The sequence below is a fragment of the Dendrobium catenatum genome, unplaced genomic scaffold (genome assembly GCF_001605985.2).
Source record: "Dendrobium catenatum unplaced genomic scaffold, ASM160598v2 fragScaff_scaffold_1117, whole genome shotgun sequence".
Classification (NCBI taxonomy): domain Eukaryota; kingdom Viridiplantae; phylum Streptophyta; class Magnoliopsida; order Asparagales; family Orchidaceae; genus Dendrobium; species Dendrobium catenatum.
Window position 1 is genome coordinate 18,517 of NW_021319579.1, and position 123,133 is coordinate 141,649.

General features: G+C 34.5%; 8 protein-coding genes across 17 annotated transcripts; 3 read left to right on the forward strand and 5 right to left on the reverse strand.

The window, feature by feature from the left end:
• Window positions 1-2,087: 2,087 nt before the first annotated feature.
• On the forward strand, window positions 2,088-4,004 carry LOC110102409 (3-ketoacyl-CoA synthase 6-like). Its single transcript, XM_020830745.2, has one exon. The coding sequence runs from the start codon at window positions 2,190-2,192 to the stop codon at window positions 3,702-3,704; it is 1,515 nt and encodes a 504-aa protein (XP_020686404.1). The 5' UTR covers window positions 2,088-2,189; the 3' UTR covers window positions 3,705-4,004.
• A 16,379-nt stretch (window positions 4,005-20,383) lies between these two features.
• On the forward strand, window positions 20,384-27,513 carry LOC110102418 (serine/threonine-protein kinase STN8, chloroplastic). 2 transcript variants are annotated; one of them, XM_020830762.2, is made up of 5 exons: window positions 20,384-21,034; window positions 21,330-21,503; window positions 25,056-25,460; window positions 25,616-25,983; window positions 27,259-27,513. In XM_020830762.2, exons 1-4 carry the CDS (start codon window positions 20,462-20,464, stop codon window positions 25,961-25,963), a joined length of 1,500 nt encoding a protein of 499 aa, XP_020686421.1. In that variant the 5' UTR covers window positions 20,384-20,461; the 3' UTR covers window positions 25,964-25,983; window positions 27,259-27,513. The 2 variants fall into 2 exon arrangements, with proteins under 2 accessions (XP_020686421.1, XP_020686414.1); XM_020830755.2 differs by having other exon boundaries at window positions 27,284-27,513.
• A 3,104-nt stretch (window positions 27,514-30,617) lies between these two features.
• On the reverse strand, window positions 30,618-41,593 carry LOC110102430 (mannan endo-1,4-beta-mannosidase 8). 4 transcript variants are annotated; one of them, XM_020830771.2, is made up of 7 exons: window positions 41,458-41,593; window positions 40,992-41,281; window positions 40,636-40,915; window positions 40,330-40,524; window positions 38,505-38,627; window positions 31,248-31,459; window positions 30,618-31,164 (listed from the first exon to the last, which is right to left on the reverse strand). In XM_020830771.2, the coding sequence occupies exons 2-7, from the start codon at window positions 41,174-41,176 to the stop codon at window positions 30,750-30,752; spliced, it is 1,410 nt and encodes a 469-aa protein (XP_020686430.1). In that variant the 5' UTR covers window positions 41,177-41,281; window positions 41,458-41,593; the 3' UTR covers window positions 30,618-30,749. The 4 variants fall into 4 exon arrangements, with proteins under 4 accessions (XP_020686430.1, XP_020686437.1, XP_020686444.1 ...); XM_020830778.2 differs by having other exon boundaries at window positions 40,992-41,276; window positions 41,458-41,590; XM_020830785.2 differs by having other exon boundaries at window positions 40,992-41,318; window positions 41,458-41,569.
• A 2,720-nt stretch (window positions 41,594-44,313) lies between these two features.
• On the reverse strand, window positions 44,314-53,651 carry LOC110102454 (eukaryotic translation initiation factor 2 subunit beta). Of its 5 annotated transcripts, none has more exons than XM_020830800.2 (10): window positions 53,495-53,651; window positions 53,130-53,194; window positions 52,840-52,945; window positions 52,652-52,707; window positions 52,507-52,564; window positions 52,117-52,214; window positions 51,289-51,434; window positions 46,738-46,880; window positions 46,055-46,140; window positions 44,314-44,672 (listed from the first exon to the last, which is right to left on the reverse strand). In XM_020830800.2, exons 2-10 carry the CDS (start codon window positions 53,172-53,174, stop codon window positions 44,595-44,597), a joined length of 816 nt encoding a protein of 271 aa, XP_020686459.1. In that variant the 5' UTR covers window positions 53,175-53,194; window positions 53,495-53,651; the 3' UTR covers window positions 44,314-44,594. The 5 variants fall into 5 exon arrangements, with proteins under 5 accessions (XP_020686459.1, XP_020686475.1, XP_020686487.1 ...); XM_020830816.2 differs by having other exon boundaries at window positions 53,500-53,640; XM_020830828.2 differs by having other exon boundaries at window positions 53,130-53,188; window positions 53,495-53,622.
• Window positions 53,652-60,639: 6,988 nt separating this feature from the next.
• Window positions 60,640-70,245, forward strand: LOC110102484 (exosome complex component RRP43). Its single transcript, XM_020830836.2, has 8 exons — window positions 60,640-60,998; window positions 61,091-61,140; window positions 61,227-61,296; window positions 61,395-61,500; window positions 64,721-64,787; window positions 64,946-65,021; window positions 69,335-69,630; window positions 69,935-70,245. The coding sequence occupies exons 1-8, from the start codon at window positions 60,830-60,832 to the stop codon at window positions 70,016-70,018; spliced, it is 918 nt and encodes a 305-aa protein (XP_020686495.1). The 5' UTR covers window positions 60,640-60,829; the 3' UTR covers window positions 70,019-70,245.
• Window positions 70,246-71,029: 784 nt separating this feature from the next.
• Window positions 71,030-75,871, reverse strand: LOC110102494 (probable inactive receptor kinase At5g58300). 2 transcript variants are annotated; one of them, XM_028698606.1, is made up of 5 exons: window positions 75,140-75,871; window positions 74,975-75,028; window positions 73,414-73,777; window positions 72,360-73,188; window positions 71,030-71,914 (listed from the first exon to the last, which is right to left on the reverse strand). In XM_028698606.1, exons 3-5 carry the CDS (start codon window positions 73,696-73,698, stop codon window positions 71,313-71,315), a joined length of 1,716 nt encoding a protein of 571 aa, XP_028554439.1. In that variant the 5' UTR covers window positions 73,699-73,777; window positions 74,975-75,028; window positions 75,140-75,871; the 3' UTR covers window positions 71,030-71,312. The 2 variants fall into 2 exon arrangements, with proteins under 2 accessions (XP_028554439.1, XP_020686512.1); XM_020830853.2 differs by having other exon boundaries at window positions 72,360-73,777.
• A 6,394-nt stretch (window positions 75,872-82,265) lies between these two features.
• LOC110102517 (26S proteasome regulatory subunit 6B homolog) lies at window positions 82,266-105,065 on the reverse strand. Its single transcript, XM_020830885.2, has 7 exons — window positions 104,469-105,065; window positions 93,765-93,995; window positions 93,504-93,662; window positions 84,525-84,677; window positions 83,862-83,945; window positions 82,540-82,712; window positions 82,266-82,467 (listed from the first exon to the last, which is right to left on the reverse strand). Exons 1-6 carry the CDS (start codon window positions 104,964-104,966, stop codon window positions 82,578-82,580), a joined length of 1,260 nt encoding a protein of 419 aa, XP_020686544.2. The 5' UTR covers window positions 104,967-105,065; the 3' UTR covers window positions 82,266-82,467; window positions 82,540-82,577.
• Window positions 105,066-110,157: 5,092 nt separating this feature from the next.
• On the reverse strand, window positions 110,158-113,459 carry LOC110102509 (root phototropism protein 2). Its single transcript, XM_020830864.2, has 5 exons — window positions 113,079-113,459; window positions 112,924-112,993; window positions 112,463-112,840; window positions 111,505-112,200; window positions 110,158-110,864 (listed from the first exon to the last, which is right to left on the reverse strand). Exons 1-5 carry the CDS (start codon window positions 113,138-113,140, stop codon window positions 110,364-110,366), a joined length of 1,707 nt encoding a protein of 568 aa, XP_020686523.1. The 5' UTR covers window positions 113,141-113,459; the 3' UTR covers window positions 110,158-110,363.
• Window positions 113,460-123,133: the final 9,674 nt, after the last annotated feature.

The window sequence follows — 123,133 nt, forward strand, 5'->3', positions numbered from 1 at the left end:
TCAAATAAACAACTATATTCCATAAAATTCTACAATTGTTATAACACTGTTAAAGTTTCAATAGCTCTTATATATCAAAAGAAATAAAATGCATCATAAATGTTTGTGGCGAAAAATTCGTTGTAAAGCCACCGCCATTTGTGATGGATATTTCTATCACAAGCAATGATACTAGATCATCTTATCAATGTCGTTTGTGACGAAATTCCACCACAAATCCGTCGGAAACCTGAAATATGAAAAAAAAAGTAGTTCATGATATATGTTATTGAACTTTCCAACAGTACAAATCCAAATAGTTTAAAAGCAATAATTAAATATAGTAATAAAAAAGAATAACATTTCAATAGCTCAAATAAACAACTATATTCCATAAAATTCTACAATTGTCATAACACTGTTAAAGTTTCAATAGTTCTTATATATCAAAAGAAATAAAATGCATCAATCGCAAATATTTTGAGAATGATTTATCGCTGATATACGCCAGAAATTTAGCCGCAAATTGTGGCAGAATATCTATTGTACATTGTGACGAAAAATTCGTTGTAAAGCTGCCGCCATTTGTGATGGATATTTCCATCACAAGCAATGATACTAAATCATCATATCAATGTTTGCGACGAAAAAATTTGCTGGGAACCTGTAATATGAAAAAAAGTAGCTCATGGTGCATATGTTATTGAGTTTTTCCAACAGTACAAATCCAAATAGTTTAAAAGCAATAACTAAATATAGTAATGAAAAACAATAACATTTCAATATCTCAAATAAACAACTATATTCCATAAAATTCTACAATTGGCATAACATGTTAAAGTTTCAATGGTTCTTATATATCAAAAGAAATAAAAAGCATCATAAATATTTTTTGCATCATAAATGAATTGGGTTTTGGAATATTAGCAGACCCGATCTAATTTAGCTAATTATTTGGATTTTTTATGGGATTTTTCGTAGGATGTAGTGATCCAACCAACCAAAAAAAACCAACTTTTATTCATACACAAGTATTTTAAAAAATTAAATAATCTCTAATTAAAAAAAAATAGCTGAATATGTATGAGTCATATGCATTTTACTGACCTATTAATTAATTAATAAATTTAATCATATATAACTGAGAGTGAACTGAGCACGATGAAGTAAGGTTTAATTTGTCTTTGATTTGTTAAGAAAACAAGCTCAAAATAATTAGCGTATTATTTTAACAAATGAATTGAATATAAACTTCTTACTTAGCCAAATAGAATGATGAATATTTTTATTTCAGCCTATATACAATTTTGCTATTTTCACTTCAATTAATTATTAAAAAAAAAAACAATGCTTTCAATTACTTAGATAAAATACATCATTTACTAACAACACATACAAAATTTACGTGTTTAAATACCCTCACGCTAAATATTAGCATAAAGTTTTGAATAGTTTCTTCTTTTTTAGCTTATGATTGATTTATACCTATGTGAAAGCCATACTTCGTTTGAAGACTAACCAAAATGCGCCACGTCACCCGTCACTCAGTATCATAGCTCAATACCACCACTGACATGGCTGAACCAGATTCACCTCCGGATATAGAGCTGCGTCTGGCATCAACACATAATAATTTTTCCAATTTTATATAGATATTTTACTATTTTTTGAAGTAGTTTTCAGTAAAACTTTTTTTAAAGCAAAAAAAAATCAATTGCCAAAAGCTATCCTAAATGAGGTCATAAGCTTTTTTTTCTGCAGATCATTTTTGTTTGTTGATTGAGAGTTTTAGCTATCAACTAAGAGATATTGAATTTAAGCCTTACACACATGTTACATGTGAGATTTTCTTTTTAGATCTAAATGTTACTTAAAAAAAAGTAAAAATAAATAAATAAAACTTATAATGGACGTATATCAGCTCGATCCGCTCACGTATATGAATTATAATTTCTTCTTTTCTTGTGTCGCCTTCGCAATTACCTCTTGCTCCGCAAGATCAGAGACGGCCTGGAGGCCCGGGACCCAGCTTCTCATTTAAACCACCATCTACCCCATTCATTGCGCACTAAACCCCCCTTTAAATTCCCTCCCTCCCTCTTTCCCCAATCCATTCTCGCCAAAAGCCACCGGGAGAAAAAAAAATTCCATTTTTCCCGGCCAAACAAACCACTCATCACCCACATTAATCCAAAAACAAAAATTCAAGCATGCCATCCTCCTCTTCCTCCTCCTCTCCCTCCCCTCCCCTTCCAGAGTTCAAAAACTCCGTCAAGCTCAAATACGTCAAACTTGGCTACCAATACCTGGTAAACCATATCCTCACCCTCCTCCTCATACCCATCATCGCCGCCGTCGGTCTCGAAGTGGCCCGAATGGGCCCGTCCGAATTCCTTTCCCTTTGGCGCTCCCTGCACTTGGACCTCCTCGAAATCCTCTGCTCCGCTTTCATCATCGTCTTCGTCGCCACCGTCTACTTCATGTCCCGCCCACGCCCGATCTATCTCCTCGACTACGCCTGCTTCAAACCTCCTATGTCTTGTCGCGTCCCCTTCTCCACCTTCATGGAACACACCCGCCTCATCTGCTCCGACGAGAAGAGCTACCAATTCCAAGCTCGCATCCTCGAACGTTCCGGCCTTGGAGAAGAGACCTGTCTCCCCCCTGCTAATCACTATATCCCCCCAAGCCCCAATATGGAAGCCTCCCGCGCCGAAGCCAAACTTGTCATCTTCTCCGCCGTCGACGACCTCCTCGCCCGCACCGGTATCAAACCCAAAGACATCGACATTCTCGTCGTCAATTGCAGCCTCTTCTCCCCAACACCTTCCCTCTCCGCTATGATAGTCAACCGCTACAAACTCCGCGGCAACATTCACAGCTTTAATCTCTCCGGCATGGGTTGCAGCGCTGGTCTCATCTCTATAGACCTCGCCAGAGATCTACTCCAGGTTCACGCAAACTCCACCGCCCTCGTCGTCTCAACGGAGATCATCACCCCCAATTTCTACGCCGGCAACCAACGCTCCATGCTTCTTCCCAATTGCCTCTTCCGCATGGGTGCCGCCGCAATTCTCCTCTCCAACCGCCGCCGCGACCGTCGCCGCGCCAAATACCGCCTCGTCCACCTAGTCCGAACACATAAGGGCGCTGATGAAAAAGCCTACCGTTGCGTCTACGAGGAAGAGGACAAGGATGGCCATTCCGGAATTTCTCTTTCCAAAGACCTGATGGCCATCGCGGGTGAAGCGCTGAAATCCAACATCACGACCATTGGTCCTTTAGTCCTCCCTGCTTCCGAGCAACTCCTCTTCCTCTTCACACTCATCGGACGAAAAATAATAAACCCGAAATGGAAACCTTATATTCCAGACTTCAAGCAAGCTTTCGAGCACTTCTGTATTCACGCCGGCGGGCGAGCGGTGATCGACGAGCTGCAGAAAAATTTGCAGCTTTCGGCAGAGCACGTGGAGGCTTCGCGGATGACACTGCACCGCTTCGGTAACACGTCGAGCAGCTCGCTCTGGTACGAGCTCAACTACATCGAATCGAAAGGGCGTATGAAGCGCGGCGATCGCGTTTGGCAGATAGGGTTCGGGAGCGGATTCAAGTGCAACAGCGCCGTTTGGAAATGCATGAGGACCGTTAAGATACCGTTGGATGGGCCGTGGGGTGATTCCATTGACCGTTACCCCGTCTTCATACCCGAGGTGGTGAAGCTCTAAACTCGAGCTCGCCAGTGCTAATTACCGCCGGCAAGCGAACACGTACTACTGTGATTCTCTCCGCTCAACAACTCTTCCTACCACCAACCGATCGACGTTGTAAAGTAGATGGCTGTTTGATTTGTTGAAATTTATTGTGTGTGTTTGTCAGATTCTATAGCTGATTCGATTCTATTGGTATTCGCTGCTCGATGTTGCGTATTGTATTTTCTCGTGAGAGGAAATGGATCGAATTAATTCAAGCTGTAAGAATTAATGCAAAAGAGTTATATATACAGCGATGGTTGAAGTTGTGTATTTAATATTTGTTGGGTTACCAGCTCGAGCTGTGGCGGCCAACGGCGACGAATGTGACCGGCATTAGTTTGTTGCCCGGCTTTGTCCCGGCCTTCTACTACTTACGGCAAATTATTACGTCCGTTGTTCTGATTCGTCTTGATATCAATTCAGACGTGCTACGTCACCAAAAAATATACATCAGGATCTAGTGTATTCAGGTGAGATGACGCGTTTGGATTGGATGTCCGGACGTTCGGTGACCGGACGTAATAATTCGCCCGACCTTCTCCTACTTACCACTGTCTCTCTCTCTCTCTTTACATATATGTATAAAGGGAATTGCCGAGCTTGCCACGTTGATATATTTAAAATAAATTTCAAAACTTTCGATCTCATCATTTTTATATAAATTAACTTTAAATGCTGGAGAGTCGTAACTCTTTGAATTAGTAAATAAAAATGATTTTCTGTCCAACGTGTGTAATAATTATTTTTTAGAATAATTAAATAGGGAAATCATAAATTTCGAGTGAGCAGCTGTAGCGGTGGACGTAATCGGAAGGAAAACATTACGTTGGCGCCTCATTGATTTCAGTAAATAAAGGTAAAAGAAAATTAAATGGAGTGTACGTACTGAATAATGTATAAACAAGTATGGATGTTTATAGTAGGAATTATTATGTGAATATAGTTTACGTCATTTTTATGAGCTGATCGAGTTTGTGTTTTAGTCTAGGGGTGTCAATTTCGGGTCACGGGTTGGGTTCGGGTCAAACCCAAAACTGATCTAGCATTATTTGGGTCAACCCGAACCCGACCCGTTTTTGAAAACGGGTCAATTTTCGGACCCGAATCCGACCCGCTTCGGGTTCGGGTCAACCCGACCCGACCCGACTGCTTGGCGTTAGTAGCTTAGGTTTGAGGCGGAAAGTGGATGGCGGGTTAGCAGCAACGACTGCAGCGGCGGACGGCCAATAGAAACGGCGGCGGACGACCAAGAGGGGCTGCGGCAGCAGAGGCTAGCTGCGGCGTCAGTCCGGCAGAAGCTGCGGTGGCGGAGGATGCTTGAAGCGAACGACGAACATGCAGAAAGTTCGTTGACGGCGAACAGGCAGAGTCGCAGACGGAGCTCACAGTCTCACGGACGATGCGACTGACGCCCTTGACCCGGACAAATGACGCGAGTTGGCATCTGGCATCTGCCATCTGAGTTCCGACGCGACGCGACGCCACAGATGGACTCGATTGATCATTTGAGCGGGAGACTGTTTTACAAACGGGTCAAATCGGGTTTCCGAGTCAACACGAACCCGACCTGATTTTACAAAAGGGTCGAAATCCTGAACCCGAACCCGACTCGATTCGGGTCAACCCGAACCCGAAATTTTCGAATCTGATTCGTGTCGGGTTTTCGAATCTGGTCAAATATTGACACCCCAAAGTTTTACTTTGTATAATTTTATATTAGTTGTAAATGTGTAATAATATAGACTCTAAAATTTAACAAAAAAAAACATAGTAATGAATAGAAAAAACTATTCACCGCATAAGATTAATTAATAATTTTGTGCTAAAACTAATGTGTCTTTTGTTGTACATACGCACGTTAATGACATCTCTTAATATTTAAGTTTAATTTGGGTTGGCTTTCTTACTAATTCTTGAAGTAATTTTTTAATACAACAATAACAACAACATCAAGCCTTTATCCCACTACGTGGGGTCGGCTACATGAATCCTTTTTCTCCATTGTGTCCTATTAAAAGTCAAATTCTCGTTTAAATCTAATAAAGAAAGGTCATTCCTAATATTTTCTAACCAAGTCTTTTTAGGTCTACCCCTACCTTTCTTAACATAAGTCAAATCTAATACCTCTACTCTCCTAACCGGGAGAAAGGAGATGAAATAAAATTACAAATAAGATAAAAGTAAGTTAACGAACTCACAAAGAGATCGTAAAAACCGCGAACATTGGACTCTTCCAAATATGATGGGTATTGCAAATCACCCTCCTCGGGCTTCTTCTCTCATGAACTCACTAAGAGATCACACAAGTAGAAGAAATTTTTCATTCAATAATTCATGATCCATTACAATGCATGAGGCCTCCTTTAAATAGGCCAAGATAGATCAGAACTAAAATGACACAAATGATCTCGGGGCTATATAAGTGACTCAATGCCCACAGGGGCAAACTAGGAAAAATAAAAAACAAGCATAAATAAAATACAAGTAAATCAGAAATAAAGGCTCTGAATCGTAGCCGTCGATCTGCGTCTCTGGCGATGGTACACGTGTCGAAATCTGATGTTCTCATCATTCTCCCCAGGTGGGAGAAAGTTTGACCCCGTCGAGTGAGCGTCTCTAGAAGTCTCGTACCACTCCAGTAGGTCAGGGTCCAATCTCTGCAGCTCATCCCGGTCGATCCACACGTTCTCCATCTCCGGCTAACTATGAAAAAAAAAAATCGAATTGCAAGCACTGCTCCTCTTCGGTCGTCATCACTCACGACCAGGAAATGCTAAGAAAATAGATTTGAAAAGAAAAGTCAGAATTGAGCACCATTTGAATACCAGAAAATAGGCTATCTTTGGAGTTGTAGTTGATGAAAACTGCATTTTTTTAAGAGAGATGAGTGCCAATAGATCAGGTATTATACAAACAGACCAGAAATAAAATTTGAGAGCTTTGGATATGCACTTTTGTTGGATTGGTCACCGTTTTGGTCAGGAGTAGAAGGAAAATGTGAGGCTTTTCTTATGTGTTTTAGGCCGAGAGATTGAAAAGCCAAAAGTTCCATACTTTTACCTTGGATTGCGAAGAGGCCGAGCTCTGATCGCATATAATGGAATGTGATCCTCTCCTTCTTCGCTTCAGCAGCCGGAGATTAAGCCCTAACTCGCGAAAAAATGGAATAAAAGACGTCGTAAGCCTGCTTGGAGACGGAGTGGTAGAAATGATGTGAAATAGGGATTTGGGTGGTATAAAAGTAATATTAAACTTTGAGGTGTTAGATATGTAAATGCTTAGAAATATAGTGGTATGTATGTAAATTTCCCAAGTATTTATTATAAAATATTATTTAGTAAATTGGCAGATTTTTATGGCAGATCGTACAGACACTTTTTTGTTGGGAGAATTTGGGGCATAAGCCCTTCTATTAAAAAGAAACAGTTACAAGTAAAAATCTATACCACCCGTAACCCAATAGAGAAATAAAATTGTGGCATACAAAATTGATCAGGACTCAGGTATAAGCTGCAGCATAGATCGAGCGGGACAAAACCATCAGCAACTTTAGAAGGAGGCCCCTGATTCCCTGGTGGTATACAGACACTTATATGAACCTATTATTTAAGCTTATGTGGCATATATTGCTCATCTCGAGAAGTGGAGGTTAGAAAAGTTTGCTATTGTCGTTCAACATGTTCTAAGTTGGCGGAATTCAATGTTTATTTTATTTGTGGATTTCTGTAAGTTGGAAAAATTGAAGGTGATGATGTTTTAAAATTTTTTAAATAGGAAGAAAATAATTGTTGATCCTGCACCTATGAGTCTGGTTGTTGGTAGGCTCATTGATGGATTAGTTATGCCGCCAAACGCCTCTTACGGTCATGGGCGGATCCACATTGGTCTTAGCAAAAAAAAAATTAATATTTATAGGGGATTTTTTGGAATATTTTAAATATTTTGGGCATTTTGTCCCCCGCAAAAATATTTTTTGCCATAATTTTATCAATCATAGTCATCTTTGCCCATCTCCCATAAAAAATTTTTTTGCTCACGCTGAAAAAAGAAGTTGGATCCACCCTGCTTACGATGATAGCGGGTAGAAATTCACGTTAAAAAAAAATGATGTTTCAAAAGTATTTTCTTAGCATTTATTTTATTATTGTAATGAGCTCAATATCATCATAAACCGCTCTAACTTTAAATAGGCATATTGCATTTGCTCTTTGACTTAAAAAAAAAACTATCATAAAGCTTTATAGAAACTCATCTAATTTATCATTGTTGTTTGTTAGAATATTCACTGTGATAGAGATAATTTATTATTTTAACATTAAATAAAATTTTCATGCACATACAAGTTAGTTAAGAGCAGCTCATAAGAAACATTATGTTTTTTTTATAACAAAAATATAGAAAGAAAAAATTATGGGACATGATCAGCCTGTTGAAATGATTTAAATAGTGGGAGTCATATATGATAAATTGTACATTTATCCCTTAAAAGATAATGAGTTAATATAATGTAATATACATAAACTATGAAAAATATCTTTTATGTTGGAAGTAGAAAATATATTTTATGTTGGAAGTAGAAGTATTGAGATCTTTGAATTGTCATTAGATAATTATGGGATATCATATCAATCATGCAAGCACCTTATAGGAGGGAGACATTATGGGATATCATATCAATTATGCACCTCATAAGAAACATTATGTTTTTTATTTATATATTGCCTTTTATATTTTAATTATTTTTCATCTATTTCCCAACATAACATTTGCCGTTGACATAAATCGAAATGAACAAACATCAGATAATTCTGAAGGTTGAACAACGACCAAGGGTTAGTTGTTTACTAAGTCATTCTCCTTTTATGATGAGAGATTGGTGCCCATGAAGATGAGTGTTGTACATTGGTGTTCAGTCACTTTTGACTGCATAGAAATATAATATATTATGATTTTTTGTAGGCCATTTGATCAATTATATTAGAAACACTTGACACTCCACCAAACTATTGAAATCGAATTCTCTTAATCATTAATATTTGATAATTTTAGAACATCTATGTGACCTTGTGAACTTAAATTTGAATGATCGAACTTAGCTTCATCAAGATGCTCATTTCGATAATAAATGGAAGGAATTCGGAGGTCATTCTGTCCTTCAAATGATCTAGAAGAAAATTAACTATATTTTTTAGTAGTACATTTAAACTCATTGGACTACCAAAGTATTATTGAGTATCATTGAGTTTGTTGGAGAGTCACTTATTTTGACTATATGTTTACTGAAAATATAAAATTTAATTGATCTCAAAGATGAGTACTGAATTCTATATGCTTTAGTTTGAATATTTTAAAGATTTGAATTTTGAACGTTTTATATCGAGATTTATGCTAAATTTGATAAAGTTTTTTTCTCTAACATATTAGTTTCCTCTTATTGTCATCAAAAGATAATTTGAAAATAAATTGAGTCCAGAAGAATTTCATAATTTTGGGTAAAATCATTACTAACTTGGCACTTTATTTGCACTATAGCTAGATAATCTGGCTAAAAATATTCCAAAATTGCTTAAAGCTACTCCTTTAGGCTCCATTGGGGTAAAAAATTATCCTAATTGAGTCAAAAAGTTAAAGTAATAGTTTCTAAAATATTTTTAAATGGATGTCCATGATCATCTTTGATCATGTTGGCCTAATGACAAAGTATCCCACACTGGCGCAAGCATAGAACTATAGTGTGAATCTAAATATTGTATTATATTTTAAAAGTTTTTATTTATTTTTATAATTTCATGAAAAGGAAAAAAAAAGAATTTTTAATTTCTAAGAAGTTAAAGTACATGACAGAGTTGCACCAGGGAGTAAGGAAAATGATAAGGCTTGGGGAATTCTCCACCATCTCAAGAAACCCAAAAAAATAAAGGTTTTAGGGGGAGAATGTTGGGCAAGCCTTAGTTGCTGTCTTCAAACTGCTCGCTGAGAAGATCCTATGAAAGTGGAGCTTGGCCTTCTAGTCAAGGCAGGGAGAAATTATTCTATGCAGAGGTCGGATGCAGTTTTATGTTTGGAGGTGAATCATGTGCAGCCACCTCAACGCTACCAAGCAGTACCGAGCAGTGTCGAGCCGCGGTACCAAGCGAAGGGATGATGTGGCATATTCTAGTGAGCCTTCAAACGATGTTCGACGTTCGCGCACACAAAATAATTTTTCCAAGGACGGAAGGGAATTTGGAGGGAGAAGAGACTTGGCTAGCCATGTTGTGAGATTAATAGGATTTAGAAGAAAAAAGAAGTTGATCATTTTTTTTTTTTTTGAGATATTTAGATAAATTAAGGCAGATTCACATACACATCGCATATGCAAGACTCGAATCAAAACTTTTTGGTTGATAGTCAAAGCTCTCAACCAACACAACAAGATGAGCTACCTAGTTAATTGATGTCATGATAAAGAAAAAAGCAAGCACTCTCAGTACTTTGGTTTAGTTATGAGGGATATAGTTTTAGCACTCACTTATCACTAAATATAGAAGTTATTTTTCTTAGGAAGGAATCAAGCCAGTAAATGAAGAACTGACATACCTCCTACTCTAAATGCTTATATGTTGCTCATATGTACCTTTTCTATTTAATAAATGATAGTTATATTTCTTACTATTTATAAAGAGTTAATAAATGTAACAGTAGATATACGCGTTAAGCCAAAAGATGCATCAATTTGACAAGATGGCAAGGCGAAAGTTCTGTGAGAACTATTCTCCCATAAGCACTGCAAAAATAGTTAAAAAAAAATATGTAACAAAGTTATCCAACATGTTGGCTTGCAGGTCACATGCAGAAGATAATTTTTCTGTTTAGAAAAATTCCTTCATCTGGTTTATTTTTACTTCTTTCTCATGCAACACTCAAGCCGTCGAAAAATTATTCTGAGCGGATCCTGGATGGCCTCTGGAGACCAACCAGAATACGCCACGTCACTTTACCGAGCAAAAAGTGATGTGGCGTGTTTTGATTGGTCTCCGGACCGTTCGGTATCCGTACAACATAATTTCTCGAAGATGTCAGGAGATATAAGAACACCCGATTTATTTAAAAAAAAAATTGAAGATCTTATTGTAAAGGACAAATAGTAAAAGTGTTCATCGAACATATGAGATTTTTTTATACATAACTTTAAGCAGTTAAACAAATTTAAGTGTAATAATTTTCATTTCTTGTAATACCCAACTTTGTGGCATATACATCATACATGTAATAATAGTTGTTGCAAAGGAATTAATCCTTCTATCTTGTAGCTACAGCTCTTAAATTCATTAACAAATGTTAGTTGAAATTAGGCCCACACCTTAATTAAATTGAGAGGAAAGTAGGAATCATTAATTAATTGAGTAATATTGATGATAATTAAAATCGCACGGATCAAGAGAAATTATTGATTGATGGTTGTATGATTGATAGTCCAGCTTTATCTTAGTGTCATCATAAATTTAGTTATGTCAATCAATGAAAGAGTTGTCTCTTATGGTGTGCAACAATGGCATAGTATGGTTATGTGTCTCTAGCAATAGTTGATTATCCAAAGAATAAATTTATGCTTTTCAATTTAGTTTATATTTTAATTAACTTTTTATTCATGTGTAAGCATCAACATTATCACTACCAGAAAATAGGGCTAACGCAGCCCAAAATTTGAAATTCCCTAGTGGTTTTAACAGCTACAAATTTCTTTGCAACTGTTTTAAAACCGCTGCAAACCCGTTGTGAATACTGTTAACCTGCAGTGCTTTGAAGCGGCAGGAAAACAGTGAAGAAACAGGAAAAGTAAAAATAATTCTTGTATTCATTGCTTTGTCCAGAGGGTATACAAGAGTATATATAGAGTTTTACAGAGGACATCCGTACATATCTTTAACAAAAAATGATAGTTGTAAAAGACTACATACTAAGTATGTATTTCCTTATGCTTATCGGTTAACATACCCTAGCAAATTGATGGCACAATTGTGACAATAAGTTTGTTAGCCATATATTTAAAGTGAGATATGGCTAAGGATTTAGTGAATAGATCAGCTAATTGATCTTTTGGATTTTACATCAAGAAGATATTGCGTCATGGATTTGTCACCTTCGACATGTGATGCAATTCGTTCTTTAGCTGAATGATTCGGGATCTCATCGTAGCTTGAAGACGATGCGCGAGAGTCATTCATATGTCATGACAATGCGTTAAGGTGAGGACATATGGTAAAATTGAGGGTGAAATCACTGAATATAACGATGCAACAAGATTTTGATAGGTGAGAGTCCAGATTTCATGCGTAATCGGGGTAGTCGAGGCAGACGAGTCGTCTGAAGCGGCATGAGGCGAAGGACATGGAGATGTGCCGTCAAGAAAGCCTTTGAAGCCATTAGCGTTGAAAACCTTTTCCACTTGGGAACGCCATAGCGGATAATTGTCCACAGTGAGGGAGTTGGGAACCAAATTCTTGATATTATTCATCAAGAACTTGAGTTGAGGAGGAATGGTGATCAAAACGAAAGGAGAGTTTGAATCAACCATGGGAGGGGAGGTGAATGAGCGAGTCATGGAAGCGAAAGATCGAAAACATAAAGAAGGAGAAGAATGAGAAAAAAAATACTAATCTTGACAAAATCTCTCTGATACCATGTTAACCTGCAATGCTTTGAAGCGATAGGGAAACAGTGAAGAAACAGAAAGATTAAACATGAAAAAGAAAAATAATTATTGTATTCATTGATTTGTCATACATGAGTATATATAGAGTTTTACAGAGAACGTCCATACATATCTTTAACAGAAAATGACAGATGTACAAGACTATATACTAAATATGTATTTCCTTATGCTTATCCGTTAATAATTACAATTCGCTACAACGATATTCTACGACGGTTTTATGACCGTTGGGTAAATAATGCGAAGTGCATGTAATTCTTTCTATTTTATATCAGAAATGTAAGGCTCTAAATACGCAAACATATAAAATCTTTAAAGTTTTGTGAACTTATTGGGGGGTTGCATGATATATAGGACTCTTACCAAGAGAGCTCTTAATTTGCTGATATGATAGATATAAATGTAGACACTAACATTTACTAATATGATAAGATTTGATTGTGAAGAATGACTATAATTAATATGATTTGATATTACAATGAAGAACCATTCTTTGATTAACATTGTGCTAAAAAAATAATTGCTTGACTTTTAGCGACCTTGGCGTGAATGAATTTGAAAATTCATTTTTTGTCTCTTGGCTAGTGGAAATATTTGAGAAAAGATAAATTTCATAAGAACCCTCTTTTTCCTAATTTAACATAAAAAGAGCTTCCTATTTTCTTATAACTTATAAGAATAATATTACACTCTTCAAAAAAATTTACACTTAATCAAAATTAGGGGTGTCAATTTCGAGTCACGGGTTGGGTTCGGGTCGAGCCCGAAACTGACCCAGCACTATTCGGGTCAACCCAAACCCGACACACTTCGGGTCAAGGTCAACCCGACACGACCTGAGTGACCCGTTTCCAACAAAAAATTGTTAGTTTTCGAGTCAAAATGGGTCTATCTCCTCTTTTTCGGGTAAAAAACGGGTCAATCTCGAGTTGCCGGGTCAAAACTGGGTTTTCAAGTCAAAATCGGGTCAATTTCGGGTCAAAGGGTTAACCCGAACCTGACACAATTTTTTAAACGGATAGAAATATTGAACCCGAACCCGAAATTTTCGGGTCAGGTTCGAGTCAGATTTCGGATCGTGTCAAATATTGACACCCCTAATCAAAATGCACCTTCATGGTTTCCTCTAGCAAAGGGTCATACAACGTTGCTTTTATTGGTCTAAATTATACCTAAACAAACTTGAGTTGGCAAGTCGATCTAATTGAGCCGTGAAGCTTTATTTTTTTCCTGTAACTTAAGAATGAAGTCAAATCACCTATCGTTTGGGATAATTTGGCTCTCTTATCAATGCTTTGTTTTTGATAGTCAATCAATGGTGGAAGCAAGATTGTGGGATCAATAGGAGAGATTTTGCTTCTCATAATATCTTTTATGTTTAAATAATAAAATTTTTCATTTTCAAATTTATAATAAAAAAAAAAATTTGTCCTATTGAACAGTGAAGCTTTATTTTTTCCTATAACTTAGGAATGAAGCCAAATCACCTATAGTTTGGGGCAATTTGGCTCTCTTATTAATGATTTGCTTTTGATCTAATTGAGCAGTGACCAGTGAAGCTTTATGTTTTCATATACCTTAGGAATGAAGTCAAATCACCTATCGTTTTGGGGCAATTTGGCTCTCTTATTAATGATTTGTTTTTGATAGTCAATGGAAGGTATGATATTTTTTTCTTTTTAAATGATAAAATTCTTCATTTTCAAATTTATAATAAAAAAATATTTGTCCTATTCAGCAATGAATCTTTATTTTTTTCCTATAACTTAGGAATGAAGCCAAATGACCTATCGTTTGGGGCAATTTGGCTCCCTTATTAGTGATTTGCTTTTGAACTAATTGAGCACTGAAGCTTTATTTTTTCCTATAACTTAGGAATAAAGCCAAATTACCTATCGTTTGGGGCAATTTAGCTCTCTTATCAATGATTTGCTTTTGATAGTCAATCAATGGTGGAAGCAAGATTGCCGGGTCAATAGGAGATTTTGCTTCTCATAATACATTTTTCTGCTTAAATAATAAAATTCTTCATTTTCAAATTTATAATAAAATTTTTTTGTCATGTTTTAGCATAGCTAAACTCAGAATTATATATATATATTCTATTTTTAAAATGACCAAGGAATATTCCTCATAAATCATTTCAAAAAACTTGTATTCATAATGTTCAAAGTGAGTGTTCTTTATCACTTCGACTCATCGACCATTATAAGAATGAACAAAACGATTGTCCATCCTTGCTTGATTTTTAATATTTATTATTAATCACCACCCAATTTCTACATGTGGCATATATCAATCAAACATCAATGTTTGATATTTGTATTTGTTGTCGCCACATCTACTCTCATTTTACCTAGTGGGCCATAATGACTGCTGGCGTCTACTAATTATGGCCATATATCATTTGCTGATGCCTTCAAAAGAATCTTCATATGATGTCGTCAATCACCATTTCAGGCCCATCTTGCTCGTTACTCTCCCCTCCTATGGCAGGCATTTTATTATGTGCGGACATCGAACGTTGTCCAAAATCCGATGAAATTGCACCATGTCACCCCCTACTCAGTACCGAGCCTCAGTACCGTGGCTCGGTACTGCTCGGCACCGAGCTCAGTAATGCTCGGTACCGAGCTCGTTACTGGATGGCGTGGCTACACTTGATTCGCCTCTGAATGATAAGCTGTGTCCGGTGTCCACACAGAATAATCTCTCCCTATGACTAGTGGAATCTTGCTTTTCTCAAGTACCAGGAGAAAACATATGGATAGAGTTTGTAGAGAGAGAAGAGTAGAGAACTTATTATAATAAGATTACTATATAAGGAGGTAGAGAAAGGAGATTGCATAAAAGAATAGTAGGAATACATAAAGTTTACAATGGTTTGGTTCCAAGCCTTGCAACAATAGCTATAGTGTGCAAAATAAAATATTTATTATGACTACAAATAAAATATAATCGAGATATCCATGGGCAGATCCATCATGGTCTTAGGGTGGGCAAATGCCTACCCTAAAAAGAAAATATTTATAGGAGATTTTTTGAAATATTTTGAGTATTGCCCTAATTTTATCTCTCCTAGACATCTTTGCTCATCCTCCACAATATTTTTTTTTTCCTCCACCCTGAAAAAGGAAGTTGGATTCGCCCCTGGAGATATCCTATATAATTTAGACGGTGTTCCCATAAGTGCTAAGAAATATTGAGAATATAAGAGAAGAGAGTGTTATAACACAGAGAAATTACAACAAAGAGCACAAAAATAATTTTGTGTCATTCTACGAGTGAGAAAAAACAGCGAAAAAAGACACTGTAAAAGGGTGGGATGGAGAATGTTATTGTGGCCATTAAAGAGAATACTTATACTAAAGTCGCTAATTTCAGAAATTGGGATGAGCACTAACGATAGAAAGCATAGGAGGATAAATGCTTGCTATGCTTGTGAGAAGTTGTGCAAGCGTCATGATGAGAAAGATTTGTGATTTAGAAATAATATATTGGGTGGGAAACTTATTTGTTAGTTTAAGTTGATTTGAACGATTTCTGAGTTTAGCAGAGAGTATCTAAGATGATTCATAATTGGATCTCTCAAAAAGGAACTTTTATTTGGTCCGGTGAAAGAATGTAGAGCTACTTTCGGCCGGCACTAAATCGCGCCACGTAGTAGACACAAAATCACGTATTTGTCGATTTTGCTCGACAATAACGAAAAATACCATTATGTGAAGATAAATACCGAGTAATACTGAGCAACACCGAGCAATACCGAGTTTTTTCTAGAAAAACTTGGTGTTACTCAGTATTGCTCGGTATTACTCGGTATTGATCTTCACATAGTGGTATTTCTCGTTATTGCCAAGCAATACCGAGCAAATACCGAGCAAATACCGGGTAACTCAATGGTGACCGGACGTAGAGCTACGACCGGTCACCGGACCTAATAATTGTTCCTCAAGAAGACCATCTAAAAGTAATTTACAAGTCTGAGATAAATCTTAGAGAGTGGATCTCAATATGACACTAAGTACACTTTAAATAACTAATTTTCTTACTAAGGTGATTACGTCATACCAATATTCAATATTATCCTATTATTATTTATGTGAACACATGGTCAACGAATATTGCATTAAGTCTTTAAGAAATGATTTGTATTTACACCTCCTATTAGGTGAGCGACCAAGTCAACCACTTATTATTATCTTCTCATGTATATAAAAATTTAATGTTTAATGTCCATTACTTACCAACATTCAATGCTCATATTTTCAATCTATGTCTCCTTTCAGATCTTGAGAATATTTTAGTCAACCTTCTGTTATAACCTATTTTCCAACATTTATCATTCTGATGATTTTACTCACGTTCATCTGTATATTCTCTTATTGAATCAAGAGAGCAACCAGTTGTATTTCTTAACATTACCAAAATTCTAATACTTTTCATCAATTATTTTTCAATACATTGCAACAAGTAATGTTCGTCAACCACTAATGCTTGTTATTTACTAATGTTTGTTTTTCTCGCCATCCAATCATATTTCTATCAAGAGAATGGTCAAACAGATTGCCCACCATTATCTGAATTTTGATACTTCCCTTCATTTCATATATGTTTTAACCTAATGTATTTTTTGTTATCAGATAATACTACATCATATTATAAAAACAAGGAAGTTTATCACCCTCCATTACTTGAATTTTGATTTGCCTCATCAACTCTTGTCAAATGTCTACCAATGTCAAACATCAAACTTTCATTAGCCACAACATATGATGTCTATCTTTAAGATATCTCGGTCTTCCCTTCTATTAGCATAATGATCCAACCAATTATTTAGTCGTCAAAGAAATTGACTCCCCTTATAATTCATCAACCAACACTAATTCTTGCTTGAATTTCGATACTCCCCATTTGACAATCACTTAACTACTCCAATATTTGATATCCCTTAACATATGGTTACTCGACGCCCCTCCTATCATATAAATGATCAAGCTAATCGTCTACTCTCTTGAGACCTCCGATATTTCCCTTTTGCTTTTGCATGATACCTACTAATGACGCACATTAGTCTTTCATGAATCATTGGTATCTAACATTTGACTTTCCTCTTTCTAGTAGTCCAACCTCCCTTGCTACTAAGAGAATAATCAAGCTAACACCCCTAGATAAAGTTGCATCAAGGTAGCACAAAATTTTTAATTTTTTTATTAAAAAACTACTTTAAGAAGCCATAGAAAGCTGCCCCAAACACAGACTTAGGGTTCGTTTGGGACGGTTTTTTTATTGCTTTCTAAAACGGAGTTTTAGTACAATTTTTTTTTATTTTTGTACTAAAACTCCATTTTAGAAAGCAATAAAAAAGCTGTCCCAAACGAAGCCTTAATTTGCCGCTATATCATTACTTTTATTTTTATAGATATTTAAGGGGTTGTTTGGGATAATTTAAATTATTTTTAATTTTATTTTTCTTTTATTTATTTATATAAAATAAAAATATATTTGATATCTAGTAAATGTTAATTTATTTTATTTAGTATTATATAAGATGGTGATGACAGCCTAAACCTGAAGTCAAACCTTAATAATCAAAATATGACCTATCTAACCCATTTATTTTTTAGCTTATGAAGTAGATATAGGACCTGAATCTTCCTGACTCTTAGATACTATTTTAACCTCTTTTAAGCTTGACGGCTTTCTTATCACTACTTTAAACGGATTTTTTTTTACATCAAAATTTTTAAACTAAAAAAATTTGAATTAAAAATCTACTTTAATATTTAAAAAATAGTAAGAAAGCTGTTCCAAACATAATTTTAGTGAAATTAGAAATCACTGAAATCAATAAAATTGAATTATATATATATATATGAAATAATAGTAAATCAAATATGTTATACATGAAAGATAATACCATTATATAAATAATGTATTACAGCTATTACTTGAATATAATTAAATGATTTAAATCATTGAAAAACAAATGTAAACATGTAAGTGCCATTTTGAAGTGCTTTTATTTTATTTTATTTTGTAAATTTTATTTTATTTTTGGTTTACTTGTGTTATTAACTTATTATGTAAAATAAAATCTAATATTTTTTTTCTTTTCAGAAAGATTAAAAATAAAATAACTATGATAAAATCAAGGGGCATTTATATACATAACGAAAAATTCTTAAAAATTTATATATCCAATCAACATCTAAATTATTATATTTATTTATCAAACATCTAATTCATATCAAAATATGTGCATAATTAGAAAATGTATTTCACTTTTGATAAGAGAATGTTAGTGATACTGTTAATAAGATTTAAATTTTGGGAGTTATATATATAAATATAAATATTTAGATGGTGGACATATAAATAATTAAAAAAATTAGCATAAGTGTAAATTCTCTTAAAATTCAATGCATCTCGATATAGATAACTTAAAGCTGGTTTGGGACGGCTGTCTTAGTACTTCTGAAAGCAGTTTTAGTATAAAATTAATCTTTGTTTAGGACAACTTATGGTCATTATTTTATCGTTGTTTTTCCGATAAATTTTGAGACTAAAAAATAAATAAAATTCATACATATGTAATATATTACATAATTTTAAAATTAAATATAAATAATTATTATATTAATGTTATTACTTATATTTTAAATATAAATATAAATAATTTTGAGTTTTATTTTGAGTTGTTTATATACCTTTTCTTGTACCCATGGGTTAGAAGCTTACATGATATTATGGCATCATATGATCAAGATTATTTATATTTAATTTAATATACAATACAGTTAAAATTTTGAAATTGTATTGTTAAATAAAATATATGATATTTAAATTAATTTAATATTTAATTAAACATTTTATATTAAATTAAAATATTTAAATATATTATTAGTTGAATTGACCGGTTCTTAAGAAATGGGACCGGTTCAACGGTTTGCCGGTTGAACAGCGGTTCAAACCGATTTTGACCGATTCGTTGCTAGGCCGATTCTTCAAGATGACCAAACCGGTCATAAGACCGGTTCACGATTGAACCGATCGAACCGGCCGGTCCGGTCCGGTTTTCAAAACAATGATCATTTCACAAAATATATTTAAAATTTAAAAAATATTTAATTATGTGTTTAGAATTTTGGAAAAAAACTAAAGTAATTTAATATTAATTTCATAATTCAAAATAAAAAAATTATAAATAGATGGGCCCACAGGTAATTAGTGCGAGCCTATAATTTACCTGAGAAGAACGTGCGGAACACCCGCCCACACATAAAGATACAGTTAATTGTTGTTTAGGGTTTTGTTTTAAGTTCGTCCGATGTTGAATATTTTGCTCTTGAAAAATCAATTTTTTTGTAAAATGTAATTAAAAATAATAAATAAACCCGTTGATGCTTATCTTGGCTGGTAGGCGAGTACGGTTGGGAACCCCCAACCTGTGCTGGATTCTTCTCGAGCGGCAGCATCTTTAAGTGGGGGCCCAATCAAGTGCGGGTCAGGAGATCAAGTGCGGGCTATGAGGTTTTTGGGGTGTGTGCCTCTTCTAGGTCAGCCGAGAATTTGTCAAACCGCCCTTTCGGGGGTGATAGTCTGATAGTAGGTGAATACCCTGTTCCAAATAATAATAATATTATTATTATTATTAAATATTTTTTTTATTATTTTAATATAAAATAACTTTTAATTAATTATTCATAAAAGTTAAAATAAATTTAAACTATTTAAATATATTTATTAAAATTAATTACCATATTATAAATGCATTTTAATTGTCAAATTAAAGTAATTAATAAAAAAATCATATATATTATTATCAGGCTTTGAATTTATCGAATTTGTAATTCGGTATTTAAATTTCAAAAAATAAAAATAAAAAATGCAAAAAAAAAGATTTTGATTTCTCCCAGGAAATCCACACAAAATTGATTCATGGATAAACCCTCTTACCTCCACGCGGCCGAGGACTGGCCTCTCCTGATACTTTTAACGCCCTTCCCTCTCGAGGATCTCCGAAACCTCGAGCATGGCTTCCATTCTCCGTCCGACGACAACATCGCTTCAGAAAACCCTCTCAGTTCCATGGCTTTCGTGTCCACTTCCCAACTCCTTAACCACCTTCACTCCAACTAGAAGAAGCTCATCGAAGTGCACTGCTTTATTCGGCGAAATCCCCAGAGATTTCTTTCAAAACGCTCTCAATGTAGACGATTCCAATCCCTTGTTTCCTTTTCTCAAGTTTGGTCTCTCCCAGTTCGAGCAAGTCACTTCCGGGTTGCCGGAAAACGGGCGGTGGGCCATCCTTACGGCCACCGGACTTGGTTGGATTTACTTGACCGTGAGGCCGGGAGTACTAATGGGCGCTATTGACGCTTACATTCTGGCGCCCTTGCAGTTAGTTTTCGACAGTTTGATAGGTAGGAGGAACTTGAAGATGAGTGATTTTGTTGTGGGGGAGAGATTGGGGGAAGGATCGTTTGGCATAGTCTATTCCGGCGCCATTGTGCCCAAGAATTTTTCTGTGGAAGAAAGGGTGGGGAAGGCTAAGACACGATTGGAGAATGATGACAGGTTCAAGGATAGAGTTATCTTGAAGAAGGCAAGCTCACAATTAAGCTTTGCTATTGCTTTTCATATTTTGCGCCATTTCAACAGCTCTTGTGCATATCTTTCTAGTTACTCGTGATCGTAATTGTGTTTCTTTCTGAATTTAATTTGTTTATTTTTTTAACTTTTCTGATTATCAATTTTTTGCACTTTATGGCTTTCATTTCCGTAATTGCAGCATTTGGAATACCAAAAGATTGTTTCGCTGAAATGATTAGTTTACATGCGCAGTTTAGGGTAGAGAGGAATGCTTGTGGTCAAAACTTTACTGTGGTTTGTTCTTACAGGTGAAGGTGGGAACTAAAGGAGCAGAAGAATTTGGTGACTATGAGGAGTGGTTTAACTACAGGGTCTCTAGAGCAGCCCCCCAATCTTGTGCTGAGTTCCTTGGAAGTTTTGTTGCTGAACAAACTCGTCTAGAGTTTACAAAAGGTGGCAAATGGCTTGTATGGAAATTTGAGGTATGAAGGTCTGTTATACATTAATAACACACCATGTAAATTTCAAGAACAAGAAACCATGTCATGTACTATTTTTTCTTGTGGCCTCAAAGTATTCTTTTCGCTAGCCTTGACTCATGTAATTATGGTTGTAAACAATCTATAAGCTGATTACTGCTATGTTCAAGCCATTTTTTTGTAGTTATTATTGGGCTTTTGAGTTAAGCTTGAAGATGAACAGAGTTTTCGAAACAAGTCAATCAAGTTTTAGGTGAGCCTAACTAAATACGTTAGATTCTAATAATTTAACCATATAATCACATTCTCATCACAAAAATGAGCCTATTCACTCCATTCATGAAAATTAATGCAATTATTTTTGTATTTATTTATTTTTTGAAATTCAAGCACTAATGACAAAACTAAAATTAAGCTAATTTATTTACCTATTTGCTCAACACAAGCTTTCATCATTTTAATACATCTATTAATAGTTAAGATGCATAAGAAAGAAAATAAATAGCTTGAATACCAAAATATGAAATGAACCCTTTTTATGAAAAAGTTTGGGACTAAAACCTTTCTTGTTAAATTAGTGAAGTTTAAAAAAAAAAAAAATGTTACAAGAGTTGATTACAGGATAGGAATAGTACGCAACATAGACAACAAAAGAAAGAGTTTACACAGATTTAAAAAAAAGTTCCTTAGGATTATCCGTAAAGTCTAAATTCCTATTATTGTCTTTAATGATTTCAGACTTTTCCCCCTGAAAATATAAATTCAGAAGTAGGCCAATGAGATGATGTTACACCAAATAACTTTTTCCATATTCCTTGAGAGACCTGCACATGCCCATCTTGCCGAATAGTCTATAGAGCAGAAAGGAAAAAAGTATCTCAAGTAGATATAAAGGCAGTAAGAATATGAATACCTCTCGGATAAGTGAAGATGGAAGTAGTCAACAACAATTTTGATGCCAAGAAGCTTATAAAGTGTTGTCTAGAGATTAGCATTGCAATTTGAGATGTAAGATGTTATTTCAGGATATGAATGGCAAATATCGCAGATCAAAGAAGTTGTGCTATTCAACTTATATATGTAAGATTTGCTTGGAATTTGTTTGAGAAAAACAAGCCAAGCCAAAGTCGAAACCTATAAAGGAGAAATTAACTTCTAGATCCATGCATTGCTAGTAGTGATAATTCTACAATTAATAAGGGAATGGTATGAAGAAGGTTAACCAAATGAAGATGAGAATATAAATCATTCAAATCATTCTGCAATGAAATACAAATAATGTTGTGTTCCTGAATTACCTAGCCATTTTTTAGGAGCCAATTGGGATTTGACTTTGCATTCAAAGTTCCAATCTATCCATAAGTGATCTTTTAAAATAATAAATAAAAGAATGTCTTGAAGCCATTTATCTTTCCAATGTCTAATTGAGCAATCGTTATTAACATTCTAGGAAATGTTAACTAAGAAAGGTGGAATGATTCTCCTAACCCCTTTGATGTTGCTTGCACACTCCCAACTCTTCATGTCCCAAAGATTGAGAGGATATTTATCCTTGAAATATTTTGCCTTGATAACTTTACAAGCAAAAGAAGAGTTTTCAATATGGATAGATTTGCGAACCCAATTTGACGATAAAGAAAGATCATAAATTAGGCGCACCAAAATCCCTAGATATCTTTAGTCTACAAATTTTGCTACAACTTGGAAGATGAATACTCCTCTCAACTTCCAAAAGAAATGCTTTTTGATTGAGTCATTTTTACACCCCAGTTTGAAATCCAAATTTAAGAGTGGTAAAGAGGAAAAGCACCGATATATGAATTGATAAGTTTCAACCTTAAACCTCCCAACAATAGAATTAAGCCTATTGTAAATAGTTTTTGTGAATATTTTGAAGTGAACCATTAATAATGCTACTCAATAACATTGCATGTTCAAACTCTTATAAGCTACTTGTTTAACAATAAAAGAATATGGCCATAAATATAAATAAATAATCAGGGTAATATTCATGCTTGTCCATCTATATGTAGAGCTTCATAAATCATGTTTAAATTTGTTCAATTATCCAAGTAAATAAACATACGCAAGTCTTAAAGAAATGAGTATGAACATGTGTATCAAGCATATTAGGTTTGATTATTACACGGCTTTATGTTACTTTATTTAAACAAAATTACACTAAGATATTGTTTTATTGATGATTTTATGTATTGTCATGATTATTCGACAAGTTTTACGCTGGTGACTACCTAACTCAACCCTCTACTTTTTTCATCTAGAACTTGGGACCTAGCAACAACTGTGTTAAGAGAAGCATAATATTAAGTTAAGTGTTGTAAAGATGGGGATGCTCAGGTGGATCACTGGCTTTACTTTTTGAAACAAGATATGAAATGAGCATATACGTGAAGAAGGTTGGAGTAGCTCCGGTGGAAGATAAGATTAGAGAGTGTCGTCTTACATGGTTTGGTCGCCTAAAACGGCAACCTTCTGATGACCCGGTTAGGAGAGTAGATGTATTAAATTTGGCTTATGTTAAGAGAGAGAGAGAGAGACCTAAAAAGACTTGGTTAGAAAATATTAGAAATGACCTTTCTTTTTTAGATTTAAATGAGAATTTGACTCTTAACTAGACACAATGGAGAAAAATGATTCATATAGCCGACCCCATGTAGTGGGATAAAGGCTTGATGTTGTTGTTGTGTGGAGGTGACAGTCGTGGTGATTCTATGCATTCTAAATATCCAAGGAAGCTGAGTAGAATTAAGTGAAGCTATGAATGGGGAATTTAAACGAAAATGAGGTTGTTTTGTACCCGTCCATTCTTTGATTGATTTTTAATTTTAGTGCAAAATTGTGGCAATTTTAAAATTTTGAGAGTAGGACAGTAAATTTTGGACAGCCTTGCTACACTATGAAAGATTGAAAGGTGATATAGTAGGAAGGAAAATGCATAATGATAAAAATGACCATAGCTGTGTGACGTAAATAATAGTAATAATGTTTTCATTCTAAGGTCCGTTGATTTAGGGAAACATATCATATGTCAAAGAAAATGTATGATGTCTCAATACTGATTCTTCGTTAACGCCTTGTCAATGCATCGTATGCCTGTTGCAGGAACAGGCACTAAAGACTGCAGCTAAACTTGGTTAAGGGTTGTAGAATCATTTGCCTATTTTCAATCATACAGGCCTTCGGTAATTATTTATGATATCACAATATTTGAGATCTGTTACCATATTCTGGTGGCAAATAAGGATCATCTTGACTAACCCTAATCTTCACAGAATTATAGAAGAAATCATTTTACAGATTTTGTTCTCAAATGTTTTCACCAGTTTATCATCTAGTACTGATGGCCCTCTTTGCTTTTCTTAATGTTTAGTTTCTACCACCTGTTTTTAACTACCTTTTAACAAAGGGTCCATATTAATCAAATGGTCATTAACCTTCATCTGAAAAGCTTTTTTTTTTTAAATAGAATCATCCTTCTCAAATGTTTTTTTTTTTTTTCTCTCAAAGTTGCTCACAAGAAATCACACCATTTAGGGTGACAGAAATCTGGCAAGCTATTTGAACAATCGCAATTTCCCATTCAACCTGGAGTCAATCATGTTCAGACGCATCCTTGAAGGACTCGACCCAATCAAAAGAAGTGCATTGATTATTAAACAGATAATGCGGCAGATTATCACTTCTCTTAAAAGAATCCATAATACTGGAATTGTGCATCGTGATATCAAACCAGCCAATTTGGTGGTGACAAAAAAGGGACAGATCAAACTCATAGATTTTGGCGCTGCAACCGACCTTCGCATTGGCAAGAACTACATACCTGATAGTGGGTTACTTGACCCAGATTATTGTCCTCCTGAATTATTTGTTCTTCCAGAAGAAACTCCAACTCCTCCTCCTGAACCTATTGCAGCCATCTTTTCTCCAGTTCTGTGGCAGGTTTGTTCTAGTTCTGGTTTTTTTCAAGCTCATTTACATCTAAAAGAAAAAAAAAAAAACAAATGTCCTCGTCATGAGAACAACTTTCCCTTGAATAAATAGTTTGTTTTACTTTTTTTTTTTTATTAACATTTCATATGTTTTTATTGCTGCAGCTTAATAGTCCCGATCTTTTTGATATGTACTCAGCTGGTATAATACTTATGCAAATGGCAGTCCCAGGTTTAAGATCTACTGCTGCTCTGAAGAACTTTAATTCAGAACTAAAGGGAGTTGACTATGATTTGAATTCGTGGAGGGAAGTCACTCGTTCAAGGCCGGATCTGCGCATTCTAGATCTAGATTCAGGTAGAGGTTGGGACTTAGCAACCAAGCTTGTTTCAGAGAGAGGCTTTCTTAGAAGAGGCCGGCTCTCTGCAGCTGCTGCCCTAAGGCATCCATACTTCTTGTTGGGTGGAGATCAGGCTGCTGCAGTATTATCCAAATTGAGTTTGAAAAAATAATGAAGTTGTTTATATATCTGGTAAGTTTCCCATACTAGCCATTTTTGTTATGTTTCTGTACTAGTATCAAAATATCATCTAATTTATTGCCTTACTATCTTATTTTTATATAAATATATATAACCAAAAATTTCTTGAAGCGTCCAAACCACTTGTTCACTTATAAAACTAGGTCCTTGAGAGTGCTCTTTTATTCCTATTCAACGCAGGATACGTGTATCCTTTATTGAACTAAACTTGACAGTGAAAGTTTCAACTAAGCTATTTTGCACGATTTTCTCACCTCTGATGCATATTTTTTGGCTGTGGATATATTTATTCTCTTTACAAAACTCCAAATGGACTGGTAGAACAAACTGCAACCTAATTAAAGGTTTTTCATAACTTGAATGATTATATTAGAGATTTCAATGGATAGCTTTATAAAAACCAAAGCTCCACGCATAAACAACTCTTTACAATTGGCTAAAACTCGGTGCTTCACGAGTCATGACGCTACTAATTGGCTTTGTGTCAATTGCTAGTTAGCAAATCTGTGTTCTTATTAAATTAATTTGATTTTTCTTCATGTTTCCATATACCACTATTAACCATGTAGCTGTTGCATATTAATAACTTATTTTTTCAAGCTCGATAATTGAATTTTTTTCTCTGAATCAGCAACACCTAGAAGAAATGTTTTCCATTGCATGATCTGTTACTTATTGTTTTCAAAAATATTATTCCCTGCAATTCATTTCTTCAAGGGGGAAAAAAAGATTACAAGTCTAGGAGGAGTGGTCTTATCAGGACAATTTTGTTGTTCAATTGCGATGTGTAGGTCATGTAAATTTTGGAAATGGCCGCTCGACTAGGGATGGAGGAGTGAAACTATGTAAAAGTATCTCATCTCTGGCCTTAAGATGTAGGAGCCTCATGCATCTCATAAAATGGTGGAATTATTCTGTGCGGATGTCAAACGTCATTCAGAGACCAATCAGAATGTGCCACGTCACGTTGTACTCGGTACTGCAGCTCGGTACCGCTGACGTGGTGAATTCTGGTTGGTCTCCGGACGGTGTTCTACGTCCGCTCTCCGCACAGAATAATCTCTCCATAAAAGGACTCTCAAATTGGAAAAAAACTTATGATTAGGATGTTCTTATGATTTTTTTACAAGGAGAATTTTATACCCATTAGATTTATGTTATGTTATACTCATCTCAAAATAAATTTGATAGATATAAAATCATCCTAACTAAAATTTGTTCATAAATTAGATTCCAAATTACTGGTCTGTATAACCATTATTATAGTTACCCTTCTGATGTACTTTGCCAGGAAGATTGGTTTGCTGAATAAGAGCTTATGATTTGCAATCAACATGAAGACGGAAGGTTATACTCTTAAGATTACTCCAATGGTGATGACTCTCGCTGTCCATATTTGATTATAAAGTCATATGTATTTATGTATGATATAGTAGTTTACTTTTAAATTCTAACGTGATTATGTAAATTATAAAAATTTTGGTTAAGTCATTTCTTTCACTTTTATTTGAAATTATGCTCAAATCCTGCTAACTTCCACGCCATGTGAAACTATCTCTTTGAGTTTAAAAAAATGTCTCGTCGCCGCAAAAATCTTTCAAATTTTGCTTACTAAAGCTTCGTTTGGGATAACTTTTTTGTTGCTTCTTCAAACAATTTTTTTAGTATAAAAAGCTGCTTTAATAAACAGTAAGAAAACCGTTCGTTTGTCAATGAATCTTGCCCTTATTGAGTCATCCACTTAAGTTGAACTTACAAAGCAATATATATTTATTATGTTAACCGAGCTAACCTTTGGTTTAATTTCCAAGGTACTTTTTTGACTGGTTATCAAGAAGCATTTCGTGGCAAGACAAAAAGACTTGACTAGCAATCCAGCTTATGTCAAGTTACCATTTTTTTTATTTAGATTAATTAAGATAAATTCATATACACATCATATCAGCAAAATTTGAATCCAAAATTTTTTAATTGATAATCAAAATTCTCAACCAACAAATCATGATGAACTAAATACATTATCATATGTTAGAGTAATACAGAGCAGCATGACTTTCTTAAGCCTTTATCCACAACATCGACGGGGTCGACAAGAGAGAAATTTCTAAGAAAGAACAACTCTTTTCTTGTTTTTTTTTAAAATTATATATTTATGATCATGCTTTTGACTTCACTAAAAAAGAGCTGCGACTATTCTAAATTAGCCTAATTTAAAGTTTAGACGCTAAAGAAGTAAACCGCATCTGCTTACAAAGAGGTTTAAATTTCAAACAAAACAAATTGCATATCTGTTCGTAAAATTATATATATATATTCAGAAAATTAAAAAAAAAAAACTTATTATATTTCAACTCTTTCTCTATTCTTTCAAAGTTGGCAATTGAGTAATTATGTTTCCAAAACTAAGAATTTATTTAATTTAATGAAAATTATAGTATATTTTATTAAATTAAAAAAATACGCAGCACCTCCATCATCAAAGCTCCACAAACTATTAGGGCGTCAAACATTAAGGGCAAAGATGAAATATCATCAAAAAGTATTGCACCACCTTTGGTTACACAGTATCAAGACCAATTAGAGATAGAGGAAGGCATAGTTTTAAATTCGAAAAAGTAATTATTATTATTTTTATTTTTGTTTGTGTCTTAGAAGTCATGTTGGTAGAGAGAATTTTATTATTTTAGCTTAGAATTATGAACTTTTATTTGGTCCGGTCATCTGACGTAGTTGTACGTTCGGACGCCAGTAAAATAGTACCACGTGTTCTCACTAGTATAAATGATTTGCCTCCTTGAACTCGATAATGCATCAATACAAAGTGAAAGCATGCTATTTCAAAAAGTCTCCATATTTATGAAATATGAAATGATAAGGTAGAATATCAAGGACAAGTCTCCTTCGAGAAATAAAGTAAAGACATCGTTTAGGATAATTTTCTTATTGCTTTCTAAAGCAGCTATTTAGTATAAATAGCTGAGAAATTTGCTTAGCTATTTATGTCATTTTTGTCGATTAGACCAGCTGAGAAATTTGCTCGTCTAACGGTAGATAATCATCACCCTATCTCTGATTTCAATTATTTTATATATTTTATATTTTATGAATTTTAAATTTAACAAATTTTGCAAAAGTTATGATACCTTGATTTTTAACACTTTTACAGTATAACTTTTTTGTATATGATAGATATGATCCTCTCGAGTATTTTGATTATAATATTATCAGATTTCATCTAGTAAATTGGAAGTTGTGATTTTCAGAAATAAATGCATAGTAAACAAATTTTGTAGATTTTCCCTTTTTTTTAATTATTATATTTTCATAAAGGATGTTGACTCACATTGCATACTATAATTAATATTGGTTAGCTATTAAAATATAATATCATGTGCAGGAGGATGGGCCAACAGGCTTTCTTTTAAATAAAAGGTTTGTTGTGTAATCCTGGTTATAGCTTGTAATTGATTGACCGAATTATGCCAACGAGTAGTGACAACTCTTACATAATTATTTAAAATCACCTGTGAAAATAAATTATTAACAGAAATAAATCAAAGATAAAATAATATTGACATATGGATAAATATGACAAATAATAGATATAAGGATAAAAACACCACATTAAAGTTGTATGTCATGCCTTGCTTTTTATAATTATATTCATAATTACATTTACATAATTTGATATAGCATATTGATAGACAATTTATACATGACATAATAATTGATAGAAACATATAATAGAATCATTAGCATGAATATAATTGATACATAATTGATGTTTATTTTACTGTAACACATGTTATAGATTTATAAACTTTTTTTTTTATTTTCTTATAGATTGATAGACGTTTTTTGCTTAGTTATATACTCTTGTTGTACTGATCATATTGATTTTTATGATTGATTGATATTGATTGCAAAGATTATTTATCATTCATATTGATAGCTTATTGATTAGAACTATAGCAAGTATACTAAATCTTCTATCTTATATTGAAGGCAGTGATAAGTTACGGTTACTTGCTAGCTTTGTAAGCTCATTATGTGATTTTTCTTGTTTTAAAGTTTGAGAAGGGGTCATGACTCTCTGGATTGAGGATGCATTTTCAAGTCTTTTTTTTATTTCTTTGGTTTACTCTATTCTTTTGTAGGTGAGAGTTTTAAAAAATCATAGATTGATATTATTGAAATCTCGTGGTTATTGTACATTACATTTTGAAAGAATGAATATATAAATATTTTGATTTATATGATTTATAGTTGTTTTTGTTATATTTATTTAAAATGCTAAACATTCAATGATTTTGGTAAATTAATTAAGAGATAAAATTTTGATAATTCTTCCAAATTTAAATCTTGGAATATTATATACCATACTTAACTATAGTCAAATTCAACTCAATTAAATCAAATTTGAATCGACTCGACTCAAGTAACTCAAATTTGAATCGACTCGACTCAATTAACTCAAATTCAACTCGATTCAACTCAATTAAATCAAATTCGACTTGATTCAATTTAAATTCAACTCTTTTTAACTCAGCTGAATCAAATTCGACTCGATTGTACTCAATATAGTGAATTCATTCAACTTAATTAAATCGAGTTACTCAACCAACTTGATTTCAAATAAATGAAGTCAACAAACATCACTATAAACGTCCATATTGTAAATATGACAATAATTGACATCATAAATTTTAATAGCATACATTACATATAGTTTCATTGTATACAATCTATCACTTTAACTAAAGTTCATCATGAGAAAGGTCATCATCCTCACTACTGACATTCTTCCAAGGTGATTCTGAGTTCACCTTCCGAAGCTTTGTAGCATGGAGGGATAGCACATTCGATGTCGTCGGAGATTTTGCTAAAACTACAGCATATCCATCATCCATGTGCTCTGTCCCCTCAGGGAAAAGTTGCCACAGTAGGCTTCCTCCCCCACTTCCCCCTCTTTTTTTTGACATCAACAGCATTTTGTGTACTCTACCAATGAAAGCTTCTCTAAACTCTGTAGTAAACCTTTCATCCTTCAAAGAAACACCGAATTCTCCAAATACAACCGGCATGTTTAATAACTTCTCAGCATCATCCATGTGATCTTGCATCCAGCTTTCGACGAAGTCGAAATGTTCATCAGAGAAAGAATCTGGTAGCCTTTCATGCAATTTTATGGATAAATTAACGGTTTGTTTAGTAATCTATGAAGTACAGGATTTTAGTAACAGATGGAGATTTACCAAGTATCTGAGTAGATGTGAACTGAAGCAAAGTCAATGCCTGGGGTTTGATGGTTTCTTATAAAGTCAGTTCCAACTTCTCCCATGTAAGATTTGGGGTTTTGTTGCAGCTTCTCTGGTGTTGATGGGCCATAAAAACCTTCTACGCCAATCTCTAGAAGATGAATTGGATCGACAGACTTGACAAATTGTGCCATCTCTTCTATCCATGTCTTCGTTTTCAAAGAAAACAGTCAAGGAACTGCATGTGTACTACTTGCGGACAAGATTTGTATGAAATAAAATATAAATATTGCGCTCTATGCAGATGAAATTTAGAAAATGTTCTTAGAATGATTGGGTGTGAAAATTAAAAGCAGAACAGAAACTCCAAATTGCACGAGAGCCGTTATTTCCATCCCAAGGCTGGGAAATTTGCCACCTTCAACTTAAAGTGAATGGTGAAGCAAATGATTAGGGGTGTCAATTTTTTGACATGACCCGAAACCCGACCCGAATCCGATCCGGAAAAATTCAGGTTATGGTCAACCCGGACCCAAAACGGGTCGGGTTCGAGTTGACCCAGAAACCGAAATTGATCTGAAATTGACACGAAAACTCGTATTTAACCAGAAAACCTATTCTTTACCCGAAAATCGAAGATTGACCTGATTTTTTACCGAAAAACTAGCAATTTTGGGTCAACCCTAGGTCATTCATGTCGGGTCGAGTTGATCCGGACCCGAATCGGTCTGGTTCAGGTCCAAAAACCTGACCCATTTTTAAAAACGGTTGGGTTCGGGTTGACCCGAATAGTGCCGAGTCAGTTTCGAGTTCGACCCAAACTCGACCCGTTGACCAAAATTGATACCCCTATACTTGACTTAGTCCAGTCCTAAAGGCCTGTAGCATTTCTCTCTTATCATCTTTAGCTAAAAGCCCAAAGCCCACTTAAACTCGTGATCCCAACACACTTCAACACTTAAAACAACAAGAGCCCATTCAAGTCAACTCCTCTCTAGCCCATTTGCAAAGTCTATCTTCCCAAAATCATTAAACAGTACGATTATATTTCTTTTTTAATTTAATTATCAATATTATTCATTAACATTGCTTGGTGCAAGTGATTTTGCCAATATTCCTAAGTAGTCAGTGGTGCTAATTGCTTGCATCTTTACTATATATATATAGGAATGTGTGCGTGTATGAGAGAGGAAAAGCAAAACAAAAAAAAGATGTTTAAAAAAAATATAGATAGAGAAAATGTGAATAAAAAAAGAGAAGTGGAAATGAAGTTTGTATATTTCGTTGCCTTCACATCGTCGCCAACGTCACCAGGTATAACCCCTTCAAACTCAAAATCTCGAGAACCCGTTTTCGGAGGTCGTGGCGCACCGAAAAACTGCTCATACACTCATTTATTGTGCATTGTGGGATGGGGCCCCGGTGCGGTGTCTGCGACGAGTCGGGTAATCACCTAAAAACCCTATTTCGGCATTCGCGGCGCACCAGAAAACAGCATATACACGCCTTTAGTGCACGTGGTGAGATGGGAACCTGGTGCCACGCCTACGACAAAGCGGAACCACTTGTAAGTACCCTTGAGGGGGGGGGAGACAACTGTCTTTTGAAACATGTACTCTCACAGACCCCATACATGTCTTTATTGTGCGTTGTGGGAATGCAGACACGACCGCAGTGTCTAAGGACACCTACCATACACGCCTTTATTGCGCGTGGTGGGAAGGCCCAGACTCCTGTAGTTTTCACCTAAACAAAGGAGACGCCGGGAGGCTGCCGAAATTCTAACTGAAGATATATGAGACTTGGACATTTATAAAGGACTTGCAAACTTTTGAACAACATGGGACTTTATTTGGACGTTGATTGGAACATCAAATGGACTTAATTCAAATTCAAACAATCAATAAAATTTTTGGGACTTAAATAGAATGCATAAAAAATTTAAACTCCAAATGCCCTACCTTGGACTCAAAATATGAACTCAATTTAAACTCAGATTTGAACTTTACAAGGCAACAGGGGGACTCGAGCCTGCAATTTGAATGACCGGTGATCTAAATGGACAATGAAATGGACTTGTATTTAGACACAAAGCAAATGATTAACAAAACATACTTGAATCTAATGAGTTCAAACTTGAACTTAATTTGAATTTTAAGTGAATATGACTTGAACTAGTGGATTTAAACTCAAATGAACAAGGGACCAGAATCAAACTCAACTAAGAAAAACTTGATTCAAACTTGACTTGAATAGTTGAACTCAAGCAAAGACTTGGATGGACCACAGGGGACTCATAGAGGAAGATATTCAAACATAATCAACATGTCAATAAGGATTAAGTGAGATATATAACAATGTGCTTATGATCAACAACACGGTCATTAATAAGGTTATGAAGTGATTACCCCAAATGGAAGGGAAATGTTAATGACCAATGGTATCATATTCAACATACATGTTGCAATCCCTCTTGTAAGCATGATATCACTTCTAAATGACAAAGGATTGTGAAGGATATGATGTGGTCATGAAGCCATTGCATGAATTTTTTGTAGCATGATAACGCACTAGTAGCATTGGATTTAATTCATCTCCAAGCAATGACCAGTATAGGCATGTATAGTTTGATCATAATTAAAGATAGACAAATGTTGCAAACCGCATGGAGACAACAATGACAAATTATGATATATATATCTTTCATTCAAACAAGCATATTGCCCTCCTACAAGCAAAGGTGGAGAATAGGATGCAGATGCAAGTTTCTACGAGCTACTGCAAAAACTCATCATATATACATCACAATGTTCACAAATGAATATGGAATATGTGTTGATTCCGTATAGGTTGTTAAACCTAAGCAATTGTCCCAAGGTTAACCAAGATGGGGGATGAATTGGTAATTTAAAAATTCTCTTGTATTTTTTAATAGAAAACCATTTTAAATTTTATGGCAGTTTCATTTTAGATTAAAATAAGTTTTTCAACCACAGTAAATAAATTGCAGAAAATAAAAAGACACAAAATTTTATAGTGGTTCGGTCAAACACGACCTACATTCACTTCCTAAATACTCCCTCTTCAAGTATTGTATTATTATCAAAGTGACTCTCCTTTTGCCCCCACAATAATTTCTCTCTTCCACTAATCCCCGGTGCGGCAGAGAACAGTCGTCCTTTCACACCCTCCAAGTGTCGGCATAGAACCGTCATCCTTTCACACCCTCCAAGTGTCGGAAGAGAACCATCGTATGTTCACACTCTCCAAGTGTCGGCAGAGAACCATTGTCCTTTCACACCCTCCAAGTGTCAGCAGAGTATCGTCGTCCTTTCACACCCTCCAAATATCGGCAGAGTACCAGATCTTCTTCAAATATCTTCTCACAAGTAACTAGAAAGAAGAAAAGAAGAATAATGACCAAAAACACAAAGATATCCTTACCTTTGACTAACCTTGTGAACCCTTCACACTCCACTTACAAGAAATCTCTCTCAAACACTCCACAATCACTCTTTCACTTGCCCTTGAAAAATCACGAAGAATAACACTTTTTACGTCAGTTTCTAAGGACCTTTTATATGAAAGATACAAAAATCATCCAAAAAACTAAAATTTTCCATTTTGAGCTTGTAAGATCGTATGTTCGTACGTACGAATAGTTTAAAAACTATTACGTACTAACCTTTTGTGAATATGTACGAAATATTTTCGTATATGATGATCGTCCAGTACAAATCAAGTTCGTATTGTACAAACAGTTATAAAATTTTTCAGCTTCATCGGGACGAAAAGGTACCCCACATTTTCGTACTCTGGATGTTGTTTGTATGAGAAGGAAATCGTACAGTACAATTCGTTCAGCAAAATTTGGCATACGTCAGAACGAAAAGAGATCCATCAAATTCGTACTCCGGATGTCGTCTGTACGAACAGGATATCGTATAGTACGATCTATTCAAAAAACTTTGGGATTCATCAGGACAAAAAGGGACCCGTCCAATTCGTACTCTAGACATCATCTGTACGAAGGGACACTTCGTACAGTACAAAACATACTTAGAAAAATTTTCTTCTCTCGTTCGTTTAACTGCTCGTATGAGTTTATAACTTAATAAATCGTCCCGTACGAAATGAATTCGTACAGTACAATCAATTTAAATTTTTTTGCAAATTTTAAACACTCCCCCAGTGTGTATGTATAGTTACTCAATTATAATCACACTCTCTCAGACTCAATAAATTGAAAATTACATACTCCATTTATAATGAACCCTAATCTATTCAAATTTGAAGTCTTCAATAATCTAGAGTATGATTTTTTTGAAATATTAGTACACACAAACAACAAAAGCAATACATCCAAAATATGTTAGGAGAAACTGTAATTAAAAATAATAATATTTGGAATCATCAAAAAAATACATATTGCATGAATCTCAACAATCGAAAAACTAAGTTGCAACAATCCCAACAATATGTGCAGCAAAGGTGGTAATACCCTGTGAATGACAAATGAATGCATTTGAATAAGAAAACTGAAGTTGATTATAATCTTCATGGCAACAATGTCGAGAGATGCAGTAATCCCTATTATATTCACTTACACAAACCATGAAAGAGAAAGGTACTATGAGATCTAAGTGAGGTCCAGATAAGCACGAAGGAATATATATGGTAAAAGACAATACGAATTATCCACGAATGACTATAGAAGAATCGTCACGCATAATGCATGCAATAGATCTATAAATGTCAAATGAACATGTCACATTCAAGCAATGATAGTAAGGAAGATGCAAGTATGTGGTACCTCTACAAACATATACAATGCAATATACGACAAATTCTTAGCACTTGTTAGCGATGACAGAAGATTCTTCGTAGGCATAGTAGTGATAACCAGCAATAGGTGACGGATGTTATCACACCTCACAATCAACAACCATCCAATGGCAACTAGATAGATCGTCCTCCTGCAAGTGAAGACGTATGATATGTTGCAAATACAAATACCTACAAACTGCTGTAAGGAACCTATCATATCAATAAAGTGTTATCCTCGAGAAAATACATAAGAGCTTCAACAAGTGCAAGTTCCTATGATCCAAAGCGGGAGATTCGTTAGTGCACTATAATCCATCTGCATAAAGTAATAAGTAGTGCACGACAATCTACCTGTACAAAGCAGCAAACAACTCAATCCAGAAGCTGCTGCAACACACCACCGGATCCGTAACATTCATGCAAGCGGACAGAAGGCGTTTACAAATATCTCAAAATGCCCTTGCGCATGCACTGTAGTTTGTATACACATAGGAACACAAAGGGGGTAGGTACAATGACAAAACCCGCATGGGCCCCATCGAGTGTGTTATAAGTACACACGTGACATTTAGGGATACTGCACGGGTAGGCAAATGAATCCAAGTTCGAGCCCGAACCTTTTATACGGACAAATAGAAGTTGACAAGGCTCAAATCAGTAAATAAATATGTGGTCGCAAGGTCAAACAAGATATTCATTTTAATACATTCATATTAGGCCTGTAAGACTTTCAACAAAGAAAGTTCACCCACAAAGGTATAAAGCTTACGAAACTTGATCCTCTATCGACAACCCAATAGAGTCTACAAGATTAAACCCATAAGTGAAAATGCTCGTTAACACCCTGATAATTGTCGCGTTGAATGCAAATCTCAACCGGAGGGGTTAATTTCAAACATTTCAAAAATGTCCTTAAACTTTCACAAAATTCAAATATTTTTAAGTTACCTTAAAGTCACCCCGATGATGGTCGTGTTGAATGCAGATCTCAACCGGAGGGGTCAATTTCAAATAATTTAAATGTCATCCAAATACCACAAAGTCTAAAATTCCAAAAAAAAATCATGTAAGTCCAAAACATTTAAAATTAAAATAATCCATCAACCACTTAAAACACAAAACTCATCCACCCTTCGCAACAGTTTGTAGGGGTGAACAAATTTAAATTTACTTCAGCTCACATGGAGCTAATGCCTAGTCGAAAATATCACTAGGATCCATTCTCAAATAATCCCCTGCTAGTAAGGACGTAGTACGTGTCCTCTAATCGACGATTTTACCGCTAAATGGCACCACGGGATAAACGGTTATGACCCTGGTCCCTCTGAACCAAGTGATTTTACTACCAAATGGCACCACAAAGTACCGATTATGACAGAGTCAATACGTTTCTTAGTGGCATCAAATCATTGAGATATGAATCAATATGATATAATTGATAGGGCACTGAGCCCTCTGTTAGCTAAGGTGGATTCGAATTTGCCCCCTTAGATAAACATTCCCCCCAGCTCTAAAAGGTCCCCTTGGACGAAGCAACCTATGGTCGACAACCTCCTCTAACTAATTAGACCAGGGACCACAATGGCCCGGGACGACAGAAACATGGGATCTTGATCGGGTCCATCATCCATTCCTCCACCATCCGCTTTAAGTGCAAGATGGTGTAATTTCTAATTTTAAATATCAAACTTTTCAAATTCCCAAATTTAAACCTAATTTAGCACATCCAAACCCGTGTTGCTACTATACACATGATACTACGTATCTATAGATACAATGTATATGATTGACGACTAACCTTAATCGAAAGTTCTCTCTCATCATCAGGAGGGGTAATTAACTATAGGGGTTTTCGCCTATAGGAAACCAGAACTCAGATCATAAAGTCCTTGCAAAATGAGGGCAAAATCTTTGGGTAGTGTCTTATCTACAAACCCATCTGCCTTCCCAAAATTTACCCTGGAACTTAATTCCATTAAAACTTCCCCAAAAAGAAAAAGCAACGTGGGCGGAGGCCGGGGCCGAATTTTTGGAGCCCACAGATTTACAATCTAAACTGCTGCCCCGTCAACATCCAGTGTTGTTATCTTAGCTATTTCTCCATAGTGCAGGTAATAAAAGTTGTATTTGGAAACATATGGTGTTCTATTCAACAAACGGTGTTTTATTTTTCTCCTGAAATTTCTTTGTTTTCTAATTCTTAAATTACATTTAAGAAACTCATTTCTATATTTTATTATTGAGCAGATATCTTTGTTGATAAGTGATTCGATCTTTTAATTCTCCATATATATTTTACTTTATTATTCAAAATATTCAGACAACAAGAAAGCACAGTTCTGAAAAAAAAATAAAGTTCAGTTATAAAAGAATGATGAAACACTCACTAACTTCAAGTTGTAGCATTTGGGGAGAAAAGATACGAACCTGTAGGGTATCACCTGAAGGATCCAATAGACAGCGTGGTTCGTTAATCAATTCCCATGCAAAGATTGTTGGATCATCCTTATACTTCACGTTGGTGAATGTATTGATTCTGGTGAGAACTCTCTGGCCAAAAAAACAACATTTAAAATACTGCATATTAGACTGCAAATAAGATTAATTGCTGCGCATTTAAAAGTTGAATTGAATATGCTATATTTGTTAACAGTAGTTATTTTAGTGGTGTGCACGTATCTAAAGAAAAACAAGAATTCAATCAAAACTAACTGAACAGCAATGATTGTATGTGCATGAATATTTCTAAGTCAAAATGTACTCTTTCAATTATTGTGTTCAAGACTAAAGTGCAAAGTTTATCACATTAAATTGTGTTATTTAGCAGTTCACTAATCATGGTTTTTCCATCCACATAAGCTTTGACCCGGCCATTATCTCCAACCCTCCATTAGTCAAGAAAATTCCAGCTTCCTCTGGGTATAATGGATGTGGGCTGCATGAATGCAAAGCTTAAAACGAGGCCTTCAGTGTAAAATGGGATTTCTGCCCAAGTGGAGCAATTAGGTTCTATTTCTCCTTTTCTTTGGGAGTGAAACACCTCTCATAAATTAATTATAATTGTTCAATGAAGGACACCGAAGTTCAAGCACCGATGATCTTCGTGCAATGAAGGAAGAAATAGATGATAGTGCTGGCTCCAACACAGTCTGATCCCATCAAAATTCATCTTGACTTATCAATGGAACCTCATGAAACGCATGTTCATTAACACCAATATTGAGTTTTGGCATAAATCTAGCCATCCAATTTGAATCCTCATAAGCATCATTCATAGCTATCGGTTTAGATCTGATTGTCTGATTTAGACCTTCAACAATGGGTTTGGAGCCTCTGGTGATCTATTCATTATCAAAAGGAATATGATGGTATGACGTGTACTTGAAAGATGACATGGAATGATTCCCTACCTTTCAATTGACTGGAGGACCAAAATACCCTCAACCAAGGGGCATTTTGGTCCAACATAGATCTTAGAGGTGACATCAACCATAGATGCCTTGTCATGTTAACAAAAACCCTTCATCCAAATGTTTATTAATACCCGCAAGGGGCAAGGAAAAGAATCCTCTCCTCACTCATCATTCTAGAGGAGAAACTCTATTAAATTTATGCTTTTTTCTATTATTTACCTTCAAGCCCAATCACTAAATTAAGGTTTCATTTGGGACAATTTTTTGCTGCTTTCTAAAACAACTGTCTAGTACAAAAAATTTTAATTCACGAATTTTTGGTATTAAAAAGTTGTTTTAGAAAGCAGCAAAAAAACTGTCCCAAAAGAAGCCTAAGTGTCAAAGGATCTTTCCGAAAGGAAAATTTTTTGAGTTGGCTTACTACAGTTTAAATAGGACATCGTGTTTGACTCAAGATGACTAATGTGCCCAAACTTTACCAACACTAAAAACAGTAGAGGCTTCTTTCAACTAAGAAAAGGTGTTGCTTTGATCGTCACCAAAGAGTGCATGATGAGTGAAAAGCATCATTTTGCATTGGAGGGCTGACACCGCTTAAATTTTTACATTGAGAAACAATCTTCAAGGGATGAAAAAAGCCCTAATTAAGGGTAGTGCTCATGCCCAACTCGATGATAAGATATATATTTCTTATTTTACATATTTATCTAAGTTAATTGTTTCAATTATTTGAGTTCATTCTTAGTTGTTCTTTACTGCTTATATTTTTTACATTAAGTTTTACAACGCATTTCAACTACATTTGACATCTTGATAAGATGTTAAATAATAAGAATTACCTCAACATGAGCTTTATAGTAACCTTTTATAGTTGGATCCGTGAAGAACTCATCATCAGAAGTAAGATTAAGACCAGCTTCCTTTCCCCACTTCACATACTGAGCTTTCCCACCATAGTCTTCCCAGTTATTACAGAATGAAAGTATCAATCTTATATGATGACTTCTAGCTTCACTCACCACGAAGTCCAGCCCCTGGTAATTGCACCACACTCAAGCTAGGTTACCAACTACATTCAAATAACATAACGCACTCATTAAGGCATTTTCTCAATCACATGGTGTGCGCAATATTATCTTCGTTACCTTGAACACCTCCTCATCATATACCGAAGGAGAAATCTGAAGCGCTCGCCATCCTGCATCATTGAAAGCCCAAGTTCGGCAAACATTAAGCCCGACTGCTGCCGCCTGCCTGAAGACCTCGCTGACCTTTCCCCTTGTTGAATGATCGGCGGCGAAGACCATAAGCCAATAGGTATTGAATCCATTTACGAAGAACGGTAGGCCTTTCACCAGAAACTGGGTGCCAGTCTTCTCCACCATACCCCACTGCTCACCCTCCATCTCATTCAATGTGCATACCCTGCCAAAGATTCAGAATCACCATTAGAAATCGAATTCCAGCAATTGAGTCAGACAACAAAACGAAGGGGAAATACCCATCGCCTTTACTATTAGTGCAGAACGAGTACTCCTTGCTCTTCACCGTTAGGAAATTTTCATGGCTGGGGGTGAACATTTCCGCGATTGAATTCTTAAAGAAAAGAGTAAGAATAGTTGCTACCAGGATGGCTTGCAGTTGAAATTCGATATTAGATGGGAGGATTTTCCCTTGGATTTCCATGGTACTAAACTAATCCTGAAGCTCTAACATTTTTGCATGTTCAAAGAGATTTGAGCTTGTGAACTTGTAAGGTTTCATCCTTCGAACAAATTCCTTACAGCTTTGCTTCACAGAATCGACAAGAGTTGTGAGATTTGATCCACTAACAGTCATTAACAATCATCAAGGAGTAATAATTTCATATTTCTTAAATATTTAAATACAATAATAATATGTAGTTCTAAATTACTTAAAGGTCTTCCTCCATGAATTCTTGAAAAGATAAGGATTGCCCAGAATACCTTCAGTAGCGTGAAGAGCATAGGGCTCGGATACTCTCAAACGCGAATTCGTCTGCTGCGCTTAAACGGAGCTTGACGGAGGTCTCGGTTTGAAAGAGTTGCTTCGCGGCTCATTAACATATTTATAATCATTTCATATAATATAATTGAACGTGCATGTTAGAGGAGAGTTATGCGGAATAAGTGATACTATTTTAATATAATTTTTTTTAATAAAAACTTATATTTCGAAATGGAGGAAATAATTTTTTAAAATTTATATTAGTTTATTCTTCTGTATTGTTGTGTAATATGTAGTAATGTTAGATTAATACTGATATAGGATAATATTGAGAAAAATTATATATATTGATTAGACTTATCAGGAAAAATCTTCTACAAATAAGATCCCATAATTATCAATAATAATTCCAGAATAAGAGCCCATAATTGCAATGCATTATAGTTGAGCCCATAATTACAATTTGTTATTATTGAGCCCATAATTGCATAAATATATTATTGATGAATTACTTATACATTGCACTCATTTTGAAATAAACAGAATAATTTTAATACTTAAATTTTATTTGTTATAATTTTCTTATTATTTTTATTTCAATAAGATAATTATTTTAGAATGTAGTAAAAAAGCTGTTTCAAATAAAACCTTAAGTTTGGTTTGGTACGATTTTCTTACGGCTGTTTATAACAGTTTTTTAGTAAAAAAATTTAAATTTTTAAACTAAAAAGCTTCATTAAGAAATAGTAAGAAAGCCGTCTCAAATTAAGCCTTAGACTAACTAAATTTTGATGAAAAGTTTTTTCCCATAATTTATTTTTATGCTATGTTATTATTTTTCTTAAAAATCACAAATAAATGGTAACTACAACTAAACATCAATACTCGGAGTATAGACGCCTTGGCTTGGATCCTTTGCTGCCATACAACTCCGAACTCAACTGCAATATTTGAGAGAAAATTGATTGGATGTATTCTAATAAAGATTAATTATTTATGAAAGTGATTGTACAACAACAAAACTTTATTAATACACTGTATGAGGTCAGCTAAATGAATCATTTTATTTCCTTGGTGTCCAATTAATAGGCATATTATCATTAAAATTTAATAAAAAATATCATTTCTAATATTTTCTAATCAAATATTTTTAGTACTATATCTATATTTTTTAATATAGATCGAATCTAATACATCAATTCTCCTAACAATATCATCGCAAGGCCAATATTTTATGTAACCAAAGTCTGTCTTGAACTAAAATGGCAATGCGAGATGTAGGATTTATTTGGGATATCTTTCTTAATATTTTTAAAGCAGCATTTTAATACAAAAATGTATAGTTCAAAAAAAATTATGTTAAAAAACTATTTTAAAAAATAATAAGAAAATTGTTTCTTCAGCCAATTAGTCATTGGTGTTATCTTCCATGGCAATATTGTATGATACCATTGCTTCGTTTTTCCCTTTTTTTTTCAGATTTCAATTGCAAATAATATTTACTATTTTTGCCACAAGCATGAAAATAAAGAATTATAAGAAAAAATAAGAATTTCAATAGTTTTACAAACGAGCACACCATCAAAGATTTAGGTGTGAACCCCATCTACGCTAGTCACTTAAATAGACTTCAAAATAAATCAAATAAGATTAGCTGACCAAGTGATGCGGTGCATCTTAAGCTAAGAGGGTTCCTTAGGAGCACTTTACCTAGTTTGTTGTCATTTCTTTCTAGAATGCTCTTTTAGTCTTATAAATAGGAGGTCTTGTAGAAGAAAAGATCATTGAATGATAAAAACACTCTTTTGAAGCTTTGAGAAAGCTCTCTTCTTCTTCCCTGGATTGGGAATCCTAAAATCCTTCTTGCAGGTATCATCTTCCGACGATCCACTAAATCACCAAGTTAGGCTCATTGATGCAAATGAGAAATTATTATGTGAAGTTTATACATAGCTTTACATTCAGACTCTAATGAAATCATGACACATGAATTTATACATACTGCTTACAAGCTTATATAAGATGTGTACATACTTATACACATTAGGTACAAATCTACATGTTACAATTTCATTGGAGCCTCGACATAAAGCAACGCCCGGACTCCACACGTAATAATTTCACGATGCAAAGGGGCATCGGCCAAGGCCTGCTTTATTTGGATATGTATAACCCATAAACCTAAAATTTGATTGAAGTTTTTTTTTATAACAAAATTCTTTATTATTGAAAATCATCCTTTCATTAAATTATTTATTAAATTGTTTTTATTCAGAATTGTGATTTGCTGAATTTGATTATGTTTTTTTTTTAAACAGGATATCCACCAACTATCACCCCCGAAATGGCGCTTGACGGCATGACTAATCATCGACTGACCTAGAAGAGGCAACCACCCCAGAAACCTCTTGACCCGCAGTTGATTTGGCCCCACTTAAGAGGCATTGCCGCTCGAGAAAAATTGAGCACGAGTAGGATGGTTTCCAACCGTACTCGCCCACCAACCAAACTAGGCAACGGTGGGTTCTTATTAAAATTTTAGTGGGTTTTTTCCTTTTGAAGATCTTTGAATCTTTTCTCATTTCTGTAAAAGATCAAACAATATCACACATTTAACTTTTTAATTTATAAAAAAAAATGTAAAAAAAAAGGGACAACAGATCGATCGATTGATCCAGGCCACTATGACCCGAAAATCTTACCGTATGGCCCAAAGATGAACGCAATGAGGGACAACAGATCGATCGATTGATCCAGGCCACTATGACCCGAAAATCTTACCGTATGGCCAAAGATTTGCCTGAGTCTTATGATTTTTTTTTAAGCACAATATATGATCTGTTTGAGACAGCTAAAAAAAGCTAAAATCTATTATCTATTTCATTAAATGAATAAATCTCTTAATATAAAAGTAATAAAATAAGGTATCATACAAAGAGTAATTTTGTAATTTAGCAATCAGCATTGAAGAATTCAACAGCTCTTGGCGTGAATTCAAATTGTAAGATAAAAAAAAGAGGAGTAATAAAGCACAAAAACCTTGGAGAAAGAGAAGCTCAAATGTCGAATCAGCTCTATAATACTCGGAAAAATTCACCGCGAAGGAGATGATGCTATCAAAGCAGTCTGCAGTGAATCAAGCACCAGCTCTACGGCGGCCAACACGGGCAACAAAGCCAGCCTTGATTGTAGCAACTGATCGAGAAGAACCACACTGCAGCAAAAACACATAGAAATTCCATAAAAAATTTTACAATAATATAATATTAATATAGTATTAAATAAATAATTATTATAGTATATAACATTATTTATACAAGAGAATATTCAATATGCAGAAAATCTTAATTTTATTACAAACAAAGTCAAGTTTTACTCGAATCGAATTGATATCAACTTTTATTGCATCTATATTAGTTTTTTATTATGTTAAATATATCTAATATTATTTATAAATTGAACCAGCCATTCATAAAAATATTCTTTGTTAATAAAATTTATACCCAATTAATTAATGGTTTTTGCTCACATTAACTATAACTTTCAATCATTGATAGTAGCAATGAAAATCCTTTTTTAAATAAGTTAAGATTCCTTAATGTAAGATGGCAGATTTGAAGCCCTCAAAAAGGAAACCAAAACCATAGTAAATGGCTAAGTGAGAAAAATGATGAAGCTCACTGAGACAAAAAGGCATGAATGTAATTGCTTGCGATGAGACCTGGGTAATTTCAGCACTGCTAACGATTGGCTTTTGGTAAACGGAGAGTTAAACAATTGGTTAGAGTAAGATCACTCGCTAGACCATTTAGCTCCTTAAATTTTTAAAATTTGAAGATTCCTTGAGAAAATTTTTTTGGTAAGATACTAATATTAAATTTTGTCCGCTATTTTTTTCTTTTTTCCATGTAAAGCTCTGTTTCTGTGTCCATGGAGATCAGTAAAATTTACTTGAAATTTGGGAGAAATAAAACTAAATTACTTTATTGTTTAACCAGCAAGGATAATTCAATCAATTAGTGTTGATCTTTAAAACCCAATAATTTATCCTCAATCATCATCATCAATAACCTATCCCAACTATTCCATTAGCATTGTAAATCCTCCTACATTTATTCCGGGAGACGTGAAGTTTACTTTAGATTGATCAACCCCTTCCACACAAATTATAGCCATCCTCGGCAATAAGTAACTTCGTTATGGAATATTGAAGCTCACCTTAATTCATTATCCAAAAAACTACTAAAATCTATTATAAGTTTGAATCATCTTATTCCTTATTCCTTTAGTTTAGTCAAAAGGATGCACTAAATTTTATCATAGGACCAAATTAATATTATTATCCATCAAGAAACTTCAAGATGATTACTCCAATAAAATACACTAAATTTTAACCATTTCCAATATCAAATATTAGAAAAGCTTAGCACCACTGCTAAGTTCCATCCTCTAAATATTGCACAAAAACCTACCAAATATACAGAGCAGCTAGAAAATTAAAAAAAAAAGTTTTATTGCTTACAATGGGCTAAAGTTCTGCAAAATTTGTTTCCAACTTTAGAATTAAAAAAAATAATGTCAACAGTGAAGGATTACCTGCTCACAACGCAGAAAGAACAAACGGTTCTCTTTAGAGAGTATCGTGTCTGGGCTTTTGCATCCATTGCATATGACATATTCATCTGCAAATAATGAAAACAAATGGTTGAAGCATGTGATAATAAAGCAACTTTACATACTAGTTGCAGAGGAGTAGAAACATTCCAGCTTAATAGAAAAAAAGGAAGACGATAACACCAATTATGTATTCCATTCAGTTGACTTTTAAACGATCAAATTGCGATTCAGGCTCTTTGCAATGGTGTTTAATGTATATAACTGCTAAAACTAAAACTTAAATATTCTAAGAAAATCAAAAAAATCACTAACAAAACATTAATTAAGAAAAAAACAGAACTCCGAATGTTGATTTGCATAACTTTTCCCCGTTGGAAGAAATTTAGCAAAAACCATACAACAGACTTGAGAAATAAGATTTCATTCAATACGGTTTATTGATGTTAATATTATTTATGCTATCGCTCTTGCGTGCAGACATCTCCAAAACAAGGTTCATACGAGGAAAAAATTAAGGATTAGGCCAATTAATACAATTACTGTGGTGAATTTATTTAAGCAACAAAATATCATGGGGGAAGAAAGACGCCTAACATTTTCCAGTTGAAAGAACTGAAGCATTCAGCTGGCCAGGGAAAAGTAATATGTGATGGTGAACTTACTGACATATCTTCTCAGAATACCCTCAAAATTTTTGGGAGCAAACCTCCCCTTTACAACCAATCTTTGTTGCCCGTCGAGGGATCCACTAGTTCCCATTTCGGCAAGTAAGAACATCATCACATGTTCTGGCTGTCTATGCATCCTGAACAAGATGGGATCAAAAGAATGCATCAAACAAACATCAGAAGGAAGAGCGGAAATTGTTAAAGCAAAAAATTTAAAAAAAAAAAAATTGTTTGCTTTGGCATGATCGAAATGTTGTACTTTGAAACGCGTAGTGCTCCAAGATATACACCTCAATACGGGAATAACATAATATATTCTACAACATCACCATTACTACTCTTAGGCCTCGTTTGGTTTACAACGTCTTTTTTTCCTTTTTAAACAGAGGTTTTAAGAACGGGTAAGCAGAAATTTTTTCCTTCTCGGATCAGCAGATATACGGAGTTTTAGAAAAATGATTTTCACAAAATTTGTCTAAACAAACATAAAACAGCAACTATTCTAATCGGAAATGGTATAATTACGTCCAACCAAACGAAACCTTAGGGATGACTGCTTCAATGTGAAAATGGTAGCATTGGAATAATCAATAATGCTCAACTCCCAAAGCGAATCAGCATAAAATGAATTTCTTCGATTGTCATGCATTAGGCCTTCTCCAACCGAACTCCAAACGCACGAATGGCGTCGCTCGCGAGCTCCAGCCGAACGGCAAAACTTTCACTATTTGGCTGCGGGTGAACAGTGCGACGCCAATATTGGCGTGCACTGTTCACCTAAGCTATTTTTCTGTCTCTACTAGATTTGCAGAAGAAATGCGCGAAAGAAGAGAAAGACGGTTACCGCACAAAATTGAGTTCAATTGGAGATAAATCACGACATTTTTTAGTTTCACTGCATTTTGGAGTGAAAAATGAGATTTTCGGTTGGAGATGCCCTTACAGCAGCATTTATGTAAAACTATCTCATTTTTATGTGAGCCATATAAGTTTTCACATTAACAATGCACAAGAAACATGAAATTGTGATTTTATATGTGAATTTGTTTGGAGTGTATAGCATTATTCTTTGTACAGAGAAGATTTACAGCATCCATGGATATGTCAGGAATTATATAACTGTTAATCTATTATAGAAAACTAAAAAATGCAACACTGTCACGACGAAGTAATCAGGCAGCAGACAAGGTTGTTTTTAGCTGTAAATGAGATGCAGAAAGTAAGTGCATTAGGCTATATAAAAACAATTTTCATTTTTCTTTCTTGTCCATTATACCTTTCATATCGACTTGCATTTCAATAAACAAAAATGCCAACGGCCACATCGACTGAAGGACAAGTATCAAAACGTTAAATATTTTCCAATAAAAAACAATCACCAGCAAGAAAATTACTATTAACGAACCATTTTTTTAATTAAAAAATATTACAATGAGACTTGAGCATCTTAAGGTGTTTTATTTATATTTAATTAACAAAAACATTTCATGCTTTTGAATATGTTTTATAAAAAAATATTAAATATGATGCCTTAATGGTCTAATGGAACATCTATCTTAAGTATCCATATCCATCTTAAGTATTCATAAAAATTAGATGGCATTAAAAAAAAAGTTTGAATGGATCTCCATGCATATAATGAAAAGATGATATTAAAAGACATTGTTTCCAATGCTAAATATTCATGAAAAAAATAATCACAGACATTGTTTCCAATGTTGTAGAAAAAATTGCAGCATGTTATATATTGTGGAACACGGTCGCCCTCCGCCTCCAAAAGCTCAACCCTAGCCAGCAACCCAGCAGACCTCCACCTGCTGAACCTATGTAAACCCCGGTTTCTTATAAAAAGAAAATCCAAACTGGCTATGCTGGTTCAAAGTAACCAATGCGCCGGTTCCATCTTCTATATAGATGCGAGGAGGCGGCCTGGGGCAAAATGGTCTACTGCGCGCAAAATCAAGAGGGAGTTCGTGCGAGTGCGGAAGAGTAAATGAAAGCATGAGAGATGGAGAAGAAGAGAAGAGGAGATGGAGAAAGTGAGAGAGCGACAGATGGAAAAAGGAGAGATGAGAAGATGGAGAGGCAAGGCTATATGTGAGAGAGGATGTAGCTGTCTAAATGTGCCTTTGAGAGCGAGACCAAGGGTGGTCGCTCAAAAAGACTTGACTTAAGGTAAATCTAACCAAGATTTTTTTCATAATCAAATTGATAAACCCAAGATACATGTGTTCAATTTTTAATAAATTGTTTTGTAAAGGTAAGAAGATAGAAGAGGAGCAAAGCAAAAAGAGAAGATATCATTTATTTTACAAAAGGAACAAAAAAAAGAAAGAAAAATTTTCAGGTATGTAACCAAATAAAAAACAACTGTAAATATTTAAACTAATGAAATATGAGTTTGTTATAAATACTAAATTTTGATTATATATGTGTGTGTGCGCGCGCGCCTTAAATTGTACAAATTTAAATAATGCACTTATTAAAATGCAACAATATGATAAATTCCTTATAAAATGTAATGTAACTAAATTAAATGTGCTCTTTAATTTTTCTAATTAGATTAACAACAACATCAAGCTTTTGTCCCACTACGTGGGGTCAGCTATAAGAATCTTTTTTCTCCATTGTGTCCTGTTAAAAGTTAAATTCTCGTTTAAATCTAATAAAGAAAGATTATTTCTAATATTTTCTAACCAAGTCTTTTTAGGTCTACCTCTACCTTTCTTAACATAAGTCAAATCTAATACCTCTACTTTCCTAACCGGGGCATCAGAAGGCCACCGTTTTATGTGACCAAACCATCTAAGGCGACTCACTCTAATCTTATCTTCCACTGGCGCTACTCCAATCTTTTCACGTATATACTCATTTTGTATCCTATCTCTAAGGGTAAAGCCACTCATCCACTTGAGTATCCTCATCTTTGCAACACTTAACTTGGTATTATGCTTCTCTTTTAATGGCCAACATTCGGCATCATAAAGCTTTGCAGGTCTCACCACCATCTTATAGAATTTTTCCTTAAGTTTGAGGGGATTTTTCAATCACCCAACAAGCCCGATGCATTCCTCCACTTCAACCATCCAACTTGAATTATGCTGATAATATCTCCATCTATTTTATCATCACTCTAAACAATAGATCCAAGATATCTAAAACGTATACTCTTATTAATGAATTGCTCGCCCAAAGTCAAAATCCCCTCACTAGGTCTTTTACTACTAAAATTACACTCCATATATTCAGTTTTAGATCTACTTAGGTGAAAACCTTTAGACTCTAAGGTTGACCTCCATAATTCAAATTTACCTTCAACTCCCTCTCTAGTCTTATCAACAAGAAGAATATCATCAATAAAAAACATACACCAAGGTACATCCTCTTGCAAATGTCTAGTGAGAACATCCATGACTAAAGCAAAAAGATATGGTCTTAAGGCTGATCTTTGATGTAATCTAACAAAAATAAGAAATACTTGATCAAACCACAAGTAATAACTCCTGCATACATATTTTTAATGATTTGAATATAAGTATTATTAACTTTTTTTCATTTCAAGAACTCTTCATAGCACTTCTCTTGGAACTTTATCATATATTTTCTCTAAATCATTAAATATCATATACATATCCTCCTTATTCTCTCTATATTTCTCCATCAAACCTCTCAATAAATGTATGGCTTCCATAGTAGACCTACTCGGCATGAATCCAAGTTGATTTTGAGAAACATTAGTATCACGCCACAACCTATGCTCCATAACTCGCTCCAATAGTTTTAAAGTATGACACATTAACTTAATTCCTCTATAACTCGCACAATCTTGTGTATCGCTTTATTCTTAAAAATATGAATTAACATACTCATTCTCCACTCATCTGCCATCTTTTTAGTCTTCAAAATAGTATTAAAAAGTTTAGTAAGCCAAGAAATTTCTTCATTTCCTAAGCATTTCCACACCTCTATTGGAATATCATCAGGTCCAACAGTTTTTGCATACTTCATTTTCTTTAAAGCCTCTCTAACTTCAGTTATACTAATACGCCGATAAAAACATAAATCTTTCTTTTCATTTAGGATGCTGAGGTCGCTAAAGTCAATCGTATTTTCACATTCTTCATTAAAAATTTTAGCAAAATATCTCATCCACCTTTGTTGAATATCATCTTCCAAGAAAAGTGTTTTTTTTATCTTCATCCTTAATACAAATATTAGAATGAACACCTCAACTGATTTTCTTCAATTTTTATCATATATCTTCTAGAAAATATAATTTTATTGAATTCTGTTGATGATGTGATCATTATAACAAAGCATTACGATTCTAAGGCATTACTTCTATATGTCTAAATGAAAGTTGTGAATTAATGAATCTATTAAGAAATTCCCAAAAAAATCAAGAAAAATGATGATAACTTACTAATCTTTGGCAAACATTCATGACTAGCAGAAATTCTTAAAGAAAGAAATACATAAAAAAGCTCTCCAAGTGAAAAACTTAAATAGGTTATTTATATTCTTCATAAATATGTTGAACCTTACGTCTTGCATAGGTCCATGAAGTTAACAAATACCGTCTTCTTAGTTCCTTCCCTAAGAACCTGTGGTGGCCTCATAACTGTTCGGCGCCGGTCTCCAGCAAGATCAGGATTATTTTCTCGCAAGATATTGAAAACTCTATCCAAAAGCTAAAAAACACAAATCATATCAGTAAAACCACTATAAGTTTCATAAAAGTTATATACATATGGTAGTATGGGTGGGTACGAAAGAATGGCATAAAAGTAAAAAAGCAAGACAAACTTAATTGTACTATAGGATGTTGACATGAAAATTTAAACAAGGATTTGAGAATAGCACTAATGAACATAGGATCAAGCAAACTAAATCAAGCGATGGATTCTTGTGAGCATCAAACAAGCACCTAAGAAAAACCTCAAAACATGCCATATTGAGCAATGTTTAAGCCATATTGTAAATATTATCATAAAGTGAACAAATGCAAGTGATGCAACTGAAATTTTTTCTGTGGCCATTGAGTAAAGAAATGTTTATTTTTGTATTATCAAGTTTAAGAAATAAAAGAGGAAAATTTTGTTGAATTTCTTAGAAAGCACTAAGGAAATAGTAAATGTAAAACTCCCACTGTGTTTTAAGGGCATTTTCCTTATGACATAATATAAACTTGAATATAACTGAAATTATAAAATACCATTTTTTAAGTATAGAAAATCATTATTTAATGTATAGGAACACATAGCAAACACCTTTTAAATGAAAGATCAAATATTGTCTTTGAAACATAAACCAAGGCAAGCAAAAATAAAAAACAGCAGGCCGATGAAGGTGAAAAAAGAAAAATCCAATCACCTCATCATATTTATAATCTCGAACTGTGCCTTCCCAAGGATATCTTACACTTGCAAGCACAATTCCCTCCCCTTCATCATCCTCACCAATTTGATCATCTGAAAAACATGAAGGAAAATGAAAAACAGTAAAGACGTCTATACTTTCCCAAAGTCAATTTGATGATTGAACAAAACATTAAGGTTTCATTTGGGACAATTTTTTGCTGCTTTCTAAAACAACTTTTTAATACAAAATTTTTATTTGTACTAAAAAAACTGTTTTTTAAAGCAGAGAGAAAGCTATCCCAAACAAATCCTAAAAGAAATAAAGGATCTCCAACTATTATTTTGAAAAAATCCATATCATAAAAAGATGGCACTTTGTGAACTAAGATGTACAAGTCGTTACATTCAGCATCCGCCCCATCATCAGCATTCTCGTCATCAATCAAGAAGTCAGTTTCCACCTAAGATGGAAGGACTATGGAGTTAACAACATTCTTCAGCATTACATAAGTTCATTTCTTATCAAGTATGAGCTTCAATTAACTGACCGGTTTCTTCTTCTTTTTCTTCATACCAGCAAAGTTAGGCTCCGGTGTATCAGCAACTGGACAAGAACCATCATATCAGTGTGCATTTAAATCATGATAAAAAATTTTATTTTTATTAACAAAAAAACTATCTTTAATAATATTTTAATAACAACTGAGCTGCAATGGAAAGCGCATGATGAAAAAACCTGATAAATTTTCAGTATTCTCAACTAGCTTGTCCACTTCCTCATTAGGATCTTGGATTATCACCTTCTTCTTCTTCTTTTTCTTAGAAGGATCGAACGAGGCAAGCTACAGCAAAAGAAAACACTAAAATTATTTCTTTTATAGGATTTAGTACTCTTTTTAATGTTTGTTAGATAAGTGAGAGTCAACATTTCTTTACATTCGCCCAAAGATTACAAGAGAGAAACACAAAATGTTTATCTGGCTAAATTTCGAGATGAAAGCTATCCAAAATTAATAAAGCAGGTACCTCGGTAATCTCATCCTTCAAGTTGGATGGATTCTCCTCCGCCATCTCTATAAGCACACCTAAAACTTGAAGAAGCATAAGAAAATATAATAGTAATTTCATTAGTTCAATAAAACAAAATCCAAAGAATGTTCGACATCAACATTAAAAGTGTCTAAAATATAATTCAATGGGTATTAAGCTTTGTTCGGATTGAACGACAATTCATGGGTTGATTATGAAACTGCGGCCATTAATTTAAGCTTTCAACCCTTTTTTCCCCATTTCATTTCACTCAAATTCATGACGTCAAAACACAGTCTTAAGTGAAAAAAGAACACGAAAATACCGATTTGCAACTAAAACCGTGAAATCGCAGCAATTACATTACAGGAATTGTCCAAAGCTGTTGGTCGCCGGTGATCTGTGGCATATATCGGCAAGACAGAGCAAACCCTACTTCGGCGCGGTTACGGAATGTGATCGTTTGCTAGACAAAGGTTTCCGAATTGACAGGTTAAGCCTCTTCGGGTCATGGATCCAGAGCCGACTGAACCGGTAACTTGGTTCGACCCGTTTGTTGAACAAGCAAAGTTCATACTGCCCGATAACATACATACATTTCAGTATTTCACTTTCTTACGGGAGCCTGCATTGGGTATCTATACCCACACCCACCCATGTACCCACCCATATCCAATGGGTATGGATGGGTATGGGTGGTATGGGTACGTCCATGGCCTTCTGGGTGGGTATGAGTGGGTACTCAACATTGAGGGATAAATCGATTTACATTGCTAATCATCATATATCTTATATTACTGCAATCCTCATTATGTAATGTGCAGCACTTAACCATACTGTGGCTACTATAAATTTTGATATGCGTCTTAAAAGTTTACAATCATAGCAAAGGGAAACAATTCTCAAGGCTATCAATCTGTGGTAGACTGCATTCAAAAAGCATGTAAAGTGGGTGGGTATAGATGGGTATGGCATCCCGAAAGTCACCATTGGTGGGTGTGGGTGGGCGAAGCCCGTCCGAGTAAAGCATAGGCACCCAATGGGTACCGAACCAGGACCCATGTAGGGCTTTGTTTCTTACTCTCTATATATATATAACTTTACAAATAAATTTTTTGCTAGAAAACTATTGTCTCCGACAACTTTAAAATAGATTATTCTCTCCACGATAATTTTATAACTCTGCATGTTTTAAAAAATTATAAAAAAAAAAAGCCTATCACAAACCGGAATGTCAATTATTAATAAAGAAAAATCAATGAGAAACATGAGTTCTGATAACTATAGACTTATCAATAAAGAGAAATTATTATGTGGAGTCCAGATGAAAAAACTGTCTGAATTAGGAGTGTACACATTGTACAAAAATGTGTACAAAAACTTGATACACATTGTGTACATTTTTTTCGTACACTAACATATCCAAATTGTTCTTTCAGTCCAAACTCCACACAGAATAATTTCTCATCAATAAAACACCCATAGCAGCACAAACTTTGTCACAATTTCATCCAAAAAATTAATGGATTGTTTGCGACAATTTGTTGTCAGCAATATTACTCATAGAAATTTCATCAATGATTATTGAAGAATATTACGACAAAAAATTCCCTCAAAACAATTTCAGATGAATATTCCATCAACATGAATCATTTGTTAAGACAATTTATTAACGGAATTTACAATTTACAACCAACATAGAAAACCGCCGGAATAAACCGCGTAGAAAATTATTAATGGTGGTGATACTTACCAGTGGCTTTTCGGTGGCCTAAACAATCGATAATTTATTGCGGTCTTAGCGCCGGTGATCGTCGGTTAATCACCGGCGGCTTACCAGCCGTCAAAACCGCCGGTGTTACCGGCGGCGCCGGGTCACCACCAATTGATCGCCGGTTAATCACCAGCGGCTTACCGGCCGTCAAAACGGTAGGTTTTACCAGCGACTAAGCTGTCGGGTTACCGTCAGTTGACCGCCGACAGCTTTATTAAACTTACGACGGCTATAATAAGCAGTCCGGTATCGAAGTTTTCAGTGGCCAAATAGCAGATTGACCGCCGAAAACTTGTAGCATTTAAAAAAATTTGACAACCTCCCATCTATTTACTCAAGTTTCCACAAACCTGCACATAATAGATAACAATTATCACAAATATGGGTAACACGCTACTATAATCAACCCACAACTATACGTTCAATATCTATCTTCTTGGATAGTAATTTGGATGTTAAAACAAACGTTTCCCTACATAGCTATGAAATCAATTATTTGAAGATATGCAGCCTGAACAAGTGTACGTGCTTTACTTTTAAATAAGTGTACTTTATTTGAATTAGAATGCATTCACCAACTATCCAATAAATACAACAATACAAAATAAATAATTTATGTGACAAAATGGAAAACTCGGATAATGTCTCGTATCATATCTCTAAGGGTAAAGCTACTCATCCACCTTAGCATCCTCATCTATGCAACACTTAGCTCAGTATTATGTTTCTCTTTTAATGGCCAATATTCGGCACCATAAAGTATTGTAGGTCTCACCACCATCTATAGAATAAAGGATTTGGAGTCTTGAGGAAACTCCAAAACATCACACATAAGAGGAAAGAGCGTTTGAAAGGGGATTCCTTATTTTGATTTGAGTGTTTTGGACTCATCATGGAGAGGGGAAATCATTCCTATAACTCCTAGGAAATTTTAAAATCAAATTTGATATGATTTGAATATCTTAGAAGTGTATAGGTGAAATCATCATTGATAAACATCTAGATAGACCCTAAAGATCAATTTTGTCATGGTCTAGGGATCTAGAAAAGCATGCATACATAGGTTTGTCATTTTAGGATGCCGACAAATATATGAGTCATTCGTTGTTATGTGTGGCCAATTAACTTGTAAACTCTACTAAACATGTTTAACAAATTCCAATATATGGTGGGAATATATCTATTAGCCCTTAAAAGTCATAAAATACTTCCACCCTTTCTTCACAAGCACTTATAAATTTTATAAACATGTTTTATGATTTTGCAAATCTTAGGCATGTAAAGGTCTAGGGTATTCATTTTGCAACGTGTTTTACACAAACTTAATTGATAATGTCATTTATGGGATCTGCAATATAAACCTTGAAAGATATATGATAGATCTCACAATGACTTAATGCTTCTAAGTTGATTAAGTTTATAATCAAGCACTTGCAAAACAACTATTAAAGTTCATAAACTTCAATACATACACTTATACATCGCAAATCATTCTTGTCATGATCTATGTCTTAAAAATAAACACATGCAAACGAGAAAAAGGAAAAGTTGTAAGTTTATGAACAACCCTAGATGTTAGGATTACTTGTCACTTTGTATAGTCACTTTGACTTGAAAGTAGCATGAATATATTCACATAATTACAAAAGGGGAGTTGAGTACATCCTCTAAGCAGCCTCTAAGCCAGGTTGACCTTCATAATTCAAGTTTACCTTAAACTCCCTCTATAGTCTTATCAACAAGTTGTGAAATCATGAGCAAAAAACAAACACAAAAGGTACATCCTCTAAGCTAGGTTGACCTCTATAATTCAAGTTTACCTTGAACTCCCTCTCTACTCTTATCAACAAGAAGAATAACATGAGCAAAAAACAAACACCAATATACATCCTCTTGCAAATGTCTAGTGAGAACATTCATGACAAGAGCAAAAAGATATGGACTTAATGTTGATCCTTAATTTAATCCAAGCGAAATAAGAAAATACTTGTTCAAACCACCAATTACAATTTTGAGGAAAAAGAAGCAAACCTAAATTTGGTTTGGACGGCTTCGCGGGTAGATTGCAGGCATGCTCGGCTATCGAAGTGGGGTCGAGAAACTTTTGGCCGGAGGGAGGTTGTAGGCAGCCGGATTCCTAAGCATTCGCTCGGAGGCGCGATCGATCATGAGAGGCCGGAGGAGAGTGGGGGCGAGCGTCTGCAGCGAGAGAAATGCGAAGAAATGAAGAGGAAGACTCGGGATGGCTAAATTTAGGGGCATTTAATGCGATTTAGACCGCTGGAAAAAAATCACTTAAAACCGGTGGCAAAGGCCGCCGATAAAGGCGCAGGTAAAAAAGAAAACTGGCGCCCTAGCCGCCGGTTATTATATCGCCGCTAATTCCGGTGTCGATTTATAAAAAATCGTCGGTTAGACCGCCAGTTTAACCTCCGGTATTACCGGCGGCTATAGGATCACCGATAATGACCGCTGGTAATACTTAAATTTCTTGTAGCGCTTCAAATAAAATGAAATATGATCTTGAATATATTTTAAACTGTTTTGTAATTTCCTTATGAGTTTGATTCCATGATTTCAATTATATTATTCACTATAATGTTTTATTGAATATTTTTTATTAGAATTGCATATAAAGGCGCAGGTAAAAAATAAAACTGGCGCACTAGCCGCTGATTATTATACCACCGCTAATTTTGGTGATGATTTATAAAAAATTGTCGGTTAGACCGCCAGTTTAACCTCAAATATTACCGGCGGCTATAGGACCGCCAGTAACGACCGTTGGTAATACCTAAATTTCCTGCAGCGCTTCAAATAAAATGAAATATGATCTTGAATATAATATTTAAAGCTGTTTTGTAATTTCCTTATGAGTTTGATTCAATGATTTCAATTATATTATTCACTATAATGTTTTATTGAATATTTTTTATTAGAATTGCATAACTTTATGAGCTTCATAGCTCACAAATTTATTTAACCGTAAGTGGAAGCAGACTATCATCATATTAATGACACTTTATGTTCAATTATTTAGCTGTGTATGCGAGTCTACAACATAGGTATATAGACCATTTATCATTATATTGTTTTGGATTTCTTAGTGGCTATGTAATGGTATTTAGGATATAAGTGAAACTATGTAAATGTTGTAATTTACAATTGAAAAATGATACGAGGTGTCGAAATTGAGGAGACAATTTGTCACAGAGGTAAGAAATGCAATTTTAATTTAAAAGCGATGGTTGTTAAATTTAGGCATATACAATTGTGTTTGAATTAATTGATAGTAGAAAGACATTAAAAAAATCATTTTGTTGAGAGTGTTCACAATCAAGTATTCATATATGAATGACCAAATACAAATTCGAATAATTAAATCTTAAAATAAGATATAATATGATTACATAAATATTTTATATTTAACAACATTTTGAAAAGAAAAGCATTAAGTTATGTATTGCTTAATTATTCTTCTTATGCAAGCCTTATAATAGAAATATCTTTTATATTAATTCATGAAGTATGACAAACTAAGTATGAGTTCATAATTTTGAAGGCTAATTAATATCATATTAGTAAATTAATGTTGACAATGAAATGATATAATACCAGCACATGTATGACAAAAGAGATCCCAAAAGAGCAAAATGGACCTCAATGTAGTTCAATGACAATAATGTTTGATTTACCTGGGTTCCATTAAACAATATGATGAAAGCTATAAAATTACATTACTATATGCAATATAATATACATAAATTGAATTAACTAATAATGATATTATACAGAGGCTTCAAATAAAATGAAATATGATCTTGAATATATTTTAAGATATTTTGTAATTTTCTTATGAGTGTTATTCAATGATTTCAATTATATTATTCACTATAATGTTTTATTGAATTTTTTTTATTAGAATTGCACGACTTTACCAGTTTCATTGCTTACAATTTTATATAACCGTAAGTGGAAGCAGATTATCATCATATTAATGACACTTTATGTTCAATTATTTAGTTGTGTATGCGAGTCTACAACATAGGTATATAGACCATTTATCATTATATTGTTTTGAATTTCTGAGTAGCTATGTAATGGTATTTATGATATAAGTGAAACTATGTAAATGTTACCGTTTATTTAGATAATGTGTTGTGTTGTAGAAGGAATATATATAAACGATTAAGAGATTTAAATGTTGACTGTTAGGAATGCTATGTTTTCTTCGTTAAACCCTGCACTATTGGTAGGATGTATCGTGTAGTGTGACATTGTACCTGCCTTCATGTGTAAGGTACCCGAAACAACTCGACTAGCTTAAATTTATAATTTCATTCTTACTCAATTAATCAATTTTCACCACACTTACCCTTTTCATTCTCTCTCCTCATACACAACAAATATCCATGAATTTCCCCCATATTTACTACAGAACTCTTACACAACAATTAGATAAATTTAAATGGCCACCTCACACAAACTACTCAATTGCACATAATAAATCTTTATATACAAAATAACACATTCTTACCTTTCTTCTTTTTTGTCCTTCTTCCTCTCTTTCTTCTCTTTTCATTCCTAACCTGATCTCCTCCCAACTATGGCCAGCAACCACTCCAACTCCTCACGTGCCTACCCGCTCCAATAAAAATGCGCCAAATCTAATACCGAGTATCGCTGCTCGGTACCTAAGCGTAAACTGGACGGTTCTCTCGTCCGGTGTCAGCACAGAATAATCTCTCGGGGCTAAATTTTTTGTTCCTTACAAAATTCCTCTCTCTCTCTCTTGACATTTTTTTACCACCCGCAACCTTTTATTATTTAGTACTTATTATAAGTTATAGGCTTATAGCCATCTTTACTCTCTCTCTCTACCCCTCTCTCCCATGAGGGTGAGATGATTTTAAATTTTTTGATTTATTTTCCACTCTCTCTCTTATGAGATTAGCTATGATGTACACATTGTAAAAATGTTTTAAAAAATTTTTAATTTTTAATTAAAAACGTTTTTTAAACATTAGTTATTTCATGAATATAATGAATTTCATTTAAATTTTAGTGATTTTATATTGAGATTTATTAGGTTAGTTTAATAATTATAAAATAAATTTTAATCATAAATACAAAAATTCAGTCATAAAAATCTATTTCAATTTATATATGCATATGAAATTTCTTGATGGATATGAAATTAAATAAGAGAATTATAAATTTTATATTTATATATGCATCTCGCCCCCAAACGGAGACCGCCCGATAATGAGACGGCAAACATAATTTCTGGCTTCACCACTGTTCCACCAATGCATGCCATACAAAGTTTTTGGCGCTACCACCAAGTAAATGCCCAACTACAGTAATTCATATAATTGAATAGTAATATTAGATTTAAAACTTGAGAGAAAAAAAAATTCAATCAAAACTAATTCAATAACTTTCAAATCTTTACAATTTAATATATCATTTTATATACCAATATGCTCCCATTAATGATTTATTTATAATTTTTGTGAAAGTTGATATTTTAGAGTATACTTTAATTAAAAAAAATGTATATTTTTGCTGAAAATTTTGGATATTATTTCGAATTTAATTTTTTTTAATCATTTAAGTTAAAGCTCAAACTAGAAATGATCAGAAGAATAAAAAGACAGCTTCCTCTCTACAGCATATAAAGTAGATTTTTTCATGCAAAATTATGTTAAAGTGAAGCTTAAACGAACATAAAATATTTATTCACTATCGATGAAATAAGCCTTCCATATGAAGTTGCAACCTTTTCGAACATTCGCCACGGTTCGCTCAGATTGGCACCTCGCGCCGAGCACCGCAAATCTTTTAAACATTCTGGTCTTTGAATCGCCGGCTTCAACGTCGCTGTTGATCCGATAACTAGAGGAAGAATTCTGGCGTGGAAATGACGTCAACTGAAGGCTATAAGCCGGAGTCGGGGCTTGCGGCCGAGATAGAGGTGGAGGCCTACCACCGCCTCTTTCCCCTACAGTATTATGAGCGCCATCTCGCAGAGTCCGTTCGCCCAGATAGTCGAGCTCTTGGCCGCGCCAGAGATACCACCATCGCTCTCGGTTCGTTGTCCCACCAACCTCTTAAGTTTTCCATCTTCAACCAACTATCCCCATCTAAATCATTTCATTCGTGGGATATTTCTCTCCATCAGGACCCGTAACTTCTGCCGACGGATCCGCCTTAGTAAAAATCGGAGATACCGTGAGCTTTGTCCTCCTAATCTACCTGATTTTGCTTATGCTTTTTTATGCTTACCAGGTGTTTGATGAAATGCTTCTTACTTGCAGACTGTGCTAGCAGCTATTAAACTGGAAGTTATGACCCCCTCTATTGACTCCCCTGACGTGGGAAGCGTAGGTTGGTGTTTATTTGTTGCATCATGCTTATATTTCCCTTTTTAACGTAGTTTTAAGGAACAGTTAATTTTGGGATGGTTATGCCTGCGTGGTTTTCAGCTGTTGATTTTCAAATGCCACCAATTTGTTCTCCTGTTGTTAGACCAGGGAGGCCAGCGGAGGTTGCGCCTGTTATTGCCAAGCAGCTCTCAGATGTCATAATGAGGTTGTCTTCTTGCTCCTTAGTTACTATGCTACAGTTTTAACAGCAATTTTGTTGTGGTAAGATGTATGGTTGGATTGAGTACATTAAATTTTGTTATTTCATTTGTGCACTTTGTGGACTCCTAGTAGTCCAATTTGTTGGTTCTTGGATACGCACATGTCATCTTCCTAAGTAAAAGAAATGCAGATAATGTAATATTTTTCGGGTTTTTCTTTACATCAAGCCAGTTTTTTTGGCAGCTTTCACTTCAAATTAAAGTATTTAGCTTTAGGGATTTGTATGAACTTACGTGTAATTGATACCCACAAATTCCTCGAAGGAAATATTATCCTTACGTAAAATACCCAAGTGGACGCCAGTAACAAAGTTAGACTGCACTATTGAATAAGTGAATAACATAATTGTGTTGAAAACACACCTAAATGCTAGATTTTAGGCGCACTTCCTCGTGGCTTCATTTGAACTGTTAGCACTTTCAAAGAAGTTCGCCAATGTCCGTAAGGGTAACCCATGACTTGCACCTAAAAACAATGCCAATAACCACATGTCATTGCCTAAAGAAGCCTATTTCTGAGAGGTCTGAAGAAGTATATTGTAAATGTTTGTCATCTTGGCTTCTGTTTATGGTTCTATATATATTCTTTTCAAACTTCAACTTCCAATAGTTCCGTGGCACTCTATTGCTTTGTACTTCATTCTCCTGTGGAAGAATTTTGGATGAACAAAACATGGCTGATTCTTTCACTTGTGGATATTGCATTAATACTGAATCATAATTCACCCCCAGCCAACGTCATGATGTTGAGAATTTGACTAGCTGAAGCAATGATAATGGGAATCTCATATTGAGTAGCACGTAATTCCCAAGAACCAACCAATTAAAAAGTTCCACGTGTTTCAGTTTACTGCAGATAAGTATCATCCCTGAAAATGTGAGTCCGCTTTTCAAGAATTTGTACAAAAACTGGACAATTATTATCAATTGTTAAGCATCTACAAGGGCTAGAAGAGTAGATAATTGAAATGATCCATTACTTTTTCCAATATCCTTAGTTGCTGTCAAAAGTTATTCACAATCACTACGTGTCATCATACATTCCATGCTAGGAGATCTTTTGATAAAAATGCCAATCCAGACTTTTCACATTCCCTGCAGTTGCTAGCGCTATTGCAGTTGAAACAGCTATCTTTATTTTTAACTAAAGAAAAACCATCATCCTGCGTTTTAAGGTGCTTCAATTCCTTATGATGAAGAGTTTTTAGTGCATTTATTGTTAGGCTAAGTCAATTTTAAATCATGTTTGGATTTAAAATCATCTCCTTTGAGTCCTATAAATAGGAGTGCATTGGGTTGTCTTCTTTGATTTTTATTTGTGAGGTTGGTTTTGAGTGCTTATTGTTGAGTTTGAAAGTGTGAAGGAAGATGTGGTTAGGATGTTTTTAAAGCTAAAATTGAGGAGTAAAGGAGATTAAGAAGTTATTTGGCTAGTTGAAAAAGGAATGCACCATAAAAAAATACCTTTTTTTTTTAATGCTTTAGAGTTGTTTCAATGAGTGTAAAATAAATACAAGTGAATATTTTTTTGTTTGGCTTGAAGAAAAATGAATGTAGTATAAAGTTCAATGATGGTGGTGATTGGTGGCCAGCATAGTCTTGGTAAATGATATCTTCATATTGTTAGAACAAATCTAGATTCCTAGATGCCTGCATTAGAAGCATTTGTGGTAGAAACAAAAGGATACTCTGACCTATATAAACACCACCCATAGAAGCAACAACAAGTATTGGTGTTTCATCTCAGTAACGGAGTTGTATCATTCAAATGAGTACCATTTGTCCATCACTAATGTGATATGCCGCCGGCCCAAGAGGGGCCGGGTGAACCGGTCCAGGCCATCCTGGACCGGTTCTGGTTTATTCCAGGTGGGGAAAACAGCCAGGAAGGAGGCGGAAATCAGGTGGGCCCCATGTGGGGCTTAATGCAATTTTTTGGGGGAAACATTTGAATATAAAGGGTGATTAGGTAATTTGTAACCCTCCTTTCATGATAATTAGGGGGGATTAGGAGGGAGAGGGGATTATCTTCAATTTGAATGAGATTTGAGATCTAGGGTTTGCTTGTGTTGGGTTCTTGGCATTGCCGGAGATTAGGAGAGTAATTCCTTCCTCTCGAATTGAAGGAAATTGTATCTTTGCTTGTTGTCTTGCATCTTCTATTGGAATACAAGAGTTTTGCTTCATTTTCTCTCAGATTTCTAGTGAATTTCTCCTGTTTCTCTCTGTTTTGTGGTTATTTCCTGCTGCGGACAGCAATAATATTGCTGTGGTTTACTGATTTGGGCTAGGATTACTTGTGAATACAAGTATTTTCTATCATAATGTTAGAAGGCAAAGTATGTAAACACACTAGAACCGTGCTAAATACCAATATAATAAGGCTTTTTGGAACTAATAGGCACAAAATAAATCATAGCCCTTCTTGAAAACTTTCCAAACATTATGATAAACTTGATGCTTTGCAATTGACTTGATTATGTATGTTATTTCTAAATTGAATAAAATAAGTTTTTAGCTATACATAAGGCATTCAGCATAATATTACTGAAAATATCTCCAGTTAGAGAAAACTAAGTTGAATAATCAGTAGGGTAGAAATGCTGGAAAGATTATACCTTTTTCAAAATCAGTTTATTTTTTTTACTGTTGATCCAAGCTAATATTGCTCTTGTTTTCCTTTCTTGGGGTAGAAATGTTCTTTAGTAATAATTGCTCAGTCTCCAAGTTTGTGGTTGACTACCGTAGACTTTATCCTCTGGATGATTGTTAATTGTCACCTTGTCACTTGCTTAGATGATCTTTTTTTCTTGGACGGGAGCAGATTGAATGTTTTCTCTCTTGGTGCTTCCAAATCACTAGGTCCGGATGGCTTCTCACTTTTGTTTCTTTAAGAAAAGCTGGTCATCATTTATTCTGATTTAGTACCTATGTTCAAAGACATTTACTTAAGCACATCCATGAAAACTTACTTAAAACTGTACTTTTTAGTTTCAAAGCATGATAATATGTTATCATCATCCAAGGTTTTCTAGTACACTTACTTTAATTAAAGATTAGAACATTTTACATTGCTTTTAAGGCGAATTTAACATATATGGAAGCATTATATGTTTTGATTTAAATATGCAAATTTATGGTAGATCTTTTATTTTACAACTACAGTTCTGGCATGATAAATTTGCAAGAGCTCTCCTTGATCAGTGGAAAGGCTGCTTGGATGGCCTACCTGGTACGGAACTTTTTTTTAATTCTTTTGAGTGTGACTTCGTGATACTTCATCCTATCTATTAATGGTTTCTATAATTGCTTTGTAGTCTAGTGGTATAGATGTGTTCTTAACTGTCGGCCTTTTAACCGTTTGACAAGATATTTAACTGTGAATTGCAGGACATTTATTGTCTTAATGCCGATGGTTCTCTGTTTGATGCTGCATTGCTCTCAGCAACGGCTGCATTTTCTCATTGTAAGTTTTCTTTTATTATGCTGCAAGCCTGCAAGTTATATATTGTGTTCTTTTGAATATCACACATGTGAACACTTGCTACACAGTACTCAGAATGTGGTATGATCCTCTCCTATTGAATAACATTATTACGTGGTGTGTGTAGCTTGCAATTCTATGGCTAATTATTTCCATCTCTCCTGATATGATTCCGTTGTTCAGGATTTTGTATTCTCTTTCTGCTACAGGTACAAACGTAAAACCAGACAAATACCCTTTGTTGCAAGGGATAATAAAAAGAATATAAATAGATAAAATTATTAGTTGTATTATAAGGTCATAACTTGTGTTAAAGTGGTTTAATGTTGAGCAACTAAATTTGAATTGCAATACAATTGAATTTAAATTAATTAAAATAGTTGATATACATGCAATAATAATAACAATATAAAGCCTTTATCCCACTATGTGAGGTCAATAGTTAACATACATGATTTAATATAAATGAAATATTTATAATTTTCAATTTAAATTAAAAATTAAAAATAATGACTCGCTTTATATTCTAGTTAAATATTAATTAAAATTAAATTTAAAACTTAAGATTTCATCATGTGTCAATTCAAATTTAAAAGAAATGAACTCATGATAGGATAGTTCTCTTTTGAAATTGTTTAAATTCTAACTTAAAATCTTGAAAATTAAATTACATCATGTGCCAATCATATTCAAATTTAAAATTAATGATATTCATGATATGATTGTTTGCTTTTAAATATGTTTGAATTTAAATTCAATATTTTGCCATGTGGTAGTTCTATAATGCACCAAGTGTTACCTTTTGGTTTCATGCACACTAGCTGTGTGTGTGTGTGTAACTTGATAACGAACTAAACTGAAATCTTAAGGCTATAAATGAATGCGTGGGAATTAACTTTATATTCTAAATATGCCATCTTGTGCAATTCTCCATTTGACTTTTCAAGCGTTAATCAAGCTTATGCAGCTTTGTGCCGAAATAAGTAAAATATATAAGTAGACCATAAATTTGTTTTAATGCTGTAAAACGAATGGCGAGATTAGGATTTAAATTCAAGACTTTTTTACTCTGATATCATATTAATGCTTGTAACTAACATGGGAGTCTAAACCTCTATATTTTATGAATCCTCATTTTCTATTCATTCATGTTAAATTTTGTATAAGGAGTTAAACCTAGTTTCTACAAATCATCTTGACCAATTTCTATTCATGTAATATTAGATCTTCCTATTTTCTTTTTCAATTCTTTAACATTGATTTTATAAAGTTGTACTAATGGACATATTTTTTATCCTTTATTGTTCATATCTAAGTCACCTTATGTTATTTACTTATTTTCAAAGAAGTTCTATGCTTGCACAGGTATTTATTAGTAGTGGCAGGGAAGTTTTGTGCTCGCAAATTAGTTTTTCAAATTCATTACAAATCCCTTTTAAGCCCATTTTTAATTCATGCAATTTTTTCATTTTTGCAAATTTTATTCAATTGCATTTTATTTAAATATATCATTATGAAATTAACTAATTCAGTAGCCTCTAGGTAACTCCCTTGCATAGGGGGCATCTACGGGTAGTGCTAGCCTGCTCATCACGCTTATAAAGATGTAGAATGATTGGTGTCGCGTGACACTATAGCTAGGGGTTTTTTTACCCTGACACACTTATAAATAAATGTGCAGTTTCCTCATCATCTATGCGATTGAAAGCACAAATTTCCTCGCTGTGTTGGAGCAACGCATAGGAGTACTTATTTTTAAATTTTCCTGCCGCATAAGAACAATATGTATGGGTACTTAATTATACAAATGTCTCTATCACATTAGAATAACATGCATGAGTACTTAATTTTGAGATTTTGAAATTATACCTTTGCATGAGACAATTGTGATGATTCGAAGATGAAATTTTATAAGGTGATAAAAACATAATTTTTTTTTATCTCCTCTTTTTAATTTTTCTCTCTTCTGCAGTTTTTTTGTTTTTCTATTCCTATCCCATTTCTTTAATGTGTATGTGTGTGTGTATAGAGAGTTAGGGATTAAAGAAAGAAGTTTCTCTCTCTATTTAGAAAGAGGAAGGAGTTAAAGAGAGCTGAATATAGAGGGAGAGGGAGAGGGAGAGTGGGGTGAAGAGAGAAAAAGGGCATGCTAGAGAGATTCTCTCTTTATTTTAGAGAGAGATGGAGATTTAGATGGGGAAAGAGGGATGATAAGAGAGTCTGTAGAGAGAATGGTGAGATTTTTTCCTTGTTTAGAGAGAAAGTGAGGAGGAGAGAGTGACGGTTTAGATACAGAAATATAGCTGTTGGTGGTCAGTTAGGTGGTTTGGTTGAGGTGTTGGGTGGCTTTGGTAGGAGGCAGAGGAGTAGCAGTTGGAGGTGAGTGTATAAAGTGGCGACACTGGGATGGCACAGGTGATGCCTAGCGGGCTTGGTGACATTAGTGGGGTGGTTCAGTGGGCTAGGTTTAGAACAAGAGAGGGCTGGGTTGACGTGCGAATCAAAAAAATGTGATGGATAGGAGCTTTAGCTTTTAGGTTTTAAATTTTAATTTTAATTTTTTCTTTTAGGTGACAGGAGGAGCTGGGCCGTTGTTTCTAATGGGTTGACATGGATAGGATAAGATATAGGATTTTTTTAATTATAGAAGTTCATATATGTTTTTTTTCTAAATTCAAATAAAAATTACCATCACAAAATTTCACATTTCTCGTATGTCTCGATTTGGATGCCATCACATTGTGTGTTGGCAATTTTTTGTGTTTTGACTTGTGCGGCGATCCATTCAATATGGGTGTCATTTCTAAATAATCTTGAGGTTTTGGAAGCGTTAGTTAGGTTTATTTTTTTAACGGACGGCATTCAGACGGTTTTGCACAGCATCGTGACCGTAAATTGTTGTTTTCAACTACATTAACTTGAATTGATTGTGAAAGGTCTCATCTAGGCAATTTGGACATTCTAGACATATCAACATGGTCTACTTCACGAATGAATAACATTTGAGTGATCTCATGCAACGTCACGCCCACAGAATATTGCTTTTTGCTATTGTTCGATCGAGTTGCGCGCATAATGTGCTTTGGTATCTTCGACGCCCTGGAAGCATCAACATGATCCATCTCACAAAGAAACAATGTTTGAGTGGTTTTGATCATGGTCATGACATGCAAAGTTGCTTTGCATGATGTTGCATATATCAATTATTGTTATGTTGCACTCACTGGAATTGATTGCGACACATACAGAGGTCAACAAGCTTTGAAAGTAGTCATCAACACTAGTAAAGCACTTGAAAATATACATCCAATAATCACACAGAAAAGAATAGAAAAAAAAAACTAGAATTCTATTTTAATACTCAATGTCCATGTCTCATGGATCCTATTTATATCTTAAAAAAGACTTAAAATTAGAAACTTTTTGTCATCTATAAAAATCCACTCACAAACATGATGTTTAATGCATTCTTCAATTTTCCAGCAGTAGAGTAAATTCCATTTCATTAATTGCTTGAGGACCTGACAAAAACTAGATTGATACCATAAAATACGGAACTGGACATAGCCTGGAATAGCAAGTTAAGGGGATGGTGTTCGGGATTGTAGCATGAAGCGGTGTAAATAGAAGGGTGGCACTGTAACTTAGCTGGCAATGGCACAGAGGGAAGGTGACACACAGTAATAACAGTAATCAAAAGGTGGACAACAGTGATAATACGCGAGCCCCAGAGGGAAAACACAGTGTGGAATCAATCAACTTGGGAAAACAATGTGAGCAGCAGCTGTATACACAGAAACATCAACAACATATGGAACTATATCACTTAGTGGAAATAGAAATAGCAACAGGGAGTCATTAGCAATTCTCATTGTGGTAATGATTCCGAACTCCATAGGTGCTGATTGGAATTCAATTGGCTGAGTTGGAACTATGCTGCGATGAGTTAGACCTAATGGATGTTCAAAATACCAGAGAACATTTTCCGTTCATTTAAGAGCCATCTTTGTAGTTATTTTCATTCACTTGAAATGAGGAAACGAAAAACTAAGTATCAATACAGATGAATTGCATTCACATTCAACACATTCAAATTTGCATCACCTTCTCTGTAATATTAGACATTGTTGATGTTGTTAAAACTGAGTTTGTACATCTGCTTTAATTGATCTATTATTATTTCGTTACTCTACTCACAAAACAACTCAAATCTATCTATCTTTATCTTGATCTTATCTCTTGCTGAGCTTTAATTTTATTTTCTTAAACATTTTTAAAGCTTTTTTAACCTGCAGTGCAGATTCCTTTAGTTTCTTTAAGTGATGATGGAAAATTGATTACTGTGTCTGAAGAACTGAAAGACAAAGCAGCAGTAGAGCCAGTGAATAAAGAAAATAGAAAGCTCACTATTGCAGTTGCCCCGTTCTCACTAACATGCATAGTCCATGGTAAGTATATTTTAGCGGACCCAACTTCGGAAGAAGAATCAGTAATGGACACCCACGTTACTGTAGTGTTAGATTCAAAAGAGAGATTGGTGTCATTATACAAAGCAGGTGGAGCAGTTCTGTTGCATACATCTGTTGTTAAGGTTCGTTGTTATCTCCCCTGTATTGTTTTTTATATTTTTCTATTTAGTTTGTTGAAAGTTTGCAAAAAAAAAAACTAAAAGACAGCTAAAGAAAATGAGAAATGTTCAAAGGAAACAGATAATCTGTTTTATATGAATCTTTACTTAAAAGTTTAAACTCCATAGCCAGAAGTTTAAGGGATATTAATTTTAAGTTTGTTCATTTTAAGCAATATTAAATTGGATGTTTCATTAATATAGATGGTTGTTTTGTACCTGACTGGACAGTTTGTAACGCTGATTATCCCCATATTGCTTCTTACAGGATTGCATTGTGCTGGCAAAGCAGCGAATGGAGGAGCTAAGCGAAATTTTAAGGGAATCACTCTCAGCAATGGAAGTCGACTAAACTTTTCAGCGTTCGTGCAAGTTCGTTTTTGTTAGCCCTGTTTATGAAATCTCTTTGTTGCTTAATTTCTTTGAGTTTATATTACTGGGGTTTTCTTGGTCCTTTATCATTTATTTCTTCTCAATTGTGATTTGTAGCCATTTAGCATTTGCAAATCATGAAGTTGGGCCCATGGTTGTTTTCTATGGTGTCAAAATTCTATTAACTAAGATAAAAATTTATCTTGATTTTTGAAATTCTATTCATTTATATTTGATTTTTCAAGATGATAGTTAATCTACCTTAAATCTAATTCACTCACAGTTGATTTTTATTATGCCTAAGCATTATATAAAAAAAATGATTGCATTGTATTGAAGTATGCATGATAATAAACAATAGAGAGAGAAGAAGAAGAGAAAAATAGATTAGAGGGGTATTATTCAAGAAAGAGTTTTACTTTGTATATAGCATAATCTCTTCATGTATATTTGTTAAAATTTAGAGAAATTAGTTGTTTGAGATTGTGAATGTAGGCTTAAGCTAAATCACATAAATTTTTTTGTTCTTTTTTATTGTGTTTATTTTTCTTTGTACTTAGTTTGCAGTTTATAGTGTTTTCTAGACTAATTTTAGGGGCAATGATAAGTATAATGGTCATAAAATTTGAGATGGTTAAGTAATTAAGTTTGGTGCTCAAAGAGTTTTGGCTTTTGGAAATTTAAGATGAGAGATGTTCTTATCGTATAGTTACTCATTAAGATACTTATGAGGCATAGCAATAAACAAGCTATCTCAAACAAAGTCTTAGATGACTTTCTTGCTGCTTCTTAAGAAGCTTTCTAGTTTAATAATTAAAATTTTTATACTAAAAATTTGCTTTAAGAAGTAACAATAAAGCCGTCCCAAATGAGCAGATTTTGCTTGAGGCATACCATTTATGAAGCATAATTTATAAGTACTAATTTACCCCCAACATCCGTAGCAATGGATTTTTAAACTAGGAGAAATTACACCATAAAAAGTGACCGATTTAACTCAGAAATAAAAACAAGTGGGCTCACCAATAAAATCGTTTATGAAAATTTTAAAGCTTTTAAGACAAATATAAAGCCCAACACGAGCTAAAAGTGAGGCAAATGAACACACTTTTTAGGAAGCCTCACCAAGCATGAATACATTTACTAAATTCTGCACAAAAAAATGACTAAATAATGTGAAAACAATTGGCTGAAAAAAGAAAAGAAAAGAAAAAAATCTCTCTATTTGCCACCTCTCAACATTTCATGACGTTTAAAAATCAAAGTCTTTGAAACTAATCCTCTGAGAATGGCCTATTCTGAGACTCAGACAACCTTACTCCTTCGATCATTCTCAACACCTCCTCAATCTTAGGGCGTTGGTCTGGAGCTTTCGCAACACAGGCCATTGCAATTTGAAGCATTTGAACAAGCTCTTCTTCAATATTCTGATACTTCATCAGCTCCACATCAAAAACTTCAGCGGTCCATTCTTCTCTCAATACAGACTGAACCCATCTCGGCAAATCAGCAATATCATCACCTCCTGAGGATAGAAGAGGAGCTTTGCCTGTTAACATCTCAAGAAGTAGAACTCCGAAGCTATAAATATCTGATTTCTGAGTAAATTTTCGTGATTGAATGGTTTCTGGAGCGCGGTATCCGACTGCAACTCGGGAGGAAGAAGCAGGCGTTCTCATAATGGAGGCCAGGCCAAAGTCGATGAGAGAGGCATGGCTTTCCTGAGTGACTAGAATGTTAGAGGATTTGATATTTCCATGGACAAACCTTCCATCGCCTTCGGCATGAAGGTGTGCTAAGCCTAGTGCTGCTGTTCGTGCAATTTTAAAGCGTGAGACCCAGTTCAAAGGGGTCCTCTCAGTGCTTCTGTTGTTCCCTGTTCATCAAATTATATAAAAAATGATAGAGAAACTTCAGGAATCCTGACTAGTAAGCTGTCTCTACGAGTAGTTTTATAAGACATTACAATTTTGATGGATAGAAATATAGGACATGCCTCAATAATGATTATATTGCCTTTATTATAACATAAAAGTTGAGAGTTCAGATCATGAAAAAAATATTTCATGAAAGGCATTCAATAAATCACGAGTATTAGAATGTATTGCCTTATTTGGAAATTAAGGGTTTGTTTGGGATGCTTTCGTACTATTTCCTAAAGCAGATTTTAAGTATAAAAAATTCAATTTTTGTACTAAAAAAACTGTTTTAGGAAGTAATAAGAAAGCCTTCCCAAACAAAATCTAAATTTGCCAAGCAAATTTAGTACTAGATTTTTGGCACAGATTAAAAATCAATGATGAGATATTTTAGAAACATACCATGTAATAAGGTCGAGAAACTGCCAGTCGGAATGTAATCATAAACAAGAAGCTTTTCATCCTTGGAGTAGTAATAAGCACGGAGCGGTGAGACATTTGGATGTGGCCCAATCCTTCCTATTATCTCCATCTGTTGTTCAAACTCCCTCTTACCAACCACCATTTCCTTTAGCCGTTTAATCACTATTATAGTTCCATCCTCAAGAACAGCCTTGTATGTTGTTCCATAGCTTCCCTTGCCAAGAACTTCAGCAGATGCTCTCAGCAGGTCCTCCAAATCAAAGGCATGAGAAGATCCCCCAAAGAAAGATAATTTATTCTTCTTAGTTTCTTGAACCGCACTGCTGTAGTCCTCTTTAGTCTTTACACTTCTTGCACCAGTAATAATAACCTTTTCCTTAGAAGGTCTGTTACCTCCCCTACATAGTCTCAGCAAAATACATATCAAGAGAATAATTACTATAAGCAGCATCAGGGCCAAAACGCCAGCAGAAATCGCAATTACAACCTTCAAACTTAACCTTTTCCAGAAACCTTTCTTGTGTTCTTCAGGACTTACTGATGGCGAGGGTGAGGGTGAGGGTGAGGGTGAGGGCGAGGGCGAGGGCGAGGGTGAGAGTGATGGTGATGGTGATGGTGACGGCGAAGGGGGAACTCCAGGGCATTGCTCTAAAGGAGGACCACATAGCAATGAATTTCCAAGGAAGGACTCCTTGGGGAACTTTTGGAGGGAGATTGGTATAGGGCCACTAAGGTTGTTAAAGCTGAAATTTAAATGCTGTAGTTTTGCTAACTTTAGTTCAGGAATGGGACCTGAGAGATAATTGTTCTGTAAATATAATGAATTTAGCTTGGTCAGATTCTGAATCTCTAAGGGGATTCCTCCCGTGAAGGAGTTAAAAGAGAGGTCAAAAAATGTAATGCCTGATGCAAGTAATGTGGGTATACCACCAGACAAATTATTGTGTTGAAGGAAAAGAGAGCGCAGAGAAGAAATAGATGGGACATCTGGAGGAATACTTGAAAAAAGGCCATTAGAGCGGAGGCTTAAAACCTGAAGGGCATCAAGCTTTCCTAACGTATTTGCAGGAATTGGACCGAGGAGACCAATTCCTGGAAGCCTTAGAGCAACAACACGGCTTCTGTCTGGTGCACATCTGACTCCAACCCACAAAGAACAAACTGAGCTATTAGAACTCCAGTTGAGCTTTTTTCCATGTGGGATGGCTGCCGCAAAAGCAAGGAGGGCTTGCTTGTCATCATTCAGGTCTGCAGCAACCAGAGTCGTGATCAGTAGGAGAAGTAAAGATAATTTTTGTGGAAGCTTGTGATAGCTCATGGAAAATCACTCAGAATGGCATAAGTGAATAAAAGGCTCAGAATTTCCAGAATAGCTTCAACAATTTCCTCCTTTCCAGCTGCAGAGATGGAAGACAAGAATTGGTGCATAATTTTGAGTATTATTAGCAAGAAAACAACATCAAATGTATCATGCTTCTTGAAAAATTGTCTAACTTTTTCAAAATAAAAAGATTATAACACTCAAATCATCTTTCATAAAACCCAAAATGTTCTCTTAACTATATAATTAATTTTACAAATAGCTGCAGGATTCAATTGCCCTAATGATCCCTTAGCCTGGCTTTGTTCGGGTCCACTAAGCTGCAGTAGGTTGTGGAAACATCACCTTTTTTTTGGGACATTTAGGCTATTTAAGGCAAACTCACACACACAACGCATACACAGAGACTTAAACCTTAGACTTCTTAATTGGAAGCCTAAGCTCTCAACCAATAGGTCAGAAAGAGTTGTGTGGAAACATCACCTTTACGGGGAAAAAGCAAAAGAGCTCCACATAATTGAAGTTGCAGGGGTTTTGGTTATACCAATTAAATAAAAAAAAAGAAACATGTAGATCACTTTGAATAAGGCAAGAAAGCAGCCCTAGATGGAAGGGTAGAAAGAAAGGAACCATCCCTTTCTTCTTTCAGCATAAAAAAAATTTAAAATTCTCCTGAAATGCTTAAAAGGGAGAGCAGTGAAACTCCTCATTACTCGTTCTGGACGAACAACTAAGGCTTCGTTTGGGACGGTTTTTTTCTTGCTTTTTAAAACAATTTTCTAATACAAAGATTTCTTTAACAGTGAAACTCCTCATTACTGGCTTCAAATTTAAGAAATTTGTGTACTATAAAACCGTTATAAAAAGCAATATAAAAACTGTCCCAAATGAAGCCTAAGTAACACCACCACCAAAACGTATTAACCTAAACTTTTCAAAATGACAGTAGAAAGGAGATCTGTTTAAAGTAATCATACGAAAGAAAAAATACCAAGCATTCATATTAACTTAAATAGATTAACATTTAGGACACATGTTAATTAAAATATTAGCCTAAAAGTTCTCACAAAGAAAAGTTAAGAAAAGAATAATATTTTCTTATATCAGATATGAAAAGCTAACAGCTTAATTTGGAGAAAGAGGGAAGTTTCCCACACCAGACAATTGGTATGGCAAGCTGCTGAGATTCCCCATCCTGGTTCACTAACAAGACTCTATGCTTATATGAGTAAGAACGAAAAATTCGAACTGTAAATAAAATAATAAATCACACCTGATGAAGAGAAGAAGATCAATCCTTTTCCCCGCCTACAAAATACAGGAGAATCTGCATTAGCAAACAAACAAGAAAGTTCTTAATCCCAAATTCTCAGTGATGCTATTCATTCCATTCTAGAGTTCAATCGAGAGAAAAAATGGTGATATGTAACGAAAGTACCTGGAAGACCTGTCTTGGCTAAAGATTCCAACTATTCACTAGAGTAAAATCTGTAAGAGCCCCCAAAAGGAAAACATTCCCTGTTGGACCGGAAGGCAGATTGCTAACGGAGTAACCCCGATCACTCCAGCTAAGTAGTGCGAAGTAAGAATCTTCAATATCCATCAACGGAAACCACGATAAAACAAGAAGAATCCTAAATTGTTGAGCTAGAACCGCCGGCCTAGGCGCTCCAGATCATCCATTCCCTCCGAGCTCAAGAAAATCACCAGGAGAGGGAAACCGTGGAAATTTTGGTAGAAACCGAGGGCAAGCCTCAGCTTTCCATCCATGTAAACGAATCAATCGAATATAATCGCTCCAATAATCCTATGGATAAAGTCTCAAAGCACGCCGGTTACAAGGGGGATGTAGAACGAAAGAGGGTAAGAGGTTGGGGGATTGGAATCTCGAGCTTTGGCTTCTTCAGCAACGGAGTGGCCGGCCGAAAGAGAGAGAGAGAGAGAGAGAGAGAGAGAGAGAGAGAGAGAAGAGAGAGAGAGAGCTTGTAATCTCAAGCTTTGGCTTCTTCAGCAATGGAGAAGAAGGGAGAGAGCTCGAGGGATTGGAATCTCAAGCTTTGGCTCCTTCAGCAATGGAGTCTCGAGAGAGAGGGGGAGCGAGAACTGACCCAAAGAAGAGAAATTATTACGCGCGGAGTTCGCACGGCGTCCGGACTTCAATAAGTCACAATTTTACAATTTGTTCGGCTTCTTTGAATCTTTTGATATTTATTGGTGATACTGATACGCATTAGATCATAATTTAAACAGCTCTAATTCCAATATATTTGTATTTGCATTATTGCATAACAAATGAAGCTCCATATAAAACTTATTTTTGAAAATAAATAATAAATGAATAAAATATGAATATACATTGCCAAGCAAAGTAATCTGTAATTAGCTTCTGCCAGCACCAAAGGGTTTTAACTTAACCGCTGGATTATCCGTTAAGTCATAGTTAATATTTGCTTAAAAGAAAATTTCTAAAGTTTGACAGAACAAACTTCTCACAAGCTTTCGAAAAGATTTAATTAAAATAGAGTATTATATCCTTAAAATCGTTTTGGCTTAATATTAAAGAAAATTGTGAGAGAATTTAGGCTTTGTTTGGGATAATTTCTTTATTGTTTTTTAAAATAGTTTTATGGTTGATACTTGATCCGTTATCTCAAAATTATCTTGGTCGGGCACGAATCTCGAGGCAAAAGCTAGTTGGAAACTTTAAAAATTAATTTCGCGAGCATATGAACTCCGATTTCAGCGAGCTTACAGTCAAACTGAGCGTCTCGGAAATACGAACCCAACGACACCAAGATCAACCCAATCCGAGCCCAAATGAGTCCGAATCAAGGGTTCCGACCTCCGTCGCCCTCCGACTACAATCCTTCCGACCAAACGAACATGTCAATAATGACTCTTTGTATTAATTAACATCATGTAATGTACTTCATAAGATGTATATCAAGCTAAGACCTTCAACCAAGGAAGGACCTCATTTGTAATCAACTACAATACTAGTGGATTCATTCAAACTGGGGTAGGCCCCGTGGTTTTTTCCCCCTTTTTAGAGGTTTTTTCACGTTAAAACATTGGTGTCTCATGTGAATGCTAGACCCTCTCTCTTATCTGATTGCATGCCGGATTTTCGTACAATGCTAAGACGATAAACTTTATATTTCTCTACCGCTGCGAATACTCCTGGACGCAACAATTATAAAAAAAAGTTTTGTTCTAAAACCTTTAACTAAAAATTTGCTTTTAAAAATAAATAAGTTGTCCAAAATAAAACCCACAAAGATAAAAGAAAATAATTTATAAAATATGGCTCAAAATAACTTATATAAAATCTACAAAATAAACTGAAACAATAAAGAAAGGCATCCAAAAGCTTGTGTAGCTGTTCAGAGAAATAATAGTTTTTGAAAGTTTTATGTGTATTTTTTTATTGCATCTTAAAATAATTTTTTAATTAAAAAAAATTATCTTTAAAAAAAATATATTTTTTAAAAAGTTTCTTTGAAACTGTCATTGAGAAAGTACTTTTTAAAAGCAAATATTTAAAAATTTATACTTAGTTTGGGATAGCTTTCATACTACTTTCTAAAATAATTTTCTAATATGAAAATATTTTGAAATATAAATTCTTATACTAAAAAATTACTTTACAAATCAATACAAACAAAACCTCATGTTTCATTTGGGACAACTTTCTTATTGTTTTTCTTTCAGACCGCAACCACATCTTATATTTTAGCACTGTTTTAGCTTTTGCCTTTACAGAAAGGTGCATCCATCTCAAACAGATCCTTATGCTTAATTTCACAACTTTCTTCATGCTTTCTAAAACAACTTTTACGTAATTTTTTTTTTTGAAAGCATCATAAAAAATGGTCAATAGTTTTGTCAAACAAAGCCTTAAACTATCTCATGCAAAACTTTAGTTGATAAAACTTTTTAAAATTATTCTGAATTTAATTTTCTCCAATATTAAAAGTATTAAAAAAAACATTTTATACCTGTAAAACTCCTGGTTTCCAAAACTCTATGGGGAAAATAATCATAGCTGGAGGGCATAAGCTTCAACCTTTCACAACAGGTTCCTACTAAATCATTACCATATCTTCTAAGCTTCCTTACATAAGAAAACTAAGAAAGCCTAAAATTTTGGAAAAAAAAAATTATAATAAAAAGTGTTGGAAGGAAAAAAAAGACAATTTTCTAAAATTTAAAAATATGAAAAATAAAGCCTGCCAATATAGGCTAGTCCAAACTTCTAGTCAGGATATTTGAATCAAGACTTCAATAGAGGTGTAAACCAGGAGTCAAGCTCGAGTCAATCTTGACTTGAGCTTGAAATTGATTAATTAATTGAGTACAAATTTTATTCTATGAAAATAATGAATAATCACTTAATATTAAAAAAAGTACGGTATAAATTTTCAATAATTTTTAATTAAACTTATGAATGCTAATATATTTTAAGTGCATTTTATAGTAATATTTTTAAAACGAGCAGGCTCGCGAGTTAACGAGTCGAGTCCGGATTGTCTGAAACTTGGCTCATTAACTCATCGAGCTCGACTTACAAGTCATTTATTGAGTCAAGCTCGAGTCGGCTCACCAATCATTTCTGCCCTAATTGACCTGAAATTTGTTTAACAAGATAAACACTCGTTCTCATCCTATTTGGTTTCTTTAATTTATATCTAACTAATTACTACGCCATATTTGAAATTTTCAATAAATATAAAATATTTCTAATTAGAATTTGATTTTTTATTTAGAATAGTTCTTTGATTTCCAAGCTTAATTAATAGCCTCAGAAGTATAAATTTGAAATTTAAAATATTAAACTAAGTCATCATGACGTATTTTAGGTAGAGTTCTAAAAGGTAGAAAGAAAATTAAGAACATTTGTCATTCATAGAAGAATGCTGAGGGCATACTTAATTTTTCAAAATTTGGGGTTTCACAAGTCAAGATCTAACCTAATACTCATTTTATGATTCAAATTCGAAAGAGTCCAATTACATTTGATTTTATTATATATAGAATCAAATTAGTATGATAAATTACAAAATGATTGTAGAGTAAATTAATTCACAGGTTATATTGTGTTGACCTCTGTTCTCACTCCAAAGAGAAAATAATTTGTTCAAAAAATAACAAAAATAAAAAAAAAATAATGCTCAGCCAATTGAAATCAACAACTGGCCTTAGGTTTCATTTGGGACGACTTTCTTAATGCTTCTTAAAATAGCTTTTTTAGTACAAAAATTAATATTTTTATACTAAAAAGCTACTTTAAGAAGCAGTAAGAAAGCTGTCCCAAACGAAGCCTTAATCTCATTATATGTGGTTCAACTACATGAATTCTTTTTGTATGTATTACGTTCTATTAAGAATCAAATTCTAATTTAAAACTAATAAAAATGATCATTTCTAATACTTTATAACTAGAAATTTTTAGATCTATCTCTCTCCATCTTTATAGGATAGGCCGGATCTAATAGTTCTTCTTTGGCCGATGTTTTATGTGGCCAAACCACCTAAGATAACTCTTTATAATCTAATTTACCACTAGAGCTACTCCAACCTTTTCACGTATATGCTTGTTTCACATTTTGTTTTCAAGTGTAAAACCACTCATCCACCTTAGCATTCTTGTCTTATAACACTTAGTTTTATGGTTCTGCTTTAATGACCAACATTCTGAGCTATAAAACTTTAGAGCCATCCTTATAAGAAGTTACAACAATCCCAAATGAAGCATAAGTCTCTATAAGTAATTTGGTGAACCAACATTATTGATCAACAAAATTGCTTACCAATCTTGAGGACCAGACTTTCAATATAATTCATGTCAATGAAAAATGTAGAGAAAAAAAAATTGTTTCAGAAGATTTAATAAATTTGACAAAATCATTAAAGCTATTGACACATATAGAACACCTTTCTAATTTTTGTTTTTGTTAGTATCACATTTTAATGAGAGATAACTTTAACCGCTCTTATCTTAAGTTGAGATAGCCACTTTGAGGATATAATATCAGTATGGCCGTTGCCAGTTAATTAAAAAAATAAAAACAGTTAAGCAAACTATCTAAACCTTCGCGTACGAATCAACGTGTCCTCAGCCCCTTCCATCTGGAAACTCCTCAGAGATATATGCGTACGACGTTCGGTAACGTAGCTCATCAAATAAGAAATATAAATATTTTTTAAGTTAAGTACTCAACTGAAAGTCCCTCAAGATGGTTATATGAATAATTTTGAGGGACACTGCTCATTTTGGCCTATTGATTGAGAGATTAATCTTCCAACTAATATATCTTGAATTCGAGATTTTATGTATGCATTGTGTGTGTGAATTTATCTTAAATGACCTAAATGTTCAACAGCTTCGTTTGAGGAGAAATTATTCTGTGTGAACACCAGACAGTTTAAAGACCAACCAGAAAACGTCACGTCACTCAGTATCAAACAGTACGAATACCGATACCGAACAAAAAACTAATATAACGCAGCATTCTGATTGAATTTTGAATGCAACAATAATTTTTCTCGTTCTAGGGGAAGAATCGCGGTAGAAGTTCCTACTCCAAAGAAATTTTCTGATGGAAACGGAATAAAGTAAAACAGGAAGAACTATTTGAAATGTTATAGTTTTTTAAAGTATAGAGGGAGAGAGAGAGAGACTCTGATATCATCTTGCCTCACGTACGACTGGATGCCGCCACATGCACGCGAGCATGCAAATTAATATTTATTGCTTTGAGGCTTTGAGATGACATCATTATGACATTATTTTGAAGGTCAACTTTTTTTTTTTTAAAAGTTCATCGAATATGAAAAAACTTTTGAGCCAATAAAAAATAAACTCACATCACATATGTAAATTTTAAACCTAATACCTATTAATTAATAATCGAAACTCCAATTAAAAGATCTTAATATCTATAATATTTTTAAGAATAACAGGCTAAATAGAGAAGTATACTAAAAAAATGAAATAAATAAATAATGAACAATCACTTATTGGTTTAGTACAACCTACAGACCTGCTTAAAGGAGATAACGTTAACAATAATATGATAAAGCACACACATATATATAAATAGAAATAAATAATATATAACAAACTTGTGAGTTGTCACACTGGCATGTACAATGTAGAACTCATAGAGAATTGATTTCAGCAAGCTAAAGTTACATAGCAGAGGAAAATCAACATGAAGCAAGAAAACCTCAAGACTAGGGGCAAATCCAACTTCTTTTTTCAGGGTGGGCAAAAAAAAATTTTTTTTTTTAATGTGGGATGGATAAAAGATGCTTATGATTGATAAAATTAGGGCAAAAAATATTTTTGAGGGGGAGGGGCAAAATACCCAAAATACTCAAAATATTCCAAAATTTCATTTCTAAATATTTTTAAAAAAAATTTTGAGGGTGGGCATTTATCCACCCTGAGTCCTTGGCGGATCCGCCTATGCTCAAGACATATCTCCATGTGGTCATTGCTACAGTATCACATATAATGTTGGATGAGTTGGTTAAGTTAGCAGAGAATATTATGATCCATTGGGTCATAGAGAATGGATCAACCATAACTGAACAGTTAGGATTAACACAAAACAGGTGACTGCAGATGGCGGGCAAAGTGGGAAGCTTAATCATTGATGGAGGCGTGTGTATTGGCATAGTTATAATTAGGATGATTGGGATCATTGAAATTGGGTGATATGGACATGTATATGATCTCCAAGAACTTACCATGAAGAAATGCATCAGACACGTCAAATTAATTGATCACCTATTTGTGCTACAGAATATTTACAAGAAATACATAAATTGTTGACATTTTAGCCATATGACTGAAGGCTTCAGTGAAATAAATTATATCTTCATATTGTAGCCGTAAGCTCCCTATAATGTGCAATGGAGCCATAGATGACTTGAGAAGATCATGGGATTTGAGGTGGCTAATTCTGAAATCTGGAGAGCATAGATGAGCGGTTGGAACGGGTAGAGGGTTTGATTGGTGTGAAAAAAAGTCGATTTAAGAGGAGACAAGGAACAAGAGGAATTGGACAAGAAGTTCATTGCAACTATAACCAGTTGCAATCCTTCATAGAGATGCAACTATCGCAGTTGAGTAAGATATGATGTAAGATGAGACGAAACAACTGAGGCGAGATATCATTCCAAAGTAGGCATGGGAAAAGTTGCAAAAAGAGCCTGAGAATTTGAGCATGGAAACTGAAAGTTCAAGTCTGTGTGATACCAACATTTAAAGGCAGAGTGGCCCTATTTTCGACAGATATTTCAAAATCTCCTGCAAGCGCACATATCTCCATAAGAACGCTTATGGTTGAGCAATTCACATAAACTAAAAAAATGATCGAATGAAAAACAAATAAAACAAATTTGTACCTACCTATACTCTACAATGTGCAACATTTACATTGTTTGCAGTACATTTGTTTAGCACCTATTTGGCAAACAAAGCAATCAAACCTTCAAATTTCACATCCAAGGAGAAAAGCTTCAATAATCTGATTCGTAGCAGTACAAACATACAGTGGATAAAAGAACTAATAACAATCATTTCTAGAAAGTTCACTTCTACACAAGGAAGTTTAAATCTGATTCCTACCCAAAGAGTATTAAATTTTACCAGGCTCCAGAGATGTTCGTCCATGCATATTGTAGCATACAGTGCTACAGTAGGTTCGAAGCTTTAAAAACTGTTTGATAAAATTCTGAGTACAGTAACAACGCTTCCTGTGAATTCAACCAAAATCAATTCAAATGTCTAAGACTTGACAAAACAGTATGATGTATTCTTAGACTAGCCCGTTCCATTAAGTATGAAGCCATGTGCCCTAGGGCTTTTACTTGTAGAAATCAAAGTCTGTGTCAGGCTTCTTCACATTAGTTCGGTAGCCTTTCTCAAAGTCTTTGGGAAGGATGACATAACGATTTTTTCGGACGGCATGCATCCCAGCTTCCTGACAAATAGCTGCGATCTGCCAAAATGATTGAGCAGCAAATATACTGGCTTACACAGATGAATTAAATGAAAAGAGTGGAGTTCAAAAAAATAATTCCAAGAAACTAGTCGAGCTTATGCATCATCAGGCAGGCATCCATTGTAAAACAATTTCCAAGGAATCCACATTAATACTATAAATGGGCTTGAAATTTTATAACACTAAGAATAACTCATCCCATTTAAAATTTTTAAATCTCAGCCAATGAATTTATATTTGATAGCAATATTGAAGTAATTAAATTAAGGTTTTGTTTGGGACGGCTTTTTATTATTATTTAAAATGGAGTTTTAGTAAAAAAATTAAAGTTTTTTATCAAAATTCCGTTTTAAGAAGCAATAAAAAAGTTGTCCCAAACGAAGCATAAATCCAAACAGATGCTTCATCAGGAAAACATAGAAAAATTCAAAAAGACCAGATCACTCAACCTACACAATTCTTTTTTTTTTTTTTTTTTTTTTTTTTTTTTTTTTTTTTTGAGAAATCTGAATAAACCTGCCTATTTAGTCTTTTTGTGAAACGGCCCTAGTTTTTAAAATTTTGAAAATAAAGACAATAGTTTATACGCCTACTAAACAAGAACAATTAGCATTCTTAAAATCCTAACATGTATATGCCATATTTCCTTAATACCTTACAAATCTACAAAGGTTTCTTGAAATCTCAGCATATGACTGAACTTCTTTGAGCTCGGCTATTACTACCAGATTTTAGTTTATAAAACCAAGATTTTACTCCAGAGATCTTTTAAGGAATTCAAACATACTAGGTGTTAAACCCCCCTTCCACACATTCATGAATGCATGTTGATGAGCTTGCCAAGATTGGGCGATGGCTTCTCATATGACACAAGCGCACCGGCATATATATATCTATATATATGTTACTTACTAAGTTTTAAAACCAGAGTCTAATTTTATAGGGAGGTTTATGCAAAATTTCCTTCTTTGTCTAAGAAATGATAACATAACTGTTCAAATAAAGGTATCAAGGAACAAAAAAGACCATGTTAAACATATTATTTGCATGAGATGGAGTAGCTGCAATATTATAACATACAATGGTCATATAAAAAAACACACCCGCCGTAGACAAATTATTGAAATGAATGCAAAAACAACTAACCTCAGCTGCACTAATCTTATCAGGTCTAGAAACATAGTCTTCCAAATCAACCTCGTCACTAAGATTCATTTTTGCAGTGCAGACCTGGAAAATGAAGCAGCAGATGCAATTGATAAGCAGCAATTTCTTGTGCCAAGAAAACATACATCTACAAAGTCAATTATCAATATAGATTTAATATTTTCTAGCTATTTTATTACATCATTTCTTTTTGGATGCAATCAGAAGGTAACATGAATAAAAATTGTGCAAAATAGATTTAGCACCTCTTGCAATAATAGAAAAGAACAAATAAAGAATGATGGATTATAAAGCAAAATAGAATAACATCAGAAGAAGCAAAACAAGAAATGGATGAGGCCAAAGAAAGTTTAATGCGTGCCTACATTTCAAAAAATACAATAGCAACTTGAAAGGTGTCGTTTGTAGTAAGATAAACTGCAATCCACATAATCGAAAAGGCACATGTCAGCAGTAAATAGAGCAATGAGTTATATATAGCTCACAGAGACAAAGCCCAGCAATCTTATTTGCTAGAGAAAAAAGTTTGACACTTCCTAACGTCCATATACGAATATATTAATTAAAAGTAAGGTGTAAGTAACCTACGGGATCTGCTTCACTAACAGAATACAGCACCGGAAAGATGGTTGCATGGCTTACCTGAAAAACAAGCCTTTTCTGCCGCCTATCAGGTAGAGGGAACTCAATTTTCCGATCAAGTCTACCAGGACGTATAAGGGCAGGATCCAAAGTGTCAGCACGGTTAGTTGCCATTATGACTTTTACATTAACTGTTTGGTCAAAACCATCCATCTGCAAAAACAATAGTGAATGCTCGAATAATAATTTCAATCAAAAAAGTAATCAATATTATACTAATACAAGTCATGTGCCGCCAATAATTGTTTATGGCTCAAGCAAACTGATCAATTTCAAAACTGACAAAAGAAATCCCAAGAAATCATGTGACCCACGTCTCCAAAACATCCTCATGACATGAAAATTTATGAATCTGCACAGAAAAGAAAAGGTTTGCAGAAAGAACAACATATGATGAATGCCTCCAATTTGCCTATTCTCAAAATAATGAGTGCAATTTAAATATAAGTTAAGATTGTAAGTAAATAAAAAAATCCACGAAGTGCATAACAGCTGAACGAAAAATTGAGGATAAAAAAACAGATTCTCCGCGCTTAGCAAAGATAACTCCAACTATGAAAAACAGATTGGAATCAAAGATAACTCCAACTATGAAAAACAGATTAGAATCAAACGTTAACTAATGAGTTAGAACCAGTGATTTTCTAATGCTATTATATGATGAAATGCATGAAATCACATGCATAAGATCAAAATTTGAATTTAACAAACCGTCAACTAAAACAAATACTCAGCCCATTTGATGAAAAAAAAAAACACAAATAGTCCAACTAAGGTTTCAAGTATTTTTTTTATTTTTTTTTATGTAGGTGACTTTACCTACTAACTAAGGTTTCAAGTAAGCCATGCAATTTAATCACTTCAACTAACTATGAATTGGTTTATATGAGACGCACAAGCAAATTTAGTAAATGAAATGAAATATGCCATTTAAAAATAAATAATCCAATCATGTTTCCTAAAAGTTTGTGGTAATGCAAAGTTCATGCTAACATCCACATAATGCTTAATAGCGAATAGGCAAAGTCATGTAAAGTACCATATTATTTCTTTTCCTTTAGTCATTTGAAAAGGTTTGCACTGTGAAATAATTTGCTCTGCATTTCTTTTTAAAATTGGAGAGTCATGGTTATAGTTTTATTCCGTATAAAAATGTCAAGAAAGTAAATCAAATTAAAAAAAAAAAAAACATAGACATGTTCCCTTAAGAAAACAAGCATCATTAATCATGAAATATTTCTTAAGCATATATGATTCAACCCTTAATCATGATACATTAAATAACAACTTTACAAGCAGCATATTCTTCCTTAATATGATAAAATCTAGTTATCTTAAGTTTCATTATGTGTAAATAACAATCTTGCTTAATGCATTTACAAGTTTATTTTAAATCACATCATAATGTACAATGCATATATTTCCTCAGATATTCAACCCATTTAACGTGTTTATGCCCAAATTATGTTTCTATGAACTCAAACACTTTAACGGTTGATAATGGACAACATAGGACAAACATTTTTAGGCAACAAATAATGACTCCAATATCATAGTGTTTGTAAAACTTCATAATACTTCCTGTCATAATTTGAATATTTTTACTTTACATCATTCAATTTCTCAACCTCAAACAATTTGTTAAAATCAAGCAGTTTACGCAAAAGTGTTTGCAAGCCTCGCCTTAATATCCTTTAAAAAGCATGATTAGCAAATTATATCCATTTAATTCTGTCTTTAAATTATAAGAATCAAGCATTTAAAACAGATGGTTTATAAGTCTCTCCTTAACATCCTTAAAAATATAACCAATAGTTTTTTACCATTTAAATCCTTAAAATAATTTGTAATTTGCATCATTCCAAAACTAAATTTGATGAATCAATAGTCGATAGCCAGACAATTACTAAATCCACTTATAGATAGTAGCTAGACTAAGAAAGCTTTGATCTCATATACACTTGTAAATGTTGGTCACTTACTACTTGCTTTGACTTTATTAAGATCAATAGTTCACTTGACAGAATTAATCTAAAAAATGTTAATAGATAATGTAACAAAATAATATATTTTCATATTCACATATACTTAGAATTTGTAATATTTTAAATACTTTCTAAAGATTTTAGAAAAGATCATTTCTAGTCCTCTTATAAACCAAGATATCATCAAATGACAACTAGAAAATTTTCAATGAAAGGTCAAAAACATAATTTATGATTCTCAAAAAAGTAATTAGTGTATCAATAAATCTAAAAAGCATCGCCAATCATTCATACAATTCATCTTTAATTTTAAAAGTGAGTTTTCACTCATCTCCTCATCAGATCAATGTTTTAAAATATACCAATGCCAATCATTATAAACAATATACCATCCAAAATTTAGCTATAAAAAAATCAATATTTTATGATAATTTTTATTATTTATTCTAATATCCACACACAAACTCCAATTATAATATTTCTTAGGTGTAAATAATGCATGAACTACACAAAAACTCAAACTCTAATTAATAAATCATTTATTAAACAAATGATCTATCTTTTAAGCTCAACATGTTGAATTGAATACATCATATACTGTGGCATTCAATAATAATTATTCAAAAATCAAAGTAGAAATGCATATCTCCACTTTGCGGTAATTCATCATGAAGACCATCAAGATCATTTTTTAAAATTGCGCAATATGATGCTAGCCTTAAGGCCCATCTCAACTCAATTTCAGTGAAAAAAGTCTCAACTTGGTTGAGGCCTGCCTTAAGGCGCGCCTTGTCTCGCTAGCATGAGGCTTACGCCTCGCCTTATTTATATTATTTTTTATTTAAAACTTATATAAATCCTAAAGTAAATCTCCAACAAATCATACATTCATGCACAAGTCGAAACAACTTCCTCTCGATTGTCTTAACCTCCAGCCTGTTGCCTTCGCCACAGCCACCATCAAAGATCACTTGAAAATCGCACACCACCACCACCTCCTTCTCTAAAAATTTTGGAGTATTAATCTCATCTTTATGTTGATGAAAAATATTTATGGAAGCAGAGGTAACTAAAATATATGAAGAAGAATCATATTGGGAGGCATTGGACTCCACAGGATGAGACGAGGAAGAGACCAATTTGTTATGATGACAACTCAAATAAAAACCCCCTTAGTGATGATAGTACATATGATTTTCTAGTTGTTTCCAACTATTTCAAACTTTTTTAGAAATTAAATATGTATGGGTAGGGAACTGAAAATGAAAGAATTTGAAATTGAATTTAATGTTATACGATACTTTTATATAGTTTTTATATTTAATATTTTTTTCTCATGTAATATTTGTATTTCAATTATTTTTAATACAATTTATCACTTGTCATTTTACGTCTTATGTAATTTTTTGTTTCATATGTATGTCAATTTGCTACTTCATCGTTCAATAAAAAAATAATATGTTATCTTTTAACATATTATTTGGGTATTATATAAAAAATCATTTTTTAACCTTTATTTGCACTTTACACATTTTTTTTTTTAATTTTGAGGCTCACACCTCAAACGCCTTGAGGATTATGCCTCGCTTCACGAAAAAAATGCATCAATACCCAATTGCACAATTTTAAACATTGATCAAGATTTAGATCTTAAAATTATACAACACTTAATTAACAATCTCAAATACATGACAGCTTTAAACTTAATAACCACTAAGGCATAAATCACTTCTTTTATTCAACTATTTTTTTAAAGCATGTTGACTCAAAATATGCAAAGATTTCTTCACTTCATTAAAAGCACTAAATTCTTTCGCAATTAACAAATAAGTGTTCCTTCAGTTAGTACTTAGTAGGTTTTAAACCTAGTCTACTCCAATTGCTTATAAACACACAGGTATTAAAACTCTCAGAATAAATCACATTTAACTCAAACAACCAAGATCTACACAAAATATGCAACATTCATAAGAAATATATCATAGCAAAGTTTATCATTAAATGTAATAAGTTGAATGGGCACTAAATATTTTGTCTCAAAAAGTACAATTATATCTACCCAAGTTACTTTATAATGTTGTGGGTGTAATTTATGCTTAAAATTCATACAATAAATAATAAAGACTTAGTAGCAGCAACCATACAACTCCCACTATTAATAATGATTTACAAAGTTTATCACATACTTAAAAATATGCCTAAAATTAATTCTTTTTCAATTAGATTTAACTTTAGGAATAACAATAATGAAGCAAAAAAAAAAAATCAATCAAAGCATTTTCAAAATTTCCAATCTCATCATCAAATTTCTGAGCATTATTCCCTCATTAATTTCAATATCCTTTTACTTCATATCGATTAGTAAATTTGTACTAATATATTTGTTTGTAGAGTGACTATTTCATGACATTTAAAATATGCTTTAGAAATTTTTAGAGCCAAATACAGTAACAAGCGAATACTCCTTGTAATGCTATTTCTTTTTGATGAAATAGGTATAGCAGCCTTCGTTTGAATATTTTGAAGAAAATATACATTTTTATTACATGCAGTAACCCTTTTAGATGTATGAAATTTAACAACAACAATAACAATAACATTAAGCCTTTACCCACAATAACAACAACAATAACAATAACATTAAGCCTTTACCCACTACATGGGGTTGGCAACATGAATCATTTTTTCACCATTGTGTTCTGTTAAGAGTCAAATTCTCATTTAAATTTCATAAAAAAGGTCATTTCTAATATTTTCTAACAAAGTCTTTTTAGGTCTACCTCTATCTCTTTTAACATAGGTCAAATCTAATACATCTGCTCTCCTAACCGAGTCTTTAGAAGGCTGACATTTTATGTGACCAAACCATATAAGGCGGCTCTCTCTAATCTTATTTGCCACTAGAACTAGTCCAACCTTTTCATGTATATGCTCATTTTGCATTATATCTCTAAGAGTAAAGCCACTCATCCACCTGAGTATCCTCATCTATGCAACACTTAACTTAATTGTATGCTTCACTTTTAACGGCCAGCATTCTGCACCATAAAGATTGCAAGTCTCATCACTATCTTATAGAATTTTCCCTTGAGTTTGAGGGGTACTTTTCTATCACACAACGAGTAAAATCCAATGTCACTTAAGAAGAATGCTCAAGTGAGAATATTTGTTGATACTTCCTCACCTATTATTAACTTGGACACAACTTTCACATCGTGGAGAAAGGACTTCAACCAAAAAACTTTAGGTATATACAGAACATCTTCTTCTCCTCTTTTATTTTTGTTATTTAGAATTAAAAAAAATGCTAGGGGCTTTTCTAACTTAAGGAAAGAAAAGAACATTCTCCTATACAAACAGAGCTAAGGGCATGAAACAAAAAAAATATTTAAGTTTATGGAGGAGACCCATTTCGCTTTCATTCCTCCAGAGCCTTTTTTCCCTTCCTGATTGTTTATTTTTTTCAATGTTTTTAAAAATTTTATACCTTATTTGACATCATTTTGACCTTAGTTTTTATCAGTGGGATGGGTTTTCCCAACTTTTCATCAAAACAAAGTGAAAGAATATAATATGATGTTATCTTTCTTTTAATGTAAGTTGGTTTGAATTCAAATCTAAACCTAGAAAAAAAAATTCAGATCTATTATTTCAAACACAAGCTAAATTCATCTAGCTTATTCATGTATTTAGTTGCAATATTTGTTCCTTATTTAATATGTTAAATCATCAAATAATTGATCAAGACAATGATATATATTTCTTATAGAATAATTATTTCTTTTCAGCCCAGGTATTGTTGGTTTACAACATAATCTTTCACTTTATTTTTTTCATACTCATCTTATATATTTTAGCTTGCCAGTTTATTTTTGCAAATCTTACATGGCACTCAACAGGCACCACTTGTAATTCAAAGAAAATATCCAAATCTACTATCCAATAAAAAAAACACATTCATTTATATCTTTTATTGCATGTAGACGCATCAACTTCAATGCTCCTAATTATGTCATTATCTCTGTCATAAAGTTAACATCTATAGTTATCATAAGCTTCATTATCATACATCAGATAATGTCTGAAAGTCATATTGATCAATTTTCCCATGATGAATTATTGTCTTATAATAATATTAATATTCAAATAAATAGAACAACTCAGCATTAAGATTGGATTCAGCTTATGGTCCATGCAAGTGAAATTGATTCATTTCTTAAGAGTCAAATCCCTCCTTAACCTGATTTAATCTTTGACAATTTGATTTTTCTTGATGCGTAATTAACACAATTGATTTTTGAAAAGTTGTTAAAATCTCATACTTTTGATGATATGTTAATTGGCCATAATATTGAGCCCCCTTTATAGTTGACATTTTGGCACAACCTTAATTATAATACCAAAGCTAACGCCAAATGTCATAAACTGTAAGAATTCCTAATATTATATAATGTAATGCATGAAATTACACACACAAGATCAAAACTCACTATTCAAATAACATTAAATTAAATAATCTCATTTTTTTATGAAAATCAGAAAATATGCAAAATTTTGCCAAAATGGAAATTTAATGAACATTCAAATAACAATTTTTATGAGAAATTTGAGATCTTAAGAAGCCATACTTTGATCAAGGTTTACATAACAATAAAAAAATTTAGATTGTATAAAATTTGACTAAACTCAATCACACACACAAACAAATTATAAATTATGTCGATGAAAAATAACAAGGAAATAAATAACAAAATAAAAGATCTAAACTTCACATTGTTACAACGAGATGGTTCCTGCAAAAGCTTGCAATTAGAGGTGTCAATTTGGGTCAACATGTCAGGTTCGGGTCGAACCCGGATTGACCCAAGTTTGAACAGGTTGGCCCTAATGTGACCCATTTTTGCAAACGGTTATGGAAATCCAACTTTTTTATGAGAAATTTGAGATCTTAAGAAGCCATACTTTGATCAAGGTTTACATAACAATAAAAAAATTTAGATTGTATAAAATTTGACTAAACTCAATCACACACACAAACAAATTATAAATTATGTCGATGAAAAATAACAAGGAAATAAATAACAAAATAAAAGATCTAAACTTCACATTGTTACAAAGAGATGGTTCCTGCGAAAACTTTCAATTAGAGGTGTCAATTCGGGTCAACATGTCAGGTTCGGGTCGAACCCGGATTGACCCAAGTTTAAACAGGTTGGCCCTAATGCGACCCATTTTTGCAAACGGTTCTAGAAATCCAACTAGGACCCCACCCGCGCGGGTTGCTAGGTTGACCCGACCTAGCCCGCAAACACTAAATGGGCGTGACACAATTGCGTGCGGGCAGAGCCTGGCTGAGCGCGGTGAGGTGCTGGTTGTGCGGGTGGCCAGAGGCTGGGTTTTCGGTGACTTATGTTCGCCTGTACCAACAGCTATAGTGGTTTTCTGGGAGGTGGCCGGCGGGTTTGACGTTCTGGGAGGTGGCCGACGGGTTGAGAGGCGAGCGACGGCGGATATGAGCTGGTGGAAGAGGTGGAGGCCGGCGTGTATGATGTTCTGGGAGGTGACCTTGGGATGAGAGGCGAGCGATGCATGGAGAGGATAGGCGGAGATGAGAGATCTCGTGATTAAGGCGATTGACTTTGGCGAAGTCGTGAAGGCACCTCTGCGTAGAGCCGGGTTAAACGGGTCAACCCAGGTCATTTTCAGGTTTCCAGTTCAACCCAAACCCGAACCGACTTTTGAACCGGGTTGACTTGACGAACCCGAACCTGGCCCGTATGTTAAATGGGTTGACCCGAACCCAGAATTTTTCGGGGGTCAGGTTCGGGTCGGGTTTCAGGTCGTGTCAAATATTGACACCCCTACTTTCAATCAATACTTACACTGCAATTAAAGAATTTGCATCTAACCAATGCAAAAATTTGATAGGACAGTTGAGATTTCTTTAAGCAATAGTTATCATTTCCCCACCCTAATATCCCCTTTTGCAATCACAAAAAGACCCAAAGTTTGCAACCTCCCAAATCATAAAATGCTACAATACCAATCATACAAGTTATTGGAAATCAAATTCGCAGGATATCAAAAAGTTGAAAGGGCCAACACAAGTTTCAGTGAAAACATAATAAGCAAATCAAAAGTACCATCTTAAAGAAACATAACAAAAGCAGGGGCAGACTTAGTAGCTGAAGGGAACCAACTAGGACCAACAGTGACAGCAGCTAAACGAGAAAACCTAGTGAAGTACAAATCCAAAAAATTGGCACAAGCCAAAAAAATGAAACCAACAAAACCGGCTTAGAAAAGACAACAAGCTTTCAAGAAGATCGTCATCTTAGTCATGCTTTTTTAATTAGCTGAAATAGAAATCAGAAACTATGAAAATGGGACAACTAAAATAAAACCCCACAAAGTTCAGAATGTCAATTTAAACATCTCAACACTCACATCCTATATTTTGAAAAGTACAAACTTTAAAATTTGCATGGGAAGGATGCAATGCTCCTCTATTGTTTGATTGACTCACAATGCTTCACTCTACCTAAATCAGCAGAGACATTGACAATAGAAGCTAGGGTGGAAGACAGAGGAGACGGTTCAATATCTTGAGATGGCAATTATAGCCAAATTGGTCAACAACATTTGATTTAGCATTGGATTTCAAAAGGACATCTGATCAAAAATCCTTGCTACAAAAGCTCCGGCATGGCAGAACAGCTTATTAAGGTCAGCTAGCCAACAAAAGTTGAATGAGTCAAGTATCCTTTCGGGAAGAGCATTCAAACACTCGAATAACACAAAAAAGAAAATGATGGATGTTGGTGGCCATATGGTAAGTATGTAGATAGCAATTTTATCTTTAAAGCCAAGTAAACAGGTGCCTTTTTTCAAATGACGAAACTGCTGGGATGGTATTATTTTGCAGGTTTGATTCAATCAGTTATTAGAATCACGCCACTTGTTAAAATTGAGATATTTTTCGTACAAAGTATACCTGATTCAGGAGCTCCATAAGAATACGCTGAACTTCCCTATCTGCTCCAGTTTGTGCATCAAAACGTGCAGTAGCAATGGCATCCACCTCATCTATAAATATAATTGCAGGTGCATTCTCTTTAGCAAGGCGGAATACATCCCGAACCATCCTCGGTCCCTGGAAATAGAAACAACCAGTTGTCAATTGAAGAATGATACGACAAAACAATACATACCTCACCAAGTGTACTACAGCAGACAGGCTAAGCTGGGAACTTACCTCACCCAAGTACTTTTGAACAAACTCTGAGCCAACTACTCTAATAAAAGCAGCAGTCGTATGATTAGCCACAGCTTTAGCAAGCATGGTCTTCCCAGTACCAGGAGGACCATAAAGAAGAACACCTCTAGGTGGGTCAATGCCTATTTGCTTGTACAATTCGTGATGTGTAAGGGGTAACTCGACAGCTTCACGAATTTCCTGTTTCTGAATATCACAACCACCAATATCCTGTACAACAAAGAAGGCCATATGGTTCAGTTTTCAAAAGAGAGGGCATAATTTATTAGCCAGTAACCAAGGGCAGAATAATTTAATGTGTGAAACAAGTTAAAAAAATAAACTGGTCATGTTAGATGTCTGATAGCATTGCTTAATATAGTGTACGGTAAACAAGCTCTTTGTAATATGAGGCTATGGCGGCATCCATTAAGCCCTAGCAAGGAAAGCTAAATGAGGTCAAATTAAGACGAAAACCTTGCATTTGTTGGAACGTCATGCAGTGAGTACGCCCTTTATACCATAACTCTGGTCTACCTAACATAATCACCATCTTAACATACTCAAGTCCACAAGAACGTTACTGCCAGATTATGCAACATGGGCTGGTGCAAATTATTAAGGTCATACTAAGTTTCTGTTGATAGTGCTCTAAGCTTCATCAATCAGATCCAACTACCATGATGATCAAACTTTCAAGAGATATTTGCTTTATTTGCAATGAGTTTATGTCCTTTTAATGCTTATTCATATATTTCAACGGTTTGCATGAGTTTTTATCTAAGAAGTCCTCAACAGTATTTTGACAATGAGTATACAGCAAAATTGGGTGATTTAAATGTTGAGAAAGTCACTGAATTTCATAAGAAAATGTTTGTCAATGGTGAATATGATGAACAACAATGTAATCACGGTATGGTGAACACCAAGATTTATGTGGGTGACTTAAATGCTCTCATTAGTATTTTGACTGAGCATATAACAAAAATGGATGACATAAATATAGGGAAAGGGGCCAATTTTCATGTGAAAGCTTTAGTCAAGAGTGAATATGATGGATAACAAGACAATCACATTAGAAAACACCAAGATTTACGTGGCTTAGCTTAAATAAAATGGACAACCATAGGAGAATAGAATGGATCCGATCAATTATATAAAAGCCATAAAAAAAGTATAAAACAAGAAAAACCATCAACTCTGCTCAAAACCGAAATGCACCCTCTCAAATAAAATAAAAAAAAGGCTTCAGGTCCCTCAAAGCAAATGAGAAAAAAATAACTAACGAAAGAGAGAAGACAAAAGAAAATGAAACAAATACAAGCAAGTTATCTGCTTCAAAAGTTCCTCAAAATTTATATCCCTATGGATTTTGCCCATATGTTCTAGTGTAGTGGTACTTCTAGTTCATCAAGAAAATACCCATCACCACAAACATCAAGTTTCCTTGATTCCTTCTATTTCCTCTTCCTTTTCTTCTTTTAAAAATACTTCTCAGTTCAATATTTCTCTCCAGCCAAAGTTTTAAAACTTCCCCAGTTTTCAAAACATCAATCTGCTGGTACTTCATCAAGTTTATAGATACCCACTGCTAATGCTCAATCATAAAGCATCAATGCACTGCACTTCACACCACCTTGCATGCCCCTATTGTTGGGGATGTGGAAGAAATAAACCACGCAACAAAACAAACAAGAAAGTAAAAGCAGCGAAAAAAAAAAAACACTAGGAGTCTAGGATTTAATATAGAAAACCCCGAAATAGGGAAAAAAACTACGGATCCAAACTACACCAAGAAATTCACTATTAAAATTAGGAGAAATAAGTACAGATCTATCTTCTCTATTGCTCTCTCGTTGCTTCTCTTCTCTTTTTCACCGTTCTCACACTCAAAACAAAAAGAGAGAGCCTAGCTAATAACACCAAGGGGCACCACTCTTGAGAAAAAGAAGAAAGAAAATCGTTCAGTCCGCCTCGAAACGCTGCGGCGTCAGTTTGGAGCGTGCGGTGCTCAAATCTCTAATTTTGCTCCGTCTAACAATGTTGTGGCGCCCAAACCTGCAGCGCTGCAGCCCCGAACCTAGAGCATTGCGGCGCTCCGCTCACTGTCATTTCTCTTAGCAAATCCGTAGCACTTGGACGCTAGGTTACACTGCGCCAGGGTATTGCACGGGAAAAAAAAATTCGGGCACAAAGCACCTAAACCCAAGCAGGGGGAGGATCCCCCGCCCCTCCAGTAAGCACGAGAAATTGACTTGAGGCCTGAAGTAGCAGTACAATCCAATTGAACGACACAATCAGATTTCACACAGCCTAAAACCTATATATATATATATATATATAGGGACTGCACCCCAGCGGAGGGGCTAGTGGGGCACGTGCCTCCCCTCCAAAATTCATTTTTTTTCAGCCCTCGCGTAGACGTTCAACCCGAAGGTCGAAGCTCGGCTCCGGTCTGCGGTTCCGTTCGGCCTGCTCTCTACAAGTCACAACCTCCCTGTTGTAATAACATAAGGGAAGGACCGTCGATTTTAAAGGTTAGTAATAGTAATGGCATCTTCCACTCTTCCGTTTTTGTTTGTTTATTTCCTGCTCAAATATAGAACTTCAAAGATTTTTTTTTTTCTCATTTGGTTTCTTTGGCATATTGTCTAGACTTTTTAACCAAAACAATTTGAATATTTAGACATTCTTTCATTTTTAATTCAATTTGGGCATTCCCACTAAGGCTCTAAACTTGCCCCTAAAAAAACCAGATGTAGCCAATGTTTTTTAGGTGGAATATGGATTCAATTTGTGAGAAGAAGCATCCATGTTCTTCTCTCTTTTTTTTTCTTTAGCAAAGCTACAAGAGAGAGAGCAAAAATAATGGTTTTAGTTGCTCTTGTATTAGCAAATGTAAATTAATAGGATTAGTATGAGGACTTTTTGTCTTCATGTGCAGTCGCTTCTCTCAATGTGCCGCCAACCCCCCCCCCCAAAAAAAAAATGTTTATGGCTCACCACTGCTGCACCCATGTTTATAGAAGTCTGACGAGGCAATTTCAAATTCAAATCTAACTTTTATATAAAAATACCAACATAAATTTTAAATTTAATTTTAGCTCAAAAAACAAATAACTAATTAGTACCTAAATAGATCTTTTGAAATCTTTGACTAATCCTAACAAATTAATGGGTTAAAAAAACCTAACATTAGAAAAAGCCTCATTTTACAAATGTAATATTATTTCAAGTTGCAAGTATTTTGGTTAACCTTAGTCCTTCCCTCTATTCTTCCTTTTTTACCATGATTGGTTAAGCTTTTCCTAGGGTTCATCTTCTCTCTCCCTTTAAAAATAATCATCATTCTATACATGACTGCTACTCAATACTATTGGCAGCCTTCCCAAACCATCAATCTTCCGGTCTCTTAATTTTCTTGATATTGCCTGTATATTCGTCAATACACTTTGCATCATAGATATAACATAAAATTAAAGGAACCATCAACAATTTCCTTTCAAGATAATGAAACGAGCACATGCTTGAGATAGTTAAATAAACAAATGCATATTGCCTTTAGGAAACTACACATAGGTTCATGATTCTCAAAGATATTGAATGGCCTATTTAGAGTTTATCTATTTATTTCCAAAGAGGCAAGCATTTTTTTTAATGGAATTTGTTTCACCATGTTACATTGCGTTGGAAATAAAAATACACAAGTGTGTATATATAACATGTAACATGCATACCAATTAGACAAAAGTATTAGATCAAATAACAAATAACGACCAGAATTCAAGAAGAAAATAGGGACTGGAGAGATAAGAATGAAAGCATACAAAGGTAGATTCTACAAAAGATTATTATGCCAGAAGCTTCAATTCATTCTCCAAACTATCAATTCCTCCAAAGAAAATATTAAAAAAAACTAAGAATGAAATCGCATTTTTTCTCTAAGCATCCATTACTCTGGCAACTTCAATAAAGCTATTTCTACGGAATATTCTAGCAGGTGCATTTCACACATGCTAAAAGCTACCAAAGCATTCATGTGTTAATTAATAAGTATTGGATACCAATAACATTCAGATGCTCAGACCTTTTAGTCCTAGCATGTAAGAACATTGGCTTGAATGACAGACTCACTCCAATCATATATTAATTGCTGAAGAAAATTCAACCCATTCCATGTGAGCCTGCTAGACATTTAAGAGAGTGCCTCATAATTATTATGCTATGAGATTGATTAAGTGTAATTTAATATATTTTCCTTGATGTTGTGCCAGTGTTTATTTAGACCTAAGGTCAAGATTTCCTATGATTGCAAGCCCTAATAATCAATTATCCCTCCCGCTTGTAAGGATGAACGCTTGATTAGAGAAGTTGCTCAGGCTAAATTTTAGGATATAGATTTAACGTTTACGATTAAATTTGATTGAATGATGACTGGGTAGGGTGATGAGAGTAAATTCAATCACAAACTCATGGATTATCAGACTGAGTTTACCAATAGACCCAATGTAACAATGTCAATAGATTGTAGGCTGCAATGACCAAAAAAATTGATTAGCAATCATGAGTCATCTCATCTCAGATATCCTCATTAAAATAGGTAGATATACAAGTGTGTGAAAGACATAACTTCAATATTAATGTCAACTCTTTTATTTGCAAAGGGCCAATGAGTAGCTTAAAGGCACAAACTATGGTTACTTGCACTTCAAAGGTGCTGGATAAGACTAACAAGAGCTCAAAGGCATGGTGTGAGTATCAATTATTCACAAGTTTTAACTTGACTCAAAGAAACGTGTCTAAGACACATGTTGGATTTTTTATTTATCTGTTTTTAATCAATGGATTTGATGTTTGATTGGTGGGTTTATTAACAGGGGAACCAAATTAAATTCAATTTGGGATGATGCTTAAATTAATTAGAAGGCCCAAGTTTTAATTCAATGGATTTGTTGGTAGCGTCAAATCAAATAAATTGGGATGACGTATACATCCATTTTAAGGCCTGTCTTTTGATTTAGTGTGTTTATTAGTTTGTGCTGATCAAAAATAATTGTGGCCGAGCTGACATATGTTGGAAGATCCATAATTAGGCCTAATAGCCTTAAGAACGAGGAAAGCTTAATGATGGTTAGTTGTCATTTTAATTGGGATAAGATTTACAGTCACCTATTATGCATCATTAGGGTTCTTGATTGTGTTTGATATTTAGCATTAACTTGAATGGAAATATATAGCTAACTGCCCTATTTATAAGTTTTCCATAAGGTCAAAGCTTACAATCACAAATTTCATCATGAATATAGATGGAACTTATAACTCGGATATTGAAATCGGCCCAACAGTGCTCGAGTTCAAGATAGCTAACTTAATAAAAATCAAGTTAGGTTTGGGTCAACCCAAAAAATTGAACTTAATATGTTCAATAAGTTAATATTTTCTTTATTTTTCAATAAAATCTTAAACTCAACTACAACTTTTTGCTATCTTTATGAGTTGATATTTACAAACAAGTCATCAACTCATCATGTCCAGCTTGTGTTGGGTTGGTGCTAACCCAGCATACTTAAATGCTTATTGTGTCGGGTTAAGTCAAGTTGAGGCTTACTCAAATCAAGTTAAAGTTTAATCATGTAGAGTTTGGATAAATATTTTCAAAACATTTAATAAATGGGTTAGATTCGGTTTGACTTTATTCAGTTTGGATCTTTTTTAAGTTGAACTCAAACCTAAACCAATAACCCAAATTAGCATTTGTACTTTCAACCAAAGTGTGAACCAATCATGAGGTTCAACTAAAGATACCCAAGGCCAACAAGAGCAAGAATAGGAGCTTAGATCCTTTACTCCACTCAAATTAACATCCTTATGGCAATTCAAAATGAAGTTTTATCAAACAATTAAGCACTAAGATATCTTAGGAGTGAAGATCAAACAAAATATTGTCATCACCACCACGGGTGCAAACACACTCCAAAGGATTGTCATCAACTTAAAGAAAAAAATAAATGTCTGATCTTGCATGTACACTTACGACATTTCCTTCAAAAATAACAGCCATACCCTCAACAAAACCAACAAGAATACCACTCAAATCTTCATGGACAACAAGCAAATAATTGTTTAATGGTTGGAACCATTAAAAGAATTGTTAGCAACCATAATTTTAACATGAATATTTTCTCTTAAAATTCAGTTGAGCCTTTAGAGAAAAGATATTTGAATCTAAAACACCATTACATTTGATGACGCTAACTTTGATGGAATTTGAACTCCACATCAGAATGCTCTAATAGCATCTATTGGAAAGAAACACCACCCACCATGTGTAGATGATACTAGCGGATAATGGAAACATAGTTGACTTTCCTTTTATTAATATTCTTTGCCTAAGAGCAAATACAAGCACCTTTAAGACCACTTCATGGCTTTGCTAAGAGTATTGTTAAAGTGAAGGACACAATTAACTTACCCGTAACAACTTCTAATTTGAGGTAATGAAAATGAAGCAAGCAAAAAAATGATATCTTGATAGGCCTCTACAATGCATCTTCCAAGTTACAACATCTCTTCCTCTTTTAAAACCAAAGTTCCCAGGCTTGCAAGGAGTCAGGGAGATGCACGACAACCAAATCAAATGTCCAATCACAGTAATACATATTATCAATCTTGAGTAGCTATAATCCTAAACATTGAGAATTTTGATCTCAGTGATGAGATCGTCTTACGATGAGATACCTCGCCTCAGTAAAAGACATCATAAAAAACCCACCACACAAGAATGATCTCACTGAAACAATATAATTGTGTCACTCTCTTCCCAAAAAGAGCAAAGGAGCTACATCGAATTCTTGAATGTCAAATCTGACGTTTTTTGCTTGGCCCTTGAGCAAACATGCCTAGGATTAACTCATAAGTTATCACACACTCCCAACATATCAATGTCAAATAAAAAGCAACATGGCAAAAGAAAAGAAATTCTGCCCCTAGGCAATCCCTCGCTATTGAAGAAGTAGACAAATTACTAGCCACCAACTTCCTAAGGGAAGCATACTACCCATCATGGTTGGCAAATGCTCTTTCAAAGCATATTTAAGAAAACATAAGATCCATTTTAAACAATACCAAATGCTCTTTTAAAACAAATTGAAAAAAAATGGTGGCTTTCATGATAAATAATTGAGGAATTGAGGTCAATCCGAAGAAAAGCAATCCCTCCTCATGGAAACCAAGATCAATAAATGACATGCAAAGATTGAATGGGAGAATCATAGATCTTTATCATTTCCTAGTTCAATCAACTAAACTTGCATCTTCAATTCATTAAAATCCTGAGAACTTTGCAAACTACTTTTCTTAGATCTGATGAATACCTATAAACTTTTGCATAGCTCAAAGTATACCTTGCCACTCCTCTACTTCTCTCCAAACCTATCTTAGGGAAGACAATGATCTCTACCAAGCTTTCTACAAATAAGCAATAAGATCAATCTTGGTGTGCAAGGAAGATATAACCCATATACAACCTAGTAAGTAAAATACTTATAACAGAATGACCTTGTATTAGCCAACGCAAATTGTAAACTTGAGTCATACTTCCAAGCCCATACAATGATAGTGCTAAGATAACTCCCACTTGAAGCCATATTCCAAATGCTAGCATCTCAAACTAATTAGAAAATGTTCTATAGAACATGGCAAATTTGATGTTCACTTTAAGCCCTGACCAGATATGAATTCCAAGTGTCATCAACTTCATGATTGACTGCACTTGGTCACAAGTTGAGCCATGGCTTCCTCTAGCGTCAAAAACTCCATGATGATCAATACATGTTGATAGATCCTCATGAATCTCACGTTGTGGAGCTAGCTTACTACTAGTCTTCCCTAAGTAAAGAATTTAGAATATAGACTTCACTTCGCATTCCCAACAATCGCTTGAATGAAGCCCGATTTATAGGATTGCCTTAGATTTCCACGTCCAGTGTTCGAAAATATATTCGGACGCTCAATAAAAAAGATTATAGATTGAATGAGGCTTCCAAGACAAAAATTTAGAACTTGCACAATATATCACCAACCAACTCACCCGTAACTCAATTTCATGAATATGAATTGATCGAAGCCCTAAGGGAAGAAAATATATGAGTTGACACTAATATAAAATTAGCATCATCCCCAAAAAAAAGATAGACACTAGCAATGTAATATAAAAGAATTTTCTTATCCTAGCATCATCACCCCCTCCTCCACCTATGCACAAATCAATGTTATTGATGCATCCCTATAATGTTGTTGGATAGAATCCTTAATCTTTTATTTAAGGGAAGGTAAACTCCCTTATTATACTAATGTAGCTTTTTACCTCAAATAGTCAAACGTAGTGCCAGTTAGAGCATACTAATAAATGGCGTGTTCTACAAGAAAGCCTTTGTCAATCCATACTCCAAGTATTGGCCTCCCTCAAAGCATGTGATAGTGATAAAATTACTTCCAGGCTTCCAGCATGAATCAAGTATAAATTATTTACAAGTATGTATATATATATATATAACCATCTGCAATTTGTGATATGCATCTAACTTGACCTCAATGAGTTGTCATTCAGAAATTTAAATCTAAAGATTGTGCTTGTCCATATGCATTAGCCCTAACTAAAAGGCCCTTAAACGGGAATAACATAGGTATTCAAATAAAATTTAACTTCAGATTTGTAACTGGTTAACTTTTTTTCCAAAAAAGGTATTAGCGTGCCTTAAATTTAAGCTAAAGTATGTACATTCACAACAAAAAAATAACAAAAATAAATGCTGATTTGTCCTTTAATTGGATAAACTTTAGTCCTTTCTATAATGAAATTGTTATAAAGATATACATCACATAAAGAAGGAAAAAGAGCAATCTGCTCAGATTGTTACTAGTAGAAATTTATAATTAAGAACAAATCAAACATAGTTAGAAGATCAACATAACCTTTATATTTTAAATAAAAAATAAACTGAAGATCCACTATAATCTAGCCCAAAATTGAGACCAAAAAATACACAGGCTATTTATACCCACTGTAGAAACCAAAATATTAAATGGTTTTCAACTACCATCACACAACACTCAAACACAATGAGCAATGAGAAACCACAAATGAAAATAAAATTACAGACCATAAGAAGTGGTTGCTTGATGTGCCTAAACAAATCCCAATGCCAAGCAATTGCTTGGGACGACAAATTAGCCATATCCTCTACTGTCGAAACAATGCAAGCATATTATTATCAAGATAAAGCCTGTACATAAGCACCGATCAAAATTATAGAAAACATGAGTGAATAGCCTAGGTATTCAAGTAAATTTCAACTAAAATTTTTAAGTGATCAAATTTTCCCAAAAAGTGGTGGGACTCAATTTCAAGATCTAAGGATTGCATTCATATAAAAAAATCTAGCAAAATAATACCACCAATTCCCTACTCGTTTAATAAACTCTAGTCACTTCTATAATAGAACTTTTACAAAGATATACATGCCACATGAAAAAAAAACTAGAAATCCATGTAGAATGCTACAACAATAAATCTCTAATTAACAACAATCCGAACAATGTGAGAGAATTAACATAAACCTTCTACAATTTAACCCCAAAAACTACCAATATAATCTATCCCAAACTCACAACTGGAAAACATGAGGGCTACGTAAGCCTAGTGTAGAGACCTGTGTACAAAAATGTCACTCAATTGTTATCACATTGCAATCATATATTGAACAATGAGAAACCATGCATGAAGAAGATATTAAAGACCATGGAAAATTATTCCTTGGTGTGCTTAATCAGGACACCACACCATAATTGCAAGCAACAGGAAACAATTGGTCATATCCTGCTAATGTCAAGACAGCACAAGCATATTAATTAAGCAAAAAAAATTCTAAGTTCAAGGCATGGGCCGCCAGCTGGTTTATACGACAAGAAATTTTGGAAATATTGCCTTAATATATACCTATATATAACACTCTCTTCTAAAGACCTATCTATATCGAGCCTCATGTGACAAAACTTTCACAAATGAGTTTGGCCAATCGCTCTTCATAATTCAATTATTCACAATTTCACATATCTAAATTAAATACATAACAAGAATATAGATATACATGTTGTAGAAAGACAATTGTCCCCTCAAAAGTGAGCTTGAACTAAATTTTTTCCGTAGATGATGAAATATTAGTCCAATGTCATTTCCAATAACATAATTCTGTGCAATCAAATGATTTTTTGAGCCAGAGCCAAGCAACTCAGCCACCAGGTTTCCTCCAACATAGTCGGGTCTTTACAACCAGAAAAAAAAAAAAACCCCGAAATTAGGGCTGTCCTCCCACCACAGAAAAAGACAGCATCTCAGATTAACTAAATAATAGGATGTTTAACTTTGCATTGATCCAAGTTTCAAAACCTGCATTAGAATCAAATTTAAAAGGTGGTCCTTAATCACATCTCCAACTCTTATCCAAACCAATGGGCACTAGGTATCACTTGCTTCAATTCATGCGATCCAAGAAAAAAGGTACAAAACTCACTCAAACCCATATGCAGGCATCCTAATTAACACACCCTAGAACAATCGGATGTAAAGATCTTAGGAAACCCTAACCTAAATCCCAAGGGAAGCGCACAATAATCAAACCAAAATAAATGTATGGCTTCGCTTACGTTGTACGTTACGTCTGGTTTCTCCGACTGGCTGAGGAGAGAAATACTGGAATCGGCCTCAGGCGGTAGTACGTCGACAAGGGCATTAGAATGTCGGTGGAGAGCAACAGACGCAGACGGCTTAAGCAGCTCACGGTTAATGGTGCTGAGAATTCGAACATAGTAGTTTGATCCAGTGGTTGACCCGACGATGCCGTTGTTTTGATCAACCATTTCCATGAACTGGCCGATGACGAGTGGCACGGACTGGATCCGCTTGACCTCCTCCTGCGCCCGAAGTAGCTCCCGTTTTAGGTTCTTATGCTCATCTTTGACGTATTCTTCCTGGATGTTGATGAACTCGAGCTGTCGCTGGAGGGATTTGAGGCGGCCATATAGATCCTCCTCCTCGTCACCAGAGAGGATTGCGTCCGTCCGCACAGCAGAAAAGCTCGCTGGTGGAAGATCTGCCGGCGTCGGAGTGGGCTTCGGGTCGAGGACCATCGGCGTAGAAGCCATGACACGCCAGTTTGGAGAGCGTAGCCGCGTTTCTTCGGCAAGGGGTCGATTGAAGAAAAACGAAAATCGGTTCGGCTATATTGCTACAAGCAAACTGCTTGTGTATAGGCAGCGGCGTGAATATGAAATATTTATAAAAAAAAAATACATGTTTTCGTAAGTTTTATTTTAGAGTTATTTACATGCATGTGATTTTATTATATCTATATTATATATTTAACACTAAAAAGTTAAATATTACGGCGGAACTATCATTCAAACATTAATTTAACAACCAAAACACCACTCCATCTCCACTAACCCTCACTCCATTATTTCTTCCAACGTGAGCTATTCTTTCCGCGCGAGAATTCTCTCTTCCCGTGTAAGCTATTCTCCTGCACGCTTCTCTCATGAGATGCTCTACTTTCTCTCGCGCAATCCAACTGCTCGCATCCAAATTCCACCATGCATCCTCATCATTCCAACGAGCATTAATCTTGCTATTCTTTCTCGCATCAGATTTTGCATTATGTATGTATTTCTGATTACTTGTAGTGTCCGATTTTGCTGTGCTATTCTATCTGTCGTTAGACTTTGCATAGTATATGTATTTTCTCATGTCAGACTTTGATTTGTTATTAGGTGACATCCTTAAACATTTATTTACTTAGCATTCTGAATGTGCTTTATGTAGGCTTTTTATTGTGATAGTCGGACCCAAGAAGTCTTATTTAGCATTATGTAGGTTAATTCTGTAGGTTATTTTAGTAAGCATTATGTAGGTTCTAATTTGTTTAAATTAGTGTTCTGTAAATAATTAGGTGTATATGGGTACATTTTGAAGAAGCATATGTGATTTGTCTTCTGTAATTTATATAGGTGTATATGGGTGAATTATGTAAATTTAATTATTCTAATGATTTGGTGTTTGATATGTCTTTATATTATAGCTTGAAGTTAAGGAAAAATGACAAGCGTGTAGCATAATTCAGTAATGTAGGATTATGGTGACGAAGTAGAAGATGTTTTATGTGGAGATAAAAAAGAGCATATTTTTCTTGCATTTAAATTTGGAGGATTTTGGGTTGACACGAAAGACCAATCTAGAAAGAACTATAATGACGACGAACAAAGAATTGCCAAACTTAAGAAAGGACATATCAATATTTTCATGATTAGAATAGAGATTGTTAGAATATGTCCATGGCTTAAAGGGCATCAATATAACATGCATTATCACATATAAAGAACATCACCCGAGGAGTGCGAAGTAATAAATTCAGATGTTGATGTGAGCCAGTTGGTAAAATTATCGAATGAGAATTTACGTGCCGAGATAGTTATCTCACTACAAGAAGTAGATGAAGATCAATCAAATTCTCACCGTATGGGGGTTGAGAGTATTGAACACATTATAAAATGTTCTATTACTCAGAATGATGGTTTTCCAAGAATTCAAACTTCAAGTTTTGCAAATATCACTCCTGTTACATTTTTTAATAATGCAACAAGTTTCAAGAATGCTCTGTGATCAGTTTCCATTTAGGAGAACTTTGGGGTGATGATAAAAGTCAGTTATACGAAATGCATCATTGCGACATGTTCCTATCAAGATTGTCAACGGAGAATTCGAGCACCCTATGTGAAGACACTCAAACTTTTCAAGTTAGGCGAGTTGAAGGAGTACACACATGCCCAGGGATAAATCGTGAAGGGAAGCGGTTGGCCACATCAGCATGGGTTTGTCAATGAGATTCAGAAGATAGTAAAGATATCCAGAAATTCCACCAAAAGAAATAAATAGCAATATATAGAAAGAGTTTGTGTAATCATAACCTTATATGAAGTTTTGGATGGCGAGAGAGAAAGCTCGTGATGTCATATTTGTCTTAGTTGATGACATCTATAAATGGGTTTCAATATTGACACCAGAACTACTTGATAAAAACTAAGGATCGCATATAACATATACATTTAATAGTATTAACAATTCTTTTTAGAGGTTTTATGTCAGTTTCAAGGTGTGTGCTAATGAATTTCTTATTGGGTGCAGACCACTTGTAAGTTTGGATGCATGTCATCGCAAATCTAAATATTTAGGTGTGCTTTTATTGGCCTAATCACTTGATGGAAATAATGGCTTATTCACATTAGCATATGTTATTGTTGAGATTGAATCCAAACATACATGGTTATGGTTTCTTCAAAACTTAGGAGAGACAATTGGAACTACCTTAAAACCTCTTTGTTTCATATCCGACATGGAGAAGGGTTTGGGAGAGGCAATTAGAGATGTATATCCCGAGGCTTAGCATAAATTTTGTATTTGACATTTGTGAAAGAACCTTAAAAAAAATTGTTGCAAAGATGAGCAAAAAGTCCAAGGATTGGTTTGAGTGGTTGTTAATGCCTATAATAATATAGAGTGTAATAGGGGTGTAAGTGAACTGAGTCGGCTCGTGAGCCGGCTCGAGCTTGACTCATTTATAGGCTCGAAAGTAAGCTTATTGAGCTCATGAGTCGAGTTCAAGCTTAAACTCAAGCTCATTTACTAAGCTCGAGTTTGAACTTGATTGAGACTCGGCTTGTGAGCCCTTGAGTCAGCTCGATTTAACCTAAACCCGCTTAATATCGCCTAAACCTGCTCAAATTCGAGGCATATAATGCTTGCCGCTTAGCTCGAGAATCAAGGCAATTGCGTCTTACTGCATGCCCATGGGAAGAGCGAAAGGGATGGGACAGGCAATCTGTCACGGACTGGATACCAACGGGACCGTGGACGCGACCGTTGCGGAAGATGCATGAGGCTCATGAGTTTCAATGGCGGGTGAATTTGAGCAACTCAATGAGCGGCTTGATGAGCCTGTTTCAGTGTTGCGAATCAAGATCGAGCTCGAATCGAGTTAGAGCTCGATATTGGACTCATGAGTTGAGCTCGAACACCCCCAGACTTGAGCTCGACTAGACTCGTTTACACCCCTAGAGTGTAACAAGAAGCTTGCTAAACTTAATGACTTGAGCATGATTGTTTACTCGTATATACCTTTGTTACCATATAAGTGGTCAAGAAGTCAATTCATGATAGGGATGTGTCATGCTGATAATACAAATAATTTTACGGAATGTTTTAACTCATGAATTATTGATGTTAGAACCAAACCTACAGTTGACCTCATTAATATGATTCGGGGAAAGCTTACGGAGCAAAGAGCTAAGTGAAAGATGATTAGCATGACTTGGCCGCATGAGTTAGTCCCAAATGTAGAAGAATATATTAGAAATATCACAACAAGGAAAGATCATTTCATAGTTAGGCAATCTAGCATTTTAAGGTGGAGGGCCTCCATTCAAGACATATCATTGATATCAAAAGAAGGGAGTGCACTTTTAGAGCACGACAGTTAATTGGTCTACCTTGCATTCATGATGTGGCTTTCATTGGTATAAATGAACACCCTTTGTGGCATACATATATTGATGAATACTACTACGTAGCCTAGTAACATTCAATCGATTGTTTATCAGCCATTATTTGCATATTACAACTACTAACTTGAGGATTACAAGTGATTTATGTATTGACTTGCATATGATGGAGCAATTGCTATTGTTTGACAAATCAAGTAAGTCAATTGAGCTTATATTGCCCATATGTTGAGGGATAAGTAAACCAACTGAAAGATTAAAAATTTATAGTTTCTTTTTTCAATGCGTATCCCTTCAAACTTTATGTTATAGCAGTTTCACACCTTCTTAAACCTGCTAACGAAAATGCATCATTCTTAATCTTCACAGATTTTGTTTCTGTCAAGATTCAAAATTGTTAAGATTTTCACTAATCTTCCACTTTCGTATCATCTCTGAAGGCAATTCAATAATCTCTTAAGGTAATTCAGCATAAACAAACCAGTTTAAGAATGATGCATTTTAACTCATTGGAAGTTTTCATTCTTAAGAATTGTAAACTGGAAATTGATATATCTGCAATGCATTCAGATCATTCCCACAAAAGGCACGCAACACGTTCTAGAATTTTTTTTCATTTCACATATTTGGAGAAGCAAACAAACTACAATAGACTTGATCAACACATTAGTACAAGATTGCTAAATTAGAAGTTCAAACAAACACACTTCTACACAATTAATAAAAAGAATAGACGAGATCAGCAGCAATTTAGCATAACACAGGAGCTTAAAACAAACACAGACAAGTTCCGCCGCATTTCACAAGAAGAGGAATCCAGCTACATCTCACACTAACATTGAATCACAACCATTCACCTGTAACAAATACAATGAATCACAACCACAAATGTATACATCACAAGGCTATAAATATAAAAAGATAAGTAGGAATTAGAGCGCTTGTAATGAGACTTAAAAATAAAGTCCAGCTTTCTCATAGTTACTCTTTGTCCTTATCCTATTATACTTTGTCGTTTCTTTAGAACCCATAACCTCTTCGCTGGTAGTCAAAACTCTCAACCAACAGACCAAGATAAACTACGTAGAATAAGAAAAGTTAAAAGATGAATCTTATGACCTTATCCTAAAGTAATATTATACATTAACGAGGATAGGTTTTAAATCCCGTGGAATATAATTGGATTGTACATGTATCTACTCACAAGAACATTACTAACGAAGCTACAATAGCTTCGTTGATCCATGGCTCCTCATTGGCATCTGCATTAATATGCGCAGTAAATTGATAGTGATATTGGTTCAACAAACTCTCCCTTTACCCATTACTCTCAATGATTCTCTCCCCAGCTCCATGTTAAACATTGCTAACCTGTAGCTGCAAGCAACAGAGAATTAAATCTGGACTTCTGCTATGCAGAACATAAGAAGAGAAGAGAAATTGATCCATGGCTTTTGAGATCGATATAATATAATCTCATTAACAGATAAACTATCTTCAAGGTTCAAAGATCAAATCCAACGACAATTTTCAAAGGTCATCTCATAAATTTGATGAAATATCATCAAAATTTATAAATCTAAAAAAGATTAAATTGCTTTTGAGATGGATATGATATATAATTAAGCGATTAAAAATATATTATATTAATCTCAAAATTAATCCAATTAATTTAAGATATATGTTCGATTAAAATTTGATCGAAATACTATAACCCGATTTCTTTTCTAAATAAATTCCATTCTCCGCAATTTTCTGAAACAGCAAAGACAATTCCAACCAAACAACAACATCGAATCTAATAATGTCATTAACAGAGATCAACTGTCTTCAAAGTTCAAAGCTCAAATCCAACAACAATTTTCAACAGTAATCCATCTTAATCCATATACAAGTTACTACTCAAACAATCATATCATTCAACTTCAAACTTCAAATGAAATGCTACATAGATCAGATATATAACCTAATAGTTATAACAATCGATCATCAAGAAATAGAGAACCTCCTCTTTCTCGGCTTCGCCAAATCCACCCCAACATTTTCCTCAATAGTCGACGTATCCTTCGATCCCTGCCTGAACGGATTGAGTTTCCCCAACTTTTTTGACACCGACGAGAAGAACGACGTCTTCTTACCAGCGACAGGCGGCGCCGGTAATGCCATCACCGTCGTCGACTTCCCAGTACTGCTGCCTTGGCTCCTCTGAATGTCCGTCAAGTAAAGCTTCATCCGGGCTAGCTCTGAGCGCAGCGCCTCGTTCTCTTTGGCCAATGTGTCGTCTCCGCTCGCGACGGCAACAATCGGCGGCTCGTCAGCGGCGTCGCCGCTTCGGATTTTGAGCTGGTCGTAGTAGAGGGCGTGGAGGACTACTTGGAGAGGTAGTCGCTTGTTCTGAGACGCGTGGAGGCGAGCCTCGTAGGAAAGTCTTAATGGGTCCATCACGCTGCAGGCTTTCTCCCTCTCTATTTCGTCAAGGCCTGAGTGTGCCTGAAGATATACGGGCTCGCTTGTGAAAATGTCCATGATTTGGCATATTGGACCGTATTTATTGTTTTAATCTTATAAAAGCTAATATGCATGTTTGAAAATATTTTTGTCAGGAATCCTTTTTTAATAAAAATTAACAATGATGATGATGCAACATGATAATCTTATTAAAAAAATATTATATTAGAATATTCTTACTAAAAATAAATGAGTTCCAAAATATTTAAATCATTTAAAATGAGTAAACATTAATTATTTATATATTAACTTCATCTTAAAGTAAATTCAAAAACTTTAAAACAGATCCATTTAAATTTAATCGGAGTATATTGATAAAATATATTTACAATTAATTATATTTCTTATTTTTATACATACAATTATTTTTAAAATTAGCATTTATTTAAAAATAATTATAAATTCCATTTTAAGTGATCAATTCTAAATCAGAATTTCTTGAGACATAAATATTTTTAAAAATTTAGTACTTACTAAAAATAATTATAAACATCTTCATAATTTTTAATAAAATTTGGATTAAAAATGAATTAAGTAAAGTATAATTTATATTTTTAAATGATATTCAAATACCCGTCTTTAGACGAAAACGGAACGGAACCTGCATACCAACATTCTATACCTTGAGGTAGATGTCGACAGCGCGATAGAGATCGTCGTCAAAGCGGCGTGACGATTTCGGAAGCGCACCAGCGATGCCGGCGAACTTGGAAACCGGCAGATCCTCCTCTGTAGCGATTTCAGCCACAAATGCATCAACAACTCGGGCCGTCCGCTGCGCGACGGCGCCAGCGACTTCCCGTTCCGCAAAACCAGTCACAATCCGTCGAATACTGTCAAGATCGGCAAGCCTCTGGCCGGAGTAATCGAAGGCGATGGCCATGAGGTCGCCTACAGCGACCTGATCGAGAGATGTAGAGATCCGGCGCTCGAGATCGCGGCGGGAGGCCGCAGAAGAGTTAAGGAAGATTGCGGCGCGCAGGAGGCAACAGAGGAATCCGACCGGAAGGGGGGTGTCGTGATCGGTTGGGAGGATCGCGATAAAGGATTCGATGAAGTTGCGCTGGGTTGAGCGATCTGTGCCAGCGCTGGAGGCGGCGGGAGACGGACCGCGGCCGCAGGAAGAGGAGAGGGGGAGGAGTTCAGGGAGAGATTTTCCAGCGTAGACTGCGACGGAGGTTGAGAGGGTTTTTGGGGTGGCACCTCGAGCTTTCATGGCGGCGAGGGCTTTCTGGAAAAAGGGTGGATTGAGCATGGCGAGTTCGGCGGCCCACCAGTCAGGAGGGGAGCGGCTCGGGGAGTTTGCCTCGTGAGTAGCCTGAAATTGAAGTGAACACAGAGATGAGGGTCTGTTTGACTCATGCAGGATTTAGATTAAGTCTCATGATTTTTTTTTTTTTTTTTTAGATTTTCTTACATTTTAGTTTACATAAATCACAATTTTATAAAATTTGATCTGAATCTTTTATTTAAGTAGCACCGTCGCAGTATCAAGTCAGAATTGAGCCTTGCAAATTAGTAATCTATAAGATTTTAAGTCTTAAATCTAAAAAAATTATTTTAGGTCTCGTAGTTCAGACCTTGGAACCGATGGCATCGACGCAGCGCTGCACGATCCGGAGCTTTTCAGCGAAAGGTAGGAGCTTCTGGCAAGATTTGAGCACGGTAACAGCGCCGGAAAGCGTGATGAGTGCGGCCTTGGCGATGAACTCGTCCGCGCGGGCGGCGAGGTTCCCCTCACAAGACTTCTCCGTCATCTCAAGCCACTCCGCCGCGCAGTGCAGCGCCGCCACGTTTTCCACTGAGATCTCAAAGTTAACACCATAACAGAATCTCGCCGCCTTCTCAAATGCCTCCGCACCGCCCGGTATCCCCTTGAGCTCCAGCATCCCCAGATCCGATTTATCCGACTCCACAATCTTCTTTCTTATGTACCCGCTTTTTGCCACCAGTATGAACTGATTCGAGGATAATTAACTAAATCAGAAATCATCAAGCTTTGATTAAAGCTATTATTGACATAGATCGATTTGATTGTTACCTTGTGGAGAGGGAACGTGGCGTCATCGACCTTGATGACGATGTCGGATGGGACTTCCTGAGAGAAAACCCTGAAAGTTTGGGAACAAGAGAAAGGGGGAAATGGGTCACTTGGTGAAGAGAGAGAAAGAGAGGAGGAGGTTAATATTTACTTACCACCGGCCGGTGCGCTCCATGGCAGTGGAAAGGCGGCGGACGGCGGCGGTAGAAGAGTCCATGGGTATTGCAACTTGTCTTCTTCGGCTATCACGTACGGATATAAAGCGGAATTGCTTTGAAGCTACTCCCTCCCGACCCGTCTCTTTCCTTCTAATCCTATTGTTCACTTTCTCGAAGCAAAGTGGATCTTGGTCAGCGTGCAAGTGTATTCTAAGGCTCAGCGGCGGGGATTTGTATGGACGAAAATCATCGTCGCCGGACGGGGAGAAGACATGGCGGGAGGAGAGCCACGTCGCTTCGCAAAGCTGGCGTTGCGGTGGTGGATAACGTGGTAGGGGCCCGGTGGAATCGACTCCGAGGAGATTGCACCAATGGAAGCCTTACGCGTGTGAGTCGAGCAATGGGGATGAATGGAAGGCCATTTCAGTTGGTTGTCGCGATCGGGCCTCAGGGGACAGCCTCTCCGTTTTCGAAGCTAATGGGACAAAGACATCGGCCGAACGATTCCATGGGTTCAAGTTCCAGACCGGGTTCTTGGGTAAGCTAATCCTGCCGCGTGCCGGCATCGCATTTCGACCACGACGAAGGATTGCGATCAATCTGAAGAGAACGGTGGTGAATTGTATATTACCTAAATTGTGATCTGTCTAGCTTGCTTATAACGTTAAATTTGAATTAAATTCAATGAATTGGAGCTTGCTTACAACCTAAATTATCTTTTTATTTATAAAATAAGGAGTGGAGTGAGATTATGAGAAAATGAAGATGAATTTTAATCATTTAGATACATATCATTTTATATAATGCTATTTTTATATTTAACATTTAAAATTTTAAAATTTCATGAGTATTGATACGTCATTACAAAATTAGCTTGATCGGCACGAATCTCGAGGCAAAAGTTAGTTGGAAACTTCAAAAATCAATTTTGGGAGTACCCGAACTCCGATTTCAACGAACTTATAGTCAAACTGAGCGTCTCGGAAATACGAACCCAACGACACCAAGATGAACCCAATCCGAGTCCAAATGAGTCTGAATCAAGGGCTCAAAGCGCTGTTGGAAGGTTCAAACCTCAAATTGAGTTACCAAACGGTCTCCAATTTTGACGAGCCTATACTCGAATCGAATGGCTCGACGAGACGAATCCAACGAGCCCAAGATCTCCGAATTCCGACATCATTTAGGCCTTCAAATGCCCAATGAACAGTGCATGGTCAAAGGATTCGATATCGGCCGTCCATTCAAAACACTCCCAATTCGCCCATGATCTCACGCCTATTTACGGGCTATGCCATTCCAGAAAAACTACAAATAGAGCTCTCATTCTACACCAAAGGGGGGGAAGGGAAGAGAGAGAAGAAGAAGAGAAGAAGGAGAAGGAAGAAGCTCCTCCTCGACCACCGCCGGAGCTTTTCCTGCCGCCTGAAGACGCCGGAACTTTGCCGGATTTTTGGGAAACGCCGGAAATTTGCAGAACTTTGTAACTTTGTGAGAAGTTGATTGTAAATTGATCGTCTTGATTTGTAAGACGGATCAACCTTTGTACTTCAAACAAATACTAGTGGAACTTTGCAACTGGGTGAGGCCCCGTGGTTTTTTTCCCTCTTTTGGGTTTTCCACGTAAAAACCTTGTTGTTTATTTTCTATTTTCTGTTTGTGTGCGAAATACTTGTGCAACGCTAAGACGAATATTTCCTAACTCTACTTCCGCGTATATTCTAGCATGCAACAAGTATCACTCGTAAAAATTTTTAATATCAAATATATCACTCCTATATTTCATTTCTACTATCCATACGATCCTATAAATTTTAATATTTCATTTTTATCATATATATTTGATCTATGGACTGTAGAGATGAAATCTTAAAATTTTGAGTTTTTGATATGTAAATAATAAAATATAAAATGGTACGTAGGTAAAACCCCCAAGTTTAAGATGTATGAAAAAAAGATAAGAGAAATAGAGAAAAGAGTTGAATTTCTCAAAATTATTATGCCTAATATTTTCATGTTCTGTGAGCAAAAAAAAAAAAAAAAAAAAATCATTTTATTTTGTGGAACTGATTTCTATCGAGTCAGTTTAAGAGAATAATTTTTTTTGAAAGATATCAAAATTTTAATTTGTTATCACCGATGCACTTCTAGATCATTAGTCACAATTTGATACATGTAGATTGTTAGCTCGATATATTATTGGTCATCATAATTAGAACATCGTCCAACTCATTAGTCTTGCGGTAGTTATGTGGGTCAGCTAGGTAAACAAGGTCAAGAAAAATATCATTCTTTTATAATTTCACCATATAATAAGTTTTTTTTTTTTTTTTTTAAATTTCCTTTAATTGAAAGATATCTCAAGAAATTTCTCATCCCTTATTGATACTAAAAATCATCTTGATTGAACACGAATATTGAGGAATATTCAAATTGAAAACATTCGAAATTAAATTTGGGGCAATCTGAATTCCGATTTCAACAAACTTATAGTCAAATTGAACATCACAATGAGACGAACCCAATGACACTAAAATCGGTCTAATTAAGCATATTTGAAAACTTCAAAGCATTAATTGAATGATAAAATGATATTCAAATATAACATGCTTATAATTGAATCGAACGACTTGATGAGATGAATCCAACAAGCTCAAGATCTAAGAGGGCTTGGACATTGGGTAAGAGATTTAAAAAGATCTAAGACATGAATCCTAGAGCACCAACTCCAACAAACCCTAGCCACTCGGCCGCCGCTGTCAGACTTTCACTTATTGATCATTGTCGAATGTTCACCTGGCTCCATCACCGGACCTTAGCCAGGCTATCGCCGTCGGACCTCCATCCAACCATCGCCATTGAATCTCTATTCGGTCACCACAATCTAATCTCTATTTGATATATATTCCTTAATTATACTCATTCCAATCCCCGTCATCTGACTATGGTACCTCCAACCCCCATTGACCGACTATAGTCCTTTCGACTTCGGTGGCATATCAATTACAGTCCTTAGACCACCATCGTCTAACTATGGTCCATCCTATCACTGTCGACTGACTATTGTCGCTCTAACCTCGCTCACCTGGTTACGGTCCCTCTAACCTTCATCACCAATTGACTATGGTCCTTCTGATCTCTATCATCTAACTATGGCCCTGCGACCACCGTTGCCTACTTATTTCCCTCCAACATTTGTCGTCCGACTACAATTCTATGACCATCATGCCTGATTACGGTCATCTGACCACTATTGTTCGACTACGGTGTTCTAACCACCGTCGCTCGACTACAGTCTTGCCGACTAATAAAATAAGCCAAATATCTCTTAAGAATAACTCTCATGCCATGGCTTCCAACTCCAATCGTGTAATGTGCTTTATATAATGTATATTTGCTACATTGTGCCAATGCCTTCCTCTGAGGAAGGGAATCATTTGTAATCAATATCAAACACTAGTTGAATGATTTCAATTGGAAATGACCCCATGGTTGTTCCTCTTTTCAGGGGTTTTCACATAAAAGTTATGGTCTCCTATGATTCTTGCACCCCTCTCTTTTATTTGTGTGGCGTCAGATCTTTGTACAAAGCTATAGGACATCAAACTCTCCATCTCCCTACCAACACGAATGTTCAGGGATGCAACACTTATAATGCTCATCATTGACAATCACTTCTCATAATAATAATACCAAATTGATTGCATATGATAGCAATAATCATGTTGCTCACAAATGTTACAAGATTAGATGATGCACACCTCTCATATCTATCATAATTCTACCATTGCAATAGCCACATTGGATGTGCCTCAAGTGATGGATTTTGTAGAATCGATTCTCACCCTCCTTCCCCATTCCCTCCTCCCATTGTTAGAAGATTAGATGATTCCCCTTACATATTTATGGTCATTCTACATATTGCCACTATAGTTTTGCCAAATCTATAGTGTGCAATGATTTTGATTGAGTCACTTATCATTTGAAGACTCAAGACCATAACATAAAAATTCACATTGATGCCACTAAAAACACCGCCATTTGTGCTACCGTTTGTTCTAATATTATATACTCTTGCTACATTTATAATAAATGAATGAGAGGAACTATGTTGGTTCCCCTATTGTTGCATTTCTACTTGATCATAAGACATTATAAAAAACCTCTCTAAATTACTTGGAGGTAGACTGCCCTCACACTAATTTTCTATAAAATGATGATTTTTTTCCCATAAAATAGCGGAAACCACTCAAAAAGTTTGGCCTAATTAAAATTTTCCCTCATATGAATTTTCAGATAAATATTTATCTCTTCTATCATTTGTATGATGAAAAGCTCTTAGTGATGACAAATAATCTCCTCCGATTCAATCATTTTTTAGAAGTCATCATGCAATAACTTTAAATGTTATGAACTAGTCATGCATATGATGACAATAATCACATTACCAACCACCATTAGAAGACTTAAATTTAGTTTGGAACGACTTTCTTACTGCTTCATAAACAAGCTTTTTAATACAAAAATTAAAATTTTTATACTAAAAAGTTGCTTTTAGAAGCTGAAAGAAAGTCGTCCTAAACGAAACCTTAATGACATTGCTCTTACCATCCATGATTGTTCTACCACCGCCATAGTTGCATTGGGCACAACTAATTTGATGGTTTGAAGATAAGGAAATATTAATCAAATTTGAGAATTTACTTTGGTTCTCTTAAAATTATATTTTCTAGCTAATCACCACAAGGTATATTGCATTGAAGTCCCTTAAATTACTTCAAAGTTAGCCACCTTCACACTTGACTTTGATAACACAGTGAAAATTATTTGACCATGCTAAATTTTAGGAGAAATTATTCTGTGAGGAGATCAGACGCATAACGTTATCGGGAGACTAACCAGAATGCGCTACGTCAGCTGTACCGAACAATATCGAGCCGCAGTACCAAACGAAGGGGTAATGTGTTGATTATTCTTCGGACAATGTTCGACATCCACACATAATAATTAATCAAATTTTAGAGAGGGAATTTTTCCATATTGACAATATAAATGCGTGAAAGAAGAGTATTCCTAATCCAGGAATGGAATTTCTTTTTATGATTTTCTATACCCACAGAAAAAACTAGTGGACGAACTTAGGAATTCCAATCAATGAATAATTATGATGGGGATAGACATAGTTGCATCTGCAAGCGAAGGCAGACCACACATTCCTTTGTTAATGAATTATGACTTTCAAGCCAAGGGATGTGGAATAAAGGGCTTGAATGAGTCGGAATTTTTCTTAATTATTTACTCAGCTCTCAACTTATTGAATAAATGAGTTAGATTTTGTATGTGTTTTATTTGTTTATTTGTGGAGCTTAATATATGTGAGAACATAATATTTATTTGAAAGTTTTGTATGAATTATATAATATATATAATGATCGATACATAATTATAAGTATAAATACATAAAATTTAAAGAAATCATACATAAATAGAAATATGATTGAGTTGAACAATGCCATGTTTATATTTATTGCGTGGACTACGGAGATTTCATTTGGGATAACTTTTAATGCTTTCTAATAGAAATTTTATATCGAAAAATTGATTTGGAAAGCAATAAGAAAGCCATTCCAAATGAAGTCTAAGACTTCATTTGGAACACTGACTACTTCTTAAAGCAGATTTTTAGTTAAAAAAATTAAGTTTTATGCTAGAAAGTCGTTTTAAAAAATATGAAGAAAGCTTGATGTGGAACATGCAACGAAATTAGCTTGAAGAAGACATAAATGGCTTCTAGTTAGTTAGAATCATGTGGAGGTCAACAGTGCTTATCTTCACAAAGGGGGAAAAAAGCATAAAGGTCCAAGAAAGACAGATTTACTCCAACAATGATGAAATGGACTGAGTTGTTTTCTTAGAAAAGGTTCTAAATTGCCTTATATCTTGAAAGGATTAGGTAAAAGATAAAAGTGATGTAAGATTCACTTTTTGTTCACATTAAAAGCCATCCTATTCCATGCATATATATATATATATATAACATAGAAGCAATATATAGGGCTAACATAGAAGCAATCTTATGCAATATTGTCGTTGACAAGTCCCGAGTTTTGGATGAAAAAATTAGAGGGTTGCGTTAAGTAGTTGACAACTAGCATAAAATTTGTCGAATAATCATGACATAAATCATTTAATACATTGTGTTAATGTTAGGGTGTTCTTTGAAAGTGAAGCGCTGTATGACCTGAATACAGTGAGAGCCAAGAAGTGTGCAAAGGCCGCTGCACTGATACTCATGTGCAGTGTTAAATAGGTAAGGGTTCCCATATAATGGATGGATATAGGCAAAGAAGCTAGTCCATGAAACTAATATCAGGATAGGAACTTCAAATATAGGTTCCCTCATAAGCATATTAATAGAATTAATATATATTATGATTCATAGGAAGATAAATGTTTTATGCATTCATGAAATTAAATGTGTTGGAGAGAAGACTAAGGAGATTGATGGTTTAGGATTTAAACTATAATTTTCTGGTAAGAGTCGTACTAGAAATAATATATGTGTGATTAAATATAAGAGTTTGAAAGATAATATTATAATAATTAATAGAATTAGGGATAGTAAAACTCATATTGGTTATTTTCTTATAAGAAAAATAGATCATTTAGTTTCACAATATTGTAAAGTAATTCCGAGTGAAAGTTTATATACCAAACATCACTTATTAGTTTTGACATTTAAAATAAAAAATAAAATAAAATGTTATTCTAGGATTAGATGAGGGAATTTAAAGAATATTAACAAAATTATTTTTGAGAGTAAGATTCTTATGCTTAGGATTTTGTCTGTGCATGAGAAAGCTAATATTATGTCAAAAAAAAATAGCTAGTTAGTGATATTAAGAATGTTGTAAAATATGTGCTTAGAGTATCAAAGAGAAAATATTTTAGTAGTAAAAATAGTTGGCGAAGTAAAAATATGCAAGAAAAGATAAAAATAAGAATATTTCTTATAAAAATTGATTTAGATGTAAAAACTCTGATAATTGGGAAAAATATAAGGAGGTCTGTAAGGAGTCTAAGAAAGCAATATGCGATGCAAAAATTTTAACTTTTAATGATTTATATAATAGATTATATACCAAGGAGGGAAAGATATAAGTATAAGTTAGCCAAACAAAGAGATAGAAATGGTAAAAATTAATTAGTTCAAGTGGAGTGCATAAAGGATTAGATAAAAAAGTGCTTTTATTAGAAGAAGATATTCAACAAAGATTAATGAGATATTTTGCTAAATTTTTCAATGAAGATTGAAATACGATTGACTTAAGCGATCTTAACATCCTAAATAAAAAAAAAGACTTTTATTTTTATTGGCGTATTAGTAACACCGAATTAAGCTAGGGAGGATTTACAAAAAAAGAAGTATAGAAAAGTTGTTGGACTTGATGATATCGCAATAGAGGTGTGGAAATGCTTAGGAGATGTAAGAATTTTTTTATTACTAAACTTTTTAATATTATTTTGAAGTCAAATGATTATAGAATGAGTATGTTGATTCCTACTTTTAAGAATAAAGGTGATACACAAGATTGTACGTGCGAATTATAGAGGAAATAAGTTAATGCATCATATTTTGCAACTATGGGAGAGAGTTATGGAGCATAGGTTATGATGTGATACTAATGTTTATCAAAATCAATTTGAATTTATGCCGGGTAGGCCTACTATGGAAGCTATACATTTATTGAGAGGTTTGATGGAAAAATATAGAAAGAATAAGGAGGATTTACATATGATATTTATTGATTTAGAAAAAGCACATGATAAAGTTACAAGAGAAGTATTATGGAGAATTCTAGAAAAGAAATAGGTTAATAATGCTTATATTCAACTCATTAAGGATAAATACGCATGATTTGTTACTTGTGTTCAAACACAAGGTGGTTTGACCAAGTATTTTCCTATTTATGTTGGATTACATCAAGGATCAGCCTTAAGCCCATATCTTTTTGCTTTAGTCATAGATGTTCTCACTAGACATGTTCAAGAGATTGTACCCTATGTGAATTTGAATTATGGAGATCAACCTTAGAGTTTAAAATTTTTTGTTTGAATAGATCTAATATTGAATATATGGATTATAATTTTATTAATAACATATCTAGCGGGGGATTATGACTTTTGGCGATCAAGTCATTAATAAGAGTACACATTTTAGATATTCTGGATCTACTACTTAGAGTGATGGTGAAATAGATGAGGATATTATTAGTAGAATTCAAGTTTGATGGTTGAAGTGGATGAATACATCTGGCTTGTTGTGTGATAGAAAAGTTTCCTCAAACTTAAGGAAAAATTCTAAAAGATGGTGGTGAGACCTGCAATGCTTTATGGAGCAAAATGTTGGCCATTAAAAGAGAAGCATAATATTAAGTTAAGTGTTGTAGAGATGAGGATGCTTAGGTGGATGAGTGGCTTTACTCTTCAAGACATGATACAAAATGAGCATATTTGTGAAAAGTTTGGAGTAGCTCTAGTGGAAGATTAGATTATAGAAAGTCACATTAGATGGTTTGGCCACATAAAACAACGGCCTTTCGATCACCTAATTAGGAGAGTAGATGTATTAGATTTGACTTATGTTAAAAAATGTAAAGATGGGCCTAAAAAGACTTGGTTAGAAAATATTAGAAATGACATTTCCTCAAACTTAAGGAAAAATTCTACAAGATGGTGGTGAGACATGCAATGCTTTATGGAGCAAAATGTTGGCAATTAAAAGAGAAGCATAATATTAAGTTAAGTACTGTTGCAGAGATGAGAATGCTTAGCTGAATGAGTAACTTTACTCTTCGAGATAAGTTACAAAATGAGCATATTTGTGAAAAGGTTGGAGTAGCTCCAGTAGAAGATTAGATTATAGAAAGTCGCATTAGATGGTTTGGCCATATAAAACAGCAGCCTTTCGATCACCTAATTAGGAGAGTAGATGTATTAGATTTGACTTATGTTAAAAAATGTAGAGATGGGCCTAAAAAGACTTTAGAAAATATTAGAAATGACATTTCTTTATTAGATGAGAATTTGATTTTTAACTTATACAAAGGAGAAAATTAATTCATATAACTGACCTCACATAATGGAATAAAAACTTGATGTTGTATAGAAGCAATCTTATACCTAAAATATTAGGGGTGGCGATAATATATATATTTAATTAGTTAACAATAGTTTTACAAAATAACTATGTTAAATAAAACATTTTAGTTTTATCATTGGTTTTTTAATTTACCTCTAACATGCCTTAACCACCACTAACATTAGCAGAGATATCAAGCCTATTTTTGAATTATTGCCATAACAACTTAGAAAAGAATGATTATTTTTTTACTTAAACCTTTGTAAAATCTAATATTCTAATGATAACCATAGAAATACAAATACACAAGAATGAGGGAAAGAATCTAGCAATGCAAAATTACAAAAGCAATACACATACACAAAATGGGGGAAATAATCTTTATGAATTTCATGTTTTACTAATCTATCAATCATTTCTTTTGATTTTTTTTTGGGATATGTGTGTTTCCATAACATAGATGCCTTTCTTTACTGGAAACTCTTTTATTTTCTATTTTTCAGCATTCAAAGCTAAATCACAAGGTTCAAGATTTATGTTTTGTTTGGGACGGTTTTTTTTCAGCCTCTTAAAATAGCTTTTTAGTTCAAAATTTTTAATTTTTGTACTAAAAAACTGCTTCAAGAAGCAGAAACAAAGCCGTCCCAAACGAAACCTTAATTAATATAGACCATCACATAGAAAACAATCACTAATAAAGGATGAAATAAGAAAAAGAGACAAAAATTTTAATAAATATAATAACCCAACTCATCAAGCTATGAAATAGAAATAAAACTCCCGCTTATGGATGGTACAAAAAGAGATTCGTATAAGAAAAGACAAGAAACATTCTGGAAACGCAGAATTACTGTCCCAATGAGAATAACTTTTGCTTTGACAATATACTTCCCCTATGTTGTTGAAGCAT

What these genes read in the sequence shown, in the direction of transcription:
- LOC110102409 (XM_020830745.2), top strand. Translation starts at nt 2,190, where the DNA reads ATGCCATCCTCCTCTTCCTCCTCCTCTCCCTCCCCTCCCCTTCCAGAG.
- LOC110102418 (XM_020830762.2), top strand. Translation starts at nt 20,462, where the DNA reads ATGGCTTCCATTCTCCGTCCGACGACAACATCGCTTCAGAAAACCCTC. An exon ending in ATAGAGTTATCTTGAAGAAG is followed by an intron (nt 21,035 to 21,329) that starts GCAAGCTCACAA and finishes TTGTTCTTACAG; the next exon opens with GTGAAGGTGGGAACTAAAGG. An exon ending in GGCTTGTATGGAAATTTGAG is followed by an intron (nt 21,504 to 25,055) that starts GTATGAAGGTCT and finishes CACACCATTTAG; the next exon opens with GGTGACAGAAATCTGGCAAG.
- LOC110102430 (XM_020830771.2), bottom strand. Translation starts at nt 41,176, where the DNA reads ATGGAAATCCAAGGGAAAATCCTCCCATCTAATATCGAATTTCAACTG. An exon ending in CTTCAGGTGATACCCTACAG is followed by an intron (nt 31,460 to 38,504) that starts GTTCGTATCTTT and finishes TTGAAAACGAAG; the next exon opens with ACATGGATAGAAGAGATGGC. An exon ending in CACATCTACTCAGATACTTG is followed by an intron (nt 31,165 to 31,247) that starts GTAAATCTCCAT and finishes ATTGCATGAAAG; the next exon opens with GCTACCAGATTCTTTCTCTG.
- LOC110102454 (XM_020830800.2), bottom strand. Translation starts at nt 53,174, where the DNA reads ATGGCGGAGGAGAATCCATCCAACTTGAAGGATGAGATTACCGAG. An exon ending in GAATACTGAAAATTTATCAG is followed by an intron (nt 52,708 to 52,839) that starts GTTTTTTCATCA and finishes GTTCTTGTCCAG; the next exon opens with TTGCTGATACACCGGAGCCT. An exon ending in TTCATGGACCTATGCAAGAC is followed by an intron (nt 46,881 to 51,288) that starts GTAAGGTTCAAC and finishes CATCTTGTTCAG; the next exon opens with GATGCATAGACAGCCAGAAC.
- LOC110102484 (XM_020830836.2), top strand. Translation starts at nt 60,830, where the DNA reads ATGACGTCAACTGAAGGCTATAAGCCGGAGTCGGGGCTTGCGGCCGAG. An exon ending in CCCTGACGTGGGAAGCGTAG is followed by an intron (nt 61,297 to 61,394) that starts GTTGGTGTTTAT and finishes CGTGGTTTTCAG; the next exon opens with CTGTTGATTTTCAAATGCCA. An exon ending in AACGGCTGCATTTTCTCATT is followed by an intron (nt 65,022 to 69,334) that starts GTAAGTTTTCTT and finishes TTTAACCTGCAG; the next exon opens with TGCAGATTCCTTTAGTTTCT.
- LOC110102494 (XM_020830853.2), bottom strand. Translation starts at nt 73,698, where the DNA reads ATGAGCTATCACAAGCTTCCACAAAAATTATCTTTACTTCTCCTACTG. An exon ending in TTTCTCGACCTTATTACATG is followed by an intron (nt 71,915 to 72,359) that starts GTATGTTTCTAA and finishes TTTGATGAACAG; the next exon opens with GGAACAACAGAAGCACTGAG.
- LOC110102517 (XM_020830885.2), bottom strand. Translation starts at nt 104,966, where the DNA reads ATGGCTTCTACGCCGATGGTCCTCGACCCGAAGCCCACTCCGACGCCG. An exon ending in AACCAGACGTAACGTACAAC is followed by an intron (nt 93,996 to 104,468) that starts GTAAGCGAAGCC and finishes TTTGTTGTACAG; the next exon opens with GATATTGGTGGTTGTGATAT. An exon ending in TTATGGAGCTCCTGAATCAG is followed by an intron (nt 84,678 to 93,503) that starts GTATACTTTGTA and finishes TTGTTTTTGCAG; the next exon opens with ATGGATGGTTTTGACCAAAC.
- LOC110102509 (XM_020830864.2), bottom strand. Translation starts at nt 113,140, where the DNA reads ATGGACTCTTCTACCGCCGCCGTCCGCCGCCTTTCCACTGCCATGGAG. An exon ending in CCACGTTCCCTCTCCACAAG is followed by an intron (nt 112,841 to 112,923) that starts GTAACAATCAAA and finishes TCCTCGAATCAG; the next exon opens with TTCATACTGGTGGCAAAAAG. An exon ending in CTGTCGACATCTACCTCAAG is followed by an intron (nt 110,865 to 111,504) that starts GTATAGAATGTT and finishes GTATATCTTCAG; the next exon opens with GCACACTCAGGCCTTGACGA.